Source organism: Macaca nemestrina, chromosome 2, assembly GCF_043159975.1.
Source record: "Macaca nemestrina isolate mMacNem1 chromosome 2, mMacNem.hap1, whole genome shotgun sequence".
Lineage (NCBI taxonomy): Eukaryota > Metazoa > Chordata > Mammalia > Primates > Cercopithecidae > Macaca > Macaca nemestrina.
Window position 1 is genome coordinate 56,072,810 of NC_092126.1, and position 144,179 is coordinate 56,216,988.

General features: G+C 36.8%; 1 long non-coding RNA gene across 2 annotated transcripts; it reads left to right on the forward strand.

Moving 5' to 3' along the window:
- The first annotated feature begins 938 nt into the window (after window positions 1–938).
- Window positions 939–119,900, forward strand: LOC105499014 (uncharacterized). 2 transcript variants are annotated; one of them, XR_011619814.1, is made up of 6 exons: window positions 939–1,632; window positions 33,262–33,393; window positions 73,139–73,311; window positions 111,023–111,161; window positions 112,404–112,498; window positions 119,286–119,900. It is a non-coding gene; the product is annotated as an uncharacterized lncRNA (long non-coding RNA). The 2 variants fall into 2 exon arrangements; XR_011619813.1 differs by having other exon boundaries at window positions 941–1,632; window positions 112,386–112,498.
- The last annotated feature ends 24,279 nt before the right edge of the window (window positions 119,901–144,179 follow it).

Consider the following 144,179-nt stretch of genomic DNA (forward strand, 5'->3'; position numbering starts at 1 on the left):
AGACACAGAGAGGAGAGAGAGGAGAGAGACAGGGAAAGACAGAGAGAGGCAGGGACAGAGAGGAGAGAGACGGAGAGAGAGAGAGAGAGAGAGGAGAGAAAGACACACACACACACACACACACACAGAGAGAGAGAGAGAGAGAGAGAGAGACCAAGGAGAAGGGGACAGAGAGGAGAGAGAGAGAGCAGAGAGAGACACACACAGAGAGAAAGGAGAGAGAGAGAGAAAAAAGGGGAGTATGAATAATGGCTTTAATAAATTTTTAAAATTATGTATTTTCTAAGAAATCTCAACTCATATGTGTTTGTTTCCATACCTAATGTGAGTCCTTCAATTCTCTAAAAAAAAAAAAAAAAAAATTTAGTGGAGAAAAACATAAGGATTAGCACAAGCAACCGAAGGAGAAAACTAGAAAAGGTATTTACAATTAAGAAAATATATTGAATCACACACTGAGATTGTGACTTCATTTAAGTGAAAACCTCTAGGTGGGGGTGCAAATGTTCCTACAGGTCCTCTTTCTTTTCTTATTTTTCTCTGCAAGGTAGAGGAACTCCAGACTCCAAAATTATCAGAGATCTGGGATGGAGAAAATAAAAGCAGAGTTCTGTGACCAATTCTGCCTCTGACTGACTGTGATTTTAATAGTGTTTTAACTTTTCCATCTCCACCGTGAGGCTGTAATTGCCTAGAGATCTGGGTGGGTCCTCCGCAGAAAGGTTTCAAGACAGCTACAATTAGCTGTAAGTTATCTTGACTTTTAAGACAGATTCCAGACCCTGTGGCTTAAGGGTTGTCTTTTTCCACCTTGCTTTGCCTCCTTGTTTCCTCATATGGCAGGGGGAATAACAAAAACAAAAAGGACAACTGTAGTTCCTTAATCTTTTCTCCTTGTGACCAGAATACTCTGTGCCACTAACATTTCACTTCTCAGTTTATAAAAGGTCATAATATTGTGTTGGTTCTGTGTGGTCTTATTTTAGCAATTTGTCTTATTTTATTGGGAAAAAATGCAAAGAATTAGCATAGCAGATTATGGGGAATTTTATCTTTATTAATTTTTGAACTTGCCCTCTTCTCCTAGTTTCTTTATTATTGTGTACTGACGTTTTTGCAAAGTTCATTTTCAGTTTCTATGTTATTTTTCCAATGTTGGGGAAAGGTCTCAAGTGAGACAGAGAAGGCAGAAATTCACCAGCAAATCCAAACTAGGGAAATCCCAGAGTTGAAGAGAAGCAACTTAAAGAAAGAAAACCTTACAAAAAGAAATATGCTTGGGGATACTCTTGTTTGCCGGTAAAACGATCTGCAGAAAATTCTGAGATAAGGGGTGTTAAAAGTAAGACAATGCAGGCATAATTATGATCAGACTATCAACTTTCCCCTTGTCTAATGGGAGCCAAAGAATGATGTTTTAATGCCCAGCTTCTAGATGAAATATGTATTAGCAAACTATTCTAGGCTTTTATATTCCTTTATTTTTGTTTTCAAAAATTCCCATAACAATATTCTAGTATCCATGCCACATGAGGATACATATCGTGCCAAAACCGGTTTCAGAAATCTGCAGATGAAAGGAGGAAGGTGTGCTGCAGCTGACGGCAGACACTTCTAAGGCATCTTGCAAGGGTAAGTTCAGAACGGCGTATTCTTTGAATACTGTCTGAGTATTGACAAGATGATTCAAATAGACGCTGCAAACAATGGAGCGCTGTGAATTGTGTACATCTTGAGAAGTAATTTGAGTGGCATATATTTAAGATAATCCATCCATATTTGAGCAAAGCCAAGCTATTTGTATTTCCTGGATGTCAGCTTGAACAGGAGGTTAGAAGAATGGTGATACTTCAGTCTCATTTTAGATAAAAATAATAGATAATCATGTATTTACAAATTAATATATGTCATAGAAGTATGTCAAGTATGAAAACGGGACCTTTATACACTACTGTTGAGAACATAAATTGTTACTAACTTCCATGAAGGGCAATTTGAAAATGTGTACACAAAAGCTTAGAAATACTCACGATCTTTCAATCATCAATTTTTCAATAAAATAAAAAGATAAATGTTCAGGATTCTATAACTTATTTATTATGTTATCACTGTGTTTGTAATAATGAAAAATCTGGAAAGAGCCTATAATGGAGGCAGAAATAGAGGAATTTTTAATATGGCTTATTCACAAAATAGAATATTTTGCAGCATCTGTAATGATAAACATTTATAATTATTGACATGGAAATATGTTTTTAATTATAAAATAAGACTACAAAATAATAGTTAAAGCATGATCTCATTCTGTAACAATATATTATTCATTTGCTGCTATGTATGAATAAAACATCTTTCAAATTATTGAATTACATCTTAAGCATTGTCATTGACTTAAACTTGTGTGTTTCCTATTCTTTCCTACCACAAAAATTTTTGACTACAATGTCATATAAGACTCTATTATTTAAAAAAGGCTTTTATGCATATCTAACTTGAAAATTAGAATTTTGATTTTCACTACCACCTTCTCAGGAGAATTCAAAGTTCTCAAAGAGACAATTCAAAGTTCGTAATTTACTATTATATATTTTTCTGAGGAAACACGTTTTTTCCATGTTGAATTGGATAAAATGGTTAACCCATGGGGTTCATGGACTTCTGCCTACACTTTTGTCTGCTTAGTTTTTTTTTTTTTTTTTCCTCACTTCCATCCTGACAAGAAAGGACACAATTTCATGAATGGATGCAGAAAGTAGAGAGAGATTTAGAACAGATAACTTTTCTCCCTAATTCCAAGCACTGGGAAGTCAGGAAGTGTCCCGAGTGTATTACAAGAAACTGTGCACTTTGGAGTAGCAGTTGAGAAGGAGGACCAAGGTATAAGAACAGGTGAGATGAGTGAGAAAATTCTTCCTAGATAAGAAGGAGACACCTGAGAGTTTGTGGTGCCATACGTTAATAACATTTGCTGTAGTCTAAGTATTTGCAGCTCCTTAAAAGTAAAGAAGGGCACTAATGAAGATTATATGTATTCCTTTTTGGGTCTAGAGTCTATATGTGAGACACTGCTCTTGGATTGGATTTAGGGGTGATAGCTTTATATACATTACTTGTGTATCTACAGAATTCTGTCCACATGCTCTCATCAGACCAATTCTTTTTTTTTTTTTTTTTTTTTTTTTTTTGAGACGGAGTCTCGCTCTGCCACCCAGGCTGGAGTGCAGTGGCCGGATCTCAGCTCACTGCAAGCTCCGCCTCCCGGGTTCACGCCATTCTCCTGCCTCAGCCTCCCGAGTAGTTGGGACTACAGGCGCCCGCCACTGCGCCCGGCTAGTTTTTTGTATTTTTTAGTAGAGATGGGGTTTCACCGTGTTAGCCGGGATCGTCTCGATCTCCTGACCTCGTGATCCGCCCGTCTCGGCCTCCCAAAGTGCTGGGATTACAGGCTTGAGCCACCGCGCCCGGCCCAGACCAATTCTTACTTTTGTGCCTTTTATTACTTCTTGAAACCCATGTCAAAAGAGGAACAACAGTCTGTCTATTACTAAATCAATCCCCCCAAAAAGACAGACCTGGGGATTTATAATCAATTGTGAAATGTTTTTTCTTCCCCAGGTCATACTAAAGATTTGTTTGCAGTTCTTTAATTGCAATTTTTAGTGACCATGACATGCTTCACTAAAATAAACATTAAGAAGTAAAACAGGGGAGTTTACAAAGGAACTCAGTAGAATATGTGGGTGTTCTCCACACATGAAATTTAGGAAAACAGGATGGATTCAAAGAGATGAAAGGAATGACATATTGTCTTTCTTGCTAACAGATTCTTAATTACCCTATAGATTGCATCTGCAGTCTCAAGAAATATTAAAACCTATTTTAATGTAGATAAGTCATCATATAGCCTTTGTAAATATAAAGCCCAAATATCACAATGCTTTGTTCCAGCTGAATCCTAATATGTATGAAAATTAAACTCTGCTACAGCACATGAAGATTTCATAAAATATTTATGACCAGATCAGTCTTCGCTGAGAATAACAAAACATGTGAAGTGTGCAAATTAGCTATCATATGGTTAAAAAATATGTGTATGCCTTAAAATTTATTGGAGGATTTAGAATATGAAGAACTGTAGGTTTTCAACAAATTGGATAGGGTTCAATATTTTTAGTCTGTCCAATAGGTCACTGTGTTTAAGGTATGATGAAAATATTTAACAAATTATGAAATATAATTATTGACTGTGTCATGGTTTCAAACTATATTTATTTTTTCAGGAGAGACATGTTTCATTTTATTAACCAACATATCCCAAGCGTATTTGACCATTTTTTTTTAAAAAGGAAGGTAATACTCATACTAATAACAATAACAATACTAATAATTCAGTACCATTATTGAATGCTTACTATGTACTTACTATTCATTATTGAGTACTACCATGTATTAATGTATTCATACAATAATCCTGTGATAAAAATACCATTTTTATTCCTGTTTCACAGATTAGAAAACTGAAGCATAAGGCAATTAAGAAATTTACTCAAGATCATATAAGTGGTGGACGTATGATTTGAACTCAACTTCTCTGAACCTAGATCCTTCACTCTGAACTGCTATTTTAGTCTCCCATATTTAATGCCTACTGTCTGTAGAAATTCTGTGGAATTAATGTTTCCAGGAAATCACTTGGGGAAACAACTGGATTAGAATGGTTTGTATGGGTGACAGATAAATTGCTTTCACTTTTAATATTCACAAGGTCCTGAGGCTGTTACAGTACATTTTCTAAAATGGTTTGCAGTAATGTTGAATATAAAAATTTCATTTTTTAAGGTACTGGACTTCTCCAGAGTATGAGCCTTTACAATGTTTATTCTCTTGAGTTTTTCTGAATTAAATCTCTTACTATGAAAATTTAAAAAACTACTTTATTTTTTACAATTTCTACTTTTATTTTAGATTCGATGGCACATGTGCATTTTTATTACATGGGTATATCGCATGATTCTAAGGTTTGGGTATGAATGATCCCATCTCCCTGGTGGTGGGCATAGTACCCAATAGCTAATTGTTCAGTGCTTACTGCCCTTCCCTGCTCTCCCGTCTAGTCGTCCCAAGTATCTACTGTTGTCATCTTTATGTCAATGAGTACCTGAGGTTTAGCCCCCGCTTATAAGTGAAAATATGCAGTATTTGGTTTTCCTATCTTTTTTTAACTTTTATTTTAGGTTTAGGGATACATGAGCAGGTTTATTATATAGGTAAACTACGTGTCATGGGGATTTGGTGTGCAGATTATTTCATCTCCCAGGTAACAAACATGGTATACAGTAGGTAGTTTTTTTGGTCTTCTCCCTCCTCCCACCCACCACCCTCAAGTAGGCCCCCCGTGTCTGTGGTTCCCCTCTTTGTGTCCATGTGTTGCATTGTTTAGGTGCATTTATAAGCAAGAACATATGGTATTTGTTTGTTTGTTTGTTTTGTTCCTTCTTAGTTTGCTTAGGTTAATGGCCTCTAGTTCCATCTATGTTGCTGCAAAGGACATGATCTTGTTCTTTTTTATGACTGTGTAGTATTCCATGGTACATATATACCACATTTTCTTTATCCAGTCTACCATTGATGGGCAGTCATGTTGATTCCATGTCTTTGCTCTTGTGAATAGTGCTGCGATGAATATACATGTGCATGTATGTGTCTTTGTGGTAGAACGATTTATATTCCTTCGAGTATATGCCCAATAATGAACTTGCTGGGTTGAATGGTAATTCTGTTTTAAGTCCTTTGAGGAATCACTACACTGTTTTCCACAAAGGCTGAACTAGTTTACATTCCTATCAGCAGTGTATAAGTGTTCCCTTTTCTCTGCAACCTTGCCAGCATCTGTTATTTTTTGACTTTTTGGTAATAGCCATTCTGACTGGTGTGAGATGGTATCTCATTGTGGTTTTAATTTGCATTTCTGTAATGATTAGTGATGTGGAGCATCTTTTCATAGGCTCGTGGGTCATATGTATGTCTTCTTTTGAAACGTGTGTTCATGTCCTTTGCATACTTTTCTGCATATTAGACCTTTGTTGGATGCATAATTTGCAAATATTTTCTCCCATTCTGTAGGTTGTCTGTTTGGTCTCTTGATAGTTTATTTTGCTGTGCAGAAGCTCTTCAGTTTAATTAGTTCCCATTTGTCCATTTTTGTTTTTGTTGCAATTGTTTTTGGCATCTTTGTCATGAAATCTTTGTCAGGGCCTATGTCCAGAATGGTATTTCCTAGGTTATCTTCCAGGATTTTTATGGTTTTAGGTTTTACATTTAAGTGTTTAATTCATCTTGAGTTGATTTTTGTATATGGTGTAAGAAAGGGGTCCAGTTTCACTCTTCTGCATATAGCTAGCCAGTTATCCCAACACCACTTATTGAATAGGGAGTCCTGTCCTCATTGTTTGTTCTTGTTAACTTTGTTGAATATTAGACAGTTGTAGGTGTGTGGCATTATTTCTGGGCTCTCTCTTCTGTTCTTCTGGTTTATGTGTCTGTTTCTGGACCAGTACCATGCTGTTTTGATTCCTATAGCCCTGTAGTATAGTTTGAAGTCAGGTAACATGAAGATTCCTTCTTTGTTCTTTTTGCTTAGGATTGCCTTGGATATTTAGGCTATTTTTTGGTTCCATATGAAATTTGAAATATATTTTTCTAATTCTATGAAGAATGCCATTGGTAGTTTGATAGAAATAGCATTGAACCTATAAGTTGCTTTGGGCAGTATGGTCATTTTAACAATATTGATTATTCCTGCCCATGAGTATGGAATGTTTTTCCATTTGTTTGTGTCATCTCTGATTTCTTTGAGCAGTGTTTTATAATTCTTATTTTAGGGATCTTTCACCTCTCTGGTTAGCTTTATTTCTAGGTATTTTATTCGTTTTGTGACTATTGTGAATGGGATTGCATTCTTGAATTGGCTGTTAGCTTGGATGTTGTTGGTGTCTGACAAGGCTTCTGATTTTTTTTTTTTTTCTTTTTTGAGATGGGCTATCACTCTTGTCACCCAGTCTGGAGTGCAATGGCATGATCTTGCTCACTGCAACCTCCGCCTCCCAGGTTCAAGCAATCTTCCTGCCTCAGCCTCCCGGGTAGCTTCGATTACAGGTGCCCGCCACTGCACCTGGCTAATTTTTGTATTTTTAGTAGAGATGGGGTTTCGCCATGTTGGCCAGGCTTGTTTGAACTCCTGACCTCAGGTGATCCACCTGCCTTGGCTTCCCAAAGTGCTGGGATTACAGGCATGAGCCACCACGCCTGGCCAGCTTCTGATTTTTGTACATTGATTTTGTATCTTGAAACTTTGCTGAAGTTGTTTATCAGATCAAGAAGCTTTTGGCCAGACACTATGTATGGGATTTTTCTAGGAGTAAAATCATATTGTCTACAAACAGGGATAGTTTGGCTTCCTCTTTTGATATCTGTATTTTGTTCCTGTGCTAATTCTCTTAGGATAATGACCTCCAGCTGCATTTGCTGCAAAGGACATGAGTGTTTTTTAAATGGCTGTATAGTGCTCCATGATGTATGTATACCCCATTTTCGCGATCCAGTCCACCATTGATGAGTGCCTAGGTTGATTTCATGTCTTTGCCACTGTGGTGATGAACACACTCAAACTGTATTTAGTCTGACCTAGAACTGTGGTGTAATTTACAGCTAAACAAACTCAAATTCCTGACTAATTACAAACCAGGTACTTTGCGTTCTCTTACAAATACAATGGGTATTATAATACCTCCATTTTAGGGTTATTGTTGGGATTAAATGATTTAACAAAGGCAGTGTGTCTAATACAGTGTTTGACACTCACAGACACTGAGTAAATGCTAGTACTATTTTATTTTTTGCCTTATTTTTACTGTCAACTTTAATTATTCCAATAAAAGTATGATCACCTAAAATATATGCAAGGGAAAAAACTCATCTGGATGAGCTTGAAAGTTCAAGCCTCAAGTATAACAATAAATCAAAGCTTGAAATGGTTATTCAGGAAAGTAGCAATTTCATGGATCTCTGGATGCAATAGATTCTAGAACAGAGAGTCCATGTGAAGTGTGTACTTTCCCTCCAGGGCCTCATGCACTGTGAGGACAAATGTGTCTATATAGGAGGTAAAACACTTTTTTGCTGCTATCCTCACTTTTTTTTTTTTTTTTTTTTTGAGACAGAGTCTCACTCTGTGCCAGGCTGGAGTGCAGTGGCACAGTCTCGGCTCACTGCAACTCCCTGGTTCAAGCAATTCTCCTGCCTCAGCCTCCCGAGTAGCTGGGATTATAGGCACCCACCACCACACCCAGCTAATTTTTGTATTTTTGGTTTAGATGGGTTTCACTATGTTGGCCAGGATAGTCTTGATCTCCTGACCTCGTGATCCGCCCTCCTCAGCGTCCCAAAATGCTAGGATTATAGGTGTGAGCCACCATGCCCGGCCCCTCACAATTTTCCTATATACCTAAACCTATTCTAAAATAAAATGTTTATTTAAAAAATACACTCTGAGAAAACAACCCAAAATGAAAATATACATACAAATACATATACTTTTTTTCCCTTTATTCTTTTTGTGTTTTCTTGCATACATATACTTTTGAAAGTAGAAAACCTTCATAGTAAAAATTTTGGATTGGTCGCAGTGGCTCACACCTGTAATCCTAGCATTTTAGGAGACTGAGGCGGGCAGATCACCTGAGGTCAGGAGTTTGAGACCAGCCTGGCCAACATGGCGAAACCCCGTCTCTACTAAAAATACAAAAACTAGCTGGGCGTGGTGGTGGGCACCTGTAATCCCAGCTACTCAGGAGGCTGAGGGATGAGAATCGCTCAAACCCGGGAGGCGGAGGTTGTGGTGAGTCAAGATCACACGACTGCACTCTAGCCTGGGGGATAGAGCAAGACTCTGTCTCAAAAAAAAAAAAAAAAAAAAAAAGAAATCTAAAAAACTGGTTGTATAAACTGCGTGGTCCACAAATAATAGTAGATACTATATGGTTATTAAAGATGCACAAAATTTAGAATATCTTAATATGTGGGAAATAATACATGGGATATGAAAAGGCAAAGCACATAGCGTGTTTACTCTGGTTATAAAAATTTCAAAAGCTAGGAATATTCACATTAAAAATAATTTGAAAAACATATGTTACAATGAAGTAGTTGGCATTTCAAGTTTGTCTGTGTTTTCTGTGGATATATGAGATAAAATATTCATAAGAAATATTCCTTTATTCAGATACAAAAAAATGCTCTCCTCACTCAGACTAGTTATTCTGAACATTTTCTGTTTTTCTCAACCTAATTATTGGACTCTTGAGAGACAGTGCCCTTTCTATTCCATAATTTAGTGATATGAACAGTGCTTACTAGCTTGATGCCTGGTGTAAAGAACTCAAGAAAAGTTTATTAAATGAAAACTTAATATAATCTACTTGCTAAACCTTAAAACTTTTTTAAAGCTTTATGTTCAATACTATAAAAATTTAAACATTTTTGTAATATATTTATTTCTGAGAGACAGTTCTACTCTATAACCTAGGCTAGAGTGCAGTGGCACGATTTCAACTCACCACAACCTCCGCCTCCAGGGTTCAAGCGATTCCCGTGGGATTTCTATTGATTCTTATACTTTATTTATAATTTTCTATGTATGATTATGTTATCTGTAAATAATGACTGCTTTATTTCCTCATTTGCAATCTCTTTTTTTTTTCTTTTTTCTTTTTTTTTTGAGACAGAGTCTTGCTCTGTCACCCAGGCTGGAGTGCTGGAGTGCAGTGGCATGATCTTGTTTCACTGCAACCTCCACCTTGCCTGAACTGCAAGCTCGCTTTCTTTTTCTTGTCACTTTGCATTGACTAAGACCTCAGAAAAATGTTTAGTAGAAGCAAAGATAGTGGGTATTCTTTATTTATTCATAATCTGTCATGGGTTGGATACCCTGGGAAGCAGATTGTGAGACTGCAATTAGCATGCAAGAAGTTTGCTAGCAATGCTTTTGTGATCCACCCATGTGGATTGAATGAAGTGAAGGAGGACTGGACTTTAGAGAAGTTAGGCTGCGATGCAATCTCAGTGAATGGATATCCCTTTCAAGCTGTTCTAAGGGTAAGGGAGCAGTCTTTATGCCTCTGTATCTATCAGTAATTGGTAGTGTGACCTGGGGATAAGGATGGCTCAGGATGAGGTGACTCTCCTCAGTCAACCCAATTCCTAAAAGAGATAGACAACTAAAGGGCTCTGCCAAAAGTACCCCTAGAGACTGGTAAATAGTTCTTCAGTTCTGAAGAGTCAGCATCTTCTACACAAGTTTTCATGGGGAAAGATGATAAATTTCACAATGATATTAGTGTCTCAGTATTCTCTAAACAACAAATATAACAATAGTTTAATAAAAACAATGACAATGATAACAAGACAACAAACAAACAAAAACAAAAGTTAGTTACAGTAACTAACATTTCTGTAACGGGATATTAAATGGTACTTTTCTTATCATCTCAGGATTTCAGCTGAAGTCCCCAGTTGAGCCTGATGGATGATGGAACCCTGTCACATTTTGCAAAGAGACATTTCTAAGCAGGACATACTAAAAGATATATGGCTTTGTGTACATTACTTCAAATAGCTTAGATAAATAAAAATTTGAAAAGAAAAAGTTGTCTATATAGCAGTCTTCCCTCCCTTAAGGTAAAATGAGTTGTTTTCTAGAGATTTTTGTGGTTGATAATGTCACTGTTTTGTTTTTTTTGCAAGAGAAGGGACTGGAATTTTATTCCTCAGCTGGATATTTATTGAACTGCAGAAATGCATAGTCTTGCCTTATACTTCCCTTACTGATCTTGAGGGCATTTGGGAATGTCTATAACACAGACACTGGTGCCTGGGGGATTTGAAATTCAAGGCAAGGTAGAGTTGTCTATGACAGCAGGAAGAGCAAAGAAGCTAGTTTTGATATCAACAGAATGGATGCACATTTCCACAGGCCAAGTGAATCTCTTGAAAAATAGCCATTTGTGCCATCTTGAAAGGACCCTGTTAAAGAAGATTGTTTATGGAGTGTGATGAGCTCAGCTGAGTCTGTGAGATCATCACTGGAATGAAAGTGAAGGATGCAGAGATGAGAGGGGTCATTAAAGGTCCATTACCTTGTCAGAGAATGGTGCCATGTAGCAGTCATAGAGGGAGTCTCCAGAAAGCTCTCCAACACTCTCTAAGAAAGTGTGAAAGAACCTGCATTCTGTACCTGCCATCACTGAGGATGCATATAGATTATAACAGCACCAGACAAGGAAGACAATGCTGTTATCCTTTAATTTCTTCTCTGACAATTACCTCCCACCCCCATGACCCTGGAGGTGTGAGTACCAGGTCAAATAGGGGGAAAGGGAGAAAAGATCAGCAAACCCCCTCAGGCCACAGATCTGACCTGAGCAGATGGGAGTGGGGCATAAGTGGGTGGTGGTGGTGGTGCGGGGCAGATACGGAATTAAATGGGATATTAACGTTTTGATTTAGACTGGAGTTTTAGAGGTATAGCTAGTCTTAAAAACTGTAACTTTTTAAACAACTGTAATATTTGTTCAGATGTTGCCAAGAAGTAGAGAAGGGTGATCCAACATCCTTCTTAAGGGCAGTAGTAAGAGAAAAAGCCATGAAAACCACCAAACTCAGAGAATAACAGTAATAGTGACAACCAGTAAAAATAATCACTAACTTTCAGTCAGAGTTTTGCTATTTATGAAGCACTCCCACAGAGTCTAACTTATAATTATCTATATAGTTGGTCCTCCTCAATACAATAATCAGTATGGTTTTTCTTTCCACTTCAGAACCTTGGAGTAAATTGTAGCTCTTCCTGGAATGCTGTTCCTCCTGTTTTAGCCTAGTTAATTTTTGCTGCTATTTTGGAGCCTAGATCAATGTATTTGCCTCACAGAAGCTATCTCTGACCCTCCAGACAGATCACCCATTTCATGCTTTCATAGCATCCATTATTTCCACTTCAGAATACTTTTCCCCAATTTTACTTAAATAATTACTTGTGGAATTAATTGGTTAATACCTATGTCTCCAGTTAGAATCTAAGCCCCATGAGGGCATGGCCCTAGTGGATCTTGCTCAGTATTGATTTTCTGGCATCTACTACAAAGCCTTACACATAGTATAAGTTCAATAGGGATTTCAGTTGAATAAATGAAGAAATGGTGAAAGAACTAATATGACTCAAGATTCCTTATCCCTAAGAAGAGTTTCTCTGGATTCCATGGTCTGTGAAGCAAGAGGCCAAAATGACTTCCTGATAGTGGACATTTGTAGCTGGATTTAGTATTTCACTGTGATTTGTTAGGAGATACTGAACTGGGTGGGGAAGGCCATCACTTACCAGGACGTGGGTGTGGGAAGAAGGGAGTGCGCAGATAGCTCGTGGAGTGGGGCACAGGTGAACTTCCTTTACTTTAGACAGCCACTATTCATTAGAAAGAATGCAAGTCCCTTTCACCTTTATCTCTGTAGAGATAATGGGAGATGGATAATTTTTTTAAGGCACATTCTTTGGTTCCTTTGAAGGAAAGTGCTATATAAGTCCATGATGTTATTTTTGACTAATCAAAGGGAAAAATGTCAGGCTAACATCAAGGACAGTCCTTTTGATAATTTTTTAAAAAGGTTATGCATGCTACCTTTTATTCAGCAGTCAATTAAATGCCTTCATATTTAAACATAAAACTGAGCAACTGATTTTTTTTCTTTTCAATAGTATTTTTTATCCATAAAAAATTGAGCATTTTTTTAAATGAATTATTAGAAAAGAAATCAACTACCCATCCATAAAAATTCTGAAACCAGTATATCCCCTCTTTGACATTTTAAGACATCTTAGCTAATGTGGTAATATATTTGAATTCTACTCAGAGTATTTCCAAAAATATGAAAATAAAGGTTTACCCTGAGGCTTCCTAATAAAACTAAAACAAGTTTCATTTCATCGAAATGTTGTTTCTTCTTTGACTTTTGAATAGGATGATTATTAAGGGTCCTTTCCAGGAACAGAATATCATCCACTCACTTTCTTACTAAGAAATTTGGCCTTTTAATCTTCATTTGCTGATGGCTATCTTTGGCCTGAACAACTAGGAAGTATCACATAAAATAAGAAGGAAAGAAGTTAAATAAACTTCAGGAAACTCTTCCAAGAAAGGTCACCTATTTAAAAAATATTAAATATGTTTGTTCAATAACCATGTATGTAAACTAAATGCAGCAGCTTAATGAAATAATTCAATTAAATACCTTAGCTTTATTGATAACGACAGAACTCTATAGTGGCTGGTAATATCATAATGGATAATTATAATAGTATGATATGATTTTTCTCTATATAATCATAAACAAGCTTAAGAACCAAAGCTTATAAGAAATTTATGAATAAAGAGAACATTTCCCTTCCATTATTCTGGCTTAATTATAACCATAGGCCATATCTTTCTTGGGAAGATAAACAAAGCACATGTAATAATAAATGTTTCATCTCAACCATGAATTTTCATGATGAACAGAATAGAGATCAAAGTCATATTAATCTAAATGTTAAAAGTTCTGTGACTTTATTTTGTTCCTCCTGTTGGTGAAGTCTGACAGATTGGTTAATGCTATTATTTAATTTAGAAAAAAATTGATCTTGTAAATACATGTTGTTTCTCACTCAGGAATATGGTATTGTTCTTTATTTATTCAAGTCATTTTTTTATATCTCTAGTGGAGTTTTCAGTTTAAGCCCTAGCCAAGTACACCCTTGGAATACTGACAGGTATGATAGTGTCTGGGAAATTGACAGGGTGGTTCCCTGAGGCTTAATTGCATGAGAGAATGAGGCATCTGCTGGAAGAGAATTTGATTCTCAGGGAAGAGGATGTCAGGCAACAAGTCAAATCTTAACAAATCTGTGGTCATAGGTAGGGAATAAATAGGACTGAGAGGCCTGAAGAGAGCCCAGTATTTATCTCCTATTGCAGCCATGTTCCCCTTGTTCTATTCTTTATTCATATTTCCTAGAGGAGAAATTTTGTAATTAAAAAAGAGAAAATACCATGTTCCTATAAACTGCTTAAGATATCAGGTCACAAAGGTATTTCTTTGGTATTCTTCATACATAATATAATCCAAAATGAGAGAGGGGTCCTCTGTAGTCTTCTCCACAGAACGCAGGGCAGCACTGCACATGGAAGGCTCAGAGGGCAAGCAAGTCTTGAACCAATGGTCACAAGAAAGTAGCTGCTAACACAATGGAGGTGGCAGCTCTGCCTGGTGGGGCAGAGGGGCAGTGGGGGACATTCTTAGAGGAAGTGGTATACCCATTAAAGGAAGCTGTAGTGCCTATGAAGATGGTGGAGTTCAACAGAAGTACAATAACAGAAAAAGCACTGGTGGAAATGGAAGCAGCAATGTAAAGTGCTCATGTGACAAAGCAGTTCCTGGAGGAACAGAGCTCAGCTGTAGGTACTGGGAAGAGCAAAGTCACATTGGGACATGGTGGCATGGTGGGGTATGGAGGGAGGATTTTGCAGGAGAAATTCTGAAAAAGGAGGTGAGACAAGTGATTGTAAATGTGGGTTATCGATACTGGTGAAATACAATTTTAAGTTTTGGGTTGAAATCCTCAGGGGAAACAGACCACAGAACTCTGAGCAACTTTCTTAATAAAAGCCCTAAATATTATATGGGTTGGTTGGATTCAGTTTTGATAGCTATAGTAAGTTTGAGCTTTTTTTTTCTGGTTTTGTATTTTAATTTTATTTATTTTCTATTTTATCTGTTTTTCAAAACCAACAAAAATCTGAAAAAATTATAATAAAATAATAAATGTAAGAAGAGTCAAAAATAGCTGGGCGCATTGGCTCACACCTGTAATCCCAGCACTTTGGGAGGCGACACACACACAATGAAATTAAGAGTCTACTCTCCCTCTCATAAGCAAGTTTACTTTTGACATATATGTGTCTTTGCATTCTTTTCCCTATATGTTTCTGTTTGTTCATTCATATATAATGTTGAGCCCTTGGTGAGATCTGTATGAGAAGGCTTCCACGGGGGAGAGCTGATTTTATCTGTGAGGGTTGTGGTTTCTACGTATTAAAAAATATTGGAAGATGATAACTATAATGTTAATATTCTCCTTGACCAGAAGAATAAAAATGATTTAGAATTTTTTCACAGATTCCGATATTTTCTAAATATTTTACATTGACTATTATATTTTAAATTTAAAAAACCTCAGTGTCAAGTTAAATAAATAATACCAGTGAGTTTCTAAGGGCACAGATGCAAAAAGAAGTCTGTAAGACAGAGGTTTACATTTTAGGCCATTTGGTAATGCTTGGATGATCAAAATCTATTAGAAGTTTACATAAAATTGTTTAGTAGTACTAGCTAATATATTGCATGCAGCTTGCTTTTTGTTTCCTCAGTTCTATGAATAACTTATTATTTCTTAATAGTCAGCAGACAGGCCCAGCTTGAGGTTTTTTTTTTCACACTTAGATTTAGCTCCTACCCAAATAGCTTATGCAAGCATTGAAGGCCCACAAGCCAACCTAGAGGTTATGGCACTGGGAATGTTGCTTGTAAACCTCAGCTAATGCTGTGTAGATCATATAGTGCCATCTATACCCATTTGCTGAAGTCAAGTTCTTTACAACAAATGTTTACTAAAAATCTACTGTGTGCTGGACATTTTGATAGATACCAACAATAAAAAAAAAAGAAAGAATATACAGATCTTGCTTTCAAGACTAGTGATACAAATCAGTTACACAGTGATTGAAGGTTAATACTTAGTGTGGCTCTTGGGTAGATGGAAGTACAAAACCAAAAAAAAGAGAGCTGACGTCAATCCTAGTAAGATAAAATTGTACTGTATGCTGACTTATTTTTTTAATCAATTATTTATACAATAGATTTCTCATTGTAGAATTGGTAAAATTATTTGAAAATTAACAAGATGTTCTTTGCAATTTTCCTTTGTGTTTAGACTCCTAAATGTTAAGTGTTTGATTTAAGTTTCTGATGTAGAGTTTTCCTCTGTTAGTAACAGGTCTCTAGACTTTGAATCAAAATTGCTCTAACAGTTTGTTTCCTTTTTTTTTAGAAAAGCCCAAATTTGAAGCATAATTTACCAGTGTGGTTCCACCAAAGCCCCCTAGGCTCCACTCCACACTGCAGTATAAGTTAAGGTCTTTCTGAGAGCACCATATTGTGGACTGATGTTTGTAAAGCTTAATTTTGCTGCATAGGTTCCCAAACAAGCTGTGATCTGCATAAGATCCAAGTAGGGAGCTAGTTCATTTGAAAAGAGTTAAGATCCAGTTGAGAATTAGCTGATAAATACAAAAAATCTGCTTAACCAAGTGAAGCATTTACAGGGCAGCGATTACTTGTAAGATTTTTATCCTTTATGTTTAATATTCATGAGCGCTGATCCACGCAAGAATTCTTAGGAGCCTCCAAAAAATACTAATTAAATGAAAGTTGGGTATTGTATCTGCTGTAGCTATTTTCCAGCAGATTACATTGTAAAGAAGTTTACCCAGAATGAATGTTCCAACGCCTACTCAGTGTAATAGCAGGAGCAATTCTTCTTTAGAAATCCAAGCTCTGGTGAATGCATTTTCCAAGCTTGCAAAGCACAGTGGCTTGAATAAATCCAGTAAGGCTCACCTTGTTTTGGGAAATATTTGCTGAGTTTCACTGTGCAAAGACCCTAAGACTGCTTTGAGTGATAACAAGGCTTGAACATCTGAAGAAGTCTTTAGAGTAGATGCTGACTCCTGTCCTATTCACAGTTCCAAGAAATGTTTTTTTTTTAATAATTGCTTTAGTTTCATTAATTTCACAAGGTAAATGTTCTGAATCATTTCTGCCTTGAAAAGGTTTGATGAACCATTAATATTAGCATCATTAAAAATAGTTAACTCATTCATCAATTGTGTATTTTAAGTTTTAAATCCAAATAACTTTTAACTTTTCTTTGAAAAGTTAGAGTGACAATGAAAATTAGTATCTCATGGTTTCTTGATTGAATCTAAGATTCAGTCATTAAGGAAGGGTCATAATTTTCTTTTTATAATATAGCAATTGACTCTTTTCAATCACCATCAAAACTAGATGTGATATATATATATCATGATATATAGGTGATATATATGTGTGTATATATACACATATATATGTGTGTGTATATATACACATATATATGTGTGTGTATATATACACATATATATGTGTGTGTATATATATGTATATGTGTATATATGTATATATATACATATATGTGTATGTATATAAATATATATAGTCTCTATCTCAGGTTCCTGACACAGAGCTACTAAAATCCTTGTAATTTTCTGAGCAAAAGGGGTGCTAGAAGCATTTTTTTTGTTATAATATTTGGTCTTAGTCCCTGGTTCCTGACAGGAGAGCTTCCAAGATCTTTGAAATCACCTGAGTGGTAAGAGTATTTTTTGTATGCTAATGAGATTACTGGTGGCTAGAGACCCCTAGATAACTTCAGATTGGAGGGTGGTCACTAGAAAGATCACAGCATGATTAGAGAGTTATAACTTTCAGCCCTACTCCTGACCTCCAGGGAGTGGAAAGAGGCTGAAAATTGAGCTAATCATCAATAGCCAGTGATTTAATCAATCATGTTTCTAAAAGAGGCATGATAAACGGAACCTCAATAGAAACCCTAAACAATGAGGTTTAGAGAGCTCTGAGGTTGATGAATGCATCCACATGCTGGGAGGGTGGTGTGCCCCAACTCCATGAGACAGAAGCTCCTATTCTCAGGACTCTTTTGGACCTCACCGTATGTGCCTCTTCATCTAGCCATTTGTTTGAATCCTTTATAATATCTATTATTATAAACTAGTATATGCAAGTAAATGATTTCCCTGAGTTCTGTGAGCCATTATGACAAATTATCAAGTATAAGGAGAGGGTCACAGGAACTCCCAATTTATAGCCAAATCAGACAGATTTGTGAGTAATTTGATGGCACATTACTTGCAATTGACATCTGAAGTGGAGGTGAGTGGGGCAGTCTTGTATGATTGAACCCATAAACCGTGGGGTCTGCACTAACTCCAGGTAGTTAGTTTCGGTTGAATTAAATTATAGGACATGCATTCGGTGTCCAGAGAGTTGGAGAATTGGTTGCTGGGGTGGAAAAACACATTTGGTGTCAGAAGTGTAGTGAGTAGAGAAGTAGTTTTTGCTGTTGTTGTTATTAGTAGGACATGTAGAACCAGATGGAGGAAATAGAGTCTCAAATAACAGCAAATGAAAACTATGGAGATTAGTAAGATCCAGAATGTTTAACCGAGGTAGTCTAGTTTCAAAAATAATTCCCTTGCCAAGAAATCAAAAGTGATTGTGAATTTATGGATAAACACCAACACAGCGTGGAGATTTCCTAGACAAAAGTGATGACATTCGGTAGTTTGCTGATCATGGATCTGGGAGTGCAATTATTTTGGGAAAGAAGGATCTCTGGTCCAGAGCAAGATTTGAGCCAGCAATTTCAGGGGGTATGTTGTAAAAAGAAAGAAGGCTCTTCAGAATTAAAATTTAGGCTCGAGGATGCAATTTAATTGCCAATCTGTTTGGCAATTTGTTAATAGGCTCAGTGGGAATGTTTTAAGACTATAGATGAGTAAAAAGAGATGTCAAGAAAGAAATACCAGATGGAGAGCAAGGAATCTAGGATGTAGTAAAGGTAATGACAGCTTAGTCTAAAAGCTTGTTAAGAATCTTATCAATGTTCTTATTAACATTAACAGGCTTTGGAGGCTGTCCAGACTCTTACATTGAATGGAATCAGCCTGAAACAAGGAGAAAAGATGGGTATAAATTACAGTGATATGAAATAACGTTTTAAATATGTGTTGACTGATACCTGTAGTTACCATTTCAGCTATTTTCTGTTGGTTACTGTTGGCATAGTGAGTTAAATTCCATATATGAGGTGGTGTGGAGAGGACCTGTGCTACCAGGAGTTTCATTGATTATTGTGGCTTTTCTCTGTTACTTTTATGTGACCTAAATTATATGACATGTTGGCAGCAATTCATCTCTGCTCTTACAGAGTATATGCCTATGGCATTTGATAGATAATATGGTTAAAGGTCTTGAAATCTTCATTTTCCTTATGAACTTATGCTTGTCAGCCACCCACACATACCTCTATTTTTAGTCATCCCAGAACTGGGACTGTTTCTCCATGAACAGCTGACCTTTGTTGGCTTTGTTCACTGTTATAGCTGACTTAATGCATCTTTGAGAACTCATTTCCCCAGAGCTTTGACCTGAAACCAGAGGCTCAGTCAAGGAGATTCTATTTCCTAGAGATCAGGAGTCTTGAAGAGAGGACCACGTCTGGTCTAAGAAAAAAACGAAAAAAGTTTAGGAGCAAGAGGAATGGACACAAATGGGGGACAAATAACAGGAGAGGACCACCCCCCTTGAGATCAGGCCTAGCAAATTAAATCAAATATAACCTCCATCGTTCACACTATGTGTGCATCTGACTTCATTTTTAGTACTTTTCCTCATCACTCCTTTTCTGCTACCTTTCTTATGGGGCCTTTGTAGGCATTTCCATTTGTAGTCACTATTTTATGACTCTATGCTGAACTAAACAAATACCACAGTTTGCCCATAGTTCATCGTCTTTATTCCATCACTTTGTAGAATAGTCATGTAATTGGACTGAGAGTAACTCCCTCATTTCCCCCTCCTCCCATTGCCCCACTTCATTTCTTCAAGCACTTGAATGATTTTAAACCTTTCTCTAACCATTTCCTGCTGTAGGTTATTCTTTTCACCAGGGCAAGCAACTCAAGCAAGTCAAAATATTGCTTTCATCTTTTATCACTATGCTGTTTAAAAATTACCTATAAAATTTAGTTAGTTTTTTTTTTTTTTTTTTTTTTTTAAACTTAGACTTCCATTTTCTATTAAAGCATCTTTCTAGTTTTTTCCTACCTCTGTGGTTCTCTGATCTGGCTGGTAAAAATTTCCTGGACAACTTTTAAAAAGTAGCAAGGCCAGGGCCCCACCTCTAAAGTTTTTGGTTTAAGTGGCTCAGGGTATGATCAGGAGATAGAAAATTTTTCCTTGCTTTTAACTCCTCAGGGCTTTCTAGGCTTGAGAGCCACTTACCTGTATCAGTGGTTCCCAAAGTATAGTTCCCAACCATCATCTGCATCACCTGGGAGCTTGTTAGAAATGCAAATTATCGAACCCCACCCCGGATTTACTAAGTCTGAGAAACTCTGGGGGTGGGGCCCAGCAATCTGTTTTGAACAAGCTCTCCAGGTGATTCTCATGTACTTCAAAGTTGTGCTGCCCAATATGGTAGCCACTAGTTATGTGTGGCTATTGAAAACTTCAAATGTGGCTAGTCCAAATTGAAATGTGCTGTAATGTAAAGTACACACTGGATTTCAGAGGCCTCATACAAAACTAGAATATAAAAATCACATGAATAATATTTAATTACACATTAAGATAATATATTGGGTAGTTTAAATCAAATAAAATATATTACTAAAATGAATGTCACCTATTTCTTTTTTACTTTTTTAATATGTCTGTTAGAAAATTTGAAATTACATATTTGGCTTGCATTACATTTCTGCTGGACAGCACTAAAGTCTGAATGCACTGATTTATGCAATCACTATTTTCTATACTGTTGGGAACAGGCCCCCAAAATCTGGCCATAAACTGGCCCCAAAACTGGCCATAAACAAAATCTCTGCAGCACTGTGACATGTTCGTGATGGCCCATGACACCCACGCTGAAGGTTGTGGGTTTACTGGAATGAGGGCAAGGAACACCTGGCCCACCCAGGGCGGAAAACTGCTTAAAGGCGTTCCTAAACCACAAACAATAGCATGAGCGATCTGTGCTTTAAGGACATGCTCCTGCTGCAGATAACTAGCCCAGCCCATTCCTTTATTTCAGCCCATCCCTTTGTTTCCATAAAGAATACTTTTAGTTAATCTATAAACTATAGAAACAATGCTTATCACTGGCTTCCTGTCAATAAATATGTGGGTAAATCTCTGTTTGAGGCTCTCAGCTCTGAAGGCTGTGAGACCCCTGATTTCAGACTCCACATGTTGTATTTCTGTGTGTGTGTCTTTAATTCCTCTAGTGCCGCTAGGTTAGGGTCTCTATGACAAAGCTGGTCTCAGCACTATACAAACTTTTTTTCCACAATAGCTTAAGCAGAACACACACATTCAGCATTTCTGATTCCATACCTCTGGACCTTTCATGTATCATCTTCTTCACTAGATGGTCCTTCCTACCTCTCCAAACTTGTCTCACTATGGCTGGTTCTTTTAGGCTCAACCTTTATATCTTTTTATTTCAGAAGTATTTCTTAGCCATTCCAGCCTCTGGTGACACCCTCTCCCACCCCCTTTTTTTTGTAGTTCCTGATTCCAGAAAGTAAGAGATATTCAAAAAGGAAACTATTGTGATTAGAGAACTCATGGAAAGGGACATGTGTGCTCAATCTTCCTGAGTGCTAGAATTGTTGAAGGGTGGAAGAGGAGAGGAACAGACAGAGCTAGTGAGATCAGTAGCTCCTGGACATCAGAGGCCATTTCCTGTCCCTTAGGCATCCCTCATAGTATAGTATGATGTATGTCCCACAAGGTAGGTACCCAATACATATGTGTGGCTGGTGAAGATGATGGACTTTAGAGGCTAGAGTGAGAGAGGACAACTCCTAGAAAAGTGGACAAATGCCACAGGATCTAGAGTCTCTTTTAGAAAAATCTCCCCATGTCTCCATCTTGTGGAGATGGTCCCCATGAAAGTTGCCAGAGTAATTGTCTTTAGTCACTTGTAGAGATCAAACTATCTACTTGGCGCTTTTGTGATGATGAGAATTGACATGGCAGCAGGGAGAGCTTTTCATTATAGTTCATGTGATATTTTAGGGAATTTTTCCTGTTTCCTATGTTTTATCATACATCTGGAATAATTTTGCTTAAAGGAGATACACTAGACCTCAAGACACTACTTTCTGCTGGGGAGTCTACTGCCTACATTACAGAAGGCAGACTGGTAGCATTGGAAGGAGAGGCAATTCCCTTTCTAATCTGTTTGAAACATAACCATACTTTCCCTTCCCAATATTCTTCCTCTACTTTTCTAGCACTCTCTTTCTTGTAATTTCCCACCATGATAAAACATTATTATGAAAGAGTTTGTAAAGTGAAAAAATAAAAAAGCATACCATGTTTCTCCCTATATGTGACTTACTTCCTATCTGATACAGTTTGGATACTTGTCCTGCCCAAATCTCATGTTGAATTGTAATCCTCAATGCTGGAGGTGGGGCCTGATGGGAGGTGTTTGGATCATGGAGCGGACCCTCGTGGCTTGGTGCTGTTTTTGCAATAGTGAGTGAGTTCTCAGGAGATCTGGTTGTTTTAATGTGTGCGGCACCTTCCCACTGCTTTCTCTCTCTTGCTCCTGTTCTGCCATGTAAGATACCTACTCTCGCTTCACCTTCCTCCCTGAGTAAAAGCTTCCTAAGTCCTCCCTAGAAGCAGATGCCAACACTGTGTATCCTGGACAGCCTGCAGAGCCATTGGCCATTTAAACCTCTTTTCTTATAAATTATCCAGTCTCGGGCATTTTTTATACCAATGCAAGAATAGCCTAACACACTATCCTTCATACCACTCTTGTACGTGAATTCATTCTATTCCTTCTCTAATCATGCATTTTCAGAAAGTTAATGTTTAACATTTCCCAGAAAAGACCATTTAAACCACTAGACATTCCAGACACTTTAGCAGTTACTTCAAGCTCTTCAAAAAGTTCTCATATAAAAACATGGATTTGATCTTTGCAGGCTCCTCCGGGGGACAAGCAGCACCTCTTGAATTGATCAGAACTTTCTGCCCCAGATCGTTTAATCCTCATTATAGGAAAAGAAATATCTACTTGCAAATACTTTTTGAGGCTCAAATGGTGATGTTCTAAATTCAATTAAGATATATGAATCCCAAGACAATGAAGTACCTGAGAATGGCATTATGATGTTATAAATTACCAATTTCTCATCACCACCTTGAAAAGCAAGTTTAAAAAAATGAACCTACTTACAAATGAACCTGTGAAATACCACCAGCCAAGCATGGGATTGGAATAAAGCATTTCATCAAAATGTCCATAGATCATTTCTTCTAGATGAGTATCTTGCAGATATCACACAGCGCACATTTTTATAGCCACTTTGGAGAGAAAATGTTATATATATGTATATATGTGTGTGTGTGTGTATATATATATATGTGATGAGTCAATGTGATCAATAAAAAATACAATTCAGTAGACTTAAAATACAGAAATCAATTTTAAATGGGGAATGAAAGATATGAAAGATAAAAAATGGTAAGTTATTTTGTTTCCAAAAACCTGTGTAGTCTGTTGGTCTATTTTACTTTTCATAGTTTTTTTACTCAGCTGTCATTTTGGTTTCCATTTCCTAGGAATCATCTAATGTACTCTGTTGCCAAAGTTGTGTTGCTGATGCAGGTTTTCAAGGGCAAGAGTGGCACTGTCAAATTTCTTTTTCCTGAAGACCATTGGATATTGTTAGTCCCACCCCCCCAACTCCCAATTTACTGTGTGAAAGGAAAATTAAAAGCTTGCGACCCCAATTCACTGTGCCAAAAGGAAAAAAAATTAAGCTGAAAGCTGAGTCATGCAAGAAGCTGCCTTTCCTTTTGTTCCTAAGCAGATAGCTTCAGATAAAAGGTTAAAAAATCTCCACTGGTAGCTACTCTAGGTTTGCCTTATCTTCTATAGAGTACTAATTTACTGAGTGCAAGAAGAATACATGACTACTACCCTACCTGCTCCTTTTCTCTTGCAATATAGAGTTAGTAATTTGTCCATACACTCCCCTCTACCCTTTTTTCCCAGCCTGCTTTTCCCCTTTACGTATTAAAGCCCTCAAAATCATCTTTGGAGAAAGGCACAGACCACAGACTGTTTCTATGATTCTGTGTTTGTTTCCTCCCAGGCATTGTCCTTAACGTTTGCAAAACAAACTTCTAAATTGATTGAGACCTGTCTCAGATACTTTTTGGTTGACAACTGTAAACAGAATTTTACTTCTTTAGAAAGTAGAAAAGGTAAAGAGTTAGATGAGACATCTATATATCCTCAGAACACCTATCAGGCATACATAAGAACTGTACATTATATATTTAAAAACGTGAACAAGATCTACTCCCTATACATAGCAACTGTTGGGATTGCAAACTGTCCAGCAAGCCAAGAATTGGACTTGATTTGGGAAGCTGCCACTTCAGAGACGTGGCATCCTAATCAGCTTTTCTTCCCCCAATTCTGAGTCGCTACATGCAGACAGTCTGATTATCTGAATTCTCTGGTTTCAGACAGTGGAGTTACAGGTTGACCCTTCTAGGAGGAGCTGCCCTCAGTTCTTCTAGTGGGCACTCACTTAACTTCGTGTTGCCCATGAGATCTGTTCCCCAAGCTTCCCCTACTCTCCTCTGAGTGATGGAAAAGTATCTTCCAGAGGCTCTTGTGCTCACTGGTAGGTTTATCCAATAGGAGGCAAGGTTAGGGTCAGAGGATGAAAAGATGGCAGTCATATTTTTTTTCTCCTCCCACCCCCCATTTTCATGGCATTTTCAGCAGCATCTCTTCCACAGTTCCAATTTCTGCAAAAAAGCACCTCTTCTTTTGGGTCCCAGCTTGCCTGGTAAGTGCCTGCCATGTCTCAATCCCACAGGTTGGCCTGGCTTCTGGGCTTTTGTAGTACCACCTGTTCTGCTGGTCTTGCCAGGCCTAGGAATGATAGCTACTTCTTGCTGTTGCCAAACTCTGAGTGGCCTCACCTTTCCCTCGTGAGCTTCTTCGTTCTCCCATCAGCTGTTTCAGGAGGTACTCTAGTTTCTGTCTAGATCTTCCTAGTGGCTTGGTGGACTTATTACCCTGTTATAAGCTTTGATTGCTAAGGCCTCAAAACTGTCCCTTTGTTAAGACTTGCCTGGGAGGACTTGACAAAGCAGGTGCAGCCAATGATGATAAATGTTATAAAATGTCAACTTCCTTTTGTCAAGGAGGGGACGATTTTGTGACATGTTTTGTGTTCCAGATTCCTCCCCCTGTGGATCAGGCCAAGGACTGGGGTTTGCTTAAACCACATCTTTCTTTGCTCTTTTCTCTATCCTGCTTTAGTCCTCCTCCACAAGCTCTCCTAAAGAAAGTCACGTGCATGCAAATCCTTGTCTCACGCTGTCCTTTCTAAAGAATCTGAACTCAGGAAGCTGTGTGACCACGTCCATCTTTTTGAAAGTCTTAGAGTGGTTAGTGTTTTTCCTGGCTGTATCCTGAATGATACAGAAATCTAAAGTGACTCTCAGCACCTTGATTCCCAGAGAAAAACTACAATGATAACATCTGGCAAGGTGTCCTGGTACAAAAGCAATTTCTTTTTATCAGAGAAATAATTGTGCTAATTTATAATCTTTTTATTATACTTTAAGTTCTGGGGTACATGTGTACAATGTACAGGTTTGTTACATAGGTATACATGTGCCATGTTGGTTTGCTGCACCCATCAACTCATCATTTACATTAGGTAGTTCTCCTCATGCTATCCCTCCTCCAGCACCCCACCCCCCAACAGGTCCCTGTGTGTGATGTTCCCCTTCCTGTGTCCATGTGTTCTCATTATTCAACTCCCACTTATAAGTGAGAACATGCAGTGTTTGGTTTTCTGTCCATGTGAGAGTTTGCTGAGAATGATGGTTTCCAGCTTCATCCATGTCCCTTCAAAGGACATGAACTCATCCTTTTTATGGCTGTATAGTACTCCATGTTGTATATGTGCCACATTTTCTTTATCCAGTCTATTATTGATGGGCATTTGGGTTGGTTCCAAGTCTTTGCTTTTGTGAAGCAATAAACATATGTGTGCATGTGTCTTTATAGTAGCATGATTTATAATCCTTTGGGTACATACCCAGTAATGGGATTGCTGGGTCAAATGGTATTTCTAGTTCTAGATCCTTGAGGAATTGCCACACTGTCTTCCACAATGTTTGAACTAATTTACACTCCCACCAACAGTGTAAAAGTGTTGCTATTTGTCCACATCCTCTCCAGCATCTGTTGTTTCCTGACTTTTTAATGATTGCCATTGTAACTGGCATGAGATGGTATCTCATTGTGGTTTTGATTTGCATTTCTCTAATGACCAGTGATGATGAGCATTTTTTCATGTGTCTGTTGGCTACATAAATCTATTTTTTTGAGAAGTGTTTTTTCATATCCTTTGCCTACTTTTTGATGGAGTTGTTTGATTTTTCTTGTAAATTTGTTTAAGTTCTTTGTAGATTCTGGATATTATCCCTTTTTCAGATGGATAGATTGCAAAAATTTTCTCCCATTCTGTAGGTTGCCTGTTCACTCTACTGATAGTGTCTTTTGCTGTGCAGAAGCTCTTTAGTTTAATTAGATCCCATTTGTCTATTTTGGCTTTTGTTGCCATCCCTTTTGGTGTTTTAGCCATGAAGTCTTTGCCCATGCCTATGTCCTGAATGGTATTGCCTAGGTTTTCTTCTAGGGTTTTTATGGCTTTAGGTCTTACATTTAAGTCTTTAATCCATCCTGAGTTAATTTTTGTTTAAGATGTAAGGAAGGGATCTAGTTTCAGCTTTCTACATATGGCTAACCAGTTTTCCCAGCACCATTAAACAGGGAATCCTTTCCCCGTTGCTCATTTTTGTCAGGTTTGTCAAATATTAGATGGTTGTATATATGTGGTGTTATTTCTGAGGCCTCTGTTCTGTTCCATTGGTCTATATATCTGTTTTGGTACCAGTACCATCCTGTTTTGGTTACTGCAGGCTTGTGGTTTAGTTTGAAATCAACTTTGAAGTTATTTTAAGTTCTGGGATACATGTGCAGAATGTGCATGTTTGTTATATAGGTATACATATGCCATGGTGGTTTGCTGCACCCATCAACCATCACATGCATTAGGTATTTTTCCTAATACAAGAACAGAAAACCAAACACTGCATGTTCTCACTCATAAGTGGGAGTTGAACAACGAGAACACATGGACACAGGGAGGGGAATATTACACACCAGGGCCTCTTAGGGGGTGGGGGCAAGGGATGAGGGAGAGCATTAGTACAAATGCAATCTCTCCATTATTCATTGATTGTCTTCATCCCCCTCTGAGGTGTAGCTTCTCTTCATCGGTTTCTCCAACTCCAGTGGTTTTCTCTTAGTTTCCTGAGCACAGTATATTTCTTTCTATCTCATATTAGCTCTCAAATGCTCTTCTTGCTGGAGTGAAGATTAGAGATGTTAGGTAACTTGTGTACAAGGCAACTAATCCAGGATATAGAACTGGGCCAATAAAGACTTTCTGAGCCCCAGAACAGTTTTCTGTTAGCCCACATCCTTCTAATTAGAAGCAGCCAGACAGAAACTTCTTTTTAGGGAGGAAATTAATACAGACCCTTAAGATTGTGCTGCTAATCCCTGTGCTTGTGTTGAGAGGTAAATTATCTCTGCTTGATGCCCATTTATAGACCTTAGAACCTTCTGACAGGAACAGCTGGGATCATGATAAAACTGGGCCTCCTAGAGGTAATTCTCTTTGTCATCTTTACATTCTGCCCCAGGCAAGAGAAGATATCCACCAATTCAGTTGTGGGGGAGTCCTAACAAGTGAGCTGCTGTGTGTAGTGGGCATTCTTGCACTGACGGCACAGTTGGCCCACTGTCTTCCTCTCCACCATGTTCCTCCTTACTTTCAACTGCAAATGGATGACTCAATGCTCTTGTCCCTCAGAGTTCTTCAATTTCTGTAACTCCTTTGACTTTCATATGTGCTTTCCTTTGTGATGATTTGAAAGTCTTCTCCTTTGAAATATCAAACTCCAATAACTGACCGCAAACCACAGCTTATCATTTCAGCTTTTACTCCATCACCCTACCATACTTGTTAGCCTCATAAAAAGTTATATTTCAATGATTGTTTCATTCTCTTCTAATTCCTCAGCTATTTGTCACTTTCACTTTCTTCCTTACCTTGCTTAGACTCCATGATCTATAGTGTTTAAATATAGAGAACACCATAATCTATGGAGCTGAACAAGTGTCTTGCCAATGATTTCAATTCCCATACCCCTTTCTGCTTCTTTACCCTCAGGGCGTTATTCTAACCTAAACCTGTATATCTATAGTTTCTCTTTTCAGCTTCTGTATGCTGCTGACTGCGTATTGCTTGAGGACATCAGCACTCACTCTCTTACTGTCCTCTCTTACTCTTATTTCACTTGGACAAGTGCAACTCTTAAATATGAACTTACCTAAAACATATATATCCTCATTCATCACTTCCAAACCAATCCAGATAAAATGTCGCCTCCCATGAGGTCATGTATCATGAACATGTATTTTTTTTTATTTCTATTTTATGAATATTAGAACCTGGGACATGATAGACAATAATTGTTCCGTTTAATGACTCACTGTCTTTTGTATATTATTCGGTGCCTGGTATATTTATTTATATCTATCTACCTTACTAAATTGTGAATTTCTTGAAAACAAGAATTGTTTCTTAGTCATCTTTTATTCACTGTGCCTGGCAATGTCTGAAATATAGTAGGTGTTTGTGAAAAAGGTGAGAGGAAAATGAATACCTTGGTGACATGGTTCATTTTTATGCATTTAAATAATTTTTAATGAATGATTTTTTTAGCTGTGATGATAAATGAATGTCTAAGTGAGAAAACCAGCAACATGACAAGTCCAAGTGTACATTATTTCAAATAAATGAATTCTGAATTATTTTACTACTGAAGTAATTTATGTAATTATTTTCAGCTCAAATTTAATTCATCAGAAAGCTAATTAGATGATTTCTAGCCTAGAGAATGGATAGTCTGAGAGCCCCACATTTTCTTTTGCCCAGGTTCCCTTTAACTTAACGGAATTAAAGATAACTGATTATGCACAGACACAAGTTCTCATTTTGAAATTGACTGTCTTTTTCTCTTTGGCAATTTAGTTTGGTGCTTATATAGTTTCCTTTATGGTACCCTGCTCTCTCGCTCTCTCTCTCTCTCTCTCTCTCTCTCTCTGTGTGTGTGTGTGTGTGTGTGTGTGTGTGTGTATTTTCTAGTTATCATAACAGAAACCGTCACAGAATCACAACTCCTACCTTCCTAATCCATTACGTCAGTCCACTTATTGCTGGCCATTTCCCAATCACAGTAATACACACACACACACATGCACGTACACATTAAAGTATGGTATAGATAATAAAATAAAGATTCTAAAGCATTTATAACTGTCTTCAATGCAAACTTTCCCAGTACTTTCTACATTTAAATAAACCGTATTGAAACCTCCAAATACTACATTTGCTTACCTGAGGTTTCCAGGCCACTTAATACATGTTCCTTGGGATTGTGACTTTGATTGCAGCAAAAGAATCCCTCTGTAAACTCCTAATTTACCACAAGCCTCTAAAGAATGCCAGATGAAAGAATACCTCTCCTTTCATCTTGTCATAAAAATCCACATTTCTGGTTACTCACAAATTAAGAAACCATGATCTTAGTACAAAGGCTCTTGCAAATTCCTGACACAGTCAAACTGTGGTTCTTCAGATGTATAGGTTATATATGTCTGAGTTTTTTGTGGTTTGTAATTCTAGGTTGAATTTTCCCTTTTGCCCTGAATAGCTCTAGATCATCTCCTCTTTTGTTGTTTGGGTGTGGTAAGGGTTTACAAATGTTTAAAACATTAACCATAAAATAAGATATACCTAAATAAAACATATTTAGGGAGTTAACTAGGTTGCCCCCAAATCATATAAGATAGCCAAGACCAAAAGTAATTGTTTGATGCATGGCCGAGATCCCCCTTCAGGATGTAGGCTGTAAGCATTCATTTTCTTAATTTCAAGGATTGGGACCTGCTGAGTCTTTCCTTTGGAGATGACCTTGGTCCAAAGGAACTGTTTTGCCCAATATTATAAACCCTTCCTCACAGCAGCCCCTATACAATGACTCCAAAGTGGGATGTTACAAAATCCACCTCTCATCTTTTTTTGAAATGGGAGAGTTCCTTGGCTGCCCTCAAAGGAAGTGTGACAGGGCCGTGGCTCTTTATCTGGTCACCGTGAGTTCAAACCCCTTATGGGATAGGGAACATGCAGACAGGCAGGTGCAGAAACCAGGGTGGGTACTTTTGGGCTCTGGCCTCACAGCAGCATCTAGGGGTGGGTGCTTGTGACTCCTGAAGCCCCAGTGTTACGGTGCTGTTTTAGCTCTACTGTCCACAGCCAGCTTAAGTTTTAACCAGCTCAGTGTCCGCTTGGTACCTGCGCCCTTGTCTGGTGTCCAGGAAGAATCAGGTTACACACGGACTTGAAGAGTGGTAAATGCAAGGGTTTTATTGAGTGTTGGAGGTGGCTTTCAGTGGTATGAATGGGGAGTTGGAAGGGGGATGGAGTGGGAAGATGATCTTCCCTTGAGTTGAGCTGTTCTGTGGCCAAACTCCTGTCTTACCATCCCCAGCTGGTCTCCTCTTGATGTTCAGATGCTCCTTTTCTTCTCTCCTTCTCTGCCACACAGTTCTTCTGCTCCTTGGCTCTTCTGCTCATTGCCTCACAGACCCAGAGGTTTGTGGTTTATATGGGTACAGGATACAGGGTATGGTAGGCCAAAAGGCAACATTTTGGGCACAAAACCAGGAATACCTGTTGCAGGGCAGCCAATAGGCATCATTCAATGTGTGCAATCAAAGAAATCAAGGTAGGCCAGGGGCAGTGGCTAACACCTGTAATCCCAGCACTTTGGTAGCCTGAGGCAGGTGGACCATTTGAGGTCGGGAGTTCGAGACCAGCTGGCCAATATGATGAAACCCCGTCTATACTAAAAATACAGGGCCAGGCGCAGTGGCTCACACCTGTAATCCCAGCACTTCGGGAGGCTGAGGTGGGCCGAGGTGGGTGAATAGCCCAAGACTGTTCACAGTAGCAAAGACTTGGAACCAACCAAAATGTCCATCAGTGACAGACTGGATTAAGAAAATGTGGCACATATACACCATGGAATACTATGCAGCCATAAAAAAGGATGAGTTCATGTCCCTTGTAGGGACATGGATGAAGCCAGAAACCATCATTCTGAGCAAACTATCACAAGGACAGAAAACCAAACACCACATGTTCTCACTCATAGGTGGGAATTGAACGATGAGAACACTTGGACACAGGATGGGGAACATCACACACTGGGGCCTGTCATGAGGTGAGGGGAGGGGGGAGAGATAACAATAGGAGATATACCTAATATAAATGACGAGTTAATGGGTGCAGCACATCAACATGGCACATGTATACATATGTAACAAATCTGCATGTTGTGCACATGTACCCTAGAACTTAAAGTATAATAATAATAATAATAATAATAAAAGAAAAATTGCCCAAGATAAGAATATACAGAAATTTCTGCGCAGTGGCAATTAGCTTGGCTGCTTGGTCAGAGATTGGAAAGAAAAAAATGGAAACCTTGGGGACAGGGAGGTCTGGGGAAGAGGTATGTGATGTACCTATTGGAGTAAGTACAAATTTGAAAAGTTTCTATGTAATTATTAATGCCTACCAGAAAGCGTTTACCATGAAAACAGCACTGAACTCAGTGGACAGAATGACTCTGTCTGCTGCTGGCTGACATGTGACAGCCAGCTGCTGTCATCAGCTACCACAGTGCTGGTACAACGAATGCATGAAGAGACTATCAGGGATGAAAACAATTCATGGGTGCTACCAACATCATGGACTGATAATCACCATGGCTAACTACCACTGCTATCGGATATTCAACTAGCCTGCATCAGAGAATGATACTCAAGCCTGATAGGATGCCATCTTTCAAGGAGACTAACCAGTCACTTGGTGCTAAGTTGATTCCATCCTCGAATAGGCAGCAATTCATTTTTACTGGAATCAGCACATATTCTAGGTATGGGTTTTCATTTGCCACTTTTGGAACCTCAACAATCTCCAATGTCTGAAGGTTTATAGAATGCTTGATCCATAGACATAGTATCCCACTTGACATTGTTTCAGACTAAGGACTATTTAAAAGAGAAAAAAAGGGATGGCCGTGGACATATCACAATGAAGAACATTGTTCCCATGACAGAGCATACCACCAAAAAGCTGCCAGTCTTACAGAGTGATCAACTGCTTTTTGAAGGCATAGAGGCACAAGCTTGGAGATAACACTCTGCAAAGATGGGGTGCCATTCTCCAGGATGCAGGATACATCCTAAATCAGTGATCATTATCTAGTGTTATGTTGCTAGTAGACAGAAGGAAAGTGTAAAAGTAAGAGTGGCCCCTTTTGCTATTACTTCTAGAGACCCACATGAAGAATTTGTGCTTCTGACTCTGCCGCAATGAGCTCTGCAGGTCTATCTAGCATTTCTGTTCACAGAAGACGGGTGCTTTTACTAGCAAGATTTTAAGCTCTATTTGCATCTCAGTCAACCAGCACTTGAGATTTCATGTACAAAGACCAGGAAAAGAGTCACCATTCTGGCACAGATAATGGACTCTGATCATTACAAGTATATATCACTGCCATTACATATTGGGGCAGGCAAGAATACATCTGGCAGCCAGGTGATCCACTCCCTACCCAATATTCCACATAGTTCAAAAATTAGCAGTAAAAATTTTGTTTACACAATTAGCTGAGGACTTACTGCAATATTCAAACAATTTTAAAAAAGTAGACCATCATAAGAAAAGGTATTTTTTATGTGTTCATCATTCCTACCTTTAAATCTGGAAGGTAGACAAGATACTAAGAAGACGACGGATGGCAGAGGCCCAGAAGCTTAGTTCTTAAATACATTTGTGCTATAGTTTCACTGGCTTTCCTTTCTCTAGAGTGTGAATAAGCAGTAACCAAAACAAAGGAACAAAACTATAAGAAATCCACAAATAAGTAGAGAGTTTTCTGGCCTTTCCATGTGGGAGAGATGAGAGTCCATGAAAAAACACACAAAACAAAGCAAGCTTTGTGGCTTATTTCCCACAGATATCTGAGAGCAACCTTCTGCCAGGATTTGCCCTGCCCACAGGCGTTAGCATGGACTTGAAGACTGCAGTGCGGCTTCCACTTTCTCAATTTTCCAGAGCTCATACTCCTCCAACTCCAGAGGAATAAGATGTAAGTATAATTGGTGACCATAGAGCCCATGATTCGAATTAGTCCGACCTAATTATTTGAAAATATAACTTTCTCTGCTTTTTTTTTTTCTAAAATTATTTTAAACTCCATCAAGCAAAGTGTACATGTTTCCTGCCATGTCAGGAAATCAAAAAACAAATACAGTCCTGTTGGGAAATACTAATCATTATACAGAAGAGAAATTTAGCCTCTTTTTATTTTACTGTTAAAATCTATGTTTCATGGAAATTCTGAAACTCAATTTTATAAGACTAAAATCAATGGAGAATTTTGCTAGTCTCATTTATTGTTGAGTCCTCATGCTAGGAAAGACTGGAGGCTCTGAGGGAAAGTTCATGCTGTTTTTATATCCATGTTGCTAAGGTGATTTTGTGGGATGAAAACACACTGGCAACTCTCCATTAATTTGTTTACAAAAGAATATGAATGAGTTTCACCTCCTACAGTCAGGAGCACTTCAGCTTCTGCTTAACTCTAGCAAACCATGAACCAACTAGCAAATTAAATAAAAATTCCTTCAGTTATTGTTAAGGTACAATTACTCTCAGCAGAAACATATATAATCTGTTAAAGAGTCCCAATTAACTAACTATTTAAAGCACAAAGTGAAAAACAGAATATATGTGAAACTAACTGAGGAAAAGAGAATTTGATTCCAGAATGAAATTTTTCTTGCTTTTCACAGTAAGTGTCTTATCTCTCAGTAAGTCAAAATGGTTTAGAAAAACAGGTGGCTTGTTGCCTTTTGCAAGTGTGTGAATGTGTAGAATAATATATTTGTATTTAATCATTATTTATTTAATACAATGTGGATTTTTGGACGGGGCAGTGAGGAATGGGGCAGAGAGGGTGATAGCTGACTTTGTATGAATAATACCAAGGAAACGCAGTAAAGGTCTAGATGTTTTAATGCTTAACGACACCATATTGCTTTGTGCATCTTTCTGAAACCCCAAGCATACTTTTTTGCACTACTGCATCAGAAGAAAGGCTAATCATGGAGCACTGATTCAACTTAGTGGGACACCTGGCAAAAATAATCATACTACAGTGTATTGGCCTCCTAGGATAAGCAAGAAGTAAACGTCTTATCATGATATAAGAGAACATGATTACAACAGGCCATCAGTGAAGTTGTCATGGATTCTGGTGCTCAATTGCCTAGGTCTGCTACTTTCTACTTCATGATATAGGAGCAAATAACTTAACCTGTATGTCCTGTGTCATCCTCTGTAGAAGATGAAGACTAAAAGTAACTTATCAACAATTAACAGATTTAACCATATTATGTCAGTATTTATTATTTTTAAAATGGATATGGTTTGAATTCTTTAGTATATAGAGAATAAATTTAAATTTCAGGGCCAGAAAGTCTATTTTTTTCTTAATATGAGGAATATGCATTTTGTATAGGTTTTACACAAATCTCTACCAAGATCTTCTGTTCTCTAACTCTAAATTCACTAAAAGAATCCCATAATTTGACTATAGGTTGACTTCTCAAATAATTTGGTTTGCTGGAAGCTGAACAGTATTGCGCACAGTAGATTAAAAACCTAGGAATAACCTAACATAGCATGGCCACTTTTCCTGTTCTTGCATCTAAAATTTTTCTTTCTTTCCTTCCTCCCTCCCTCCTTCCCTCCCTCCCTCCCTCCCTCCCTCTCTCTCTCTCTTTCTTTCTTTTCTTTCTCTCTTTCTTTCTTTGTTTCTTTTTCTTTCCTCTTTCTTTTTTTCTTTCTTTTCCTTTTCCTCTTCCCTCCCTCCCTCCCTCCCTCCCTCCCTCCCTCCCTCCCTCCCTCCCTCCTTCCTTCCTTCCTTCCTTCCTTCCTTCCTTCCTTCCTTCCTTCCTTCCTTCCTTCCTTCCTTCCTTCCTTCCTTCTCTCTCTCTCTGTCTATATCTGTCTATATATGTTTTTGGTTTTTTTTTTTTGAGAAAGGATCTCACTCTGTTACCCAGGCTGGAGTGCAGTGGTATGACCTCAGCTCAGTGTAGCCTTGACTTCCTGAGCTCGGGTGATCCTTCCACCTCAGCCTTCCAAGTAACTGGGATTACACGCCTGGCTAATTTTTGTATTTCTTGTAGAAATGGAGTTTCAGCATGTTGCCCAGGTTGGTCTGGAACTCCTGGGCTCAAGTGATCCTCCCAAAGTGCTAGAATTACAGGCGTGAGCCACAGCTCCAGGCTGCATCTACGATATTTTAATTGAGGAAAAGAATATGGATTGGTAGAATCTTAGGGTTGAAAGGACTCTTAAAAGCCAAAATTCCACCCAATACAGGTGCTCTCATTCCCTCATATATTTATTCTGCTGATTATTGAGCACTCCTTAAGGGCAAAAACTGTGTCTTATTTTAATTCTGGATCTTGCCATTGATATAGTGCCTGCACTGAGGCAATGCTTATTTGGAATGGAATTCATTTATTCTTCCATTAAGCTTATATTGAGTATCTAATAAATGCCAACACATTGATAAGCTATGGAGTTATAAAGATAAATAGTACAGAGTTTCTGCTCTTTAGGAGCTCACTATTTTGGAGTGTTGTGCAAACTAAATATTATACAGTAGGGGCTACATGAGATTGATCAGCAGAATGTAGCAGGTTGTACATGAACGGCAGTGCTCTCTTTAAACTTTTGGAAGGGGGAATTATGCCCTTGGTCTCACACCTGCTCTCCAATAGTCTGACTTTTATGCTAGCAATGACCAGCTATATAGGATAGTAGTGGGTAATCACTCAGTATGTCTTGGCATGTAATAAGGAAACTGCCAGGCCTTTTGACATTTCCTTGTCTTTTGGAGACTTGAGATGTTCATCTTACAGTGATAACAAGGGTCAAAATGGGGTCTGGACCACAAAGACTAAGGCTGTCTCATGAATGAGTGATTCATTGATATTTTAATTCATTGAAAGCCTGAGACAGTGGGCCTCAGAGAACTCTCCCTTATTCCACCTACGTGGTCCTTCAGGAAGTGCCCGAACACCAGGAAGCTCACTCCTGGGTAAGGCAGCCCTTTATATTGTCAAAAGATTCTTACATTGAATCTTATCTATCTCCTTGTAATTACCAATAGTCCATGCCAATTCTGCCATCTGGAACAAGATATAAAATTAAGCACTTTACCGTGTAACAGGCATTTGAACAAAAGAGGATCCCTGAAACTATTATGATACCACATCATCTTATCTTTTGGTTAAATATTTCCAGTTCTCTCTCTCTCCAGTTCCTTCAAGCATTCCTCTTACCACAATTCCTCAGACTTCTCTCTTTGAGGCACTCTAATTTGTCAGTGATCCTCCTAAAATGTGGAGCTTGGGATTGGACACTGATAAGATCCACACCACATTAAAATAGCTTCCCAGGAGGCCTAGGTTACATCTTGCAGAACAGAAAATAGATTGCAGAAACAGAGCATGGAATCACTTTGCCCTCTGTAAAGCCGTTTTACAGATGTACAGTATATAGTATATCAGTATACAATACTTTGTAGATTTTCTCTCTTTTTTTTTTTTTTTTTGAGATGGACTCTCACTCTGTTAGTTGCCCAGGGTGGAGTGCAGTGGTGTGATCTCAGCTCACTGCAACCTCTGCCTCCTGGGTTTAAGCAATTATCCCTGCCTTAGCCTCCTGAGTAGCTGGGACTACCACGCGTGCCACCATGCCCAGCTAATTTTCGTATTTTTAGTAGAGATGGAGTTTCACCATGTTGGCCAGGATGATCTCGATCTCCTGACCTCCGCCTGCCTTGGCCTCCCAAAGTCCTGGGATTACAGGTGTGAACCAGTGTCCGGCCTCTTCGTTGTTTTTTAAAATCTCGTACATCAAAAGGGTTAAATGACTTTGTTCAGAGTCAATGGCTCAACAGTACCTATAAGAAGAAAAGGCAACCTTAGTTGTTCCTTAATTAAGACTGTTGTAGCATAGGGAGTGTTGAGAAATTAATTTGGCAACCTAAATTAACATGCATGACTGTAACAATTATCTCCGATTTACTTTTTTGAGAAGCTAAGCAAGTATTGATTCATTTCTGCAGACTCCTATGAGTAATCACATTCAAAGTAGACAACATAAATTATTAAGAACCAGCTTTTGCTTGGTAACTAACTTCATGCTGAAAGAGCAAATGTCAAAATACATTAGAAGAAATGGTTTGAATCAATTTTTTGTTAACTTTAAGAAAAGCTCACCAAAACTAACTTATAAGTGCATGTCTTAGTTTCTGTATTGCTTTTCAGAAAATCACATTTTAGTGCTAGAAGGAAACTGAGGAGCCATCCAACCTAATCCAAATAGAAATATGTGGAGGTAGGAAAGATTTTATGATTGTGAAAGCTGGATATTTAGCAACCTAATTGATTTTTGTATCAACTAGCAATTATTTTTTAAGCTATAGTAATTAAATCTCTTAATACTCAGAAATCACTCAATATAATTGTGACTAAGTTTTGTTTAAGGACTCTAATTGACTGTAACTAAGAAGAATATAAGGGGACACAATAATAGGTAATGGTTCATTCTTTCTATAGGTAATATCTTAGTATTTGCAATTCAGTGTTAAATCTATTGACCCCTAACAACATGTTGAAAAGGCTTGTTGGTGACAAGAAATGGTGGCAGTGTTTGGTGATGAGATAAGTTAGGGTTTTAAAGTCTTTTTGTTTGTACTTTTTCATATCACTTATTTTTTTCAATGGAACCTATATTCTTTGTAATTTGAAAAATTATATGCATTAATATTTTAGAGAAATATATTTTCTATTTCTGACTCTCTGCAATGAAGAGAAAACTAGGAGGTCACAAAATGACTTTCTGTTAAAAGTCTAAGTAGATTATAGTTTATCTAATGCTACTTTCTTACTTGTATGTTCAACCTCTGTTCCACCTCTGGCCTGGGGTACCAGGTACCAGTGCCTATCATGCAACTAGAGCCTTTGCTTTGCCTTTTCCCACCCACATTCCTGTCCCCTGCATGGTTCATCTCTACTTACACATGACACAGCTGATGAAGGGGAAGCAGGCTGCACACAAGCCTGGTGGCAGTTATACAGGTTTCTATTTCATGGTGGTGAGAGAGTAGCTGTAGTTGCAGAATTGTGGCTGATTTTACTATTGTTTCTTTTTTACATCTGTATATTCTAGCACTTCTGCATGGGAATATTATTTAAGTTAAAGTCAGTAAAAATTCTATAAAATATGTTTGTAAGTAGCAGTAGTTTATATTACTTATTTACTATTATTATTTAATTTATTTATTTATTTATTTTGAGAGGGAGTCTCACTCTGTTACCAGGCTGGAGTGCAGTGGTGCGATCTTGGCTCACTGCAACCTCCACCTCCTGGGTTCAAGTGATTCTCCTGCCTCAGCCTCCCAAGTAGCTGGGACTACAGGCACGCACCACCACACCTAGCTAATTTTTATATTTTTAGTAGAGACAGGGTTTCACCATGTTGACCAGATGGTCTCGATCTCTTGATCTTGTGATCCGCCCACCTCGGCCTCCCAAAGTGCTGGGATTACAGGTGTGAGCCACCATCCCTGGCCAGATTATATTACTTATAGATGACTTATAAAATAGGTTAGATTTTATTTTCTGCAATACAGGAAGGATATAAATATTTTAGAAGAGATTGAGATTAGCGATTTGCCTGTGACTACATAGCGAGGAAACAGAGAGACTCTAAAATAATTATCTTTTTGTGAAGTGTTCATTAATTTTTTTTTTTTTGTATTTAGTCTTAAAAAGCTGAGGCAAGTTAGTAAGAAATAAAAAGAGAAAGGCTGGAACTGTTTAGCATATAAGAATAAAATGAATTATATGATGGATTTCCTTTTCTTTATTTTCCTCAATAGCCAACATTTGCTCATTTTTCGCTACTTTAATAAACAGCCAATGTAAAATTGTTTCTGCAGACCTGAATTTGGAACAGAAAGATTTGAGGGATAAAAACTTGTTTTGCAAATGTATGGTATAAATGGAATAAAGCTGATATTGATGAATACTCATGATAAGAAAATGCAGAAGAATGAAAATGACTTTTTAAAAGAAATCAACTGTCTTGTAGAATATTGCATTTTGACTTTTAAGTCAATCTGAATTTTTAAAAAACAGGTAAGTTGAACCTATTTACATGTAGTAATTTGATGGATATTTGATTTTTTTATCTGCAGATAATAATTCATAACATAATATTTACTGGATATCTTCCATTCAGTAGTGTTACTGAAATACCAGGGGTTCGGTCTAGGTCCTGCTGCTCACTGCACAGAAAGCCAATCACTGAGATGAGTACTGCCAGGGAAGAAGGCTTTAATGGGTTGCTACTGCTAAGGAGATGGGAGATCAGTCTCAAATTCTTCTCCCTGACTGATTAAAAATAGGAGTTTATATAGCAGGGAAGACTTGTAACTACATGCAGGAGGACAGGAATTAGAGAGGGTTAAAGAAGAGGAGTTGGTTAACAGGAAGCAGGTAGCCACTTAGGCAATCGTGATGAATGAGGGGTCTGAGGACTCACTGTCCAGATAAGGTGATCTGGTAAGTGCGTCAGTTCCTTGATACTATTTGGGAGGCCTGATGGTTAGTTCCCTGAGAAAGGAACTCAGATAAGACAAATGTAACTTTCTCAAGTTCTGAGACTGAGAGGGTTAAATTCTATGTTTAGTCAAAAGAAGCCATAAACATCAGTTCTATGGAACAGTTGGGTTGGTTTCAGCAGTCTTTATTTTCTTTGCTTTTTTTTTTTTTTTTTTTTTTTTTTGAGATGGAGTCTCGCTCTGTCTTCCAGGCTGGAGTGCAGTGGTACGATCTTGGCTCACTGCAAGCTCTGCCTCCCCAGTTCATGCCATTCTTCTGCCTCAGCCTCCTGAGTAGCTGGGACTATAGGTACCTGCCACCACGCCTGGCTAATTTTTTGTATTTTTAGTAGAGATGGGGTTTCACCATGTTAGCCAGGATGGTCTCAATCTCCTGACCTCATGATCTGCCTGCCTTGGCCTCCCAAAGTGCTGGGATTATGGGCATGAGCCACTGTGCCCAGCCTTCTTCACTTTATAAATTAAATGTTTTCTTTTATTTTGCAATACTTTTTGTGTTTCGAAAGATTTGTATTTTTTAAAAGTATTACCTTATTTTAATTATTTCATTTAACGTTCTTAGTCCTTAGTTAGATTTTAACTACTCTGTCACCCTTAAATAATTTCCTTTTATTTCTACCTGTTATCTTTATAGCAGTCAATTAACATATTCTATTTTCAGTCAGTTTTATTTCTTTTGTGTTAATATGATTTTGACAGAGCAAATAATATTTACATACTAATTTTTCTCTCTTATTCTTACCTATGTTATAGTCATAGATCTATAATTAAGCATATTACCAGTTATTTCACTGTTTTCCCTAATGATCTCTTTGTTAAAATAAATTCATCCTTTAGTAGATTACCAGGAAAGACTCCTGGGTGTCTTTAATATCTGAAAAACAGTGTGGCTGGATATAAAATATTTTCCTTACATTTCTCCCTTTAAGTTTATGGGCAGTGCTATCACACTGTTTACTTGCTTTGACTGTTGCTGACAAGAATTGTGATGCCAACCTGATTTTCCTTCCTTTGTAAATGACTTTTTGATTTTTCCTGGAAACCGAGAGGGATCTTTTCTTTTAAATTTCAATAATTTTACTAGGATATGTTTCACAGTTGACCTTTCTGGATTGATCATTTTTCTTTAGATAAAAGATAGATCCATTCAATATATAGATCGAGGCCTTCCTCTATTTCAGAGAATTTTTATTGAATTATAGTTTTAAATATCAGTTCCTACCCATTGGGAACTGGGTTGCTAGAAGACAGGGTAAGGAGGAACTTTCATTCTACTTTTTGTGTTTTGTGCTATATGTGATTTATTCAAAAAGAAATAATTAGTGAAAAAGACTAAACCCTCATTTAATATCCTGAATATGCTTTGCAATCTCCCTTCCCTTCCCTTTCTTTCTTTCTTTCTTTTCTTTCTTTCTTTCTTTCTTTCTTTCTTTCTTTCTTTCTTTCGTTCGTTCGTTCGTTCGTTCGTTCGTTCTTTCTTTCTTTCTTTCTTTCTTTCTTTCTTTCTTTCTTTCTTTCTTTCTTTCTTTCTTTCTTTCTCTTTCTTTCTTTCTTTCTTCTTTTTTTTTTTTTTTAGATGGAGTCTCACTGTATTGGTCAGGCTGGAGTGCAGTGACATGATCTTGGCTCACTGCAACCTCTGCCTCCCGGGTTCAAGCGATTCTCCTGCCTCAGCCTCCCAAGTAGTTGGGATTACAGGCACCTGCCACCACGCCTGGCTAAGTTGTATTTTTAGTAGAGACAGGGTTTCATCATGTTGGCCAGGCTGGTCTTGAACTCCTGACCACAGATGATCCACCTGCTTTGGCTTCCCAAAGTGCTGGGATTACAGGCGTGAGCCACCACACCTGGTCACTTTGCTATGTTTGCCACTTGTTAATAGAAATATATTGAAATACTAAAAATACCTGGATGTGCTATATGAAGCAATTTAATGAAAGTGGGTGTTGTGTCCTCTATAAGGTAACTTTTAAAGTTATTACTCAATGCTGTGCTTCTAAATATTCAGAAAATAAATTGGTTTATTGGTTTAGTATCAAAAAAAGTTCCACTGCTCTGATAATCTGATCTGCTTTCAACATGTATGTACTAAACTGTGGTACCATCATGTTTCACTCTTTCCTTTGGCAATTAAAAGCTGTAGTACTAAGTTAGTCTGAACTATTATTGCATTATTAAGAGTAACATTAAATCCTTTTTTTTTAACTTTTAAGTTCAGGCATATATGTGCAGGATGTACAGGTTTGTTCAATAGGTAAATGTGTGTTTTGGGGGTCTGTTGCACACATTAGTTCATCATCCGTGTCTTAAGCCTAGTATCCATTAGTTACTTTTTCTGATCCTCTTCCTCCTCCAAACCTCCACCCTCCAATAGGCCCCAGTGTGTGTTGCTCCCCTCTATGTGTCCATGTGTTCTCATCATTTAGCTCCCACTTTTAAGTGAGAAGATGCAGTATTTGGCTTTCTGCTCCTGTGTTAAGACATGATCTTGTTCTTTTTCTATAGATACATAGTATTCTGTGACGTATATGTACCACGTTTTCTTTTTTTTTTTTTCTTGAGACGGAGTCTCTCTCTGTCGCCAGGCTGGAGTGCAGTGGCATGATCTTGGCTCACTGCAACTTTCACCTCCTGGGTTCAAGCGATTCTCCTGCCTCAGCCTCCTGAGTAGCTGGGACTACAGATGTGTGCCACCATACCCAGCTAATTTTTGTATTTTTAGTAGAGATGGGCTTTTACCATGTTGGCCAGGATGGTCTCAATCTCCTGACCTCGTGATCCGCCCGCCTTAACCTCTCAGAGTGCTGGGATTACAGGCGTGAACCACTGCCCCAGACCCATATTTTCTTCATCTAGTCTATCATTGATGGGCATTTAGGTTGATTCCATGTCTTTGCTATTGTGAATGGTGCTGCAATGAACATAAGTGTGCATGTGTCTTTATAATGGAATGATTTTTGTTGGCTATATACCCAATAATGGGATGACTGGGTTGAATGATATTTCTGTCTTTAGGTCTTTGAGGAATTGCTACACTATCTTCCACAATGGTTGAACGAATTTACACTCCCACCAATAGTGTAAAAGCATTCCTTTTTCTCCACAACCTTGCAGCATCTGTTATTATATTTTTTTTACTTTTTAGTAATAGCCATTCTGACTGACGTGAGATGGTATCTTTTTGTGGTTTTTATTTTCATTTCTCTAATGATCAGTGAGGTTGAGCTTTTTTTTCATATGATTGTTGGCTGCATGCATGTCTTCTTTTGAGGAGTGTCTGTGCATGTCCTTTACCTACTTTTTAATGGGGTTGTTTGTTTTATTCTTGTGAATTCATTTAAGTTCCTTATATTAGACCTATTTTGGATGCATAGTTTGCAAACATTTTTCTCCCATGTCTGTTTATTCTGTTGATAGTTTCTTTTGCTGTGCAGAAGCTCTTTAGTTTAATTAGATCTCATATGTCAATTTTTGCTCTTGTTGCAATTGCTTTTGGTGTCTTTGTCATGAAATCTTTGCCTGTGTCTATGCCCTGAAAGGTATTGTCTAGGTTGTATTCTAGAGTCTTTATAGTTTTGGGTTTTGCATTTAAGTCTTTAACCCACCTTGAGTTGATTTTTGTATATGGTATAAGGAAGAGGTCCAGTTTCAATTTTCTGCATATGACTAACCAGTTCTCCCAGCACCATTTGCTGAATAGGGGATCCTTTCCCCATTGCTTCTTTTTGTCAGATTTGTCGAAGATCAGATAGTTGTAGGTGGGTGGTCTTATTTCTGCATTCTCTACTCTGCTCCATTGTTCTGTGTTTCTGTTGTACCAGTACCATGCTGTTTTGGTACTATCTCCCTGTAGTATAGTGTGAAGTCAGGCAGCGTGATGCCTTCACTGTTGTTCTTTTTGCTTGGGATTGCCTTGGCTATGTGGGCTCTTTTTTGGTTCCATATGAATTTTAAAATACTTTTCTCTAGTTTAGAATTTAAAATAACTAGAGTTAAATTTGTGATCTGTCCAAAGTTAGTAAATAAGACTTCATGACATGCATTAAAAATTATTATTATTATTATTATTGAGACAGAGTCTCACTTTGTTGCCCAGACTGGAGTGCAGTGGCATAATCTTGGCTCACCACAACCTCTGACTCCCAGGCTCAAGCAATTCTCCTGCTTCACCCACCCGAGTAGCTGTGATTACAGGCGTGTGCCACTACTGCCTGGCTAATATTTGTATTTTTAGTAGAGACAGGGTTTCACGATGTGGGCCAAGATGGTCTTGAATTCCTGAACTCAGATGATCACCTGCCTCGGTCTCCCACAGTGCTGGGATTACAGGCATGAGCCACCATGCCCGTCCTAAAAAATTATTAACTCCATTCTTCTCTCCATTTTTTATAACCCACTCTTGTTTTAAGTGCTTACTACAGTAGTATACATGACTCCCAGAAAACCTTAAAAAATGTAAGCTAGCGGCCGGGCGCGGTGGCTCACGCCTGTAATCCCAGCACTTTGGGAGGCCGAGGCGGGCGGATCACAAGGTCAGGAGATCGAGACCACGGTGAAACCCCGTCTCTACTAAAAATACACACAAAAAAAATTAGCCGGGCGCGGTTGTGGGCGCCTGTAGTCCCAGCTACTCGGGAGGCTGAGGCAGGAGAATGGCGTGAACCCGGGAGGCGGAGCTTGCAGTGAGCCGAGATCGCGCCACTGCACTCCAGCCTGGGCGACAGAGCGAGACACCGTCTCAAAAAAAAAAAAAAAAAAAAAAGTAAGCTAGCTAGATTTGTTTTTTGTTTTTTGATGTAGTTTATAGAGCCTTGTAGGTTTATTTTGGTCATTTAAAAATACATGGTATAGATAGAATTATTGAGTCATATACTTGTATTTTATGTGAATCTGAAGTAACTGGTTATAGATACCCACTAGAACCTAAATGTACCACACTGCTTTGTAGTGTGACTTTCTGTACAGCAAACATCTCCCTGAGAATGGCAGGAACTGTTGAGATTGTGTAAATTTCTAATATGTAAGATTTGAATTTTTATTCTATAACTATAAAAACCATCAATCAATGTAGAAGAGGTTCAGAAATATTATAGATTTTAGCACAACTTCTTTTCCATGTCAGGAACACTTGTAGAGACTTTCCCAGCTTCCACTTCTTGTTCTCTTCAGGCTGATTTCTTCAAAACGAAGGCATTCTTATTTTTCCTTAGGCCCAGGAATATGATACAAAAGGGGAAACAAATTTGGCTATGACCTGGGTGTGAATTCTAATTTTGTCACTTACTAGCTTTATGACATTGAAACTCTTATTTAATTTCTCTAAGTTCTAATCTTTTCACATAAATGAACATAAGAACAGCTACCTTATTTGGTAGTTTTGGAAATTAATTGATAATATATGGAAGGTGATATACACACTGGTTAAATACCTGTCAGCTTGCTTATCTCCTGGGCTCTCTGTGCTTCATTTGAGACAAATTTCAAAGGAGCTTCTTCAGCAAACATGAATTCCTGTGTTATTGCTTTCAAGGATAATGTGACATTACTTAATAGACTGGAAATGGAAAAGCAGCCTTATGGATAGCCCCCAATTTGGAAAGTTCCTTGCATTAATATTTTTATTGGTTTATTCTTCCAAGCCAAAGGTAAACTTTGCAGAGGAGACTGTGTAACACCAAGCAGTGGCACTTGTGATATTCACGTTATTTTCCTTTTCCTGTATCTTATCAGTAAAAGTCAACCAATCAGTTATAGCCTTATGCTATGAAAGTCAGCTTCCATAGCATGGATTTCTCAATGTGAGTCTGCACTTAAGAAAGTGCACTCCATTCAGCTTTGCTGAAATGAACACACTTCTAAGGCTGACAGGCATGGATCAATTTCACTTCTGTAACCAATGAAAAATGCTCTCTTGTGTACAACACAAAACATCTTTTTAAGACTGTTATCACCACAGCCTTGCCTTTGTCCAGCACATCTCCAAGCAAACTCTTGTCAAAAAAATCTATATAGTATTGTGATATCGTGAAATACATATTTGGTATTTGGTATGTAAATGGTATGTATCCCATTTCCTGGCATTCAACTTTTGAAATCTTTAAAAATGCCCGAGTGATGTCTTTTTGTATGCTAATGAGTTGACTTAGGGCTGGCAGCCTCTAGGTAGCTTCAGAACGGGGGCTGGTCACCAGAAAACCAGCGCAGAATTAGAGGGTTGGGACTTTTAGTCCCACCTCCTAACCTCCAGGGAGGAGAGAGGGCCTGAAGATTGAGTTGATCACCAATGGCCAGTGGTTTAACCAATCATGCCTACATAATGAAGCCTCCATAAAAGCCCAAAAGACAGGTTTCAGAGATTTGTGGATAGCTGAACACATGGAGATTCCTGAAGAGTGCCACCCAGGGAGGGCATGGAAGCTCTGTATGCCCCTTTTCTCATACCTCACCCTGTGCATCTCTTCATCTGTATTCTTTGTAATGCCTTTTATAATAAACCAGTAAACATGTTTCCTTGAGTTTTGTGAGGTGCTCCAGCAAATTAATCAAACCCAAAGAGAAGGTCTTGAGAACTCCAACTTGAAGCCAGTGGGTCAGAAGTTCTGGAGGCCCAAACTAGCAATTGTTCGTGTCTGGGGAAGGGGGCAGTCTTAGGGACTGAACCCTCAATCTGTGGTATGTGATGCTATCTCCAGCTACATAGTATCAGAATTAAATTGGAGGACACCCATTTATCCCCTGCAGAACTGACTGCTTGCTTGGTAATGGGTAGAACCCAGCCCCCTCCACCAAATTTGGTCACAGAAGTTGTCTGTGTTGATTGTTGTTGTTGAGTGAGAGAACATAAAAATCACTTTGCATGCTTTGGAGATGAATACACATAGACCAATAACAAAAACCCTGCTCTATCAAAGTCTTAGATTTGGTGGCAGAAATAGATAACACACATAATTGTAGCAAAATATAAGGAGTGCTATAATTTGGGTCTCAATAGTGTACTACGATAATAAAGAGGAGGGATTTGCCATCTTTGTCTATGGCAGCTGGTTTGGGGGTGGGGCTTCACTGGTAAACAACATTTCCATTGCACTTTGAAAACTGTGTAGACGTTGAAACAACAGCAATTGGTGAAGAGATGAAATTGCATCTGCAAAGACCCAGAGCCATGAACAAGGCATGGGATTTATGTGGTGAGTGGAAGGAAGTTTGGGATGATGGGCAAAAGAGAAGTATGACGGTAATAAGGCAGGTGAAGGTGAGAGTAAATATATGTAATGGTGGAATCAGAGAAGGACATTTGAATAAATTAAATATCTAGAGTATTCATTCTGTTTTCTGGAAAGTAGTAAGTAGTTTTTTTCTCCTGGATATGAAAGTGAAAGCTTGAGCAGGAGTGTGAAGTTATAAAATGGTCACCTTGGTGAATAGGAAAAATATCTGAATGAATACAGACATAAGGATTGCCAAGCTGTACTGAGGACTAAGTTGAGATTGGAAATGTTAAATATGTAATAAGTCCAAGCAGTACAGTTATGCAATTTTTCTCAAGCAGTGTTTGGCAGCTTATAAATTTCTGTTGTGCAAGCAGACGGTTGGATTAATCATAGGTTAGGGACTGATAATTCCAATGGGCTGAAAAAACAAGAGGTTTAGGCACTGGAGGGTATAGGCAATAATGTGTTGAAGTGGTAGTCCAGGTTAAGTAGGGAAGGAAGAAATGGGGCTATGATTTTGGGAATTCAAAGTAATGCTATACATGAAACATGAGACTGAGTGAATTTTATAGTTGCAAACAAGATGTGTAAATGTATTTTTTGATGGAAAATAGTGGAGTAAGACAAATTAAGTATATTCCGAGTATAATGGCAATGCCTGGGTATTAGGCTGAGTGGGACCATAGGCTCAGTAATTAGCTCTCCTTGGCTCTAGGTTTATGCCTGCAATTTAGATAAACATGTGCTTATCAAAATAGCAAAGATAAAAGAATAAATGTTTAAAATCATAATATATGCTGGACCAATCAAAACAAACCTGCTCTTTCTTAATCTCCTTCTTCATAGTAAATGACACTGTATTTTCTAGGTGTTTAATCCCAAAAGATAGGGTCTTTCTTCTCTCTCTCACACTACACATTTCACCATAGACAGATTTTGTTGATGCTACCTTGAAAAAACAGCACACATTTTCCAAACCTTATCACTTTTATACTGTAACCCTAGTCCAAGCCCCCATCATCCGTCATCTAGGTTACTGCAGTAGCGTCCTATCTGCTTTCCATTTCTACAGTCTATTTTCCACTGAGGAGTCAGAGCTTTCCCTAATGTGAATCAAGTCCTCCTTGTTGTTTCATTAGATATTTTTAATATTGTCTATGTGTTGAAGCGATAACGTTTTAGGTATAATGGGTTATACTAAACATATTCAAATAGACTTCCCTTGTTTGTTTTCTTCTGCCTTGTTAATGTGACTGCTAGAAAATTTAAAATTATATACCGAGTTCACATTATATCTGCGGGCAGCATCGGTTATTGAGTCTATGTTGTCTGTGTGTCTTTCCCTAAGTGTCTGGTGGTGGGCTAGGGGCTACTCTTGCACAACGGTGCCAGCAGTCAGGAAGGAGATTTGAATGTGGAACACAGAAGAGTGAGCACGAGCTGAAACCCTGCAAGCATATTTTCATCACTGTATTGCCTGTGAACATCTTTAGAGAGTGATGACTGCTACTTCCTCTGAATCTCATGGAAGTTCCTCTTTTTGGCAGCTCTAACTGTAACCTTACAGCAAAGGGGAACATAGAAAACATAGGTCCCAGAAAGAACTAGTTCCAATTAGTCAATTGAACCACTCAGCACAGCTTCTGAAAGAGGACTTCCTGGACTGTTAGGGTCTTGGAAACCACGTCATACAAAGATTGTCTCATGGAACTGAAGATAATCATTCTGGAGAGCAGAGGATTAACAAGAGGCATGCCGTTAAATATTAGAAACACTTCTGTGTCAAAGCGAAAATTGACTTACACCTATAAATTCTTCAGATTTTCTCTCCTAAACTCTATGGAAATGTATCAATATTTTTACTGATTAAAATTTTTTTCCCACCTGTTCAAACTCTTTGAGTCTTAATTAGGATAGATGAATGGAAGTTACAGGGACTCCAATTTCAATGCCACATAAAAGGGAACGTTCTAACATCTAGAATTGGGACACAAGAGCAGACTATCTCCAAAGGTGGTGAGTTACATGTCAACTGGAAGTATTCAAACAGCAATTGAATGACCATTTTTCAATTGTACTGAAGAATGGATTCTAGAACCTATCCAAAGTTTGGATTGGATGACCTCTGAACTCTGAACCAAATCTAAAATTTTGTGAGACCCTAAATTTCATTCACTAGTACTCAATAATTTCCAACTGCTACTTAATTAAGCCATGGCTTTTCATTCTAGACACAGGAAAATCTTAATTTTCTTTCATCTAGAAAGATGACTAGGACTTTAAAGTTTCATTCTTTGATCTTTTCATAGCATTGGCCTCCTGGCGAAATATTTGTAGTTTTTTCATTGAAAGTGCTTCTTGATCTTTTTTCAGCTTTCTTCGTTAAGACATCTGATAAAGATGACTTCTTTATTGTTGCTTCATTAATGTAAATGAACATAAAATACATTTTTCTTCCTTTAAGGGTAATGTGTGCTCATTAAATATGAGGTATTTATGTACACCTCATGTTAATCAAAAAGATAGACACCATCCGGGGGTCTTTTTTTTCCCTCACACACTACACATTTAACCGTGGACAGATTTTGTTGGCTCTACCTTAAAAATATATCACATATTTTCTGTATCTTACCACTTTTATACTGTAACCCTCATCCAAACCCTCATCATCTGTCATCTAGGTCATTGCAGTAGCCTCCTACCTGCGCTCCATGTCTACAGCCTATTCTCCACTGGCGAGTCAGAGCTTTCCTCAACGTAAATCAAGTCTTGCCATTCCTCTGCTCAAAAGTCTTACTGCACTCTGGAGGGAAAGAATACCTCATATTTAATGAGCACACAGTGCCCTTCAAGGAAGAAAAATAACAAGATATAAAAAAGAAAATACCTTAAAGCCCACAATCTAGAAATAAACACTTCTAAAATGTTAGTATAATTACTTCCAGTTTGATAAGAAGTCAGATATGTATTTTACACAATTGAAATCAACCCATATATACATATGTATAACCAGTTTCACTTAACATTAGGTTGTGAGTTTTTTGTTATATAAATAATCCATCTTTATAGACACAACTATTATTAATAGTGTATAATATTCCATTATGTTGACATCTCAAAGTTTATTTAAACTTTTCGCTATCATTGGATATTTAGATTGTCTCTAATATGTAATTTTTACTAATTATTTATTTTTAAATTTCTAATCTCTCACATCTGGCTGAAATTTTTATTGTTTAAATGCATAAATAAATAGCTATATCCTTACTTAATTCCATAGTAGCCATCATTGATATCTACTCAGTTCCTCCAAATTACTACTACTTGTCCTCTGGATTCTTCATTTATAGTGTGTATTCCTTTTTAATTCCTCTGCAGCATGGCATAACATGATTTAATTTTTTAAAATCTCAGATAATTTTAGTTTTTAAATGTCTTTTTTTTTTTTTTTTGCTTTAAATAAATAACATTAAGATTCCTTAGAACTATTGGTCAGAATAAGTGACACAATCATCAGATGTTCTGTTTCAAGACTCTGGCATGTCCTTTGTTAGGATAATATTTTCTAAAGTATGCCTGAGAAAAATTTGATTTAGGTAAGGGTCTTAGGAGATATTAGTATCTAATAGGTGAATTTCTTAGATAGTCTTGAAAAAAAAGAGGAAAAACACTCTTTTGGCTTAAAAGTCAGAAGATTTAAGAATTGCTCTACCTGGTGCTTTTCCCATTTCTGAATGTGGCTCCAGTGAGGAAATGTTTCTTATTTTTGATGTCAAGAAGAGCACATAAAGAGAAACAAGAAACTGAAAGGATGGAATTATTATATCCAAAGTTCTTGGTATTCCAGGGACAAGAGTTATTACCAGACTCTGAACTTCTGGGTTAAGATATGTAAACTTCTCTTCCATAATACCTAATAAAATGAGCAAAATTAATCAGTCAATCCTAACAACAAAACAGGGAAAGGAGCCTAATATGACAGCATAAGTTTCAATATTCACAACGAAAAAAAGAAATGGAAGGTTCTGGAGGGGAGTAGAAGGATCTGGAAAGGAAAGGCAACACAAGTGGGGTTCAAACTTCCCCTGAATCTAGAAGTCAGTCTGGTGCATCAACTAACTATGGTTAGTCTTATATCTCCAGCTATGCAGAAAAGCAAACTATCATTACCATCATCTTTTTGTTTTAGATGGAACTGTGGCAGAAATTGCTGCTGAAAATTATAGGAAAAATAGGGAAGATGAAAAATGAGGTTGATGCTGTCAGAAATAAAGTCCATGCAGCTACATTCTGAATTTGGAAAATGGCCCAAAGTAGTACAGTCTTCCATCCTTCTGTAGTAATTAGTGCCTCCCCAACCAACTTAGAAAACCCTAGTCTAGGACACTGAACCAAATCTTAAAACATGTCAAAACCGATACCCTCCCACTTCAGTCCTTTTTTTTTCCGTTCTCTTTCTCTGGGAATGTCTACTGAATACATAAGTGAACACACTGAAATTTTCATGCATTGCCTCAGGGGAAGGATGACCGAAGGAGAGTTAGAGAAACAGAAAGAGAACGAAAACAGAGAGACCGGGCGCGGTGGCTCACGCCTGTAATCCCAGCACTTTGGGAGGCTGAGGTGGGCGGATCATGAGGTCAGGATATCGAGACCATCCTGACTAACACGGTGAAACCCCGTCTCACTAAAAAATACAAAAAAATTAGCCAGGCGTGGTGGCGGGCGCCTGTAGTCCCAGCTACTTGGGAGGCTGAGGCAGGAGAATGGTGTGAAACCGGGAGGCGGAGCTTGCAGTGAGCCGAGATCGCGCCACTGCACTCCAGCCTGGGCGACAGAGCAAGACTCCGTCTCAAAAAATAAATAAATAAATAAATAAATAAATAAATAAATAAATAAAAAGAAAGAGAATGAGAACAGAGAGAGGTAAGTGAAGTCACTGCTGTACAGTATCATGTAATGTCTCCACATAGCCCTCCAACCATGAAGAAAAGAAATATAATGACATGTCAACTCCATAATCTTGCTACTATCTGTAAAAAAAAAAAATAAACAAATCAATCAATTAAGGAAAGAAGGATAATGGCACATGTAAGATCTTTACAATGGCAATTTTGTGGTGGTAGAATACAGAGTGGTTTTCAAAATCCTTTTTTGTGTGTATGTTTTCTTACATTGTTTGAATGTATTTCAGTCCACAAGATATACATCAGTAACACATGGTGTTTTTTTTCAATGAAAGCAAATATTTAAAGATGTTAACTCTTTTTCAGATAAAGAAAAGCATACAAAATATTTATTGCTGCATTTCCATGCCTTCTCCACAATATTGAGGCCTGAATTAGGTAGGCAGTTGAAGTCTTTCTAAAAGTGAGTCAGATGTAAGCATCCTACAGCTTCCACACGAGGCCACATAAGCAGGAATCCCTTAACTCTAAGAGCCATGGTGGGGAAGAGTGTTGGTTGGGCTACCATGTGTATTTTCTCTGTTCTATAAGTTGCATCCACATGAATAGGCTTCTGTTTTAAATCCTGGATATTAAGAACATATTTTAATTAGTTCTACAAGTTAGGAATAGCTGAAAGCTCTATATTTGCATTTACAAATTTGTACCTAGTCTTGAACCATTTCTGACTATACTGTCACCACTGTAATCTAAACTGCTTTTCTAAAAGTGATATTCCAGGATCCTCCTATAAGAATGCAAAGCACATTTTCCATGCCACACCTTTGTTTTCCTTGTTTCTTTCATGAAGAATGTCCTCACTCTACACTCTACTTCCCAACTAGTGAAATTCACCATACTTTCCAGGTTGAGCCCATGACTCCATTTCCTTCTAGACGACACAACTACAAAGGAATGTCTCCCTCTCTGAATATTGGAGTGATGCATTCCCTATTGTCTGTGGTGGCATTCACAGGTTCTTAGCTGCATTGGTATTTAATTCTGCATTATGATTGAACATTTACCCGTTTCCTCTTGGTTTTCTCTACTAGACTGTGTTCTCCCCCAGGGCAAACATTTTCTGCATGTGGAGGAGCGATTCCTGGGCTGGGGCTAATCCCAGCAGAGACTGATCCATTTTAAAGATTTCAAGTCCCTGGAGCTCCAGGTGACTGGCACTGGCTCAGAAAAAAGGAGCAGGTTCATTGGCTGATACTTAAAAGACCTGAGGCTCAACTATATGCATCTAATTGGCCTATAAATCTTAACATCAAGACAAAGCTTTTGTCTCTTTATAGACTGAAACCCTCTCTTGGAGCTGAATGTATCCTTTTATGAATTATTTGGTCTAACTTCCACAGTATAAACCTATAATGTAGTATTTAGTAGCACTGACTTTGGAGTTAGACTCCTTGGGCGTAAATTTCAGTAGTATCACTCTTTCAACACAATTTATTTGCCATTTCTGTTTCTTACACGCCTCCTTTATAGAATAAGGAAAATAGTACTTACTCAGTTGATGACTGCTGTACTAAAGGTACTCATGACAAGCTATGCATGTGCAAAATACAAGGTTACTAACTCACCTGGAGTTAAAGAAGCCCTAAATAATAATAATAAAAAAAGCAATGCTTAAATTATTATTATTAGTATTGATTATTGAGTTTTATATTAACTTCAAAGTACTTAGCACATTATGAATGCAGTGTTAAATATTATTTTTATTACTATTGATATTGCTATTTCCCCAGTGCTAGGAAGGACTAGAGATGGGGAGAGATATTAATGGCTAATTTGTGCAGGACTTGCACCACTTTATTGCCAAGTCTGGATTCCAGAGCCCCACATGACCCTCTGTGTCCACAGTGCTGACACAATATTATGTAGAAAGTAGGAATAAAATGCACTTATTGTTTAAATTTATTATGGCCCAAAGCAATAATTACCAAGTACATTACATAGGTTTGGAACACTAAGAGTCCACTTACACACACATACACCCACCCACCCACAAACACTTTGGACTTCATCAAAATCTGGAGATACGCTTTCCTATAGAGCTTATGTTAATTAGATTTTCATAGACATCTTGCCATGAGAAGAAAATAAAAATTGTCAACAGACTTGCCTTATCAAAACTCATGAATTTCTGCAAACACATGTTTTCACAGTTGATGGAAGCATTTGACTGAATATCATGACTTTTTGACTTATATGAAACAGCTCATTAAATGTTTTGGTATTAAAAGCATGTCATTCTTATACTTTATTATTTTTCTTCTGCAACTTTGAGGTGGTACACTGAGGAATTGACAAAACTTGTGTTCAGACTCGAGTCTCATGACCTGAATTTCAATGTTCTGTCCTTAAAGTGATCTGAGTTTTGTGTGGAGAAATTAATATTCCAGAAAATACTTGTATTCCAACATAACACCTATTGTACTAGATGAGTGCATGACAGATTATTAAAGTGCAGATTCAAGGACTATGTTGGGGTGTGGGAATAAATGCAGTGGATCTTGTTTTGCTCACAGAAAAGTTGATGCTATCATTGTCCTTAGTGATTAGGGGGAGTCTGATGGGTAGATATTGGCAGGTGGGATGAGGGTGGGATGGTCAGTGGGAAGGGGACATTTTAGGCAAAGGAATAGAACGTTTCAAGGCTTGGAAGCATGAAAAAACAAGGCATAATGAAGGAAAGCAGGCCAGAGAGCATTTTATATGTGGAAGGAACATTTTGGTGATTAAATTTCAAAGGATGGCATCACCGTGACCAGACCATAATAGACCCCATATAACATTTTAAGGAGTTTGAATTTTGTCCTGTAGAGCAAAGTGAAAGATGATAAGGAAAAATAAAACTAACTTAATTAGCTCATGCTGTAGAAAGAGTATTCTGCCTGCAGTGAATGAATTCTGGAAGGCAGTCGTGAAGTCTAACCTGTACATCAGGAGCTATTCAAATAATTCAGGAAAGTGATGATGGGTGTGTGAATTAGGGCAGGAGTAAAGGGGCTGGAGAGGAGTGGCAAATTTGTCAGGGCCTTGGGACATGACACTCATGGTACTTCAAAACTGGTGATTGAGCTGTGAGGTGGAGGCCATAGGCCCACTCCACACTCAGGTGCATGTCTTGAAGGAGGAATAGATTTTGAAGTAAGTTGCTGAGTTTGAGAGTAAAACATATTTGGTTCAAGATGCATATCCAGGCAGAACTCTTAAGTAAGCCATTAGATACTTTCATTGGGTGAAAAGTCTGGGTATGAAATAGTGATTTGGAAGTCTCTGTGGAGAATACAGATTTTTTAGGTGAACAGGTTGTGGTTCAAATCGTTAGGATGGGTAGGTTGTTAAGGGGGGGTGGAGTGTAAAAGCAAGAAGACAGATGATGAACTTTGGAAAATACAAATACTGAATGATGGGCAAGAGGAAGAAGATACAGGAATAGGATATTTTATATTACCAAAATAAATCATCATCAAGAAGTAACTTTATAATACTTTAGGCCAGAAGTTTACATAATTTGATGCTGAATATAAATAAAGTACTGTAATAATCTGTGTGCAGTCTTAATGACATGCTGGATACATATTGTGAAATGCCAATTATTTAAAGCAGCTTTTGAAAGGAGGCCGCTTTCTAGCAGTGCACAATACCATAATAAAATACATTTTAGGAATCATCTTCTATAAACAGTATCCCTGGTAATCATTAAGATGTCATCTTTATTATGCCAAGGCCAAAACCAATGTTAGGGCTTAATATAGTTTGCATTTCTGTTTCTTCTCGTCTTGTGTAACCTGTATTTTTGACAGCCATTTAGCTTACATTATAATAGTATAATGTACCATGACAATGTATGTGTCACGACAGTATTGCACTCAGTGAAAAAGCTGTTGCATCTATGGACTTGAAAACATAAATCATGAAAGCTTTGTTGCAAAAATTTATTATTTAATCAGTTTGGAAGTTGAGTGATATTTTAATTGCCTCTTTGTTTACCATTCTGATCATGATTTACACTTTGCTGCTATCCAGAGTCTATGTTAACTAGTAAAAACAAACCGTATTTGAGAGTTCACTCTTAAATCTAAGATCAAATGATTTTTCAGATTATTTATTTAAAAACAATTCTACAGGCCATGCTCACAATTTATAATTGCTTAGGCGCAAGTCAGTGTAAAACAATAGTGCTACATTTAAAACATGTTGTTTAGAATGAATTCGCTCATTAAAAGTTCACAGAACCTCATCAAGCTTCTCATAAAACTGTACGGCTTAAAATTTAACCTAGCAGTTTCATGGTGTGAAATCTTTTTTGACATGTTTCTCAAAAAGATAAAAAGAAAACTTGCAGAAAATTTCATTTGGGTAGGATATTAACTAATAAGATTCAATCAAAGATATTTGAAATTTCTTCAAGATAAAATTAAAGATAAAAAGATAAAAATTAAAGGTAAAATTAAAGATAAAAGATAACAAAGCTATTTCAAGTAAAAGATAAACTTTTATTCTAGCACTAGTAGTTGGTTAATTTAAACTGCCTAAGTATGACCAAGAAAAAGAGAGAAAAAAGATTCCTCATACATATCTAGAAAGCAATAAACTCATTAAAAGTTGCTTACAAAATCTTTGTAGATTTTCCAAGCTTTAACAAAATTCCAAGGTATTACTCGAATAGGCCAGATGATTGAAAAGGTTATTTAGATAGAACTATCTCATGACTTACACATAACACACATGATATATATTATTTTTATTCTGTTAGAAAGTCAAGACATAAAACGATTGGCAGGAGTTCCTTATCAGAACAGAATCTCTTAGAACTAGAAATGAATGCCTTTTTCCACACACGAACTCTTTGGCTGCATAAAAGTATCCATGGAAACCCTTACCTGTTAGTTCTAATATGCATATACAAGGTTATTTTCTTTTCCATTTTATTTCAACAAAAACGTGAATGGAATAGAAAGCACTGAACTACTAGAAACTTCCAAGGCCTTACATAACAGTTTTTGACAAAAAGCTCATTATATTTTTATAGTTTCTATTTGGCACAAGACTAAATGACTTTACAGAATATGTTCATCAATATATGTAACAAGGATTATTAAATGTCCTATTATGCTTATGGATACAAATTTATGTTTTTATTATTCAGGAGCCACAGTTGGTGTACATTCAATTTAAATGATATTTTATCATTTTTCAGTCAAATAAAATATATGTAGTGAAAAAGTACCTCCTAAAACTTCCTAAAAGCTAGCTTGCATCTGGATAAGGTGTGGAATTGAAGGAAGAAGCTAAAGAGAGTTGATGATTGCAGAAAAGCCAAGAGCATGGTATTTATTTTAAAAAGTTTTTAATTGGATAGTTCACAGAATGAAAGAACTATGGAAACAAATGAAGTGTACCCAGATGCGAACAAGAAAAGGATATTTATTCAGAGCTAGCATAGTAAGGAAGTCAACCACCATTATTTATGTTTGGCAGAGACTCAAAGGCAGGCAGAGGAGTAGGAAAGCTTTAGAATGGAAAAAAGGGAAGACTTCGGGTCTGCTTGATTGAAGGCTATTGGTATAAAGGAGTCGGAAGCCCGATAACTGAAAGAAAAGTATCCTATGAGGGTGATTAGGCAGCATATTTGTCTTTCTTCAGTTGGTCCAAAGTTGGAATTAGAGGAAGGCAGCTAAAAATTGTGAAAGTTGTCCATTATTGATCAGGTACTGACTGTTTTGGGCTAATTGCCGTGGAGGCTGTGGTCTTGCTCTGGTTATTGCAGTTTGTGGGTTAGAATTCTATTTCTATGTGTGCTGTGACTGTGTATTCAGTCTCTCAGAACTAAAGGCTAGTGATATCGTCAATTAACTAAAAAAGCTGAGCTCTGAGGCAGACATTAAAGAAAAGTAAAGAAAGTGGACTAGGTATTTAAAAAATGAGTAATAAGAGAATGGCAGCAGCAAGAGAAAATTTTTAAAAATGGAAATAAATGTGTGAACCACAGTTTGGGAATAAAGGTGGAGATGGGGCAGAAAAAAACAGAAGCAAGCAGGCTAACGGTCTTTTTGTATCTCTCTTTGAAAGGAGAGAGATCAAGAAATAAGATTCAATAAAAGATACTTGAAATTCCCATATGCAATACTGAATTTATCATAGCAGGCTCATACATTTTTCACTGAGTTAAGAAATATTCAATTAAATGGAAATATCAAACACATAGGATAGTCAATTTACTGAAATATGAAAGCCCTTCAATATTTCAGTTGATATCTTTTAACATTGTGAGCCAGTGTTTGTGTAGCAGGGCTCTTCTTTCAAAACTAGATTAAATTATATGTTTCTCAGGTTGGCCCTGGAGATCAAAATGTCTTTATTCAAGGGCATGCAGGCAAAAGAACAAGCACATTTATCATGGAACATTCAATAGTCCTTTACTGTCTGATGCATCAGATCTTCTGTCCAAACTTCCCACGGATTGCTCGAGTCCTGCGGATCTGGATCATTCTGTGTTCCCAAGCCCATCTGTGTTCTGTTGGCAGCTGAGAGATTGCATACTGTAATCTCTCTCTCTCTGAGGTATGTCTTCTAAGAAACCCAAACATAAAGAGTAACACATGTTTATTAATTTTACTTTTACATATGAAAAGTTGCAATGTTATACGTGATTCTGGAGTTGTGGGAAATTAAACATGCACAAGAGGGTCCTCAAATCAAAGGCCAGGATGTGGTCCCTAGTTCTTAGCTCCAGTGTGACTCCAACAACCTCCAGTAGAGATAAAGGCAGCATCTCACCGTAATTATTCAGTTCTACTCTCCACCAAGAGGAGAATAAAATAATTCTTTTCCTTGGTTTTTTTTTGTTTTTTGTTTTTTCATTTTAAAAGCATTCTTTCACTTTTAAAAGCACTTTTGAGGTAATCCTGGATCTGCTTTATAAATGTCATGAATCATATAGGCAGTAAAACAATGGAGAGGGGGGGAATTAGCAATAAGATTATGCTATTTGGTTAGTTTCATAATGTAATATTCTTCCCCTTAATTTACTCAATATTGGTAATTAGTAATGTGATTTTTAACTTGTCTCATAAAATACGGTCTTGGATTTCAGGACAATCCTTGGTATGAGGGAACATTTTTCGTTTGTGTCTTCTTCCTTTGTAGGGGTACTCAAGACTTTGAATGCATAGGCTCAGTCCTGCTGTGCACTTTCTACACAAATCCTGACCAAGCCTGCGAATATGGACAAATATTTATTCAGACCAATAGTAGAGTTTGGCATTGACCTGGCACCCAGAGTGCCCAAAGTAGTTGCTGTTCTATATATTCACCAACCACCTGTCTTCATCCCAAACTTTACCTTATGATCAGATTTCTATTGATTTCTTTTTTTGTCATATATGCTAAACCCCAACAATTTTAGCTCAGCTTCTCTTTGTCATGTACTTTATTGCAGGAGATAGGGGAAGACTCTGTTGTTCAAACCTGTAGCCACTGGATCACATCATGTTCAGACAGAGCTCACTGAAACCATAATGCAGGCCCTTCCTTGAGAAAGGGCTACTGATCTACCTCTCTGAGCAACTTTGATCTCACGGCTTGTAAGGCCAAACTGAATTGAATGGGCAAGTGATTTTCAAACCAATTACAGATATTACATAACAGCTTCTCGTGCACATGGGAGACGGAGTCTCACTCTGTTGCCAGGCTGGAGCACAGTGGCGTGATCTCGGCTCGCTGAAACCTCCGACTACCTGGTTCAAGAAATTCTCCTGCCTCAGCCTCCTGAGTAGCTGGGATTACAGGCACGCACCACCACGCTCAGCTAATTTTTGTATTTTTAGTGCAGACGGGGTTTCACCATGTTGGCCAGGATGGTCTCCATCTCCTGACCTCGTGATCTGCCCACCTCGGCCTCCCAAAGTGCTGGAATTACAGTCGTGAGCCACCGTGCCCAGCCAACATTTTTGCTTTTTGAAAGACACTGATGGGAATGAAAAAAATCTACAGATTAAGAGAAAATAATTGCAAATTATATATTTGATAAGAGATTCATATCCAGAATACTTAAAACACTGTCAAAATTCACTGCTAAGAAAACAGGCAACCCCATAACAATTTGGGCAAACAATTTGAACATATACTTCCAAAAATAAAAGATATGCATAATATATTAGCACATAAAAATATGTTCAAATTTTTTTCATCAAAGACATGTAAAATTGAAACCACAATGATATACCACTAGACATCACAGTAGTGCTTAAAGTGAAAAAGGCTTATAATAAGTGTTAACAAGGATGTGGAGAGACTGAAACTTTTACAATTCTGACAGGTAATGTAAAATGGTAGAACCACTTCCAGCAACAGTTTGTTGGTATCTTAAAAAGTTAAACATGTAGCTATTATATGTTCTAGCCACTCCACTCCTATACATTTACCTAAGATAAATGAAAATATATGTCTATTCAAAGACTTATACATACATATTCATATCAACTATATTCGGAAACAACTCCAATTTTTATCAACTGGTAAATGGATAGAAAATTCTGGGATATCCATGCAATATTTTTTATTCAACAATAATAACTAATGAGTTGGCCAGCATGGTGTCTCATGTCTGTAATCCCAGCATTTTGGGAGGCTGGGTCAGGCGGATCACTTGAGGTCAGGAGTTCGAGACTAGCCTGGTCAAAATGGTGAAACCCTGTCTTTACCAAAAATAAAAAAAAATTAGCCAGGTGTGGTGGTGCATGCCTGTAATCCTGGCTACTCAGGAGGCTGAGGCAGGAGAATCACTTGAACCTGAGAAGTGGTGGTTGCAGTGAGCCGAGATCGTGCCACTGCACTCCAGCCTGGGTGACAGAGTGAGACTGTCTCAAAACAAACAAACAAAAACCAAAAAAACTTATTAGTTATTGATACCCATACAACATAGATGAGTTTCAAAAATAACTAAGCAGTGTAAAATAAGTCAGACAATAAAAAGAGAACATATAGTTTGATTTCATTCATATAAAATTCTAGAAAATACAAACTAACCTATGGGGCAAAAAGCACACCAGTGGTGAGAGTTGATGAAGGGAGAGATGACAAAGAGAGATTGTAAAGGGACATGAGGTAAGTTTGGATGTGATGGGTATGCTTATTTCCTGCTCATAGTTTTCTGGGTGTACACATCTGTCCAAATTTATTAAATTACACATTTTCAATATATGCCATTTATTTTATGTCAATTGTACCTCAATATAGTTGTAAGGGAAAACAGCAACATGGTGGTCTTTGAATTCCTCACCTTTAAAATAAGAAAGACAAACTATAATTATTGCTGAGGACCAAAATTCTGTGATTCTGTAAACAAGAAGGCTAAAGATGAGGCCCAAAGGTAGGAGATTGTACATACAGTGTTGTTAATGTCTTGTTGAAACTGCAGAATAAGAGCGTATATTACTGGGTAATGAGAGTATTTCCCCTAAAATAAAATGGATTCTAGTTTGTGGCTCTTTGGCCTAGGGATGGGGAAAATCTTCCTCCTTCTAGTCCTAATGGGGGTGGCCAGCCATTCTTAGCTACATGGAGATAGGCTGGAAGGGAACAGCAAAACAGGCCTGCAAGTTCTCAGTGACAATGACATTGACCATAGCTGCTACAGCCAATGTTATTCACACTGAGAACTTGTGTGGAGATATGTCAAGATCCTGGGATATGTGATAATCAGGCAGTGGTGAGGAATATCCTAAGTTCCAGGGGTCTTGTATGAGTTTTGGATTTTATACCAAGGTAGCAGAATTTCCAGAGAAATCCTTTTGAATAGAGAGGAGCAAAATGGATCTCTTGAGTCTCAGTCACCAAAGGAAGTGGCACGGTAGCAATTCAAGAAGGCCAGCTTGGACCTGGCAGACTACATCCCGAGCACATGTGAGAAAGTACTTCTTGAATTGGTGAATCAGCAGAAAAGAAGAATTTGGAAGTATACTTACATTGACAGCATTTCTTTATATATCTCAGGTAAACATATAGTTTAATAGGTTAGGGCCAATAATGCAATGGTTAGAAGAGTGGACACGAATTCCCGGTGCCTTTCTTAACCTTCTTCAGCATACATGCATTACAAAATAATGCAAGGATTTAAAAATCATGCTATATTCCTGACCCGCATACCACTATAACCCTAATTATACTGTTTCTGCTCACTTAGCAACTAGCCTATATCTTACATGTATCTCATAGTACAAGACAGCTTTCAGTGGAAGATCTTTAGAAATATGATTAAATACCATCTTGATATTTGGGAAATTAACATCAGATTATTGTCTTGAAATATCACCTAAGAATTATTTCATGTCTTATGTACTTTGAACCATACAAAACTGCTGTTTTAATAGGTCAAATATGGTTTCAAATTGGAAATTTCATGATTCAAAATCAAAAGGTAAAGAAGGAAGGAGGAAAAATGTCAGAATGACAAAGAGAAGGAAAAAAACCATAGATGTTATTTCAAGCCATCAATGTGCATTAAAGAGATATTTCTCAAATCTAGACTATTAATATGAACTACAAATACAATAACTTCAGATACATAATTTACAACTGATTAAACTTGTTTCAAGTTATTTTATATTGGTTACCACTATTGTTGAACTTGCTTCCACAGATCACATATTTTGGCAGAGATATCAGTTGCTTTTATTTTATTCCTTTTTTTTCTCCTAGAGCCTTCAGATGAGATATATTATTACTTATGGAGAACAGGAACAAAATAGACGTTTTTCTTTGACATTTTCTATGAAACTGTAAATTGGATTATACTACAGCTATTTCAAGAGGTCATTTTACTTGGTTTTTGAAGAGAGAAAAAGTGATTAATGTTAAGAAACCCTTGATATAGGAATTTAGTGTCCTTGAGCTCCGTATAACTACCTTTTCTAAAGCTGCTAACACACTGCAAGCGATCAATGACTCAATAATGTAAATTTATAAAACACATTGTACACACATACACACACATACACACGTACGTGACCTTCCAGAAGTTGTTCATGTGTTAGAAATTAACTGTTTTTGAAGTCTGTAGGTTACCATGGAAATCTGCTGTTGATGCTCACTCCATTAACACATTCATTCCTAGAAAATAACAGCTCTGATTCCTTTACCATTGTCATTAATAATACTGTTGTGCTATCAAATACTACATTTTATTTATTCTATCTAACTATATTTTTGTACTCATTAACCATCCCTTTTCCTCCCTACACCCACTTCACTTCCAAGCCTCTGGTAACTACCATTCTACTCTGTATCTCCATGAGTTTAATTATTTTGATTTTTAGTTTCCACCAATAAGTGAGAACATGCAATGTTTGTCTTTCTGTGCCTGGCATATTACACTTCATATAATATCCTCCAGCTTCATCCATGTTGTTGCAAATGACAAGATCTCATTCTTTTTTGGCTGAATGGTACGCCATTGTAGATGCATACTGCGTTTCCTTTATGTGTTCATCTGTTGATGGATACTTAGGCTGATTCCCAATCTTGGCTATTGTGAATAGTGCTGCAATAAAAATGGCAGGACACATATCTCTTTGATATACTGATTTACTTGTTTTGGGTATATACCTAGTAGTGGGGTTGCTGGATCATATGGCAGCTCTGTTTTTAGTTTTTTGAGGAATCTCCATACTGTTCTCCATAGAGACAGTACTAATTTACATTCCTATCAACAGTGTATAAGGGTAACATTTTCTCCACATCCTCACCAAAATTCATCATTGCCAGTCCTTTGTATATAAGAAAAGCCATTTTAACTGGTATGAGATGATATCTAATTGTAGTTTTGATTTGCATTTTCCTGATGTTCAATGCCATTGAGCACCATTTCATATACCTGTTTGCCATTTTTATGTCTTCTTTTGAGAAATGTCTACTTAGATGTTTTGCCCATTTTAAAAATTGGATTATTAAATTTTTTCCTATTGAGCTGTTTGAGCTGCCTATATATTCTGGTTATTAATGCCTTGTCAGATGTATAGTTGGAAAATATTTTCTTTCATTTTGTGAGTTGTCTCTTCACTTTGTTGATTGTTTTGTTTGCTGTGCAGAAGCTTTTAAACGTGACGTGATCACATTTGTCCATTTTTGCTTTGTTACCTGTGCCTGTGGGGTTTACTCAAGAAATCTTTGCCCAGATCAATGTCCTGGAAAGTTGCCCCAATGTTTTCTTTTAGCGGTTTTACAGTTTGAGGTCTTAGATGCAAGTTTTTGATTCATTTTGATTTGATTTTTGTATATGGTAAGAGATAGGGGTCTAGTTTCATTCTTCTGCATATGGATATCCACTTTTCCCAGCACCATTTATTGAAGAGATTATCCTTTCTTCAATGTATTTTCTGGGCGTTTTTGTTGAAAACGAGTTCACTGTGGATGTATAGATTTATTTCTGAGGTTTGTATTCTGTTCCATTAATCTATGTGGCTATTTTTATGCCAGTACTGTACTGTTCTGGTTAGTATAGATCAGTAATATAATTTGAAGTAAGGGGAAGTGATTCCTCCAGTTTTGTTCTTTTTATATCAGGATGGCTTTCTGGGTCTTTTGTTGTTCCATATAAATTTTAGGTTTTTTTTTTTCTATTTCTGTGAAGAATGTCATTGGTTTTTTATAGAGATTGCATTGAATCTGTAGTTTGTTTTGGCATGTGGACGTTTTAACAATATTGATTCTTCCAATTCATGAATATCGAGTATCTTTCCATTTTTGTGTCCTCCTCAATTTCTTGCATCAGTGTTTTATAGCTTTCATTACAAAGGTCTTTCACTTCTTTGATTAAGTTAATTCCTAGGTATTTTATTTGTAGCTATTGTAAATGAGATTACTTTTTCAAGTTGTTTGCTGTTGGCATATAGAAATGCTAGTGATTTTTGTACACTGATTTTTGTATCCTGCAACTTTACTGAATTTGTTAGAGTCTTTAGGTTTTTCCAAATATAAGACCATATCATCTGCAAGGGCAATTTGATTTCTTCCTTTCCAATTTGGATGCCCTTTTTTCTTTCTCATGTCTGATTGCTTTAGTTAGGACTTGCAGTACTATGTTGTGTAACAATAACATATGGTGAAAGTGGTGCATCCTTGTCTTGTTTCAGATCTGAGAAGAAAGCCTTTCAGTCTTTCCCTGTTCAGTATGATACCACCTGTGGGTCTGTCACACACATGGCTTTCATTATATGTGTCAATTGGTTTTATGTGTCTAGAAATTTATCCATTTATCATTGTATTGAGGTGCGTTCCTCGTATACACAGTTTTTTTAGGGTTTTTATCATGAAGGGATGTTAAATGTTATCATATGCTTTTTTCAGCATAAATTGAAAAGATCATATGGTTTTTGCCTGTCATTTTGTTGATGTGATGTGTCACACTGATTGATTTCCATATGTTGAACCATCCTTGCATCCCTGGAAAAGATCCTACTTGGTCATGAAGAATCATCTTTTTAATGTGTTGTTGAATTCAGTTTGCTAGTATTTTGTTGAGGATTTTTATATCAATGTTCCTCAGCGATATTGACCTGTAGTTTACTCTCTCTGTCTCTTTTTAAAAATGTGTATGTGTCTACTCTTTCTATCTCTTTTTAAAAATGTATATGCGTCTAGGGTAATACCAGTCTTGTGAAATGAGTTTGGAAGTGTTCCCTCTTTCTTTATTTGTTGAAATAATTTGAGTAGAATTGGTGTTATTTCTTCTTTAAATGTTTGGTAAAATTCATCAGTGAAACAATTGCATCCCAAAATTTTGCTTTGCTGGGAGACATTTTATAACAGCTTTAATGTCATTACTTGTTATTTTTCTATTCAGATTTTGGATTTCTTCATGGTTCAATCTCGGTAGATTGTATGTATCTGGAAATTTCTCTGTTTATTCTAGGTTTTCCATTTTATTGGCATATAATTGCTCATAGAAGCCTCTAATGATCCTCTAAATTTTTGCCATATCAGTTGTAATATCTCTTTTTTCATCTCTATTTTTATTTAGGTCTTCTTTCTTTCTTAATCTGGCTAATGGTTTGTTGATTTGTTTTCATGTTTTCAAAAACCAACTGTTCATTTTTTAAATCTTTCGTATTTTTTCTTTTCATTTTCATTTATTTCTGCTCTGATCTTTATTATTTCTTCTACTAATTGTGGGTTTTGTTTGCTCTTGCTCTTTCAGTTTCTAAAGATGCATCATTAGATTGTGTATTTGAAGTTTTTCTTTCCTTCTTTCTTCCTTCCTTCCTTCCTTCCTTCCTTCCCTTCCTTCCTTCCTTTCCTTCCTTCCTTCCTTCCTTCCTTCCTTCCTTCCTTCCTTCCTTCCTTCCTTCCTTCCTTCCTTCCTTCCCTTCCTTCCTTCCTTCCTTCCTTCCTTCCTTCCTTCCTTCCTTCCTTCCTTCCTTCCTTCCTTCCTTCCTTCTCCTTCCTTCCTTCCTTCCTTCCTTCCTTCCTTCCTTCCTTCCTTCCTTCCTTCCTTCCTTTCTTTCTTTCTTTCTTTCTTTCTTTCTTTCTTTCTTTCTTTCTTTCTTTCTTTCTTTCTTTCTCTCTTCCTTTCTTTCTTTCTTTCCTACTTTCTTTCTTTCTTTTCTTTCTCTTTCTATAAGCCTTCCACTTAGTACTTCTTTTGCTGTATCCCATAAGTTTTAATATGGTGTGTTTCTATTCTCATTTGTTTTGAAAAATTTTTAAATTTCCTTTTGAATTTCCTTATTGACTAATTGTTCATTCGGGAACATATTGTTTAATTTCCATGTGTTTGTATAGTTTCCAAAATTCCTCTTGTTATTGATTTTTAGGTTTTTTCATTGTGATTTGAGAAGATACTTGATATGATTTCAATTTTTAAAAAAAATTTTAAGACTTGTTTTTTGCTTAAGATGTGGCCTTTGAGAATGCTGAGGAGAAGAGTGTGTTTTCTGCAGCTGTTGGATGAAATGTTCTGTAAATATCTATTAGGTCCATTTGATCAAGAGTACATATTAAGTCTAATGTTTCTTTGTTGATTTTCTGTCTGGATGATTGGTCCAATGCTGAAAGTAGGGTGCTGAAGTCTCCAGCTATTATTATTTTGGGGTCTATCTCTCTCTTTGGCTATAATAATATTTGTTTTATATACCTAGGGGCCTAGTGTTTGGTGCATATGTATTTTCAACTGTTATATCCTCTTGCTGAATTGGCCCCTTTATCATATAATGACCTTCTTTGTCTTTTTAAAATAGTTTTTGTTTTGAAACCTACCTTGTTGGATATAAGTATAGCTACTCCTGCTTTTTTTTGTTGTTTGTTTCATTTGCGTGGAATACCTTTTTATCATCCCTTTATTTTCAGTCTTTATTTGAGTCTTATAGGTAAAGTGTGTTTTATTTGTCTTATAGGTTAAGTGTGTTTCTTGTAGGCAACAGATCATTGGGTCTTGCTTTTTAATCCATTCAACCACTCTATGCCTTTTGATTGAGAAGTTTAGTCTGTTTATATTTAGCGTTTTCGTTCATAAGCAAAAACTTACCCCTGCCATTTTGTTACTTATTTTCTGGTTGTTTTGCCGTCTTCTCTTCCTTCTTTTCTTCCTTTCTGTCCTCCTTTTGGTGAAGATGACTTTCTCTGGTGGTATGATTTAATTTCTTGCTTTTTATTTTTTGTGTATCCATTGTATGTTTTTAAATTTGAGGTTACCATGAGTCTTCAAATACTATTTTATAATCCATTATTTTAAGCTGACGACAACTTAACACTATTTGCATAAACAAAGAAACAAAAAGAAAACTAATAAAGACTTTACGCTTAATCTGACCCCCTATACACTTTTAAAGTTTTTGTTGTTTCTATTTATATCATATTACATTGTCTATGTCATGAAAAGTGGTTGTAGTTTGTATTTTTGATAGGTTTATCTTTTAGTCTTTCCACTTAAGATATGAGTAGTTTACATACCACAATTACAGTGTTATAGTATTTTGTATTTATCTGGGTTCTTACTATTACCAGTGAGTTTTGTACCTTCATATGATTTCTTATTGCTCATTACCATCCTTTTCCTTCAGATTGAAGAACTCCCTTTAGCATTTCTTATAGGACAGGCCTGGTGTTGATGAAATCCATCAGCTTTTGCTTGTCTGGGTGTTTATTTCTCCTTCATGTTTGAAGGATATTTTTTCCTGGATATACTATTCTAGGAGAAAAGTTTTTTGTTTCTTTTTGTCAGAAATTCAAGTGCCATGCTATTCTCCCCTGGCCTGTAAGGTTTCCACTGAAAAGTCTGTTGCTAGACATATTTGAGGTCCATTGCAGGTTATTTCTTTATTTTCTCTTGCTGCTTTTAGGATCCTTTTATTATCCTTGACCTTTGGGAGTTTTGATTATTAAATGTCTTGAGGTGGTCTTCTTTAGGTTAAATCTGATTCATGTTCTATAACCTTCTTGTACTTGAATATTGATACCTTTCTTTAGATTTGAGAAGATCTCTGTTATTATCTCTTTCAATAAACTTTCTACCCCTGTATTTCTCTCTGACTTCTCTTTAAGGCCAATAGCTTTTAGATTTGCCCTTTTGAGGTTATTTTCTAGATCTTGTAGGCGTGCTTCATTGTTTTTCATTATTTTTAAATTTTTCTCCTCTGACAATGTTTCCAAAAAGCCTGTCTTCAAGCTCACTACGTCTTCCGCTTGCTCAATTTTGCTGTTGAGAGATTCTGATGCATTCTTCAGTTTGTGAATTGAATTATTCAGTTGTAGAATTTCTGCTTGATTTTTTGTTAATTATTTTGATATCTGTTAAATGTGTCTAGTAGGATTCTGAATTCCTTCTCTGTGTTATCTTGAGTTTCACTAATTTTCCTCAATAAAACAAATTTAAATTCTCTATCTGAAAGGTCACATATTTCTGTCACTGTGGAATCAGCCACTGGTATCTTATTTTGTTCATTTGGTGAGGTCATGTTTTCCTGGATGGTCTTGATGCTTGTGGATGTTCATCAATATCCAGGCATTGAAGAGTTATATATTTATTCTAATTGCTGTAGTCTGGACTTGTTTGTACTCTTCCTTCTTGAGAAGGCTTTCCAATTATTCAAAAGTATTGTATGTTTTGATCTATGTCTTTGGTCACCATTGGTGCATCTGCATTAGGGAGCACCCCAAGCCTAGTAACACTGTGGCTCTTGCAGATTCATGGAGATATTACCTTGTTGGTCTTGGGTAAGATCTGAGAGAATTCCATGGAATTACAGGCAGAGTCTCTTGTTATCTTCCCTTACTTTCCCTCAAACTAGCTTTCTCTGTGTTGAGGTTCCTGGAGCTGGGGGAGGGGTATCCTGTGACCATTATTTCTGGCACTGTTCTAGGTTACACATGAAGGTCTTGCCCATGGCCTGTGTTGACTATTGCCTGACTACCAGTGAAGTATATTCAAGGCCCAAGGATTCTTTAGTCAGGAGCTGGTAAATCCTGCCAGGTCTAGGTCTCTCCCTTCAGGGCAGCAGGTTCCCTTCTGGCCCAGGGTGTGTCTAGAAATACTCTCCAAGAGCTAGGGGCTGGAATTAGGGGCTTTAAGTATCTGCTTGATTATACTGTGCCTGAGCTGGAACCCAACTTGCAAGACAAAGTCCCTTTTACTCTTTCCTCTCCTTTCCTCAAGCAGAAGGGGCCTCCCCCCGAGGTCACCACAGCTGGTTATGTGCTGGTCTCACCTGAAAGCAGCATAGTACTGGATCTTACTCCCTGCTTGTGGCAAGTACTGCCTGGCTACTGGTGATGTTTATTCAAGGCCCAAGGGCTCTTTAGTCAGCAAATGATGAATTGTGCCAGGATTTGGTCCTTCTTTTTGGGGCAGTGGGTTCCCTTCTTGCTCAAGGCAGGTTTAGAAATGTCATCCAGGACTTAAGGCCTGGAATAGGGGTTCCAGGACTCTTCTTCATGCTTCATCTTACTGTGGCTGAGCTAGTATCTAAGTTGCAAGACAAAGTCGTCTTTACTCTCCCCTTGTCTCCTCAAGCAGAGGGAAGGAGTCTCTCCCAGAGCTGCAAGCTATGAGCTGTGCTGCCTGTAGTTAGGGGACAGGTAATGCAAGCACTCCCCTAGCAACCCCAATAAGGCACTCAATGGGTCCTGTGCACCCCAAGTTCACTGGCTCGGATCCCAGCACAGCAGGAGTTGTCCAGGAGTTGTCCAGGAATTGCAGTTCTCATGGCCTGCCTTTCAGATTTATTTAGGATTCCAGAGCACTTTAGTCTGTGGTGGCAAGGTTTGCTGGAACTCAGGTTCTGATCACAGGGATGGATGATTTCCCTCTGGCAGGGTCATTTTAAATGCTCCCTCTTTGGGTGCTCACTAAATTTGCCCTGTTTTGCTTTCCACTGTGACTGGGCAGCACTGAGTGCATTACAAAGTTCCACAATCACTTTGCTCTGCTTTTCCCAAGTGCACAGATTTTCTCTCTGCACCACATGGTGCTGCCAGGGGATGGGGAGGAGCAACTTTGGCAATAAAAGACTGTCTTTCCCACCCTTTTCAGTGCCTCTTTCCTTGATAAAATGTTAAAACCAGTTACTATGATCACTCACCTGATTTTTAGTTCTTATGAAGGTGCTTTCTTATGTGGATAGTTGTTCAATTTGGTATTCCTGCAGAGGGAACAATTGCTGGAGGCTTTTATTCAGCCATCTTGCTCTGTTTCTGTTTAGTTATGTCAGCGTAGTTTTAAGATAAATAAGCCCCTTTAAACTGGTTGCAGCAGCCATGAAATTCTTACTTGTTAGATATCATAGAATTGGATCTTCTTGGGATTAGTATGCATCACAGATGCCTGAAACACCTGATATCTAATGGCCCAATCATTTCTTTATAGACTGAATGGAGTGTGAACTAATCTATGGGTGTGAATTTATTATCCACATACATCATCTTCATACCTAAATGTCAAGGCAGATTGGCCTGTCAGTGATAAGAGTCAGCCTGTGTGTACCATAATTTATTAGTCATGTTACTGTAGCAGCATGATTACCACAAGCAGAGGGAAGAAATAATAATATTTTCAATGACATTTGAAGCAAAACTACAAGTATGGCATAGATAGGAATGGTTGAAAAACAAGACTGACCTGACTAGAATACAGGGGTTTAAAATCTTGATTTTACTGGTTTATCTCTATCCATCCATTACCTTCTATGTATGTACAATCTTGGGAATTTAACTTCTTTAAAACTTAATTTCTTTCTCCATAAAATGGGAGTAATATCTAAGAGTTGTCTAGCTAACCATGATAGAGACTAGCAAGAAGTCAAAATAGCTCTCTCTCTCTCTCTATATATAGAATATATAATATTATAGATATAATATATAGATAATATATATTTAATATATAATATAATAAATTCATACCCATAGATTAGTTCACACTCCATTCAGTCTATAAAGAAATGATTGGGCCATTAGATATCAGGTGTTTCAGGAATCTGTGAATATATAATATTCAATATATAATATATATTCAACATTACATATAATATATATTCAAAATATATTCTATATATATTCAATATGTAATATATATTTGCACATATATTCAATATCTATACTGTATAATATATAAGTATGCATTATATATTATATTGCTGAATATATACATATTCACCAGCAATAAAATAAGAAAATGTGTACAGCCAGTGTTTTAGACTTCAAAGAATGTCATTTGATATTGATTAAACAAAGAAATTCTCAGAGAACAAAGAGGGATTCTTCATGGCTACTTTAGCCTACAAAATTTAATAAGAATATAAATTAAAAAAATAGCAGTATGAGGAAAAGATAGATTCTGTCAGAATGAGATGGGAATGGTGAGATTAAAGTGTGAAGAAAAAGTTGAGAATCAAATTATCATTAAGGAAATAAGAAATAAATTAGAAATAAGAACAAAATGAAGTGACTGAAATAAAATTACTGAACAAGAGTAGTTAGAGGTAATCAAAGGGAGAGAATAAAAAAAGACAAATGAATTAAAGAAATTAGAAAGAAGAATCTAAACTGGAGGCCAGACAATTAGATAACTGGACATGTAGAATAGAAAAAGTATTCAAAGGCATAATACAAAAAATGTACTTAAAATTAAGAAATATTGTGCAGGAATTTTTGTTAATCTCTTCTAGTATTAGAGGAAAAATTGACACACAACAACATTTATAGCTACACTAGGTAAGTTTTGTAAGTCAGGCCTAAAAGAGAGCACATTTCCCCTCAAATTTCTCCACAGCTAAATTCAGAGCCAGAAGAAAGGAGCCAAGTTTTGAGAAAAACAGAACGTTTTCACCAACCCAAGACATTATCAAAATGTAAAGGCTCCTAAGCACATTTTTAAGACATTAAACAACCTAGGGAATAGAATGTCTGAAGCCTGCTTGAAAAAACAAAACACAAAACATTAAAACCAAGACTACCATTCAATGCCAAAATCCAGTTGATAAAGAAATAAAATAACTATTTCAGAAGAGGAAAAGGCATGGTTAAAAGCCTGGAGGTACATATTGCTTCTGTTTTATTGAGAATTATGGCTAAATATCTGTGGAAATGACTATGGAAATGTTATAAGTCTCACAATATCAAAACAATATGATTGACAACAATTAGAAGGAAAGGGTAGAAAACATTGAATGAAGGGTAAGAATGCTAACATTCTTTTAAGGCAAAAGTCAAACTGTCTAAAACTGAAAAAAAAAGTTTAAAAAATGACTCAACCTTAGTCAGACTTTTTAATATTTTTCATAATGTTTTTTCTTAATCTTAGTGAATTCTTTTAGAAATAAACATATCTCATGGTATAAAAAGTGTAACTCTTTACTTTTAAGTTTGTTTGGAATTAGAATTGATGCTTTTATTTAAAAATAAATGCAGAGTTTTCAGTTTCACTTTGATACGTAAAGAGGTTAAAAATATTCCTGTCCCTACTAGAGAAAAGCTGAAGAAACTGAAGATCAATGACTTAGACCCACTAGATAACTGAAGTTGCAAAGGAAACAGCCACCCTGAAATCTGAAAAGACCTGTAGATGAAGAAAATCACAGGCAATATCTGCATACTTGAAGATAGGCATACTTCGAGCATAACTGCTGGAGTTAATACTGGTAGGAACATTTAAATATTAATTTTGATTAATTTTTGGAGACCGAGCATGGTCTAGCTTGATAATTTGAAACTTCTGGGGACCACAGTATGTGTATGGGGTTGGTCTCCACACATTCTTGAGTTTTACCTACAGAAATTCCATGAGGTTCTCACAGTAAAGATCTGAGAAAGATCTTCCTGGCTCTGGTAGGGATAGAGGAAGATCAATGATTGTGAAATATATCCAGAGCATTCTCCATAACAAAGGAAAACTTTATCAAAACCTTATTCCAGCTGAGGGAATGTAATTTCTTCACATCCATCTCCCTCTCGCCTTCCTGTCTCAACCAAGGTCAGAGCTTTCTGTCTAACAGGGCCAGAGTTTCAAAGAAATAGACCAGGAACGTGTAGTCAGGGAAGGGAGTAGACAAAGGGGGGAATAAAGAAATTATACCATTGAAGAAACAATCGTGAGGGTCAAAGCCCTGAGACTCAGGTTAAAACACTGACATTTAATTGAATGATTGTAGGATACTTTCTTGCCTCAAACCTTAGCATCACACCAACGGGACTCCAGGATAACAGTGAATTGTAGCTGAAAGAGCTGCAAAATACTGAGTCCTTCTGAAAAGGAGTAACTACAGAAGTCGAAAGCCAGGAGGGAATTACAAAACAACACTAGACAAAGTGAAGCCTCTGGCACCTAGGGCTACAGCAAACATTAAACATAGCCCAATTTCTAGTTATACTAACATAAATCTTCACACTAAAGGCCTGTTTACCTCAGTTCCTTTTACCTGATATGACATGTCCAGCTTTAAAAAAATTATTACAAGGCATACATACTAAAAGGCAAGCAAAAACACAGTCTGAAGAGACAAAGCAATTATCTGACTCAGCTATGACACATGTTGAAACTGTCAAATAGGGAATTTAAAATAACTATGGCTAATATATCAAGGAACCTCATAGAAAAAGTAGAATACATGCAACAATATATGGTTAATGTAAGCAGAGAGATAAAAACAGTAAGAATCAAGGGAAATAATAGAAATAGTAAGAAATCAAAGGAAAGAATAGAAATAATAGAAAACATTATAACAGAAAGAATGCTTTTGATGGGTTCAGTAGACTTGACATGGTGAAGGTAAGCTTAAGTGAGCTTGACAATAGGTTCACAGAAACTTATCTTCAAACTAAAATGCCAAGAGAAAAAAAAATGAAACACACACACACACACACACACACACACAAAACAAACCAACACCAAAAACCACAAAACAGAACATTCAAAAACTGTGGGGGCAACATCACAAGGTGTAATAAACTACCAAACTGTCTTCTAAAGTGCCTGTTCCAATTTGTGTTCCAACTAGTAATGAATGAGACTTTCTTGTTGCTTTGCATCCAAGCCAGAAATTGGTACTATTAAGTTTTTGGATTTTAGCTATTCGAATAGGCATGGAGTGGCATCTTACTGTTTTAATTTACTTTCGGTTTCCTAATAGCATTTAATGTTGAGCATATTTTTAGAGGTGAGAGAGGATTTCCTTGCCCTGTTCCCAGTTTTTAGGTGACAATTTCCAGTTTCTCACCATTAAGCTATCTGTATGTTTATTTGTGGATGTTTCTTATCAAATTGAAGAAGTTACCTCAACAGGAATACCCTGTATTCCTGGTTTGCTGAGAGTTTTAAAAATCATGAGTGAGTGTTGAATTTTTTCAAAAATTTTTTGTCTGTTTCCTATATTCCTAGTTTGCTGAGCATTTTAAAAATCATGAATGGGTGTTAAATTTTTTTCAAAACTTTTTGTCTGTTTCAACTGATATAATTATGTTTTGTTTTTTTTTTTCCTTTAGCCTGTTGATGTGGTGAACTGCGCTTACCAATTTTCAAATGTTTAACCAGTGTTGTATACCTGGAATAAATTTCATTTGGTCATGGTTTATGATTCTTACTATACATTGTTAAATTTACATTGTTGTTGACTTAAAATGCTAGTATTTTTTGAGAATTTATGCATCTATACTCAGGATATGGTCTATAGTTTCCTTTTCTTGTAATGTCTCTGTCTAGTTTTATTATTAGTGTAATGCTGCTTCTATTTTGTGGAGGAGTTTGTAGAGCATTGATATCATTTCTTTCTTGTTTGGTAGAATTTACCAGTGAAACCATCTGGTATAAGGTAACACTCCATACTACCTTTGCAACTTTTCTATAAATCTAAAATATTTTAAAAATACAAAGTTTATTAAGAATATAATTTCAGGCCAGACATGGTGGCTCACGCCTGTAATCCCAGCAGTTTGGGAGGCTGAGGTGGGCAGATCACAAGGTCAGGAGATCGAGACCATCCTGGCTAACACGGTGAAACTCCGTCTCTACCAAAAATACAAAAAAAATTAGCTGGGTGTGGTGGTGGGCACCTGTAATCCCAGCTACTCAGCAGGCTGAGGCAGGAGAGTGGTGTGAACTCAAGAGGCAGAGTTTGCAGTGAGCCAAGGTCATGCCACTGTACTTCAGCCTGGGTGACAGAGGGAGACTCTGTCTCAGTTAAAAAAAAAAAAAAAGAAAAGAAAAAGGAATATAATTTCAGAGTGTCACACCATAAAATGCTATCTTTATGAGTCTATCTATATGTCATCTGCTAGTTGTATATATGTGTGTAGAGATACATAGAATGATGTTCACATATTAAATATAATTATTTCAGGGCTATTTGTGTAATTTTTCTTTTCTTTTGATTTTATTATAATAAGCATGTATCATTTTTATAGAAACAGTAACTTCATTGTGTTAAAATAATGAAGTGTAGCTGCTAAATCATCCTTATGAAGAATCGTGGTGAGATATAGTAAGTTCCTATACTACTTACCATGTAATGGACACTCAAAATGATTATTACTATTATTTTGTTACAAGTACTTTACCTTCTGACCCTTGCTAACCTCTTCAGTCTCTCACTATTTCCCACCCTACAATTGACTCGTCAGTATCAAATAACAGATGAAGTATGCTTTAAAAGTTTCAGCTATGTGATCCAGTATGCTCAGGTTTATAGCTCAGGTCTGCTTCTGTGAGGCCATAGGCAAGTTCTTTAACCTCTCTAGACCTCAGACCCCTGATTGGCAAAATGGAAATTATGAAAATTAGCTGCCTCATAGGATTCTTATGAGGATTGGATAAGACTCTGCATTTAAGAATCCTGGCACTTAAGAAAAGATAGATTTTTTGACTACTTCTACCACTACCATTATTATAACACCACCATTACCTCCACTACCACTCCTGTTAATACCACCACCACTACACCACCTTCTTTATCACTATTTATATAGGCTTCTTTGCTTGGAATATTCATGTTTGTATCCTCACATTCCACTATTCACTTTTCCAATGTTATACTAGCAAACATTTAACAACTGATTCCAAGAAAAGAAACAACAATAAAAGCCCTCATTTGTAAAAGATGCAAATTCCTATGGAATAAATACCTTCAACATCACTGACTTCAAGTTATGATATCATTAAATGTGAAATTGAAAAGAGAAGCAGTGGCACCATGATGTCATATTTCTAACATATACATTCATTAGATGTAAACAACTTCAGGAGCATAGAAAATAGAAAAGCATCAATATGATTAGGAAGTGATGAGTGCATTTTTAAGCTTTGATTATAATGTAATTTATTTTATTATTACCTTCTTTAATTTAATTTTTAACAAAGGCTCTGTTTAACAACCAGCTTGCAAAACTCCTAAAAATTTAACAATGAACTTTCATGAACTTCAACATATTTTTACTTGTGACTTATTGATTCTCACCTTTTACAATCTTAACTCAGACATTACCTTGTCGTAAGTATCTTTTATTGACTGCCACAATGGGTCAGTGAGTAAAATAAATGTTATTACAAATAACAAAATGGCTTTTAATATTAGGTTTTCATCCAGAATATAAAATTAGAATCAGTATTATTCTCAGTCTTTGCCTAAACTTTTCTCTCCAAACTCTTATCCTTCTAAATTTTACATAAATTTAAAAAAAGAGATATATATATAAAATTTAAAAAATTAAAACTTATATATACAGATTTCAGAAAGGAACACTCAGAAAGGGTGAACTAATTTTAGAATGGACTATACATTTAATAACACATTTTAGGTATTCCAAACCACACTTAGCTCATCTCATCTAAGGTTTGGCATCTTATCTTTGCTCTCCTATTCGAAAGTATCTTAGCATTTGAGGGATGGTGACAGAAATTGTATTGAAGGCCACTTCTTGAAACACCTACTCTCTACATTCTGTAACTCTCCCTCTATTGCCTGTTCAGGCAATGGGAAGGTAATGGCTTTCAGCTGTTGCTAGCCCCAGGGTATTGCACAATTCCCTACTGATTTTCCTAAACTCTGCCTACTATTTTGTGAATCTTCTCAAATATCCCAAATTTGGTTTGCAATCTTTTCCTCCAAGCACCTGACTGATAGATTCTCTTTGTCGGCTTAAAAAAAATACAGATGCTACGTTATCCTTGTCAAATTAATGGGGGCAAGTGAATGGTTTAAATTCAGTTCTTATTCCAACTCAGTAGTTTTTTTTTTCTCATATTATTTTTAATTTTCTTAATAATGATAAGCTGTACTTTCATATTCCCAGAACTTTGCTATTAAACACAAATATAGAGGTAGAAGCCAAAATGTCACCCATAACTCTAAATTTCAAACTTAAACAACTTTATAAGCATTTTAATGGTTGAAAGAAGATACGTTCTTTTCCTTTTTCTCATTAAGATAGAAACATAGGGTTTACATAACCTAAGGTATTTATTTTTCTCCTCACACAAAATGATATTCAGTCCTGAATATTTAGTAAACTTTATTGAGAATTTATAGTTAATTCCTAAGTATAGTCACATAAAAGTTTTTCTTAGGTAATTTTGAAAATGTCACACAAATTTTCATCTAACAGATATATTAATTTTACCTAACTGAGAGAAAAGATGTCTGAGTCATTTATGGGAAAATACTCTGGTTTGGCCGGGCGTGGTGGCTCACACCTGTAATCCCAGCACGTTGGGAGGCCGAGGAGGGCGGATCACGAGGTCAGGAGATCAAGGCCATCTTGGCTAACAGGGTGAAACCCCATCTCCACTAAAAATACAAAAAATTAGCCGGGCATGGTGGCGGGTGCCTGTAGTCCCAGATACTCAGGAGGCTGAGGCAGGAGAATGGTGTGAACCCAGGAGGTGGAGCTTGCAGTGATCCGAGATGGTGCCACTGCACTCCAGCCTGGGCGAAGACTGAGACTCCCTCTCAAAAAAAAAAAAAAAAAAAAAGAAAGAAAAAAGAAAGAAAAGAAAAAAGAAAATACTCTGGTTTAATTTCTAAATTTATATTGGCAAATATTAAACGAAGATTTTATTTAAAAAAATGCAATATCTACTTCCATATTAAAATCACAATAGTTTTTGAAATTTTACTAAATTTAATGAATTGGAAAAAGTAAATTTGATTTTAGTTCTTTGTCTTGTGGCATCGTCAAACTGGTCGAATTTCTAGTAGTGTTGTCAACTCCATGCTTTCAAACTAGCCCCTAAATGTCATTACAAACTTACTTTCTCACTAATTTAAACATATAAAAATTGCATATTCTCACTCTTTTGTTAATATTAAAGCAAATATACATATAAATGCAATAATTCATACACTTCTAATTGATCAGATTCATGCCTTCTAAATGAGAAAAGATATGTAAATTTATTGCGTATATACACATCAAAATCCCAGTGATTCTTAGTACTGTAAAGAATAAGTCTTTAAATGGTTTTAAATAAAGCCTTTACATGATTAAAGACATTTAGGCATTGGTGAGAAATGTAAGGTTTTGCTCTAACTATATTTTATTAACCACAAGTGGTAACTGCTGCTGAAAATTTATGACGTTGATTTTTCTTTTTTTGTAGCTTTGTAAGAGTTCCTGTTCTTGCTTTTTTAATAATTAACGGAGAGAAAGTCTTTTATTTCTGAGCGAGAATACTTTTTGTTCTGCCACTGCCTTGTGGGTTAACACTAGGTATTACAAAGATTTGGTTAAGAAAACTAAGTATATCTAGATATATCTTTTATGCATTGTTTTAGCTTATTAATTTATGTAACTAGAACATCATATGATCATGTGAGCTGTTCAGTGATTCTCTCTGAATTCTAGAAATAAATTGGGAAAATGGCTATGGTTCAAATAGCAGCTTTAATGTTGAATTTATGTATTTATCCTTTGACATAACCAAAAAGCTTAATAATTGGTAGATTTCAAGATGTTTCTATGATAAAGTACGATGTTATAGCTTATGTCAACAAATTCCATTAATAATTTAACTTCCTAATTATTATCAAAAATAATGATGGAAGTGAGTACCTTAAGTTTTTTTACTTTGTATCGTATACCTGCTCCTACTCTGGAAAACAGATACATATAACTTAATGAAACTTTATCTTACTCGTTAAAAATGAATAAATCAGGAATGCATCAGTCTAGAAAACAATCATAATTAGCCCAAAGTTTATAGTCATGTTTTTCCTACTTTTAACAGTTCCCATTCAAGATGAAGCTTATTCACTTTTCATTATCACTTTCTTATAAATATCTTATTTTTCTTCTTTGAATTGAAGTATGTCTAAAAACCTTAACTTCAGATGTAGAAATTCCCAAGGTGGGGCAACTCTAGGATAAACAGCAAATGTCTAAATGTGTACCATTTCCACACCAATATATGCTAACCCTAGTTTGCTATGATTACTTTCTAGAAATTTTTAAGGCATTTCCTCTATAATTCAACTATAACAGTGAGTCTTATTGGTAAAATGCATTCAGATGGATTTTGATGAATCTGAAATTTTTACTGAAATTTTTTCTTTTTACTAAAAATATTGTTATATTTTATACAGTTCTTTCTTCACTAACCAACTTGTTCCACACCTTTATAGCACCAGGTACCTTCATAGAATTTAGCACAGCTTGTAGTTATATAATTATTTTGTAATTGTTTAACTCATGTGTTCATAGTCTAATAGACCAAGAGATCCATGAAGAAGAAACTTCAGTTTTTGATGCTTACTATTGCATCTGTAGCATCTAGTATAATACCTGTCATCTAGTAGTCATTTGATAAATACTGTATTTGTTGAATCAGTGAATAAATGCTTTGTGTTGAGACTTTCTTCTAAACTGGTATTTACACGGTTAACATATGTTATCCTTGGAAATTATGACTTGCTGTTCCTTAGGTTTTGGCATCCAGTCTTTTAGCCACTATTACCTTTTTCTGAAATACTGTCTTCCTGTAGTTATTACAATGCAAATTAAATTCATCTGAATTTCTACCTTGCAATGTACCAGACAATGTTTTCCAGACAGGATTTTATGCACCTCACAGAAAGGATATAAACATATGCCTTTGCCCTACATTTTATTTAAGTGAAATTTTACATACTGATTTCTTAATTATATACTTTCAAAACCGCCTGCATTTTATTTCTCTTTATGGGAAACTTTCCAACAATAAACAGCAGATTTTTTGGCTGCTTCTGTAATATATAATTAAGAGTTAATAAATTAGGGATGTGCTGTTGTGTTAAATAGATTATAATTAAAAGGGACTTTTTTGTGAAATATAAAAGCATGTTTTATTATGGGATAAGAAAATCAGACATTCAAATTTTTCATAATAATGCTAATGTAAACACTGCAGAATTATTTGTATTTAAAATTTTATTTGGATCTCCTGATTTTAAGGCCATGTGATTAAAACTACCTTAGAAAAAATTTGGAATTTTAGTTTGTGGAACTAGTTTCTTATGTAAGGGGCTTTAAATTTAATGTCTCTATAATTTTTTAAATAAAATTTGAAAATACAGCTTGGCAAGCTATTTGAAAGCATTTTACTTCTACGCCAGGTATGAATCTTTACAGCAGTCTTCATCTCCAAAAGGAAAGAAGATTTCCAACTACGCCCTATCATGTTTTCTGAGACAGTCTTTGAGCCTTGCAAATATATTATGGTTTTAGAGAAATGTTATAATCAGTTATGACATACAAGGACAAAGATAACTCATTCCCTCTGTTTGACTTTAAGGTATTCATATTCTCTGTAAAGAGCAACAAATTTGGTTCTGTCATTACTTTTATCCTGAAAAATATATGGCAAAATGTTACTATAATGTTGCTTTTCAAATGTAAACGAATGACTGCCCTATTTTTCTGGGTGAAAATTATATCCATAAATGTCACTATTCTTTTTGTTTTTGTTTTTGTTTTTTTAGATGGAGTCTTGCTCTGTTGCCAGGCTAGAGTGCAGTGGTGCGATCTTGGCTCACTGCAACCTCCACCTCCCAAGTCCAAGTGATTCTCCTGTCTCAGCCTCCCAAGTAGCTGGGACCACAGGCACGGGCCACCACGCCCGGCTAATTTTTGTGTTTTCAGTAGAGATGGGGTTTCACCATGTTGGCCAGGAGGGTCTCCATCTCCTGACCTCGTGATCTGCCCGCTTCAGCCTCCCAAAGTGCTGGGATTACAGGCGGAAGCCACCATGCCCGGCCAATGTCACTATTCTTTTACTTATAATTATTCTTTGAAAAGTGTTTGGCAATCTTTGAAAAATAAAGATCCCCAGAATGATTGAAGTGAGTCTGAGAAGAAGAACCAGCTGTATTTGAGAACTTCTGGGACTCAATGGGGATAACATATAACATGCACATTATAGGTCCATTCTAATTGAATTTTGATGGATAACTTCCTGGTTCACAGCATTGAAGATTTTGAAGCTGTAACAGACTATCTTTAGTGCCATTGGTAAGTGAGGGTGAGGGTTCTTCACAGCACGCAAAAATAGAGCAGAAAGAAACAAAAGTATTCAGAAACCCTGAAGAAAACCTCAGGTCCCTGTCCCCCTGGAAGACATCTAAGTCAGAAGCAACAATCAGATTCCTACTTAATCAGTGTCTTGGGTATAGCGCCCTGGAATCTCCTCTGAGTATTATTCCAGACGTGGAAGTCTGAGAATTAACTCCTTGATTTAAGCATGGCCATATACTTGTTTAGAAGAGTCATTCTCAGACTTAACTCTACATTACAATCACTTTTGGAGATTTTAAAACTACTGATCCCTCAGTTTTATTCTAGACTAAATAAATCATCATCTTTGTGACTGAGGCTCAAGCGCTGGTATTTTTTTAAAAACTCTCCAAGTTGCAACCAGGGTTGAGAATCACTGGTTTAGAACATTCAGTGAAGAATGGAAATTTCTTGTAACGGCAAAACCAGATGGTAGCTGAGTACATCTATTTCTCCATCCTCTTTCCCAAGTTCTCATTGGATGTGGAAAAGTGAATAACAGTAATTTAAAAATATATCAATTCTGGAAAAGAAGAAGTGACATCAGAAGACCAAACATCTTCGGCTATTTTATATAAGACAAAAGCAAATGGAATTAGTTGGTGATGAAAGAACAGAAAAACCACAGTGCAAGATACTGGAGACTTAAAAACTCAGATTCAGTCAATACAAGAATCAAAGAATCACATTCTTAACACATGGCTTCCCAGTTTCTGTTTATTGCATAAATAAAGGGGCTGTGAACACAGGCTTGAAGAAAAGAGCAGAATTAGAGCTATCACCAGAACTCTACAAATGCACAGAAGACAGAAGGAGAGAAAAAAGGAAATGGGGGAGGATAGAGAAAGGCACTTCTGCCTAGAAGTGAAATTGACTAAAGCTTTTCACTGCTAGTGTGGAGCCTTCCTTACTTTGCCCAATATAGGGCACCAACTTCCTCTCTGCCCCTCTGTATAGGGAAGCCTCTTCCCCACCCGCACACCCTGTTCGAGCACCACAGAAACTGCAGGCACCCCTCCCATAAAGGGAAATGCATTAGGGGAAAGAGGTCCATACTACTTCCAGAGTTGTGCTTTCAAAAGTAGCCCTTCATTTATTCTATGAAGGCCAATGAAAGATAACCATATTTGTGAGAAAATCTTTGTAGACAATTGAAGTCTTAACCAATAGAGGGCTTTTTTGGAAGGGCTTTAGCTGGCTCACAGAATCAATGGAAGGTCTGGAGAACCAGGCTGTAAAAATGGGCAAGAGCCTTTACATGCTGTGCATCATAAACAGTCAGTGCAGGATGCTGTTACCAATCCCACCTCCAGTAAATATGTACCATCATGCCACCAGACTCAAGTCCATTGCCATTGCTGCAAATTATCACACACAAAAAGACAGATCAGAAAGGAGAATTTCCTACTCCCACCCATAATCCTGTCTTGAAGGAGGTAAGCCCATTTCTTCCTCCTGTTTTGAAACCTCCTTAAGGTTCAAAGAATGTTTTAAGGCAAGAAGCCTGAAAACTAAACAATGATCACAATTAAAACCAAAGCTCATAGAGCATATAGAACAATTAAACTCAGGGGGAAAAATTAATGAGTAAGGAAACAGTAGAGACCCTTTAAATTTTTCTAATTAATGCATTTATAGAGATTTGATAGAATTTTTCATCTAGAATGCAAGCAAGAAAATACTACTATGAATAAGAAAAAAATACAGAATGATTACCTGAAGGAAGATTTGAGAAGAAATAATACCTGATATTTAAAAAATGCTCTCTGAACTGATAAATTTAATGTACCAACTAAATAGTAAACTGAACATTACATTATAGCCAAGTTTGTGGTGAGAAAAACAAAAGAAATTTCTTAGAATTTATGGTACAAATAAAAAGTTATTGAAAATTAAAGAAAAGATTCTTTGAGAACAGACACAGGGTTAGAAAATACATCTATGAGATATTCCAGAAGGAGACCTTTACAGAGACTATAGGGAAAAGAAAATGATAAATAAAATAAAAAATATTTTAAAAATAAAAGAACAGTTCCAAGTGTGTATGCAGCATGCAAGAAATATATAATCTTTGGATTGAAGAGATCATCAAGGATGTTATAAGATTATTTATCAAACTGTATCTCATCAATTCCTGATAAAATCAGAAGACTAGGAAAAAAGAGAAATTTATAGGAGTATCCTAAAAACGTAAATAGCTAACCCAGAAAAGAAGAGAATCAGAGTATTAGTGTTTCCACAAGCAACATTAGAAGACATAAAAAACAATGAAAAAAGTTCTTCAAAATTTATCCAGACTTTTATCAATTAAGTTTAAAGGTATTTGATCCATCTTGAGTTGATTTATGTGTATGTGTGTATGTGTGATAAAGAAAATGTAGCGTATACTACATCATCTGTTGATGGACAATTAGGTTGAGCCTATATCTTTACTATTGTACTTTAATTTATTTTTATACATTAAATATTGTTATCAATTTATAAAGAATGAAAAGATAATATTGATTCTTTCTGTGAAAAAAAATTTGATGTTTTTCCATTTGTTTAAAACCTTTTTATGTTTCACAGAAAACTTTGGTTTTTTTAACTTTTATTTTAGGTTCAGAGGTACATGTACAGGTTTGTTATGTAAGTAAACTGCACGCTCACAGGAGTTTGGTGTGTGATTATTTTATCACCTAGGTGATAAGCATAGTATCCGATAGGTAGTTTTTTGATTCTGTCCCTCCTCCTACTCTCTATCATCAAGTAGGCCACAGTGGCTAGTTTTTCTCTCTTTGTGTCCATGTGTTCTTGTTGTTTAGCTCCCATTTATAAATGAGAATATACTGTATTTGATTTTCTGTTTCTGTGTTAATTTTCTTAGGATAATGGCCTTCAGCCCTATCCATGTTGCTGCAAAGGGTATGATCTCATTCTTTTGGACGGCTGCATTGTATTCCATGATGATAGGTACCACATTTTCTTTATCAGTCTACTGTTGATGGACATTTAGGTTGATTCTACATCTTTAGTATTTTGAATAGTGCTGTGATAAATATATGTGTGCATGTGTCTTTATGATAGAATTATTATATTCCTTTGGGTATCTACTGAGTAATGGGGTTGCTGGGTTGAATGGTAGTTCCATTTTAAGTTCATCGAGGAATCACCAGATTGCTTTTCACAGTGGCTGAACTAACTTACATTTTCATTATTTTCACATTTTCTTTCTCTTGGTTGATTGCTCTAGCAGGAACAAGAAGTGGCCTTTGAGCTGGACCTTCAAGCATATTTTGGAAGTCTCTGGATGAATAAAAAGATTGTATTCATCTCTTTATTCATTCTGAGATTGAGCAGAATACTTAACAGTCTCTATTAATCAAGTTATCTATTATAATTTAACTAATGACTTTCTGTACTCTTATTTTTTAAAAAGATGTTTATTAGCTTTCATTTTCATGTTTACCTAAAGCTTCAATTTTCATCTATATTAACAAGTGAAGTGTAGCTCTAATGTAGGAAATATTTACATAGTAGGAAATAATAAGGCCTTGAAATCAAACGGACTGGATTAAATCTCACTCTGCCACTCTCTAGCTTTGCAATTTGGGTAAACCATTTAATCTTTCTAAGACTGTTTCCTCAGGTATGAAATAGAGTTGATATCTTTACCTGATGGGGTTGTTGTGATTACTTGAGACATCATCTGTAAAGTTCTTTTTAGCACAGTCCTTGGAACATGATATGTATTTGATAAGTAATTATTACTATTAATATTAGACATATCGAGGTGCTTATGCTCATAATGAATGATTATCTAGGTTCTTGCTTTAAGAGAGATATAGAAATTTTATAAACAGAGTAGGAGATATGTAATCATGAAAATTTAGAAAATAGGAATTTTGAAGCATGGAGGCTATTTAAAATCCCATTTACTCGATAAGAAAAATTAGAACTATTATTGCAACAAAAAGCTCATTCCACAAGAAATAAATCCCTTCACTGAAATATTCATTGTACACTAATATGAGTGCTGATATCTTCTTTTTTAAGAATAAGACTGTTATTTATCTATTTTGATTACAGAAGACAAGTCTTTCCAGAAGTAAAGACAGGATAAATGACCTCATATATTTTTCTAATTCTGTGTTTCTACAACTATAAAAAAAGCACTGCTGACACAGTCAGTAGTAACTCTAAATTCATGAATCTTTTAAATATAGGTAAGTTTTTAGGCAATGATATAGACATGGTAGAAAGCCTTAGGCTCTATGTACTCAAGAGAAAATTGTGTCCCATGAATTTGTAATAAACTAAACAGTGCTATTTCCATGAAAAAAATAAGGTGTGCTAAATAAGAGTGACAGGAATTCCAAGGGGAAGGGCTGAAAAAAGAAAGAATTTGGCACTTTCATTTTTCAATGGACTGAAGGAAAAAATGTAGGAATTTATAGTAAGAGTAGCAGATTGTATTATATCAAAACTGGGGAAGTTTTGATTTGGGTATTTTGCATAAATTTACATCATAATTTGAAAGTCCTATCTGCAGATATTTAAAGGGATCTTAATTAATATAATTTTTGCTGTTGTATTTAATTCCAATATTCAGGTACGATACACAAAATAAAGACTATATTTTGTCACATATCAGACATGTTAGATTGTCTGGGTCTTAGTTTCTCCAACTCCAAGATGAAATTGTTGACATAAAGAATCCTTAAGTCCTTTGGGAGGCCGAGGTGGGCGGATCACTAGGTCAGGAGATTGAGACCATCCTGGCTAACACGGTGAAACCGCGTCTCTATTAAAAATACAAAAAATTAGCCGGGCGTGGTGGCGGGCGTCTGTAGTCCCAGCTATTTGAGAGGCTGAGGCAGGAGAATGGCGTGAACCCAGGAGGTGGAGCTTGCAGAGAGCCGAGATCACACCACTGCACTCCACCCTGGGAGACAGAGCGAGACTCCCTCACAAAAAAAAAAAAAAAAAAAAAAAAAAAGAAAGAAAGAAAAAGAAAAAGAAAAAAGAATCCTTAAGTCTTTTGAAGAGGAAAATTTTATGGGTCTAGGAACCTCTAATAGTGTTTCAAAGAAATAGAATTGCCAATGAAACTTTATTATGAAGAATAACCACGTCATGCTAATGCAAAAGACATTCTTGAGACATTCTGAATTCTAGTACTGTGAAGGAAAGTGAGAACTCATCCATGGAAATAGGAAGTACTTGGATTTCAGCAGAGCCAGCCAGTTTTGTGTATCTCTTCCCAACTCTATGTTTGATACTCCATGTTTAACAATATAAAATAATAATGTTCTCTCTTCTTTCTTAAGTTCTTTAAAATATATATGACTATTGATAGAAAAATTATACCATTATACCATGAGATTTGCAACCTATATTGTTAATACATAGTGTAAAGTTATGTACTGAGCATAACTTTACACAATGTAAAGCATGTAAAGTTGTAAAGCATGCTGGAGAGGGTCTAAGTCAAATAATATACTATTCCTGGGTTGAATGGTAGTTCTAACTTCTTTGGAAAATCTCCAAACTGCTTTCCACAGTGGTTGAACTAATTTACATTCCCACCAGCAGTGTATAAGCATTCCCTTTTCTCTGCAGCCTCACCGACATCTGTTATTTTCTTTTTTTAAAAATTTTTATTATTATTATTCTTATTATTCTTATTATAATACTTTAGGTTCTAGGGTACATGTGCATAACGTGCAGGTTTGTTACATATGTATACTTGTGCCATGTTGGTGTGCTGCACCCACCAACTCGTCAGCACCCATCAACTCGTCATTTACATCAGGTATAACTCCCAATGCAATCCCTCCCCTCTACCCCCTCCCCATGATAGGCCCCAGTGTGTGATGTTCCCCTTCCCAAGTCCAAGTGATCTCATTGTTCAGTTCCCACCTATGAGTGAGAACATGTGGTGTTTGGTTTTCTGTTCTTGTGATAGTTTGCTAAGAATGATGGTTTCCAGCTGCATCCATGTCCCTACAAAGGACACAAACACATCCTTTTTTATGGCTGCATAGTATTCCATGGTGTATATGTGCCACATTTTCTTAATCCAGTCTGTCACTGATGGACATTTGGGTTGATTCCAAGTCTATGCTATTGTGAATAGTGCTGCAATAAACATACGTGTGCATGTGTCTTTATAGCAGCATGATTTATAATCCTTTGGGTGTATACCCAGTAATGGGATGGCTGGGTCATATGGTACATCTAGTTCTAGATCCTTGAGGAATCGCCATACTGTTTTCCATAATGGTTGAACTAGTTTACAATTCCACCAAGAGTGTAAAAGTGTTCCTATTTCTCCACATCCTCTCCAGCACCTGTTGTTTCCTGACTTTTTAATGATCGCCATTCTAACTGGTGTGAGATGGTATCTCATTGTGGTTTTGATTTGCATTTCTCTGATGGCCAGTGATGATGAGCATTTTTTCATGTGTCTGTTGGCTGTATGAATGTCTTCTTTTGAGAAATGTCTGTTCATATCCTTTGCCCACTTTTTGATGGGGTTGTTTGTTTTTTTCTTGTAAATTTGTTTGAGTTCTTTGTAGGTTCTGGATATTAGCCCTTTGTCTGATGAGTAGATTGCAAAAATGTTCTCCCATTCTGTAGGTTGCCTGTTCACTCTGATGGTAGTTTCTTTTGCTGTCCAGAAGCTCTTTAGTTTAATTAGATCCCATTTGTCAATTTTAGCTTTTGCTGCCGTTGCTTTTGGTGTTTTAGACATGAAGTCCTTGCCCGTGCCTACGTCCTGAATGGTACTACCTAAGTTTTCTTCTAGGGTTTTTATGGTATTAGGTCTAACATTTAAGTGTCTAATCCATCTTGAATTAATTTTCGTATAAGGAGTAAGGAAAGGATCCAGTTTCAGCTTTCTACTTATGGCTAGCCAATTTTCCCAGCACCATTTATTAAACAGGGAATCCTTTCCCCACTTCTTGTTTCTCTCAGGTTTGTCAAAGATCAGATGGCTGTAGATGTGTGGTATTATTTCTGAGGACTCGGTTCTGTTCCATTGGTCTATATCTCTGTTTTGGTACCAGTACCATGCTGTTTTGGTTACTGTAGCCTTGTAGTATAGTTTGAAGTCAGGTAGCGTGATGCCTCCAGCTTTGTTCTTTTGACTTAGGATTGTCTTGGAGATGCGGGCTCATTTGTGGTTCCATATGAACTTTAAAGCAGTTTTTTCCAATTCTGTGAAGAAACTCATTGGTAGCTTGATGGGGATGGCATTGAATCTATAAATAACCTTGGGCAGGATGGCCATTTTCACAATATTGATTCTTCCTATCCATGAGCATGGTATGTTCTTCCATTTGTTTGTGTCCTCTTTTATTTCACTGAGCAGTGGTTTGTAGTTCTCCTTGAAGAGGTCCTTTACATCCCTTGTAGGTTGGATTCCTAGGTATTTTATTCTCTTTGAAGCAATTGTGAATGGAAGTTCATTCATGATTTGGCTCTCTGTCTGTTACTGGTGTATAAGAATGCTTGTGATTTTTCCACATTAATTTTGTATCCTGAGACTTTGCTGAAGTTGCTTATCAGCCTAAGGAGATTTTGGGCTGAGATGATGGGATTTTCTAAATATACAATCATGTCATCTGCAAAGAGGGACAATTTGACTTCTTCTTTTCCTAACTGAATACCCTTGATTTCTTTCTCTTGCCTGATTGCCCTAGCCAGAACTTCCAACACTATGTTGAATAGGAGTGGTGAGAGAGGGCATTCCTGTCTTGTGCCAGTTTTCAAAGGGAATGTTTCCAGTTTTTGCCCATTCAGTATGATATTGGCTGTGGGTTTGTCATAAATAGCTCTTATTATTTTGAGGTCCGTTCCATCAATACCGAATATATTGAGCGTTTTTAGCATGAAGGGCTGTTGAATTTTGTCAAAAGCCTTTTCTGCATCTATTGAGATAATCATGTGGTTCTTGTCTTTGGTTCTGTTTATATGCTGGATTACATTTATTGATTTGCGAATGTTGAACCAGCCTTGCATCCCAGGGATGAAGCCCACTGATCATGGTGGATAAGCTTTTTGATGTGCTGCTGAATCTGGTTTGCCAGTATTTTATTGAGGATTTTTGCATCGATGTTCATCAGGGATATTGGTCTAAAATTCTCTTTTTTTGTTGTGTCTCTGCCAGGCTTTGGTATGAGGATGATGTTGGCCTCATAAAATGAGTTAGGGAGGATTCCTTCTTTTTCTATTGATTGGAATAGTTTCAGAAGGAATGGTACCAGCTCCTCCTTGTACCTCTGGTAGAATTCAGCTGTGAATCCATCTGGTCCTGGACTTTTTTTTGTTGGTAGGCTATTAATTATTGCCTCAATTTCAGAGCCTGCTATTGGTCTATTCAGGGATTCAACTTCTTCCTGGTTTAGTCTTGGAAGAGTGTAAGTGTCCAGGAAATTATCCATTTCTTCTAGATTTTCTAGTTTATTTGCATAGAGGTGTTTATAGTATTCTCTGATGGTAGTTTGTATTTCTGTGGGGTCAGTGGTGATATCCCCTTTATCATTTTTTATTGCGTCTATTTGATTCTTCTGTCTTTTCTTTATTAGTCTTGCTAGCGGTCTGTCAATTTTGTTGATCTTTTCAAAAAACCAACTCCTGGATTCATTGATTTTTTGGAGGGTTTTTTGTGTCTCTATCTCCTTTAGTTCTGCTCTAATCTTAGTTATTTCTTGCCTTCTGCTAGCTTTTGAATGTGTTTGCTCTTGCTTCTCTAGTTCTTTTAATTGTGATGTTAGAGTGTCAATTTTAGATCTTTCCAGCTTTCTCTTGTGGGCATTTAGTGCTATAAATTTCCCTCTACACACTGCTTTAAATGTGTCCCAGAGATTCTGGTATGTTGTATCTTTGTTCTCATTGGTTTCAAAGAACATCTTTATTTCTGCCTTCATTTCATTATGTACCCAGTAGTCATTCAGGAGCAGGTTGTTCAGTTTCCATGTAGTTGAGCGGTTTTGATTGAGTTTCTTAGTCCTGAGGTCTAGTTTGATTGCACAGTGGTCTGAGAGACAGTTTGTTATAATTTCTGTTCTTGTACATTTGCTGAGGAGTGCTTTACTTCCAATTACGTGGTCAATTTTGGAATAAGTGCGATGTGGTGCTGAGAAGAATGTATATTCTGTTGATTTGGGGTGGAGAGTTCTGTAGATGTCTATTAGGTCTGCTTGCTGCAGAGATGAGTTCAATTCCTGGATATCCTTGTTAACTTTCTGTCTCGTTGATCTGTCTAATGTTGACAGTGGAGTGTTGAAGTCTCCCATTATTATTGTATGGGAGTCTAAGTCTCTTTGTAAGTCTCTAAGGACTTGCTTGATGAATCTGGGTGCTCCTGTATTGGGTGCATATATATTTAGGATAGTTAGCTCTTCCTGTAGAATTGATCCCTTTACCATTATGTAATGGCCTTCTTTGTCTCTTTTGATCTTTGATGGTTTAGAGTCTGTTTTATCAGAGACTAGTATTGCAACCCCTGCTTTTTTTTGTTCTCCATTTGCTTGGTAGATCTTCCTCCATCCCTTTATTTTGAGCCTATGTATGTCTCTGCATGTGAGATGGGTCTCCTGAATACAGCAGACTGATGGGTCTTGACTCTTTATCCAGTTTGCCAGTCTGTGTCTTTTAATTGGAGCATTTAGTCCATTTACATTTAAGGTTAGTATTGTTATGTGTGAACTTGATCCTGCCATTATGATATTAACTGGTTATTTTGCTCGTTAGTTGATGCAGTTTCTTCCTAGCCTTGATGGTCTTTACATTTTGGCATGTTTTTGCAATGGCTGGTACTGGTTGTTCCTTTCCATGTTTAGTGCTTCCTTCAGGGTCTCTTGTAAGGCAGGCCTGGCGGTGACAAAATCTCTAAGCATTTGCTTATCTGTAAAGGATTTTATTTCTCCTTCACTTATGAAACTTAGTTTGGCTGGATATGAAATTCTGGGTTTAAAATTCTTTTCTTTAAGAATGTTGAATATTGGCCCCCACTCTCTTCTGGCTTGTAGAGTTTCTGCCGAGAGATCTGCTGTTAGTCTGATGGGCTTCCCTTTGTGGGTAACCCGACCTTTCTCTCTGGCTGCCCTTAAGATTTTTTCCTTCATTTCAACTTTGGTGAATCTGGCAATTATGTGTCTTGGAGTTGCTCTTCTCGAGGAGTATCTTTGTGGCTTTCTCTGTATTTCCTGGATTTGAATGTTGGCCTGCCCTACTAGGTTGGGGAAGTTCTCCTGGATGATATCCTGAAGAGTGTTTTCCAACTTGGTTCCATTTTCCCCCTCACTTTCAGGCACCCCAATCAGACGTAGATTTGGTGTTTTTACATAATCCCATACTTCTTGCAGGCTTTGTTCATTTCTTTTTCTTCTTTTTTCTTTTGGTTTCTCTTCTTGCTTCATTTCATTCATTTGATCCTCAATTGCTGATACTCTTTCTTCCAGTTGATCGAGTCAGTTACTGAAGCTTGTGCATTTGTCACGTATTTCTCGTGTCATGGTTTTCATCTCTGTCATTTCGTTTATGACCTTCTCTGCATTAATTACTCTAGCTATCAATTCTTCCACTCTTTTTTCAAGATCTTTAGTTTCTTTGCGCTGGGTACGTAATTCCTCCTTCAGCTCTGAGAAGTTTGATGGACTGAAGCCTTCTTCTCTCATCTTGTCAAAGTCATTGTCCATCCAGCTTTGATGTGTTGCTGGCGATGAGCTGCGCTCCTTTGTAGGGGGAGATGTGCTCTTATTTTTTGAATTTCCGGCTTTTCTGCCCTGCTTTTTCCCCATCTTTGTGGTTTTATCTGCCTCTGGTCTTTGATGATGGTGACGTACTGATGGGGTTTTGGTGTAGGTGTCCTTCCTGTTTGATAGTTTTCCTTCTAACAGTCAGGACCCTCAGCTGTAGGTCTGTTGGAGATTGCTTGACGTCCACTCCAGACCCTGTTTGCCTGGGTGTCAGCAGCAGAGGCTGCAGAAGATAGAATATTGCTGAACAGCGAGTGTACCTGTCTGATTCTTACTTTGGAAGCTTCCTCTCAGGGGTTTACTCCACCCTGTGAGGTGTGGGGTGTCAGACTGCCCCTAGTGGGGGATGTCTCCCAGTTAGGCTACTCAGGGGTCAGGGACCCACTTGAGCAGGGAGTCTGTCCCTTCTCAGATCTCAACCTCCGTATTGGGAGATCCACTGCTCTCTTCAAACCTGTCAGACAGAGTCGTTTGCATCTGCAGAGGTTTCTGCTGCTGTTGTTGTTGTTGTTGTTGTTGTTTAGCTCTGCCCTGTTCCCAGAGATGGAGTCTACAGAGACAGGCAGGTTTCCTTGAGCTGCTGTGAGCTCCACCCAGTTTGAGCTTCCCAGCAGCTTTATTTACCTACTTAAGCCTCAGCAATGGCGGGCACCCCTCCCCCAGCCTCGCTGCTGCCTTGCAGTTAGATCGCAGACTGCTGTGCTAGCAATGAGGGAGGCTCCATGGGCGTGGGACCCTCCCGGCCACGTGTGGGATATAATCTCCTGGCGTGCCCGTTTGCTTAAAGCACAGTATTGGGGTGGGAGTTACCCGATTTTCCAGGTGTTGTCTCAGTTCCCCTGGCTAGGAAAAGGGATTCCCTTCCCCCTTAGGCTTCCCAGGTGAGGCGATGCCTCGCCCTGCTTCAGCTCTCGCTGGTCGGGCTGCAGCAGCTGACCAGCACCGATTGTCTGGCACTCCCTAGTGAGATGAACCGAGTACCTCAGTTGAAAATGCAGAAATCACTGGTCTTCTGTGTCGCTCGCGCTGGGAGTTGGAGACTGGAGCTGTTCCTATTCGGCCATCTTGCTCCGCCTTGACATCTGTTATTTTCTAACTTTCAAATAATAGCTATTCTTAATGGTGTGAGATAGTAACTCGTTGTAGTTTTCATTTGCATTTCTCCAACAATTGGTGATGTTAAGCATTTTTTCATATGCTTGCCGGTCGTGTGCATATTTTCTTTTGAGAAGTGTCTGTTCATGCCCTTTGTCCATTTTTAATAGTTTTTTTTCTCGTTAAATTGTTTAAATATCTTAAAAGATTCAGAATATTAAACCTTTGTCAAATGCATGGTTTGGAAATATTTTCTCCCATTCTGTAGGCTCTGTTCACTCTTTTTATAGTTTCTTTTGCTATGCAGAAGCTCTTTAGTTTAATTCGGTCCCCCACTCTCATATTTTTGTTTTTGTTGCAATTGTTTTCGGATATTTTATTATGAAATCTTTGCAAAAATCTATATCCAGAATGGTATTTTTTAGGTTCTTGTTTAGGGTTTCTATAGTTTTAGGTCATACATTTAAGTCTTTAATCCATTTTGAGTTAATTTTTGTATATAGTGAAATGAAGGTGTCCAGTTTCAGTGTTCGGCATATGACTAGCCGCTTATTCAAGCCCTGTTTATTGAATAAGGTAGACCTTTTCCCATTGATTGTTAGGTTGACTTAGTCAGAGATTACATAGTTATAGGTGTGTGGCTTTATTTCTGGGTTGTCTAACCTGTTACATTCATCTATGTGTCTGTTTTTGTACCGTTACTATGATGTTTTTCTTACTGTAGACTTATATTGTAGTATAGTTTGGAGTCAGGTAATGTAATGCCTCCACTTTTGTTCTTTTTGCTTACTTAGAATTGCTTTGGCTGTTTGGGATTTTCTTTTTGTCCCACATACATTTTAAAATAGTTTTTTCCTATTTCTATGAAGGATTACATTGTTGGTTTGGAAGGAATAGCATGAATCTGTAAATTGGTTTGGGCAGTATGGCCATTTTCACAATATTGGTTATTTCTATCCATGAGCACGGAATGTTTTCCCATTTGTTTGCATTGTCTCTGATTTCTTTCAGCAGTGTTTTGTAATTTTAATGGTAGAGATCTTTCACCTCCCTGGTTAGCTTTATTCCTAGGTATTTTATTCTTACTGTGGCTATTGTAAATGAGATTGCATTACTGATTTACCTCTCAGCTTGGATGTTATTGGTGTATGAAAATATTACTGATTTTTGTACATTGATGTTGTATTCTAAAACTTTACTGAAGTTGTTTATCAGTTCTAGGAGTGTTTGGGCAGAAATTATGGCGTTATCTAGGTATAGAATTATATAATTGTGAACAGTGACAGTTTGACTTCCTCTTTGCCAATTTGGATGCCCTTGATTTTCTTCTCTTGCCTGATTGCTCTGGCTAGGATTTCCAAGTACTATGTTGAATAGGAGTGGTGACAGTGAGCATCCTTGTCTTGTTTTAGTTCTCAAGGGACATGTTTCCAGCTTTTGTCCATTCAGCATGGTGTCAGCTGTGGGTTTGTCATAGATGGCTCTCTTTATTTTGAGGTATATATTCCTTTGATGCCTAGATTGTTGAGGGTTTTTAATATGAAGGGATGTTGAATTTTATCAAAAGCATTTTCCGCATTTATTGAAATTATCATGTAGTTTTAGCTATTATTTCATTTTTATGTGCTGAATCACATTTGTTGATTTGCATATGTTGAACCAACCTTGGCATCCCAGGAATAAAGCCTGCTTGATTGTGATAGATTAGCCTTTTATGTGTTGCTCAATTCAATTTGCTAGTATTTTGTTGAGAATTTTTGCATCTGTGTTCATCAGGGAATTTTTTTTTCCTGTTGTGTCTCTGACAGGTTTTGGTGTAAGAATGATGCTGGCCTCATAGAATGAGTTAGGGAGGAGTTCCTCCTTCTCAATTTTTGGAATAATTTTAGTAGCATTGGTACCAACTCTTCCTTGTACATCTGGTAGAATTTGACTGTGAACTTGTATGGTCTAGGGCTTTTTCTGGTTCATAGGGTTTTTTTTTTTTTTTTAATTACTGATTTAATTTCAGAACACATTATTGGTCTGTTCAGGATTTCAGATTTTTATGGTTCAATCTTAGGAGGTTTTATGTTTCCAGGAATTTATCCCTTTCTTCTAGGTTTTCTAGTTTGTGTGCATATAGATGATTGAAATAGGGTTTTTTTTTTGTGTTATGCAGGGTTATGGTAATGTTTGCTGCCCCAAGGATTTGTCTAATGCTATCAGTGGGGTGTTGAAGTCTCCCAGTATTATTGTGTGGGTAACTAAGTCTCTTCATAAGTCTCTAAGACTTGTTTTATAAATCTTGATGTGTGTGTATATATATATATATATAAATATGACATATATATACACACACACACATATACACAAATATGTATATATTTAGGATAGTTAAGCCTTCTTGTTGAATTGAACTCTTTGTCGTTATGTAATGCCCTTCTTTTCCTTTTTGATTGTTGTGTGTTTAAAGTTTATTTTGTCTGAAATAAGAGCAACTTCTACTCTTCTTTGTTTTTCATCTTGAGTGATCTTTCTCCATACTTTTACTTTGAGCCTGTGTGTGTCACTGCACGTGAAATGGGTCTCCTGAAGATGGCATATAGTTGGGTCTCACTTCTTTATCCAACTTGTCATTCTGTGCCTTTTAAGTGGGGCGTCTGTATAATTTATGTTCAAGGCTAATATTGATATGTGAGGATCTGAGCCTGGTATCTTGTTGTTATCTGGTTGTTATGTAGATTTGAGTGCATGGTTGCTTTATAGTGTCAGTAGACTATGTACTTAAGTGTTTTTGTACTGGCAGATAATGGCCTTTTTGTTTCCACATTTATCACTCCCTTAAGGACATGTTATAAGGCAGGTCTGGCAATAAATTCCCTTAGCATTTTCTTGTCTGAAAATTATTTTATTTCTTCTTCACTTATGAAGCTTAGTTTTGCTGGATATAAAATTCTTGGTTGAAATTTCTTTTAAGAATGCCAAAGATAGGCCCCTCATCTCTTCTGGCTTGTAAGATTTGTGCTGAAAGGTCTAGTGTTAGCCTGATGGAGTTCCCTTTGTATATGACCTGCCCCTTCTCTTCAGTTGCCTTTAGCATTTTTTCTTTCACACTGACCTTGGAGAACCTGAAGACTATATGTCTTGGGGATGGTCCTCTTGTAGTATAGTATCTCACTGCGGTTCTCTGAATTTCTTGAATCTGGATGTAGACCTTTCTAGCAAGGTTAGGGAAATTTTCATAGATGATATCCTCAAATACATTTTCCAAGTTGCTTGCTCTCTTTCCCTAATTTTCTGGAATGCCATTGAATTGCAGGTTTGGTATCTTTATATAATCCCACATTTCTTGGAGGTTTTGTCTTTTTTCTATTTTTTTTTTTTTTTTTTTTTGAGATGGAGTCTCGCTCTGTCACCCAGGCTGGAGTGCAGTGGTGCAATCTCGGCTCACTGCAAGCTCTGCCTCCTGGGTTCATGTCATTCTCCTGCCTCAGCCTCCCGAGTAGCTGGGACTACAGGCACCCGCCACCACGCCTGGCTAATTTTTTGTATTTTTAGTAGAAATGGGTTTCACCATGTTAGCCAGGATGGTCTTGATCTCCTGACCTCGTGATCTGCCCGCCTCAGCCTCCCAAAGGGCTGGGATTACAGGCATGAGCCACCATGCCTGGCCTTGGTTTTGTATATTTTTTGATCCTTTTTTTCTTTTATTTTGTCTGACTAAATTTATTTGCAGAACTTGTTATTCAAGCTCTGATATAACAAGTTCCTCAGCTTGGTTTACTCTGTTGTTAAAACTTCTGGTTGTGTACTATTATGAATTTTTTTTTTTTTTTTTTTTTTAGACAGAGTCTCACTCTTGTCACCCAAGCTGGAATGCAATGGTGTGATCTTGGCTCACTGCAACCTCCACATCCCAGATACAAGCAATTCTCCTGCCTCAGCCTTCCAAGCAGCTGGGATTACAGGTGCCCACCACCATGCCAATCGAATTTTTGTATTTTTAGTAGAGACAGGGTTTTACCATGTTGGCCAGGCTGGTATTGAACTCCACACCTCAGGTGATCTGCCCGCCTCAACCTCCCAAAGTGCTGGGATTACAGGCATGAGCTGCCATGCCCAGCCAATATTATGTAATTCTTGTAGTGAGTTTTTCAGCTCTAGATCTGTTAGATTCTTTCTAAAAATGGCTGTTTTGTCTTTCAGCTCTCATATAGTTCTGTTGGATTCCTTAGATTCCTTGGATTGAGTTTCTACTTTCTCTTGAATCTTGGTGATCTTTGTTGCTATAAAGACCCTGAATTCTATGTCTATTATTTCAGTCATTTTGGTCTGTTTAAGAACCATTGCTGGGGAGCTGATTCAGTCTGGTTAAGAACCATTGCTGGGAGCTAACAGAGTCATTTGGAGGTAAGAAGACACCCTGACTTTTACAGTTGCCAAAGTTCTTGCACTGGTTCTTTTTCATTTGTGTTGGCTGATGTTCCTTTAGTATTTGAAGTTGCTGTTCTTTTTGGGTGGGCCTTCTTGTTTTTATATTCTCTGATGCCCTTGAGGGTTTGACTATGGTTAAGTCGGGTTTAGTTGATTGGTTTCTTTTCCAGATGCTTTTGGGGGCCAAGGCTTAGCTCAACACTCCTGGGCTGCATGCGGTGTTTCTGGGGTCTGGGAATAGGTATGCAGTTTTGTTCTCTGGCTCCTTGAGGTTAAATACCTGCCGTACTGGAGGGGCTGAGGTGTCCCAGTCCACTGGCAACAACACTTCAATGGGGACTGCCAGCAAAAGTGCTGGTGGGGCGGCAGTCCACCCTTTTGTGTGTGTGTGCTGGCTATGTGGTGCTGTGTCAGTGCAAATGTGTGTACTGGCAGGTTGGCAGGGGTCATTGCATGTGTGTGCACTTGTGGTGGGTCCATGTGCTGATGCATGCTGGTGGGGTGGTGCTGGGTCCCTGCACATATACATGCTAGCAGGGCAGCAGGGGCTCCATGTGTGCATGTATGCTGGCACAGTGGTAGAGGGGCTGCAAGCAAGTGCACACCAGTTGGGGAGGCTGCCGGCAGGTACATGCCAGTAGAGGTCTGTCTGCAAAAGTGCTCTAATGGTTAGGGAAGGTCTGCTGGCAAAAGATATGACAATGGCCACTAGCAAGCTGAGGCTGTGCTACAAAAGAGCGTGGCCAGGCAGTGACCCTGGAAGAGGCTAGCAGACAGGACGCACTCAGATCTGACTGGCCCCATCCTATAGGCAAGACTACCCTGCTCTGTCCAGGTCTGGCAGCAAACAAAGGCTAAAGCTGACTAGAGGTGTATGGTGAGCTTTGTGGAATAGGCATCCGTGGATGTACCCTATTGCAGCTGTTCCCATGCCAAACCTTCTGGGCTCCACACAGGCTGGAGTTCTATCTCTACTAACTCTCTGGAAAGTTCTCTTTGCCAGCTCAGATGTCCCTGGGGCTCGTGAAGTATCCCACAGCTACTGTCCCAGAGGTCTGTGGCAGAAGTAGGCCACTTCCTATATTACTCACCAGTTTTCTAGGAGCTGCTCAAGGCCAGGAGCAGTTTTGGCACGTGGATACCCCATGCAGGGTTCCCAGTATCCTCCTCTTTCAGCCTGGGGTCTGCATCCTCCTGTCTGCTCTCAATGCCTTCTCTCCAAAGATCTGTTCAGAATGTCCTCCTTTCTTCATTGTGTATTTTTGGAACCTTTGTAAAAGATCAGTTGACTGCAGTAGACACTTGAAGAACATGGGTTTGAACTGCCCAGGGTCCACTTACATGCAAATTTTCTTCCACCTCTGCTGTCCCTGAGACAGTAAGACCAACCCTGCTCTTTCTTCTCTTCCTCCTCAGCCTAATCAAAATGAAGATGATGAAGATGATAATGATGAAGATCTTTATGATGATCCACTTCCACTTACTAAATACTAAATATATACGCTATTTCTTATGATTTTCTTAATGATATTTTCTTTTCTGTAGCTTACCGTATGGAAAGAATGCAGCATATAATATAATACATATAACACAAGAAATATGTAATAATTGGCTGTTTATATTATTTGTAGGGCCAACAGTAGGCTATTAGTAGTTTTTGGGGAGTCAGAAGTTATGCACAGAGTTTTTGGGGAGTCAGAAGTTATACGTTTTCACTGTGTGGGAAGTTGTCACCCCTAACCACCATACTCTTGAAGGGTCAACTCTATATATGTGTAGATTTATTTCAGAATTCTTTTCTGTTCCATTTGTCTAAACATCTACCAGTATGCCATACCATACTGTTTTAATTACTGTTGCTTTGTAATATATATTAAAATCAGGAAGTGTGATATCTTCAGCTTTTTTTTCAAGATTGTGTTGGCTATTCAGGAACTTTTGTGGTTCCATGTAACTTTCAGAATTTTTTTTTCTATATCTGGGAGAAATACTATTGGGATTGTGAGAAAAATTACATTATGTCTATAGATTGCTTTGGGTTGTATGGAGATTTTAACAATATTAAGTTTTATAATTTATGAATACAGGATAGCTTTCCATTTGTTTGTGTTTTCTATCAGTTTTTTTAATCAAAGCAAAAATAAACCAATGAGACTTTGTTAAACTAAGCAGCTCTTATACAGCAAAAGAACCAACGAGTAGAGTAAATATGGCAATCTAAAGAATGGAAAAAAATACTTGCAGAACATATTTCTGTTAAGACATTCAAGGCTGGGTGTGGTGGCTCATGTCTGCAACCCCAACACTTTGGTGGGACAGAGGCAGGAGAATCACTTGAACTCAGGAGTTTGAGGCCAGCCTGAGCAACATAGTGAGGCCCTGTCTCTACAAAAAATACAAAAATTAGCTGGGTGTAGTGGCCTGAGGTCTCAGCTTCTTGGGAGGCTAAGGTGGGAAGATCACCTGAGTCCAAGAGAGCAAAGTTGCTGTGAGCCACGATTACACCACTGCACTCCAGCCTGGGTGACAGAGTGAGATTTCATCTTAAGAAAAAGCAAAAAAATAAAAAAGACAATCCAATGGCCAACAGGCAGCACCTGCTTGCAGGGCAGCCTCATATGGTGCCCTTGGGGACTGCACTGTAGCTCCTGTGCTGGCAGACAATGCCTGACCAGTAGGAGCTCCAGTGGGGTGGCCCTTATGGCCACATGCCAGCCAGCCTGCTCTTTCTCCACACTGCAGCTTCCCCTAGGCTCATGGCAACCCCCACATTGTGTTGCTGGTGTGTGTGTGTGCATGGGCAGGCCTTTCTTTTCCTTGCCTTGCATGCATGTGTGTGTGCACCCTGCCCTGCTGCTGCTGTGGTAAGAGTACATTCCACACACCCCTACCACTGGACTGCCATTGTAATCAAAGCCTTGGCAGGCGCAGAACAGGTCAACCCTGCACCCTCCCACACCCTGCCCTTATACCAACACTGCCATGGGAGTAAAATTAGGCACAGAGGACAGTGGACTTTCCACCTCCCTAAGTGACCACCCCTGCTTTCAGTGCACAGAGAATGCACACAGACCTGTGCCCAAGTGCAGACTGCTCACGAGCTGTGCTGCCTCTGCCATCATGATGAATGTCCACATAGAGGCAGGCATTCCGGCACCTACTAGCATCCTGTTGCAGCCAAAGAGGGTTCACCTATGGAGGGCTCACCAAAGAGGGTTCTGTGCTGCCACAGACACTGCAGCTGACATGTGCAAAAAGGATAGTCCCATTGACATTGCACTGTGAAATGCATTGACTGACACTACCCATCAGAGTGTAGTGACCAGTGGTGTGGGAGCACCTTGCCCACCTCCAGTGCAGTGGATTCCTGATCTCAAGGAGCCAGAGAACAAAGTCAGGGCCTGATGTAAGTCCCCCTGAGTTAAGAGTACACAGTCCAGGATTTGGGAGCTGAGCATCGCCCCCTACAATCTTCCAGAAAGGAAGCCAGTTGGCTGATTCCACCTTATACCACAGTCAAACTTTCAAGGTCATCAAATAGGATAAAAGAAAAAAAAAAACACCCAAAGATCAGCAACTTCAAAGATTGAAGAAACATCAGCCCACAAATATGAGAAAGAACCAATTCAAGTACTTTGACAACTTAAAAAACCAGAGTGCCTTCTTCCTTCCAAAGTTCCATACCACCTCTACAGCATGGGATCTGAACTGGGCTGAAATGGTTGAAATGACAGAAACAGAATTCAGAATATAGATAGGACTGAAGATCATTGAGATGCAGGAATATGTTGAAAACCAATACAAGGAAACTAAGAATCACAATAAAATGATACAGGAGCTGACAGGCAAATAACCAGTATAGAAAAGAATGTAACTGACCGACAGAGTTGAAAAGTACACTATAAGAATTTCATAATGGATTCAAAGAATTAATAGTAGAATAGACAAAATTGAGGAAATAATCTCTGAGCTTGAAGACTGGCTTTCTGAAATAAGATAGTCAAGAATAGAGAAAAAAGCATGAAAATAAATGAACAAAACCTCCAAGAAATATGGGATGATGTAGAGAGACCGAATCTACAACTCATTGGTGTCCCCAAAAGAGATGGGGAGAGGGTAAGCACTTTGAAAAAGTATATTACGCATAAGAACTTTCCCAGTCAAGCTACGGAGGCCAACATCCAAATTCAGGAAATGCAGAGAATCCCAGTAAGATACAGCACAAGAAGATCACCCCCAAGATGCATAATCATCAACCTCTCCAAGGTCAAAATGAAAGAAAAAATGTTAAAGGCAACTAGAGAGAACAGTCAGTTAACCTACCAAGGGAAACCCATAAGACTAACAGTGGACCTTTCAGCAGAAACCCTATAAGCCAGAAGAGATTGGGGGCCAGTATTCAACATTCTTAAAGAAAAGGAATTCCAACCCCAGATTTCATATCCAGCCAAACTAAGCTTCATAAGTGAAGGAGAAATAAGATCCTTTTCAGACAAGATAATGCTGAGGAAATTTGTTACCACTAGACCTGCCTTACAGGAGCTCCTGAAGGAAACACTAACTATGGAAAGGTAAGACCATTACCAGCCACTACAAAAACACATCTAAGAACATGGACCAGTGACACTATAAAGAAATCACACAAACAAGTCTGCATAATAACCAGGTAGCATCATAACAGGATCAAATCCATACATGTCAATACTAACCTTGAATGTAAACGAGCTAAATGCCCCAATTAAAAGGCACAAAGTGTTAAGATGAATAAAGAACCAAGACCCAGTGGTATGCTGAATTCAAGAGACCCATCTCACATGCAATGACATGCATAGGCTCAAAATAAAGAGATGGAAAAAAATTTACCAAACAAATGGAAAACAGAAAAAAGCAGGGATTGCAATCCTAATTTCAGACAAAAGAGACTTTAAACCAACAAAGATGAAAAAAGACAAAGAAGGGCATTATATAATGGTAAAGGGTTCAATGCACCAAGAAGGCTTAACTATTCTAAATATATATGCACTAAACACAGGAGGAGCCAGATCCATAAAGCAAGTTTGTACAGACCTTTGAAGAGATTTAGACTTCCACACAATAATAATGGGAGGCTGTAACACTCAACTGACAGTATTAGACAGATCATCAAGGCAGAAAATTAACAAAGATAGTCAGGACCTGAACTCATCACTGGATGGACCTAATCGACATCCACAGAACTCTCCACCCAAAAGTAACAGAATATACATTCTTCTTACCACTACATGAGACATACTCTAAAATTAACCACATAATCAGACAGAAAACACTCCTCAGCAAATGCAAAAGAACTGAAATCATAATAACAACTCTCTTAAATGGCAGTACAATCAAATTAGAAATTAAGACTAAGATATTTACTCAAAATCATACAGTTACATGGAAACTGGATAACCTGCTCCTAAATGACTTTTGAATTAAGAATGGAATTAAGGCAGAAATCAAGAAGTTCTTTGAAACTAATGGGATCAAAGATACAACATAACAGAATCTCTGGGACACAGCTAAGGCAGTGTTAAGAGGGAAAGTTATAGCACTGAATGCCTACATCAAAAAGAGAGATTTCAATTTAGCAACCTAACATCACAGCCAACCCCAAAGGTAGCAGAAGACAAAAAATAACCAAAATCAGAGCTGAACTGAAGGAGACTGAGACACACAAAAAAACTATTCAAAAGATCAGTGAATATAAGAATTGGGTTTTCAAAAAATGTGTAAAATAGATAGACTTCTAGACAGACTAATAAAGATGAAAAGGTCCAACTTAACAAAATCAGAGATGATAAAGTGGATATTATCACTGACCCCACAGAGGTGCAAACATCCAACAGAGAATATCATGAACACCCCTATGCACAAATACTAGAAAGTCTAGAAGAAATGAATAAATTCTTGGACATATACACCCTCCCAAGACTGAACCAGAAAGAAATAGAATCCCTTCACAGACCAGTAATGACCTCCAAAATTGAATCAGTAATAAATAGCCTACCAACCAAAAAAGCCCAGGACTGGACAGATTCACAACCAAATTCTTCCATTTGCACAAAGAGGAGCTGGTACAATTTCTACTGAAACTATTCCAAAAAAATTAGGAGCGATTCTTCCCTATCTCATGCTATAAGGCCAGCATCCTTCTGTACAAAAATCTGTCAGAGGCACAACAAAAAAAGAAAACTTCAGGCCAGTATCCTTGGTGAACATTGATGCAAAAATCTCCAACAAAGTATTGGCAAACTGAATCCAGCAGCACATTAGAAATCTTGTTCATCACAATCAAGTAGGCTTTGTTCCTGGGGTGTAAGGTTAGTTCAACATATGCAAATCAATAAATGTGATTCATCACATAAACAGAACTAAAGACAAATACCACCCGATTATCTCAATACATTCAGGAAAGGCTTTTGATAAAATTCAATACCCTTTCAAGTTAAAAATTCCCAATAAGCTCGGTATTGAAGGGACATACCTCAAAATAATAAAAGTCATCTATGACAAACCCATGGCCAACATCATACTAAATGGACAAAACCTGGAAACATTCCCCTTGAAAACCAGCACGAAACAAGGATGTCTTCTCTCACCACTTCTATTCAACATAGTATTGGAAGTCCTGGCCAGAGCAACCAGGCAAAAGAATGAAATAAAGGGCATCCAAATAGGAAGAGAGAAAGTCACACGATCCCTGTTTGCAGATGACATAATCCTTTATCTAGAAAACCCCATAGTCTTGGCCCAAAAGCTCCTTAAGCTGATAAATAGCTTCATCAGTCTCAGGATAGAAAATCAATGTATGGGCCAGGTGCGATGGCTCACGCCTAGAATCTCAGCACTTTGGGAGGCCGAGGCGGGCGGATCACAAGGTCAGAAGATCAAGACCATCATGGCTAACATAGTGAAACCCCATCTCTACTAAAAATACAAAAAATTAGCCAGGCGTGGTGGCAGGTGCCTGTAGTCCCAGCTACTCAGGAGGCTGAGACAGGAGAATGACATGAACTCAGGAGGCAGAGCTTACAGTGAGCCAAGATTGCACCACTGCACTCCAGCCTGGGTGACAGAGTGAGACTCCATCCCAAAAAAAAAAAAAAAAAAAAAGAGAAAATCAATGTATGTACAAGATTTGAAATCCACCTAAGTGTCTATCAACAAATGAAAGGATTAATAAAATGTGCTACATATACAGAAATAAATATTATTTAGAGTTAAAAAGAATGAAATTCTGTCACTTGCAACAACATGAATGGAACTGGAGGACGTTATGTTAAGTAAAAGAAGTCAGGCACAGAAAGAACATTTTCACATGTTCTCGTTCATATGTGGGAACTAAAAATTAAAAATAACTCGTGGAGATAGAGAGAATGGTGATTATCAGAGGCTGGGAAAAAAAGCAGGGAGGGGAGAGATGCCCACTGATGGACGAATGGATTTTTAACGAAGCAGTATACAATCACATGCCCTACAATGACTTTTTGGTCAACTCCAAACTGCATGTATGACAGTGGTCCTGTAAGACTACAGTGAAAAATTCCTATCACTTGGTGGCATCATAGGCCTTGTAGCCATTGTAACATCATAATGTCATAGCACAATTACTTAATTTTTAGGTAAATTTGATGTAGCTTAAGTATATGGTTTTATACAGTAGTGTATGGTAATGTCCTGGGCCTTCACATTCACTCACCAGTCAGTCACTGACAACTAGGGCAACTTTCAGTCCTGCATCCTCCATTCATAGTAAGTCCACTATCCCAGTTACCATTTTTAATCTTTTGTACTGTATTTTTACCATACTTTTTTTCTGTTTAGATATGTTTATGTGCAGAAATACTTACCACTGTGCCACAATTGCCTACAATTGCCACAATTACCTACAATTGCCACAACTGCCTACAGTCACCTACTGTGTCAGTACAGTAACATGCTGTAGAGGGTTGAAGCCTAGGAGTCATAGGGTCTACCACATTGCCTAGGTGTGTAGTAGACTGTATCACCTAGGTTTGTGTAAGTATACTCTGCCATGTTTGCACAGTGACACAATTGCCTAAGGACATAGTTCTCAGAATGTATTCCCACTGTTATGTGATCATGGCTGTATATACACAATGGAATATGATTCAGCCTTTAAAAAGAAAGAAATCCTGCAGAATGCAATGACATAGACAAACCTTGAAAACATTATGCTAAGTGAAATAAGCTAGTCACAGAAGGACAAATACTGCATGTTCCACTTATAAAAGGTATTTGAAATAGCCAAACTCATGGAAGCAAATAATAATATAGTGGATTCCAGGGATTCGGGGTGGAGGAAACTGAGTTGCTAACCAACATGTATAAAATCTTAGTTATGCAAAATTAATACTTTCTAGAGATCTTCTGTACAATATTATTCCTATTGATAAAGTACTGTATTGTACACTTTAAAATCTGCTAAAAGAGAAAATCTCACATTAAGTATTTTTACAATAATACTTTTTAAAAAGCTGACATATTTAAAGGGAGAAATACACGGTTTCTCTAAAACTTGGAGATTTTAATATTATCTCTCAGCAATTAAAAGACCAGCTAGACAAAAAGAAATTAGTAAAGAAATAGAGAACTTGAACAACATTATCAAGTACCTTGGCTAATATTTATAAAAATAAAGGAGAAACATCTGTGTTCCGAATTTAGATAATAAAATTATTTTAAAATTACAGGATTTTATTATTTATTTATTTTTACTTTTCTATTTGTTCATGTTTTCTTAAAATTTTACTTTAAGTTTCAGGATACATGTGCAGAATGTGCAGATTTGTTACATAGGTATACATTTGCCATGGTGGTTTGCTGCACTTATCAATCTGTCATCTAGGTTTTAAGTCCCACATCCATTAGGTATTTATCCTAATGCTCTCCTTCCCCTTGCCCCCCACACCCCGACAGGCTCTTGTATATGTTGTTCCCCTCCCTGTGTCCGTGTGTTCTCATTGTTCAACTCCCACTTATGAGTGAGAATATGTGGCGCTTGGTTTTCTGTTCCTGTGTTAGTTTGTTGAGGTTGATTGGCTTCCAGCTTCAACCATGTCCCTGCAAAGGACATGAATTCACTTTTTTATGGCTGCATAGTATTCATGTGTATATGTACCACATTTTCTTTATCCAGCCTATCATTGATGGGCATTTGGGTTGGTTCCAAGTCTTTGCTATTGTGAATAGTGCTGCAGTAAACATATGTGTGCCTGCGTCTTTATAGTAGAATGGTTTATATTTCTTTGGGTATATACCAAAGGGATATACGGTTAAGTGGCTTTCTTAACAGTAATGGGATTTCCAGGTCAAATGGCATTTCCGGTTCTAGACCCTTGAGGAATCGTCACACTGTCTTTCAAAATGGTTGAACTAATTGACATTGCCACCAACAGTGTAAAAGCATTCCTATTTCTCCACAGCCCCATCAGAATCTATTGTTTCTTGACTTTTTAAAATAATCACCATTCTGACTGGTGTGAGATATTATCTCACTGTGGTTTTGATTTGCATTTCTCTAATGATCAGTGATGATGAGCTTTTCATATGTTTGTTGGCCACATAAATGTCTTCCTTTGCCCACTTTTTCATGGGATTGTTTGTTTTTTTCTTGTAAATGTGTTTAAGTTCCTTGTAGATTCCGGATGTTAGACCTTTGTCTATTTGTAGATTGTAAAAATTTTCTCCCACTGTATAGCTTGTCTGTTCACTCTGATGCTAGTTTCTTTTGCTGTGCAGAAGCTCTTTAGTTTAATTAGATCTATTTGTCAATTTTGGCTTTTGTTGTAACTGCTTTTGTTGTTTTCATCATTCATTCCTTTTTTGAGACATTACTCAGTAAATGTCTGACTTCTGCATATATAAAATGTATTTTGGTTCCCTTTTTATTTGTTGTTTCATATTAAGATGAAGACTAAATTTCCAAATTTTTGGTTCCTTATGTTCAGTGCTTCCTCTTCTTGTCTCCTACTTATTCTAACAAAGTATTTTTAAATATTTTGCAGTGTACTAAATTTTTTTCCATCCATGCACACACACACACACACATACACACTCATTTAATTGTTTAGAAGAAATATCAAAAAATAAATTTATTTTTCTTGATCATTTTCTGTTTATTTTCTGTCTATTGATCGATCTATCTATTATCTATCTATCATACCTATCTATCATCTATGTCATCTTAATGTGTTCATAATTTATATTGTGCTCTGGTGTTGCTCTCTTAACTGATAATGATTTGGCTTACCCCAGAGTATAGCCACTGATGGTTCTAACAACAAAAGTGAATCGTATTTTTTTGGCTAATTAGCAGTACACATACCCATTAGGGAGGCCAGCAGGTTTTATCCTCTAATCACATTGCCACTATTGGGTAAGTGCTGGGATTACACGCGTGAGCCATTGCCCTGGCCAGGGCCTTTAAATTTATCTGAAAATTTGACATAATTCTTCATCAAACCAAAACAAAACATCATAAAATCAGTTGCTTCACAGTTCTAAAGGAACTATTCATAAAAGTTATGATAATACCTTACTTTTATTTTACACTTCTGTAAGTGACTTACAGACACAATTTAACTCGTCTTTCTTAAAACCTCAAGGAGGTAGGTAGATATGTAATTGCATATCTTGAAACTCCTAGATGTTAAGGGATTTTCTTAAGGTTACACAGCAATCTCTTTGCAAGGTAGGATTGCATACTAGATCTTGAGATCCAGCTTTCAGAAAATTATGAAAACATTCCAATGTAATATTTGTTTGAAAATGTTTTAAAGCTTATTTCAAAATTATGTTGCCATAGAATAATATTTGTTTTATGAAAGTTTCTAACGCTGAAGAAACTTGAGAACCATCTAGTTTTTGAGGATTCCTATAATATGATACATGTGACATTCCTTTTAGGGGAGTAGTAAAGTCACACTCTTAAGCACCGCATTATGATGTGTCTGCCTCACATGGAAACTGTATGTCACTGTAACAGGATTTCCCAAATTAGCACCATTGACATTTTGGACCAAATAATGCTTTGTTATGAGGAATTACTGCGCACATTGTAGGCTGTTTAGCACCATCCCTGGCCTCTACCACCTAGATGCCAGTAACAACTCCCCAGTTATGACAAATAATACTTCCAAATATAGTCAAATCCCCTGGGGCAAAATCATTTCCTGCGAAGAATAACTATTATTATTTGACTGACTGCCCAAGTAAGTGAAACTGTGGAAAACTGGAGGTTCCTTTCCATGTTCTCAATAACTTGAGTATTGATTCACAAATTTGGAAGGATAAGGTTAGAATGAGGTTTCCAGAACCTCATTTGAATATAGAGTTAGTGAAAAAAGCCCCTTTCCCTGACTTTTAGGTCAGAAAGTAATTTTGACAAAAGAGAAATTCTCTGTGTAAAGACATAAAAAGGCTTCTTTGTGCCATGGGAATGGCTAATATGTCTGGAGATAGTAGAGCTACAATCAAGTAAGAGACTTTTAGAAGAGAAATCTTATTTTTACAGATTTGGGCCAAACCAAAACTTGTTTGAAATAACTAATCCAGAGAATTCATGACTTCTTATGGAGTAGCAATTCAGGAAATAAAAGTATTAACTAGTACTTTAATATTTGTTATACAAATGTGTTTATAATTAATACTGATAAAAATATTAGAAATTGATAAAAATTATTAGAAATTGATAAAAAGAAAATAATCTTTACCAAATAGGATTAAGAAATGATCTTCTACTTCTGTCAGAATTTTACTGATTGTGTTGTTTAGGCTGTACTGAAATTTTGGTGCTACATTTTTGTTCTGCCCATGAATTTTTTCATTAGATCAAAACTTTCATTACTAACAGGACATGATTCCCAGCCTCTGCCATCAGTTGTTTAGCAGTTGTAATAATGACATTAAGCTTCCTTCAATATTCTCTGCTAAATGCCTGTTTTCAGTAAGTCATTGCTCTAGAAATATCTATGTTCTGTATTTTAGTTCCTCCTTGACTTTGGGATGAACTTATAAACCTGCTCCTTTGACAGGAAGATTAACTGCTAGATTTAGGATTGACCTATAAATAAGGTCTTGATAATACTTTCTGGAAGTTATATATTAATAGTCTCATTTTACAGATGAGGAAGTTGAGACACTGAGATGTGAAATAACTTGCCCACGTTACAGATTAGGGACATAGCAGAGATTCAAACTCAGGGCTGTCTGATGACCAAGATTTTGTTCCATTATACTGAAGTGCCTTCCTGTCTCCCATGAAAAGAGGTAGCAGCATTCTCACAGACTCTTAAGCAACTAATATATGGTATATGTGTATATTTATACATGTAATACACACACACATTTTTAGCTATGGTATAATTGGGGGTGGATGGGGAGTAGAGTAATGTTGAATATTGATACAAGAGAGAAAAGTCAGAAAAGAAAAGGATCCCAAGTATGAAATGATGTTTGGGAAGGGAGCCTATTTATTATTTTATTTATTATGCATCCATCTATTTGTTCAATCTTTTATTCATTCATTCAACAGGCACATATTAAGCCTAGAATGTACTAGCCAATGTGGTACTGGACTGACGTGGCTCTTGGATCTCACGGTGGGAACGACATAGAATGGACTTATGAGAAAAGCCAGCTGGGGCTCCAGGAGCGTCGCGGAGCAAAGAGAGGTATTACTATGTGGGGTAAAGGGAAAGATGCCAAAACCCTGATTGGAGTACCACTCAGGGAAAAAAAGGAGAGAAATCTGTACCTACTTTACGGATGCGTCTGGGGATATTGTCTACATGAAATTAATTACTGCTCCCAGCTCAGCCTTTACAGCTCCATGACCTTACCAGTAGTTACAAGGGTATTAATTATACTTGTAGCTACTTGCATACTTGCTTTCAGTCTAATATAGCTCTGATGTAACAGGTATTTGTGGTAGCAAGAGAACAATAAGAACATGACTAAGATTCAGTCAGAATCACCAGTTTACTTTATTGGCCCTTGTTGACATTATAAGTTCCCATATTGAGGCCAGTTCATACATCTTTATACAAAAATTTGAGCTTAAAATTTAGCCTTTTAAGAAACATATAATTCATTTTAATCCAGAAATTTTTATTTTAGGGACTCCTAGACCAAATGGGAAAAAATTACAGCACAGTAAAACAATCTTTGATTGTTTTGGTGTGTTATTAAGATGAGCTGCATAATAAACATATGTAAGGCAATTTTATTGTAATTGAATATAAAATGGTTTGTGTGACTAACAGAAAATTTTTTTCTAAATTTCCTTAACATTTTTTTTCTTTTTGGTTTATAAATACCATTAGTATCAAGTGACTGCAACTATATGGCTTAATCTGGCCTGGGAATTCACAAGAAATAAAATGCAACTAGTAATTCAAGTTATTTTCTCCACACAGTGATAATGTCCATTAAATTACAAATAACTATTATGGAGTAGTGAGGGGGTTTGCAATGGAATTTAAAAGAGCTGTTGCACTCACGAGTATAATTTTATCTCTTGCAAATTATGGCATGTCTGTTTATAGTAATAAGGTATTATAGAGATCACTGAGTCATAGGTAGTTCACATGGGAAGATGCTATAGTTTTCTAACCTTTTCCCAGTTGATGTTACCATTGGAAGCCAGAGTTATAACGTATCAGTGACAACACAGGGCCATGCTCCTCCTCCTACTCCTATGACTCCCTAAATCCATGTAACCGAGTCCGATTGCCAGATATGCAATTCTTATGTAGAATGAGCATCCCGAGATTTAAAACCCTCCACTGGTATCTCTTTGGCTATGCAACACCTCCTCAAACAAGCAATAGCGTCAGAAAACCAGTTTGCTTTCCTTTGATGAAGGTGTTGGTTTTGTCTGTGCTTGAGCTTTTCAGGCCTAATTTTCCCTATAGGACCAGTGAATAACTCTGGATGGCAGATAAATCATAGAGTGAAGAGAAAGGAGTGGAAGGCTTCAATGATGATACTCTGTTTCCATTAATGACAGGTAAGCTTTTCAAACTGAAGCTGGTGAAAGACCTGAGTAAGTTTATTTGCAAGTCAAGCCTGTTTGAGGCATTCTGTTACTGGAATATTCCCAGATTTCATTGGTCTGTGGTTACAAATAAAGCTGAAATATTAATAATATTCCAGTCTTGATGGCTCACTAACTCCGACTGCAACAGAAGCTATCAGGCCCCTGCAAAATTCCCTCTCCCAAGACTTTTCAGTAGTCCCTGGAGTATGTCCCATATGAGCTCTCCTGCAGGGCACTACCTCCTTCCCACCAGGTCTCCACTAAGTACTTCTGTCTCTGCTGACCACCAGTGATGTATGTTTGTTGTCACAAGTAGTATCAGTTTCCTATTGCTACCATAACAAATTACCAAAAAATTTATGGTTTAAAAATAATAGAAATTCATTATCTGATATTTCTGGAGGTCAGAAGTGTAAAATGGGTCTTATGGGGCTAAAATCAATGTGTTGGCAGAGCTATATTCCTTCTAGGGGATTAAGGGGAGAATCTACTTCCTTGCCTTTTACAGCTTCTAGAGGTTGCCTGCATTTCTCAGCTCCGGACCCATCTTCCGTTTTCAAAGTGCATCACTCCAAGCTCTGCTTCCATTTCCCCATGACCACATCTTTTTCTGACTCTTAACACTTCATCCTCCTTCTTATAAGGGCTCTTATAGTTAAACTGGACCCTCTTGCAAAATCTTGGGTAATCTCCCCACCTCAAGATCCTGAGCTATTAATAAATCATACCTGCCAGGTCCCTTTACCATGTAAGGCAACATATTCACAGGTTCTGGGAATTAGGATGTGGAAATCTTTGGGGGGCCATTATTCGGCCCACCACAGAAGCTACCTGCCCAGACATGGATGCTGCCATTTATCTCCACCAATGCCCTAGAATTCTTACAATACAGGAGTGGTGCTGGGTGTAAAACAAAAAAGGGGGTGGGGAGAAACAGGCATCACCCCACTCTATGTCATACCTCAGAAGCACATGCTTCAACATCCCTGTGAGAAAAGTTGTCCAGCTTCTACTTCTGTTCCTCGGTGAAGAGCTCTGGTGAAATTCATAGGCCTGGGCTGGGGTCATTCATCATGTGTTCTTCTCTATCCACTATACTTTATTCCTGCAAGTGAACATTCCCACATACAACTTCCCCCGGCAGACCTTCTAATGTGGAGAATCAACACATGTATGTGGAGCTTGGGCATAGTCAGCTCCTCAGTACCAACATGCCTAAATCTTAGCTTAGGCCTGTGTTCTCTTGATATAATTCATTAATTTGAGAATTCACTAATCCATCTTAATTCATTCCTGAAAAACTCACCACTAAATGAAAAGCCATTATATTAAAAATGTTGTCATTAAATTTAATGAGAAAAAGTACGGCACATCCCATCTCAACCAGCCTCCTCCTAAGATATTGAAAGCATGCAATACTTGCACGTTCCTCTATGACATTCATATTAATACATTCACATTCCATTCATTCACAGTATGTGTTAAGATGGACCTGCTGTGGGGTTAGAAGTTGGATGGATGAAGAAAGTCACTGTACAGGGTGGATAACATAATAAAGGTAATGTATTGAAAACAAGCATAGTTGACTCCAGCTTAAAAACATCTTTTGTTTTTATATTGATATAATAATTGATATAATAATTATGCACATTAGTGGTATAATCACTTTGGTAGATTCTCTGCTACCTCTGATAGAAGCACTTAATTAGCATAATTCTAATAAGAATGTAGTATATAATGAAATCTGAACTACAAGGTAAAGTATCACTTTTTATATTTATTTAATGGGGTTTTGGATGAAACCAGCTATATCAAGATAAAAAAGAATTGTTGGAAAAGCGATAAAACTTTTCAAAAGACAATATTTACTTTTGCTACAGGAAGAAAGCCTATATTTATTAGACATTTATTTATGCCAAGCTCAGGGATTTTAAGACAAAGAAACAATCCCCATAATGAGGAGGTTCGCTGCTTAATGGGAGAGGAAGTATTAACACTGCACAGAAACAAAGCAAACCATTAATATGGTTATCAGGGAATGAATTGCTGAGCAATTTATATTTTTTCATTCAATATATTGATTTAAAAATATACAGTGAACCTGCATAACTTCTGTAAGTAGAAACACTTGTAATTTATCTTTACATTATCTACTTAGTGTAAGTTAAGCTACAATTAAGCCACTGAGCACATCCAACACTCATCTCAAAACTATCTCTTATACCTTAGAATTGGCGTTATATAATTATAAGCCACATATCTAATTTAAAGATGCTCTGTCATGCTTCCTCCAGCACAGGCCTGACTCTCCCAATCTTTAGGCTTTCTTGTAGGAGATATGATTCTAGTTGGCTCATGGGTTCTGACAAACTCCTTAGTATTCCCAAGGGAGTTACAGAATGTTTGAATTGGAAAGGGCCTTGGAGCTTAAAAGTAACTTATAATTACAACTGGGAAAACAGAGGCCTGGATCAATGATATGAGCTTGGCAGTAATGTGAATTATTGGCACCATGACCCTGGGCAGAAATTACTCACGTGCTTCTCTTAAATAAGGTGCCAGTTTGGGCTTCATAGGACCTACTACAAGAGATCCTAAGATGCCTAGCACCACTCAGCCTGGATCAGAATTAATTAACAGCCAAAATCCAATGACTTCTTCCTGCACTTTCCATCTCTCTCAAACTCTGCTGCCAAGATCAGTTCCAGCATGTTGGAGAATATAATGTAAACCGTGGCACTACCCTCAAATTTGGCTCCTTTTCTGGCTTTCTGGGCAGGCCAGCCACCTTTAGAAGTGACCACATCTTTTTGATGTCTCATCAATCGGCAGTGTGATACTTGGTTGCTCAGTTGATATTTTCTCAGCACAGATCACTTTGGTCTGTGACTTAAAAGGTGGGCTCTGGCATATTATTCTTCATCTCTCTCCAGCCTGGACTTGCTTCTGGGCCTAGTCTGTCCTGGCTAGACAAAGATATTAGTGAAACAAACAAAATAATTGCCCTCGAGCTGCCTTTTTCTCCTCAGCTCTGCTTATACTCCTCACCAAGTTGTTGAATTCCTCCTTGTCCCCTGTAACATTAGAGGTTGGGGTTGGACTACTCTTTTTTCCATTGTGTGCAAAACTTCCAACTTTCTCCTTCGAAGTTAAGGGTGATAAGCAGAGCACTCCAAAATATTCTCTTAAAGATTTCATAGCTTAATCACTCAGAGATAAGTTTAAAGCTGAAAGAAAACTGTGTTAAAATTCCAGATCCCCCAGTTGCTTGCTATGTAGCTTTGTGACTTCAGCCAAAATTGAGTTTCTCCATCTGCGAAACAAAGATTATAATAGCACCAACTTACCGAGCAGAGACATTGAAATGATGCAGGTAAAACCCTTAGATGCAGTCCTGACATGCAGTAAGAACTCAACAGGCAGTAGCTTTGAGTATCCTTTCCTTCACTAACTCCCCAAACGCCACACTGGGACTCTCATTTATGGGATCTGTGTGCTGACATTCAATGTGCATACCCAGTTTGTGCCAAATTATATTGTAACTGATAATTAGATGCTGACATTTATGGTATCATATCAGCACCATTTTCTGGTTTTAAGATCTATTTTAATATTTTTGTTATTTGGGGTTATTTTTCTTAATTTTGCTGAGCTTCAAAGAGGGCAGTGATTTTAAAATAGGCATTCTCTCCATCATCTTTCCCAGAAGTACTGCCAAATTATTTTTCTATTTTGAATACACTATTCTGAATCTTTTCTCTGAACAAGAGTGTCAAATTTGCTCTTAATAAAACATACTAAAAACTACATGATACTAAAAAACTAGGTGTAAAGAAAAAAATGTAGAGTTTGTCACTTTATTTTATTTAAGATAGATGACCAAATTGATTTTTTAATTTTCTTTTTCCTTTTTAAATCTTGGAAATCCCACATAGGTCACATCCCATGATTTAAACATTTTTTTTTTCTTGACTTCCTGGCTGTAATGCAATGATTTGATTTCTGTTTAGCTGATATTTCTTTTATCAATTCTCGCATTGCTTCTCATGTGACAAAATAAAACTCTGATTCTTTTTTCCATTTTTGCAGAAAAGGAAATAACTACTTGGCCCCATTTCTGGTGGTTTTGCCACCAGAATGTCCTAGAGATATACAACCCGTTACAAACCTCAGAATGTCAGGGGAAGATGGATGGCCTGGAATATTTTGAACAATATAAATTGAGCAGAGTATAGAATATCCGACATTTTAAACTAAGCTCTATTTTCTGGAAAAAAAGGAAAATATGGCTAAAATATTTCAAAGTGCAAATCAGCCTTGATTCCTTCAAAACCATTCAAATAATTGTATGTGCTGATGAGAACAAGTTCTTTGCTTTTTAATGATGGTGTATATGAGTAATTCAGAGCCTTATTTCAAGATTACTGGTCAATCTATGCCTTTTACTGACATTAACCTTCCTGTAAAATGAGACCATTTAAGTTCACCTTTCAATTGACTGGCTGACATTATAAGTCACCTATTCTGAGATTTAATCAAGTATAAACTGAAAGTCTTCTTTAGGTCATGTTACCTAGTCTAGTAAAATTTGTTTGAAACAAGGCCCTTAATGCTGATCATCGAGCTCACACTGCCCTGGGTTCATGATTTCCTTAACTCATTGCTTTCTGAAATCTTTATTTGCTTCACTTTTCTTTGTTTCCATTTTTCCCCATCACCCTGTGCAGGAAAGGTGAGTGCTAACTCTATTGAGTGTGTTTGTTGCCATGGTGAGGAAAATAGTACAATTCCCCAGTTAATAAAGAGTAGCAGGGTGAGGAAGATATTTCTTCCAAGCTCCCACGATTTTCATTTCATTACAGTGGAACTAAAGAGCACTGACAGGCCTGTTGAAGCAAAATCTTATGTTAGATGTAGTTCATAATGTCATGCTATTCACTCAGATTATATAGTACTTTCCTTGGAGAAATTATTTAAAATGCTTGCAATGGAGAAACATTTGAAAAGGGACTTCATGTGGTCATTTACTTCCTAACTAAAAAAGAACTGGTATTCTATAGATTTCCATTTTGAGAACTGGACAGTACAGAGTAATATTGCTGCAAAATCCCTTATTAATTCATGCTTTAAAAAATGATTTGTGGCTTTTCTAAAGGAAAATGTCTTCATTTAGCTGTCCCATCTAAACTTGGGTGTGGAAAGCATAAAGAACCTATCTTTCACAAGTACAAAGGGTAATGCATTTTTAGTAATGTATGTGGTTCTGAACAAAAAATCTTTTACTCTTATCCCTTCTCTCTCATTTCTCTCCATCTCTTCTACTTACTCCTCCTACTCACCCCAACCTCTCTTTACATGCACTTACAGATTCACAAGAGCCAAATGTGTCAGAATTTTTACTAGAAGACATAGAAGAAAGTAGCTAAGGTTCAATAGTGTAGCTGAATGTCTCCCATGAATTTTTTATTTGTTAGGTAATTCAAAACACCACAGCTGAACCTTGTGTAAGAGGTCATGTCAACTTCACAATCTTTCATTAAAATGGAAACAAATAGAAAACTTTCTTAATTGCATTTTTTTCTACTTATCTAAGTCTAATTTACTATGATGAAATGTACTTTGTTGAGCATTCCATTGTTTCAATAAAGAAATAAAATAAAGAAAAATAATTGTTAAAAACATAGATTAAAGAAAAGTAAGAATATTTGAAAATAGCAAATTTCCAACTTTTAACTCCATTGTTAGATTGCCAGGTCCTTTATGAACACTGAGATTGTTAGAACTGCAAATAAAGTAGAATAGAATGTTGAAGTGGCTTATGTTGAAGTCTGCTGATAGACAACACAAAGGTATGTTATATAAGAAATTTTCTGTCTAAATATAGTTCAAATAATGAAAGAAATGAAAAAAGAAAGATAAATGTATTCAAGACTTTCTTTAGAGGAAAGAAAGTTAGCTTTAAAAATAGATAGTAGACATTTTGTCAAGAAGTTGTGTTAGAATAGGTGCTATTGAGATGGATATGTGGGAAAGTGGAAGAAGTAATAATTGTAGAGCACTCATGCTGTGTTATGCACCTTATACAATTTATCTTGTATAATCGTTGTTTATTGTTAGCCTGAGAAGGTGGGTAGCAACGTGCACATTTTCACAAATAAAGGGAGAAAAGAAATCTTTTTCTCAAGCTCCTAGAATAGAACACTTGAAGTCAGGTCCATAGAATGTCATACCTTGTTGTCTGCCCCCTGCTGATAAGGGATGCAAAAGTTTCCAGTATTTTGGAAAAAGGGGCATTGGAAGAGAAATTGTAGAGAGAGCAAATTCATAAATATTGCCTGGTTAATTCCATTTTATTTTCATTTCTCACAAAACAAAATAGATGTTTTGATGGTGGCATTACCAGGGAATTTTATGTTTTCAGCTGGATGTTGCAAGTCTTTGTGTGATCATCCTCCAAATCTCACAACATCCCTTCTATTTAATTATAATCTATTGACTGTATTGTTCCGTTTTACAGACAATGACAATATTTATTTGCATCCATTAAAAAACATAAATCTGAGCATTTTTAAAGATCACATCAAACTTGAGAGAAAGACATACCTCAACAGAGAGAAGAAATAGAAGACATGGACACTGCCTCTTAAGAACATAAAATCTAATTGTTGAGGCAGGTCAAACTAAGAAATATAAATGCATTTGAGACTCATATAATAAAGCACAACACAAATGTAGACTGATAGAAATTTCATTGCAGATAAGGCCCGAAGATCCAGACTGATGATAAGCCTAAAGCTGGTAGAGGACAATCACCACTGGATTCTACCACAGAAGGCTGCAAACACACCTGAAGATTTTTACTAAAATTACAAAAGTAAGGGATTTTGGTAAATTTTGTTTCATAGGCAGTGTATTATCCAATTATAAATAAGCTGATATTTTTGTTTTCTTTTGAAGTTGTTAGATTCTGGGTAAAAATCACACTCTACAATAAATAGAAGCAATAGCTTATCGTAGATTTAATATCCACCTCCTATAATAGAACATTTTTACAATAATTGATACTCTCATTCATTTATTCTTTTATTAAAATATATTTATTGCATGTCTGCTGTTTACTAGGCATTGAGTAGGGAACAAAGCATGCTGTTTTCATATTTTAATATTGAATATTATAGATCATAAGAGTCTAAAACAAGAAACAGAGTTTTCCAAAGTGATTTTCAAAGCACTAATTCTGCAAGATGCTCCCCATCCCTAAAGGGCGCCATGGCCAAATCCATTCGGTAAACATTGCAATGACTGAGAAAACCTATGGGAAAGAAGTCCCTCTGACTTCGTCAAACCCAAAACACTTTTTTTTTTTTTTAAACCAAGGAGCATCGATTAATATTCTGTTGCGTGAAACATTCTAGGTGAGATATCAGCTCAGAGCAGGCCTATTTTGGAGTACTAATTCAGTAGGTCAAAGATGTGAGAACAAGTAGGCAGACGCCATATTCTGGAAGAATTAGCAGAAGAGCAGAAAAATCTTTTTTGTTTCTTTCATTTTTTGAGACAGGGTTTTGCTCTGCTGCCCAAGCTGGAATGCAGTGATGTGATCTTGGCTTGCTGAAGCCTCTGCCTCCTGGGATCAAGTAATTCTCCTGCCTCAGCCTCCCAACTAGCCGAGACTACAAGAATGCGCCACCATGCCATGCTAATTTTTGAATTTTTTTGTAGAGATGGGGTTTCACCATGTTTCCCAGGTTGGTCTTGAACTCCTGGGTTCAAGTGATCCTCCTCCCTCAGCCTCCTAAAGTGCTGGGATTATAAGTGTGAGCCACCACTCCCAGCCCAGCAAAGTCTTTTAAGTGTGTTACCACTCTGCCACTAAGAGATCAAGCATAGAGTTATTTGGAGTAAAATAAACTATGGTGGAAGACATTGCTCCATAGGCTCTAAAGTCATAGAAACTCCTTCCTTCCATCCATCTTTCCCTCCCTCCCTCCCTTCCTTCCTTTCTTTCTTTTCTTCCTTCCCTTCCTCCCTCCCCCAGGAAAGATACATACCTATAGGGAGCTATAATCTAGTTACTCATAATGAATTCTTTCCAAGAAGGTACATGAATAGTAAACTTTTTCAGGTTTCCTGTATCTAAATATGTCTTATTTTACTTTCACAATTGTAGGATAATTAGGCTGAGGATAGAATTCTAGATTCAAAGTAATGTTCCATCAAAGCGTTGAATATATTGTTACATTTCTTTCTAGTATCTGGTGTTGGTAATGAGAAATCTGGAATTCTGATTTTTTTTCTTTTGTTTGTTAATAATTTGTTTTTCTGAAAATTTTTAGAATTTTCTGGGCAACTTTATCTCCCTGTAGCTGTATCTATTTTACAGCTGGATTTTGTTTATTTTAATCTACTATCTTTCACCTTGATCAATATTGCCAGAGTTTTGTGTTATTTACTATCCTAAAAAACAAACAAACAAAAAAACTTAGACTATCCTAAAAGCTAATAAACATGTAAAAAGATACTCAGCATCATTCAGAATCATAGAATGCAAATTCATTTAAAATGAGACATTATTATACAGCTGTTAGACTGACAAAAATCTGGGTAATGCCAAGTGTTGACAAGAATGAGGAGAAACTAGTAACCTCAAGCCCTGCTGATGGTAGCGTAGGCTGGGGTAGCCCTTCTGGAGAGCAATTTCGCATTTGGTGCTAAGTGGACAGACTCAGCTTCCATGTACCCATCATCTAGCAATTCTACATCAGGGTATATCCCCCTCCCAACCAGCACAACACCTTAAAGAAAAATTTTTTTTTTGAGAGGGAATCTTGCTCTGTTGCCCAGGCTGGAGTGCAGTGGCGCGATCTCAGCAAAACTCCGTCTGAAAAAAAAGAAACAGAGAGAGAGAGAGAGAGAGAGAGAGCGAGAGAGCGAGAGAGAGAGCCCCCACAGGGATTATGTGAGGATTTTCATTGCACTGATATTTGTGGAGGAGGAGAGTAACTTGAGGACATAGATTGACAAAATGTGGTGAACCCACATCCCACATTCACAGGGATATATATATAAACAATGAAAAATACATTAAATGGAACAGAATTGTAGTTGTTAGAGTACAGAAATCTGGTAGTGAACAAAGGAGAAAGCATTAAATCAAACAAACAATGAAAGGTTTCATTTTTATTAATAAAATAAATAAATAAAATAAATAAAATTTTTATTAATCCTTTCCTCTCTGTTCATTTCCCCACCTCTCTCTCATTTATTTATCTATTTGTTTGCCTGTCTGTCTACCTACCCACCTATCTAAGACAAAAAGATCTCCCTCTCCTCTCCTTTCTATCTTCTAACCCTGCCTCTCTCTCTCTGTTTTTGTTTCTTTCTCTCAGATCACTATCATTCCAGGGAATCCAGCTACCATGGTGAGTAGCACTACAGAGAGGCCCACGTAGCAAAGAATTGAAACCTCTAAACAATACCCATGTAAGTAAGTTTGGAAATGGATTCTTAGTCAGCCTAACCTTAGGATAACTGTGGCCCCAGGCAATAGCTGGACTGGAATCTCATAGAGATTTTGCACCAAAACCACTTAGCTCATCTGCTACCCAATTCCAGGCCCAGAGATACCCTGAGATTTTTTTAAAAAGTTTGAAGATTTAGGCTACGAAGTTTTGGATAATTTGTTACACAGCAGTTTATAAGTAATACATCCAGGAAATCAACTCTTAGGTACATATCCCAGGAATACCTGAACAGGTGCCTGAGCATGTTCCCTGAAGCACTATTTATGGTACAAATAAGATGGAGGCAAATAGATCTTCATCACTATCAGAATAAAATAAGTAAAATATGAAAAATTCAAATAACATAATAAAACCATGCCCAAAGAGTTAAAGAAAATACTAACTAATAGAAATCCTTGAGTTTGCGGGATAGTAGATAAGAAAGCAAACAACTTGTTGAAACGTTGAGACATTATCACTATCTGCTTGTAAGATAACAAAACTGGCTACTCTCAGAACCAATATGGCCAACTGGAGTTTATGCAGAATGAGCTTGCAGACATCACATGTTTTATACGAACTCACCCTGAATTTGCACGAGACCCATGAAGAAGCATGAAAAAGTAACTGCACCCAGAAGGAACCTCCAGGCCTCTGCTTTCCTTCCACAAATTACCTATTAATTCTCAGACTCCACCCTCTAAATCTTTTCTAATACAATTATTGCCTTAAAGTCAGCAGGGGGAGACAAATTCGAGCTAGACTCCTGTCTTCTTGGTCGACTTGCAATAAAAAGCTTCTCTTTTCTCAAGAACCTGGTGTGATAATATTGGCTTTTAGTGCATTTGGGCAGCAAGCATCATTTACTTGCTAACAATAATACTGTAATCAAACACTATATGAAATGAACTAGATTGGACAGATGGATCTTCAAAACACAATAAATTGTGCAAAAAAAGTTACATAAATAATCATTTGTAACAAAATACTTAAGAGATAAAACAAACTTAGAGAGAACAGACATTTAAGTTTAGAAACAATCAGTATATTATTTATTTTATAAGTAATCACAGATATACAAATACAAATATATTTCCTGATTATGAAAGAGAAGAACAAAAAAAAAATGTAAGACTAAAATTGAGAAATGAATATGGGATACACAAAGACCTTTGATAATGCCTTCCCATGAACTGAGGAGTATCTAAACTCTCTTCTGTGTAACTGAGGTCCAATAATACTTTAACATAGTATATGAAGATGTGAACCAGTGTTACAAGCTCACTTATAAACATAAATTCGAAAAATTCTGAACAAAAAAATGAGCTGGGTATTAGAATAATAATTGCATAATAGTAAAGATTGTTTATTCTAAGAATGCAAATCAGTATTAGAAAATATGCTATTTTAATGTATTAACAGAGTAAAGAAAAATATAAGGTAACTAAATTTGATGCATTTGATAAAAGTAAATACTTTAATATTTATCTATCTTTCAATCAGTCTATCTAATAAAGTTTCATATATGGGGCTGGGTGTGGTGGCTCATGCCTGTAATCTCAGCACTTTGGGAGGCCAAGGTGGGCGGATCACGAGGTTAGGAGATCGAGACCATCCTGGCTAACACAGTGAAACCCTGTCTCTACTAAAAATACAAAAAAAATTAGCTGGGCACCGTGGCTGATGCCTGTAATCCCAGTACTTTGGGAGGCCGAGGTGAGTGGATCTCCTGAGTTCAGGAGTGCAAGACCATCCTGGGCAACATGGTGAAACTCCATCTCTACTAAAACACAAAAAATTAGCTGGGTGTGGTGGTGCATGCCTGTAGTCCCAGCTACTAGGGAGGCTGAGGCATGTGAATCGCTTGAGTGGAGGTTGGAGTGAGCCGAGATCATGCCACTGCACTCCAGCTTGGGCTGCAGAGGGAGATTCCGTCTCAAAAACAAAAACAAACAAACAAAAAAGAATGGGATGATGTTTCATAATGGAATTTCATAGAGTACATTGAAAGAAAAAAGCAAATGTGTGAGGAAGAAAATATGCATAAGGATAGCCAAAGAAGTTTTAAAGACACAATTATAGTAAAGGAGTCTTTCCTTAGGAGATATCTAGCATGCTATCAACTATAGTAGTAAAAACAGTACAGTTGTAGTGTAGAAATAGGCAAACAAAGATGTAGAATAGCGGTTATACAAGTAGACCCAGATGTGATGGGTGCACCCAAATCTCAGAAATCACTACTAAAGAACTTATTCATATAACAAAACACCACGTGTTCCCTAAAAATGTATTGAAATAAAAAATTTTAAAAAATGTATAATCTGTTCTTTTAAAAAAGAAGTAGATTCGTATGTAGATAAACTTTCACTTTATAATAAAGGCAATTTTAAATTGGTAGAAAAAAAGCCTACAAATTGTTCAAGTTATTTTGAACAATTAGCTATCCACTTGGAAAAAATAATGTAACCTTCAGACCTTACATCATGCTCTACAATGAATTCTAGATTATTTTAATAGTTAATTATAACCAAAATTACAAAAAGCATTTGTGAAAAAAAGTTTTTAACTTTTATATGGTAAAAACCTTCTTGTAAGAGATACGAAGCCTAGAAGCTATAAAAAGGAAAAGGAATTGATTTATTTTTATGTTCAGTTTTAAACTTAGTGTTGAAAAGTACAGACTTTGCAGCCAGAATGCCTATTGTTTAGATTCTGGTTCCTCAACTTGGTTATATGGCTTTGGGTAAGTTTGTGATTGCTCAGTGTCTCAGACTTTTGCCAGTACACACCTTAGATTTTTACCTGTAAATTAAAGATGGTAATAGTACCTTCCTCATAGGACCAGTGTTAAGCCACACATGAGTTAATATGTAAAGTACTTTAGAAAGTACCTGGCTCATAGTAAATATTATATATATGTTTGCTACTATTAAAAAGATAAGTTGAGAAAAAGTTATTTACAATATACAGAATCCACATCCAGAATATGAGACAAACTCTAACAAGTCATTAAAAAAATCCCAATAGAAAAATAGGTAAAAGATATGAACACACAATTTACAGAAGAAAAGATTATATGACCATACATACACTAAAAATAAGAGAAATGCAATTTAAAACCTTTCAAAATGACAGTAAAAAAGATTTATGTTATCGAGTGTTGCCAAAGATATGAAGAAATGTTAGTAGGACTATAACTTGCTGAAACATTTTGAAAGACAATCTGGAAGTATCTGTAAAATATAAATGGCCTTTCATTATTTACAACAATTCTACTTTTAGGAATGTATTTCATGTAAACATGCTGACATGTGTACAAATATGTGTACATAAAGGTTTTTTTCCCAATATTATTTACAACAGAGAAAGAATTATAAATGACCTAAGTGTCTATCCCCATGGAGGGGATCCAATAAAGTATCTTTCATTCATTCAATAAAGACAATGCAACTTTTAGAATAAGATAGTCCTATACACATACTTCAAGTTCTATTTCAAATGTAAAAATCCTGTTATGAATTATTATACCCTTATTTAAAAATAAATTTAATGTTAATGTTTATACATATGTAAATGTATAGAAAATTAACTGGGTGTCTAACTTCCCAAATATAATACTACTAATAGCTAGAAATTGGAAGAGGAGTGTGGAGAGGGCTGCTAAATGTAGATAAGGGCATGGGAATTAAAGTTTTTTTAGAAGTGAAGCAGGATAGAGAAAGCACAAATACAAGACATAGCTTCTTTTCTCAATAACAATATAATATAGAATGGGTGATAAAACAAATTATTAAAATGTATTTATTCAAAAAATCTATCTACACCCAGAGCTATACCTATCAATATAGAATTACCATGAAGATCAAATGAGAGAATACATATAAAGTGCTTACCTGGCACCCTCTGTAAATATTTACAAAAAAATATATATATATACACACACTCACATATACATATATAAATTTTATTGTAAAGAATGAAAAAAATGATGCTACTGGCAAAGGCGGACTTTTTTCTCCTGTGCATCAGTACAGTTCCATAGAACTCACCATCTGATATCCTCCTTGCTCATATGTTTATTTCTATACAATCTGTTTCTTTCCACTACAATGAAGCTCAACAACTGCTGGGAGTTATTTTGTTACATACTGTTTCCTCACTGCTTGGAATAAGGCTTGGCACACAGTTAGAACTCAGAAAAGTTTCCTTGAATCATAATTCCTTTCTGCCAGTACTTATCTCATACTGATTAATGTATTTCTTGCTATGGTGAATGCTTGAGTGATAATCCCTAGCTACTTCCCAAGAAAACATTTCAAAACAGGAATTTTAGTTCTATGCTTTCACTAATATCTTAACTTGCTAAAAACATTTGACCAAATTCAACGGTTATCAAAAGCAAGCTTCATGGGCTGTTTCGCCAAAACAACAAATAAATGAATATTTTGAATAGATGTAGACTTGTTCTTTCTGTGAAATATCTATCCAAATGGGAATGAGTAAAATGAAATGGTATTGATTCTCAGAATCCCAGAGCAGCATCTGGGCTTGCCAATTGCAGGCAGGCATCATTGAAGAAAAGATGCTTGCCTTAGACTTTCTAATATAAACTATCTAGAGTGACCAGAGGAAATATGAATATACTAATTGGCAATGTTTGTTTAAATTAATGCCAGAGCATTTTTCTTTTATCTTCTCTTGGAAAAAATTCTGTTGTCAAAGTAGGCTTTGTGCAGGGAAAAACAAATGTATGCTAAGCAAAAGGCTTCACAGTTTAATTTCCTCTTGCAAAAAGTATGAAAATCTACTGTGGGTTGAATTCTAGACAACACTGTTGGTGGCTTGTGTGTTATCAGGTCTTTGAGATCAATGGCTGCAGACTGCAAAATCTTGGAAATTATAATTACAAAGACAAGGCAGTTGAAGATAGCTTGATGTGAATACCTGCTGTTTACCCCTTATGCTTTGGTCATGTTTATCTTTTACTTATTCATTGGTAAAAACTCTATATATATCTGAATATTAATTCTTTACTATTCATATTCTAAATACTTTTTAGCAAACTTATTTTCTGCTTTAAAATTTATGTATAGTATGTTTATTTTTTATATAGAATGTTTCCATTTTTAGGTACATAACCCTGTAATTTTTTATGTTGTTCTAGTTTATGGCTTAATTTTCATGTTGAGAAAGAGCATTCCAAACCCAAAATAATTAAAGTGATTATCTGTATTCTCTTCTATTGCTTTTATGGCTTTGTTACTAAAATTAAATATTTAATAAATCTGTAATTTAGTGTACAGTGAGTATTGATCATTTTTTAAAAATGATTTTAGGTTTCTCAATAATATTTCCATTATTAAAGAACAAAATTTATATTATACCTTTTTGATTCACTAAATTGACATGTATACTTGAGTCTTTTTATTTTTATTTTATTATTATTTTTTTTTGAGATGGAGTTTCACTCTTGTCACCCAGGCTGGAGTACAGTGGCGTGGATCTTGGCTCACTGCAACCTCCACCTCCCAGGTTCAAGCGATTCTCCTGCCTCAGCTTCCCAAGTAGCTAGAATTACAGGTGCAGGCCACCACCCAGCTAATTTTTTTGTATTTTTCGTAAGGATGGGGTTTTGCCATGTTGGCCAGGCTGATCTCGATCTCCTGCCTCAGGTGACCCGCCCACTTCGGCCTCCCACAGTGCTGGAATTACAGGCCTGAGCCACCATGCCTGGCCCTTGAGTCTTTTTATGAACTGTTAGTTCATTTCTCGATCTTTTTGTCAAGCATATTATTTTAATATCTATTAGGGAAAATCTTTTATTTCCAGAATTATTCTAGCTGTTTTTACATGTTTATTCTTCTAAATGGGTTTTTAAAAAATCCCCTTTTAAAAATAATTATATGACTACATTCTTATTGTAAACATTTAAAACAAAATATAGAATGACATATGATAATCTCCTCTTCTTACTTCCCTATTCTACTTTTCTTCCCAGAAGTAATAATGGCTAATACTTTTCAGTGTATGTTTCTAGAACATTTTCTATTCATTTACTTAAACATTTATGCTTATGTATATTTTAACATCAATGGAAGCATATAATAATTATTGCTTTGGGCTTTTTAAATTTTGTATTTCTGATAGATCTATGCCAGTATATAGCATTTTTCCTCATTGTTTTAGCAAGATACACATATACATATATTTATGAAGATACAAATGCACATATATTTGTTGACCCGAGTGATATGCTACACACACACACACACACACACACACACACACACACACACATTTTGCCATAACACACAAGGCTCTTCATAATGGAATCACCATTGAAATCATAATGAAATCACGTTGTACGAGTATCTTTTTTCCTGCATTTCTTTTAGATTCTTAGAAGTGGAATTGTTAAGACACGGGATATGAACATTTGATAAACTATTAAATTGCCTTCCAAAAAGGCTTGCAACATTTACTCTTCTGTAAAAAATACACAGGAATCCCTATTTTTCCACTCGTGTACCAGTTTTTAAAAATCATTATCTAATGTATGACTTCTATTTTGAATTTTTATAGAGGAGAATCAATAGATTAGTTGCTTCAGAAGCTATTATGACGTACAAAAGCAACTAATGTAAAACATAAAATAGAATTCCTATACTCCAAATTACTAGGGGTGAGGTATACCTTAGCAAACACAGATAATGTAACAAAAATAGAGTATAAAGAAACATTTCGGTGCCATAAGAAGAAAAAGCAAAAAACCAGTAACATAATAAGACCAAATATTTTCCTCATCTTAGTAAGTGTGAATGGGACACCTGTCTAATAAAAAAGGAAAATAAAGCACATCAAAACAAACAAATAAAAAGCAATACACACATTTAGTGAGGCAGAAAGGCTAAAGAAATCACAAGGTTATATCTGACAAAAATAAAATTGAATTCAAGGTGAAAAGTATTAACATTCAGAGGCCTTTTTCTTGCAATAAGCACTACATGTTACACAATGTATAAAACTTTATCATCAACATTTTGCAACAAACAAATGTAGAACTGAAATGTATAAAGTAAAATACATTGGCAATCCAAATGTGTAATAGTAATTGGAGACTTTAGCACCTTTTTCTGAGTTCTTCACAGATTAAGTATATAAAAAATCAAAATTAATTTAGAGGCAATCCAAAAATATCAGTGAGATTTTATATATATAAAATATATACATATAAAACATAATATGTATTAGTGTATATTATATATAATTATACAACATATGAGATTATATGTATCTATGTTGATAAATTGTATTTATTATTTGTAAAGCAGATATTATTGGTTGTACATCCACCCAGTAATAATTCACTCTTCTTTCTGGTTAACAGAATGCCAATGTGGGCATCTTTGCTAACAGCAGTGTATGAACTATGATGGGTCTAAGTTGATGATAACAATCTGATTCTGACTTGTTAGTAATTGTTGGGTGTGTGAGATCAAAGGGAAAACACTTTTCGGCCTTCTAGAAAATATTTTTATCCCTGACATGAGACTTGTGAGAACACTTCTTTTTCTCTTCTTGCTTTTGGACATGTTTGTGACATCAAATGACACTGGGAATTGCTGTAATCTAATTGTCTTGGGTCCATGAGGGCAGACACTGCCAATACAGGAGGTGGATAGAGCATAAGGAGAGACAGTGTCCTGGACGGTGTCATCAACTTGCACAGCAAACTCTGAAAATCTCTACTCCTGAATTTCTTAAGTGAGATAATAATTTATTATTGTTTAAGCTACATTCAATACACAAACAGAGGTCAAATTTTCAGACCACAAACCAGTATATGTGGAAATAAAGATAAGAGGGGGAGAAAACAACCATTTGAAATTTAAAAACTTTCTCATAGTGAATTACTGATTCAGAGATATTTAATCTGATGTTGTAATGTGTCTAGTAAATAACAATGGTAAAATATTCCATATCAAAACCTTTGAGACGAGACTAAAGGTTACATAGAAGAAACGAGAAATGATAAAAATATGAAATGTTCAAGTTTGAAAAGAAACAAAAGGTAAGCCTAAAGACAGCAGAATAGAATCAATGATGGTAAATTGGATAAAAGAAAATAAATTGATAAAATAGCTGATTGTTTTAAAATGTTAAATACTTGTTAGCATAATAAAACATTGTGCAAAATCATCTTATAATTATCTTTTTCTCCTCTGACTGTAGAAATCATTTAAATCATAATTCTATATTTTTTCTGTGTTCTCTCATTAGATTACATCTTTAATCTTTATAAAAATGTGCACAGGTGATCACTATATGTGAGGCTGTGACAGCTAATTTTATGTGTCAGTTTGACTGGGTTAAGAGATGTCTGGATAGCTGGTAAAATATTGTTTCTGGGTGTGTCTGTGACGATATTTCTAGAAGAGATGAGCATTTGAATCGATAAACTGAGTGAAAAAGATCCATCCTCACCAACGTGAGTGGGCATTGTCCAAACTGTAGAGGCCTGAATAGAACCTAACGGTGGAGCAAGAGTGAATTCTCTTTCTACTTTAGCTGAGACATTCATCTTCTCCTGCCCTTGGACATCAAAGCTCCTGGTTCTCAGGCCTTTGGATTTAGGACTTACACCAGTGGCACCGAACCCAGTTCTCAGGTCTTTGGCGTCTGAATGGAAGTGTGTCCGGAATTGGTGGGTTCTTGGTTTCACTGACTTCAAGAATGAAGCCGTGGACCCTCGCGGTGTTACAGTTCTTAAAGATTGTGTGTTCAGAGTTTCTTCTTACTGGTGGGATTGTGGTCTCCCTGACTTCAGGAGTGAAGCTGCAGACCTTCGCGGTGAGTGTTACAGCTCTTAAAGGCGTGCATCTGGAGTTGTTGGTTTCTTCTGGTGGGTTTGTGGTCTTGCTGGCCTCAGGAGTGAAGCTGCATACCTTCATGGTATTACAGCTCATAAAGGCAGCACAGACCCAAAGAGTGAGCAGCAGCGAGATGTATTGCAAAAAGCAAAAGAACAAAGCTTCTGCAGCATGGACGGGACCCTAGTGGGTTGCCGTTGCTAGCTTGGGCAGCCTGCTTTTATTCCCTTATCTGACTGCACCCACATCCTGCTGATTGGTCCATTTTACAGAGAACTGATTGGTCTGTTTTGACAAGGTGCTGATTGGTGCATTTACAAACCTTGAGCTAGATACAGAGTGCTGATTGGTGCATTTACAATCCTTTAGCTAGACACAAAATTCTCCAAGTACCCACTAGATTAGCTAGACACAGAGCACTAATTGGTGCATTTACAAACCTTTAGCTAGACACAGGGTGCTGATTGGTGCATTTGCAATCCTTGAGCTAGATACAAAGTGCTGATTGGTGCATTTACAAACCTTTAGCTAGACATAAGAGTTCTCCAAATCCCCACCCAACTCAGGAGCCCAGTTGGCTTTGCCTAGGCAATACTGCCCCAAGGCCACAGGCAAAGCTGCCCACCAGTCTCCTGCCAGGTGCCCACACTCCATAGCCCTTGGGTGGTCGATGGGACCGGGCAGGGGGTGGCACCTGTCTGGAAGGCTCAGGCTGCATGGGAGCCCACCGGTGGGGGTGAGTGGGGCTTGGGCATGGCGGGCTGCAGGTCCTGAGCCCTGACCCCTGGGGAGGTGGCTGAGGCCTGGCAAGAATTCAAGCAAGGTCAGGGTGGGCCGGCAGTGCTGGGGGACCCGAGGCACCCTCCACAGCTGCTGGCCGGGTGCTAAGCCCCTCACTGCGCAGGGCTGGTGGCGCTGGCCGGCTCTGAGTGTGGGGCCTGCTGAGCCCACCCATCCGGAACTCGCACTGGCTCCTGAGCACCACGTGCAGCCCGGGTTCCTACCAGCGCCTCTCCCTCCACACCTCCCGGCAAGTAGAGGGAACTGCTTCTGGCCTCGGCCAGCCCAGAGAGGGGCTCCCACAGTGCAGCCCGGTGCTGAAGGGTTCCTCAAGTGCGGCCAGAGTGGACGCCAAGGCCAAGGAGGCGCCTAGAGCGAGGGAGGGCTGCTAGCATGTTGTTACCTCTCAGAAGTTATGCCAACAGCTTCCCTGGTTCTCAGGCCTTTGAACTGAGACTGAACTGCACCATAGTCTTTTCTGGGTCTCCAGAATACAGAAGGCATATCATGGATCTTCTTGACCTCCATAATTGCATAAGTCAATTTTTAGAGTAAATCTCTATCACTACCTATGTCTATCTGGACACAAATATCCTACTGGTTCTATTTCTCTGGAGATACATGACTAATACAGAGTCCTTGCCAATTTGAAAATTTATTTGTTAATAAAAATGTGAGAATAAAATTTCTAGATTACTTATCCCCTTTTACACAAAAATTAAAAATACATCCTTAGTGATTTAATTATTTCAGCCTAAGTTTCTTCTTTAATAAAAAATCTATTTTTTGTTTACAAAATTATTTTTATCAGATATCTATTTGTTAGAAGATATCAGTCTAAGTGAATGAAAATATAATAGAAATTAGGCACTATGGACTTGAAGGGTTTTTTGGTTATTCTTGAAATATAATAAATTTGCAAGGATATGATTCATTATTCACAGTTTTTAAAATTTCCTGGTACATGGCAGGCCTATTTAACCAGAAGATTTATGCTTTCTTTCACTTCATGAAAATCATCTATTATTATAGCTAATGTAATTTATTTCTTCTGTATGTTCTGTTCCCTCCATAGATTTTTATTGTTTGTTTTCCCAATCTCTTTTTGTTTCTAATGATATTCATTGCAGTGCTTTTCCTCTATCCTTCTTGCTATTTTTAAACACTTAGGGTATCTTACTGACTTGATTTTGTTATTGTCAGATATGCTGGCTTTTACTTCTAATTTGGTTTTAATGTCTGTTGTGGCTGTATTCTCTTTCATAAATTCTTACTTTAGTTCTGCTTAAGAAATGTCACATAATCTTTATATTTCATAGAATTAGTTTTAAAATCTTCTTGGGGGTAAGAAGTAGTTATCTAAATGTGTTGTTCCCAGATGAAGTATGTTTTTCTGTGTTCTTCATCTATCTTTTGTTGAATAATTTTTGTACTGTTGTAACATTGCCTATTTTTCTGTCTTTTCATCATTTTATTATGGCCTTCTATTCGACACTAAACGATGTGGTATATGTTTTTGATTCCACTTCCTGTTTATCTGAAAATTATTATAGTGTTTTTCAACCATAGCTACACATTAAAATCGCTTTAAAAATAGAGATGCTTGAATTCCAACCTAGCACAATTAAATTTCAATTACTAATGATGGGCCTCAGATGACTCTATCATGCTATTGAGCTACAAGGGTAGATGTGGTTGGTTTTTATCATCTATTCATCATTTAGGGGTGAAAGAGATTCGCTTGAGGACAGGTGAGTCCAGAAATCTGGAGCTGAGAAATTGGAACAGTGTATCTTCTCCTCTCTATTCATTGAAACACTTGCACCAGAGCCTCTTCCTCAGAGCAGTTACAGATAAACTATGACATTTTATTATCTGTAGCCATCCAAGGCTTTCAAACATAGTTGACTCTCCTTTGACATATTTATTTATGTGCCTTTAGTTTACATAATGTCAGTAATAATTATAATTGACAGATTTTTACTGCTGGAAGGAATCTTAACAGTAAAGTATTTCCATGTGAGAAGACTGAGGCATCAAAGAGTTAAGTTAGTTTCTCAGAGTACATAGAAATGGTGGGGTATGTACATGAGAAGGGATTAAACATTTCAGGTACTGTTAGATGCTTTATGCACATCACATCGTTGATTATATTCCAATAATCTTTTGAGATGATGGGAATGAAAATTATCAAATGCTTATTCAGCATTAACTCCCTATTATTCTACTTCCTAACAGCTTCTAGGTTTCTTCTTTAAGTGAACATCCCTTCCCTAATCAAACCCTTAGTTTCAACATTCATCAAAAATCTCCATCCATTTTCCAAAGTAATTAGTTTGGGGAAAGGCAGGAAACCTGGTACAAGTCAAGCAGTGCACAGCCTTGGTTATTTCAGATTGATCTTTTCAGAGCAAAGGTCTGGGCTTGTTTTAAGTATTTGTGAAAAGCCTTGCTCCCCGCTCTTAGCCTCCTACTAGATGTGAATGAGGAGCAAATGACTCCTGTTACTACTTCCAGCAGTCAGACTGTGACCATCAGGGAAACCAGAATAAGGTAAAAGAGCAGACACAAAAATAAAGGAGAAGCAAGGGTACTGGAAAAAGAGAGAGAGAGAGAGAGAGAGAGAGAGAATGCACTTGATTGAACTATACCTGGAACTTTCTACTTCTGGACTTTTTCGTTAAAATGAACCAACACATTCCCTTTGTTGTTTAAGCTTTAAGTTAGATTTTTTTTCTGCCTTGCAACTAAAAGCATCATAATTCATATAAGTGGAAATCACTTGAGGTGGCACTGCATTGTCCAGTACTATAGCCGTTAGCCACTTATTGCCATTTAAATTAAAATTAATTAGAATTACCAAAGTTAAAAATTCAGTTTCTCAGTTGCACTAGCTGGATGCTGGGTGCTCAATAGCCACATAAAGCTGGGGCTATCTTATTGGACAGCACAGATGTAGAGCATATCTATCATCTCAGAAATGTCTATTGGTGAGAGCTCTTCAGTAATTTGTCCATAGTTATGCAGCTGCTAAATTTCAGAACTATCATTTGAGACCAGGCTTTAGCTGCCTAGAGAAGTGTTCTTTCTATCATGTTCCATTAAGCCCCACATGATCAAGTGCATTGATAGTAGGCATTCTCTAACAAAATGGTGCCACTTGTCTTGTGTTTGCATTTTAGCTCTTTAAATATAACACAAATGAATGGTCTGTAAGACACATCTAGTCATGGCCCAGCTTGCCTCCCTTAAATTATGTAAATCCTTATCCATATTGGTTTTAACATGAGTTTCTGTGACTTTTATTATCAATATTTGTATTTCTGTTTTTTCCCCAAATTTATATCAATGGTTAAATCTTTTCAACACTTTCATTGTTATCGCTTTAATTTTTCTGAAGATTCTTCAGGAGTTTATTTCCCTTGTGAATCTGCTAAATGTCTGTCATTGCCTTTTTATTTTCAAATACTTGCACATCAGTAAGCTTTCCCTAAGGTGAATGAGCTCTCCTCTTGACAGAGACTATGACATGAACAGAAAAATAGTACAAACTCCTCCATCCATGTCTGAAAATGAATTTGACAAAGCTTATTAATACCAGTAGCCTTCTGGCCATTTTAAAATCTAAGCATTCTGTTCATCGGCAGTAAAGCTTATTTCTTCTTGATTTGCTTTTAAATAAATAACCTATTGAACATTTGAAGTGCTTGCTGGTTATCAAAGTTGGAATTAATTGCACTGAATTACTCCAGGCAGATGAATAAAGCTGCCTGTTTCAGCAGAATTCTATCCTAATGGACATTTTGTGGTACTATTGGAAATAATACTGAACATAAATGAAATAAAGATTTAGTTTCAAGCATGACTAAGTTCAGAGTCATGTTAACTAATAGATAATATATGATTTTAATCTTTGAATCTTTAAAAGTTTGTATTTTTAACATTTATGGTATATTCTAGTTGCTTTTAAATAAATATAAAATGAAGACACGTATGTCAAAAATGCCTTCCTAAATCACTTTATTGTGCAAATTACATAAATATTCTACCAATTTTTGCTCCTTGTAATATTTAAATTTTGGAAGAAGTTATAAGATTTTGTATTACAGCAAACTGCATTAGGCATTGGTGTTCAAGAACAGGAAGTAATATTAATCCTGGGTTCAACTATGCTCTGTTATTTTGATAACATTGCTAAGTTGCTTCATTGGAAATGGTGCTTCTATAACAGAGAGCTCAATTAAGGTTAATTAGCAGAAAGGACTTGACATCCATGATTAATAACCCAACTACTACACACTGATATTTTTGAACCATGTATCTAGCACCAGGGGTGATCTTGATGGAGTAATTGAAGTAATAAAGTGTTTTTTTTTCCTATATGCTTATTCAGCTGAATGAAACTCTAAGTGAGCCTTAGTTATATTCAAGATAATTTTGTCATTTATTTTTAAATGATGATTTTTACCTCCCATAAGACTATCACAGTGAAATGGTTACGAGGAGGTATTCAGAGTCATTATAAGATGTGCAGTCCCTCTATTTCTCACATTTTTATTTTGCTTCATTCATACACAGACATATATGAAAGGTTACTTTATTTCTGACATTTTTATGTTGTTTCATTCACAGAGCCCTTTATTATTGCAGCAAACCTTAGTGTCCTTCCAAATTAAAGAGAAGTGTAAGAAAATGGGAGCTACACATAGAGCAGAACACATCTGAATATGTAGTTCCTTGGTCACACAACCATGGAAGTGAAATATGACCCATTCTCAGCAGCTGAATTTACTCTGAGCATTTATTCCTTTTTAAAACATTTTGGCTTGTTTTCCTCCAGAGGAATTAAGCAGAGAAAGAAATATAAGCCATCCAAATTGGAAAGAAGGAAGTCAAGTTGTCCCTGTTTGCAGATGACATAATCTCATGTACAGAAAATCCTAAAGATGCCACCAAAAAACCATTACAACTAATAAATACATTTAGTAAAGTTGCAGGATACAAAAGCAAATATAAAATCAGTAACATTTCTATATGTGAATAGAGAACTATCTGAAAAAAGAAATCAAGAAAACAATGCCATTTACAATAGCTACAAAAAAATACCTAAAAATTAAACAAGAAAGGGGAAGATCTTTACACTGAAAACCATAAAACATTGATAAAAGAAATTGAAAAGAACACAAAGATGGAAAGATATACTCTTGGAATAATTCATATTGTTAAAATATTTATACTACCCAAAGCAATCTACAAATTTAATGCAATCCCTATCAAAATACCAATTATATTATTCACACAAATAAAAAATACAGTACTAAAATTCATATGGAACCACAAAACAGTCTCAAGAAAAGAGCCCTAATAGCCAAAACAATCTCAAGAAAACACCAAAACAAAAACAAATTGGAGACATTATACTACCTGACTTTGAAATTTACTAAAACGCCATAGTAATATAAACAGCATAATATTAGCATAAAAACATACATAGACCAATGGAAGAGACTAGAGAACCCAGAAATAAACCCACCTATGCACAGCAAATTGATTTTTGACAAAAGTATCAAGAACATAATTGGGGAAAAGACAATCTCTTCAATAAATGGTGCTAAGAAAATTGAATATCCACAATCAGAAGACTAAAACTGGACACCCGATCTTTCATTAAGTCAAAATGAATTAAAGATTTATATGTAAGACTCAAAACTATGAAAATACTCGAAGAAAACATAATAAAAATGCTTCATAACACTAAAGTGGGCAAAGATATTTTTGATAAGAACTCGATAGTATAGGCAAGAAAAACGAAAATAGAAAAACGGAATTACATCAAACTATAATGTTTCTGCCCAGCAAATGAAACAATCAGCAGAGTTAAGAGAAAACCTACAGAATGGGAGAAAATATTTGCAAACTCTACATATGACAAGAGGTTAATATTTAACATTTATAAGGAACTCAAGCCAACAGCAAAAAATAAAAAACCCAAAACCAAAAAACAAGTAATCTAGTTGAAAAATGGGCAAAAGACTTTAATAGACATGTCTCAAAAGAAGATACCTAAATGACGAATAGATATATGAAAAAAAGGTGCAACATCACTAATAATAAATGATGAATAGATATATGAAAAAAATGTGCAACATCACTAATAATTGGGGAAATGCAAATGAAAACTATATTGGGATATCACCTTACTTCAGTTAGAAAGGCTATCATCAAAATGGCAAAAGATAATAAGTGTTGGTTAGAATGTGGAATAAAGAGAATGCTTGCACACTGTGGAAATGTAAGTTAGTACTGCCACCATGAAAACAGCATGGAATTTCCTCAAAAAAATTAAAAATAGAATTACCACATGATCCAGCAATCACACTACTGGATATATATCCAAAGGAAATGAAATCAGTATGTGAAAGAGATTTCTGTACTCCTTTGTTTATTGCAGCACTATTCACAATAGCTGAGATATGGAAAAAACCTAAATGTCCATCAACTGATGAATAAAGAAAATGGGGTGTATATACCCACAATGGACTATCATTCAGACATAAAAAAGAATGAAATCCCATCATTCACAGCAACATAATGAGCCTGGAGGACATTATGTTAAGTGAAATAAGCCAGAGGCTGAAAGAAAAATACCACATTTTCACTTCTGTGTAGAATCTTAAAAAGTTGATCTCATAGAGGTAGTAAATAGAACAGTAGTTACCGGTGATAGTAGGGGTAAGAAGGAGAGAGGATGTTCAACAGGTATAAAGTTACAAATAGAAAGGAAACATAAGTTCTGGTGTCCTATTGCACAGTAGAGTGACTATAGGCAACAATAAGGTATTATATATCTTGAAATAGGAGAGAGCATTTTGTATGTTCTCACTACAAAGAAATGATAAATGTTTGAAGTGATGGATATGCTAATTACCTTGATTACATAATGTGTACATGTATCAAAACATCACATTGTACTCTATAAATATGTACAATTAGTATGTTTCAAAAAAATTAAAAGTACATATTATTTAAAAAACAAAAAGAAAGATATGGATCCTATATCTATAAACTGTGGGCAAATCTTTGTAAAATCTAGTAGGCAATCACTTTTTCTCATTTACTACTGTGTGCTTGTAACTTAGAACTGTTCCTGACACATTGTAGGCACTCAATAATAGCTATTGAATGAATGAATGACGCAAGAGGTAGGACTATGCCATCTTCTAGGTCTAATTGTAATGGTTTCCTTAGCAGTTCTACTGTGTGCTGTGACTGTGTTAATCATACTTAATAGACAGGGAAATAGCTTCTCTTTTTAAACATTTTATTCTTTATTGTAAAATGAATAATAAAGCCTATACTATGGAATTTTTAAAGGAATAAATGCTTAACATGCATGTGAAAGAGTATAAATTTAAAATCATAATACCACTATGAGTTATTATTAGGCTCCCTGTTGCTTCATCATTCTACATTCCTAGCACTTGAAAACATTGGTGAAAGATGTTTCACTGAAAAAAGATTATAACTAGAGATGCCAGTGTAGAGAAAACAGATGCTTAATGGAATAAAAACGCAAATACTGTGGTGATAAATGTATTCTGTTGTGATCAAATAAAAGCATTTATTAACTAAGTAAATCTGTGGAAAAGTTACCAACGCTAACATTGATATGTATATACCTCAGTCAGACTGATATCATAATACTCTAAAGATTTTTTTACTAAAATTTTACTGCTAATTTTCGCAATAAGCATTCTCCATTAACAAAAACTAAGAAGCAAACAAACTAAAGCCAGACTTCTTAATAGTGCTCATAAAGGATCTCCCAGAAGTTAAACATTCTGCTTGTAACCCCATACTATTCCAATCTAGACTCTACACCTGAAGTGTGGGCTTAAGCTCTACTATTTCAGTGAGGCCTTTCCTCAGTCCCTCATGCTAGAGGCTACTGCCATTCCAAAAATGACTATAGCACTTGCTGACACAGCCCACTGCTTTTTAGGGGGACAAATCCATTTTTAAAAAATAATTAGTATGCTTTCCCTGTGTTGCTTGAAGAACTGGTCTCTTTATCTTGTCGCCCAGTTTCATTTCTTTAGCTGGATTGTATGCTTCAAAGGCAGAAGACGTTGCTCATACATTTATGTTGTCCCTCTGAAGTCGTAACAGGGTTTTACATTGCGGCTACCTAGTAAGTACACATTCATTTTATTTGAAGACTCAAAAGCACAGAATGTTAGAACTAAAAGGGATACTACAGTTGTTACCATGTTTCAACATTTTGAATTTAATGCTTTTGGGAAGGATATGTAGTCTTCAGTTCACCAGAGTCCCCACCACTTTTGTCTGACCCTGGCCCTGCCACATTTAGTTGGTCTCTGAGGCATCTGTAGCTGTCATTCTGGATAGACACCCATAAGGGACTGTGATCTAGAGGCCTTTAGTGGTTTGCCTGAAATGACACTGAGCTACCTTAATGACACTGGCAGGCCTAACCTGAAGGCCTTATTTTATTTTATTTATTTTTCAGAGCTCTTTTCATCTCAGTATATTGCCTTTTCAAGTGACTTAACCTAATTATTGTTTTTGTATGCCAGCCTCCTTCCTGCACCCAAATTCAGCTGTAATAAAAGTCAGTCTACTTGTTCAAGACTAGAGATACTACAGGGATACCTGAGAATGTATAGTCAACACTGTAAATCAGAACATATATAGTTTATAATAGATACAATAGATATAGTTTGGTATGTTAACTTTGCAAAAACATTTTTGTGGTGATGCAGAACAATGAATCTGAACTTGTGAAATGTTTAGGTAACAGTAATAAGCTAACAACAACAAAAACATTTTATCAGACTCTTAAAAATCATAACAAAATGAAGATTTTTAACTCCACTCTGTGTAAAAAAACACTTCTAGATCATACTTTAAAATGGTATCAAAGGCCCTATAACTGACAAGAAAAGACTCCCATTTCTTTACTTTGTCCCTTTATCTTTTCTAGATGCTTAAAAATAAAAATAACTTATGTTTGCAGGATAGAGACACTATAATCAAAAGCATTTAACAAGAGAGTGAGAGAATGAGAGAGAAGGACACACACATACACACACAGACACAGACACAGACACACACACACACGGAGATAGAGATTTTTGGCTTATTTATTAAAAAATTAGAAAAGTTTTATATAAACTTTGGTGTCTATCCCATATCTAATACAAATCTTGCCAAGAATCTATTTTGTAGTTTAAGCAATGCTATTGTTTGTACAGTATGTTTTTATACTTATACAATTATTTCCCAATGACATCATCATTTCTTTATATAATTTCTTAATCAGTACGAGGCAACATTAGTTCGAAGACATTAACTGAAAAATCAAAATGTGTTTCTTTGTCCACAGCAAATAGAGCATTTCTTAGATTTAATATTTAAAAATAATTTAGTTGATACACATAAAAAGACCCAAAATGTGACTTCTAAGCCTTTTATTTAGGGAACAGATGCAGTCTTTATCTGTTCACTACCATGTTATTAGGCAGACAAAAGATAAATAAGGTCTCATGTGAATGACACAGTTAATATGTTTATAAAAAATGAAACTATGGGAGTAAATGTTCTTAAATGGAAAAAAATGTATATAAATTGAAAAACAATTTGAAGAAAAAAACATGTTTGTGGGCTAAAAAGAATAGAAGTGAAACTGTTTTAGAGCTCTTTATTTTAAGCAGAAAATCAGTCAATGGGAGGAAAAGTTGCAAGTAATACAATCCTGAAGAACTCTTAACACCTTGAGGATGTTGAAAGGAAACCAGACAAACCACAAAGTAAAAGATACATAGCAAAGGAAGGGAGGAGCTAAAGCAGGCAGGTGAAATTGTTCTGCACGAAACCTTAGAAACAGTGAGCATTATGAAAATGGGCCACTTATTTTTTTTCTATGCAAGCATCTTGATTGAGGCAGTCTTTGCTCTTGAACAGAGAGCTTATATTTTCCCACATTTGTACCAAATAGCAGCCCACTTACTTTGTACCCATAATCCTGCTTTATCTTTTTGAATAGCAGTTATTACTACCTGATATGTATTTGTTTGTATATTGTCTAAATTTCTCCACTGGAATATAATGTCTCTAAGGTCATGGCTTGCTGTTGCAACCCTTGTACCTAGAACAATGTCTGACACATGGAGGTCCCAAAAAGTATTCGTTGAATGTGCATTTAGGTACTACATTTAGATACTCTTCATTTTTTTTTGGTTATACTTTTAATAATAATCTACTGTATAATGATTGATTTGTTATTGAAAGATAGACACAATATATATTCTGGTTTGAATGTATCCCCTAAATTTCAAGTGTTGGAAACTTAATTCCCAATGTGGCAGTATTAAAAAGTGGAGCCTTTACTTATACACCATGGAATGCTATACAGCCATAAAAAAGAATGAGTTCATGTCCTTTGCAGGGACACGGATGAAGCTGGAAACCATCATCCTCAGCAAACTAACACAGGAACAGAAAACCAAACACAGCATGTTCTCACTCATAAGTGAGAGTCGAACAATGAGAGCACATGGATACAGGGAGGGGAACAGCACACACCACGGCCTATTGGGGTATGGAGGGTAAGGGGAGGGAGAGCATTAGGACAAATACCTAATGCATGTGGGGCTTAAAACCTAGATGATGGGTTGACAGGTGCAGCAAACCACCATGGCACATGTATACCTGTGTAACGAACCTGCACGTTCTGCACATGTATCCAAGAACTTAAAGTAAAATAAATTTACATATATATTATATATACATATATTAGATCCAACTAGATATTTTAGGTACCTACAATATTTAAGGCACTGAAATAGACATGTTAACATATTGTGATGATTAAATATAATTATATATGTCAATAAAAGTGGGGCCATTAAGAGGACATTGAATCACGAAGGTTCTGCCTTCATGAATGAATTAATCCATTCCTGAAGTAATGGATCAATGGGTTATCATGGGAGTGGAACCGGTGGCCTTATAAGAAGAGGAAGAGAAACTTAAGCAAGCATGCAACACACTCAGCCCCCTTGTCATATGATGCCCTGTACTATCTTGGGACTCTGTAGAGTCCCCACCAGCAAGAAAGCTCTCATCAGATGCGGTCCCTTGACCTCATACTTCTCAGCCTCCATAACTGTAAAAAAAATTCCTTTTAAAGTAAATTACCCAGTTTCAGACATTTTTGTGTCTGAAACATATTGTGATAAGCAATAGAAAATGGACTAATATAATATATAATTATATATGGTATTTAGTTTTGCAAGGCAGAAATGCATACCCACACACTTGATCAAAAAAATCATTCTGAGCTTTGGGCTCACCTGAGTCCCTCCTGGAGACCTGAAACTAAACTGATGATTGTAACTGTGAAGCCCTCACCTGCTCTGAAAGGATAATTGGGCATTTGATATATTTAGTTTAATTGTGTGTAAAGTGAATTTAAATCTTTAAACTACAAGAGAAAATTTACAATTTTAAACTGGCAGGAGGATAAAAATTATGAGTGTTGGATATATGAGACAGTTCAGCAAACAAAATCACTAGCCTAGCACTGAGTGATGAGGATTCTTAAAATGCACAGGCATGTGCGTATTTGTTAGTTGGGTGCACAGATACACACGCAAACTGAGGAGTGTGATTTCCTGAAACTCTCTTAAGAGGAGGTATCTTTTGCAGATATCTTTAACACATTTCAAACAAATCTCAGTTGTTGCAATGATGTAGAATCCCAAATCTGGAAGAGACTTAAATTATCATCTGATCCAGTACTTTTCTCTTTTTTTTCTCTTATTTTCCTAGACATTTTAGCTTAGGGAAAAAAAAAAAAAAAGGCTAACAGGGAAGAACAGAGAACAAAATCCAAAGTAACAGAAGTGGACTGAGAGCCCCAGACATTTATCCAATCAGCATCTCCTATTCTCTACCACTTCCAAAGGTACCTATAACCTTATATACCTTCAGTACTATCTTCTGTACCATTTTGAGTTTGATCTTCGCTTGACCACCTTAGGTTGCCCTATTCAGACACATCAAATCATTTAGAAATTCTACCTTAAGTTGAATTGGATCTTCAGTGATTGTCCAATTAGATAATTACATCATTCTGGAAGAAGTCAAAGCCAGAGTCTGGCAGACCATTTCTAAAGACTTTCTTCCAAACCGAGATTGACTAATTAGTTAACATTTCAAAATTTTCAATGTTCATTCAGTTATGAATCCAACTAATTCTGCTATTTACCAGCCACAATCCCCTGTCATGTTCAGATAAATGAGTGATAAATGTTTTCAAGTTGAAATCAAGATATGCTACAATTATCGTTCTCTTATTGCAACTTTTGTAATCTTAGCAACAAAAACAAAAAGATGCCAGTCATGTGTGTGAGTTCACTGCTGCCTCCTACCAAGTACATTTTCTTATAGAATGAGTAAAAAAGTGTTCAGAAC